Here is a 116302-nt window from a genome sequence, read left to right as displayed (position 1 = left end):
AGCTTTTGTACTAAAGAGAGGAGGTTGTTCTCAACTCTTAACAGAGGGAACATACATTCATTCAATATTCATTCAGTATCTTGCTGCTAAGATGTACATTTATTATAAGGATGTGAAAGAGGAATGAGATTCTGAGTTCAGATATACTGGAGTTCTTCAGGAGCCAGTCACTAATAAATCAACCATCTGAACTGGATGAATTTTTTATGTGCCACTGGCTATGCTGAAATAAATGCCTGCTTCCTAAACCTTGAAAAACATGAAAAAGGTTCCAAATTTCCAGCTAAAACAAGCACGATGACTGACAAACAGCTAATAGGACAGAGCTGTGCCCTGGGGACATGTGATTCTGGTTTATACACAGTTCTTTTTAAACACATTATAGTTACTTAACAGGGTGTCAGGATTTTCCCTTTCCCTTGTCAGTCTAGGGAGCAAGTCTGGGGTGGTGCTGGGTATGAAGTGGTCTGAATTCCTTCAGCTAAGCCAAGTCCTCCAGACACATGATGCTTGAGTCTGCTCATCTCTAACAGCTGTACTTATTTTTAAAAGTTCTTTGTCTATCCATACTGGGGAAATGGGGCACAGGGGGAGAAGTCTTTCCATATATTTCTGGAGATCCTAAAGCCCTCTGCAATAGCTGGGAATATCCTGATAGTCTCAATACACAGATATAAATATTGAGGCTCTCAAAACACTACATGAAAAGTCACACAGAGAAAGCAGAGGAGAGCTCTTCATCCCCAGGGTGACCCCCTTATTCCCCAAATATTCCCCCTTATTCCCTTTTAGCTTTGTGGTAGTTTTCCACCACTGACACAAGACTGGAAACAGGCTAAAATACCTCCAGACCAGCCTGCATCCAGAGGAGTGATGTTTAAAAGGTGTTAAACCCCTGTGCTGAGATTTTTATGCAGGATGAAACAGGCCTGAGTTTCCTGTAGTTTAGTGCAGTAGAAGTGAAGGTGTATCAACTCAATACCATTCTTTCATGCATCTGAACTTCCTGTGTCATGGTGTAGAAAAGCCTACAATGACCTTGTAGTTTTGATGCCACAACCAGTAAAAATGGTGGTTTTTTTCCCTTTCTTCTTGAATGACTGAGAGGAAAATTGAATTGCAGGCTGGGAGCTGGGCAGACACCAGCTGCCAGCACTTGGACTCCAGCAGCTGCCGTCAGAGCACAGGCACCACTGACACAGCAAAGGTTACGTAGATTAATATTAGGAAATAGGACTAAGGCCCAATTCATAAACCACACGGATCAGGATGAGCATGTGGAAAGCATCCCAGCCCTTACTCATTGCCTCTCATTGCCAAGCCCAGAACCAGAGGCTCCCTGCATCCAATTCAGCATCACCACCAGTGGAAAAGTGAGCAGGTGGTGCAAGGGGGGGAGAAGCTGCTGGTGCAGAATTAATTAAAGCCTTAGGAGCTGGTGGAGGGTGTGTTCTGGGGAAGCAGCATCCAACACTCACTTCAATATCCAGGCTGGGTGTTTGTAACACCCAAAAGATTGACAGCACAGTCTTCTTGGGGGACTGTGAGAGGCAGACACACTTTGGGGGTCCCACAGGGTTACTTTATACCTCAGACATCAGGAGGTAGAACAAGGGGGGGGAGACATCAAAAGGGATTCTCCCCCTCCACCACTTTTTTTTTTTCCCCAGTATAAAGAAAAAAACCACTTGGATAATGACTTACTTGCTGAGGTGTTCTACTGTTGGTGAAGATGCTCATAACACAAGCAGCTGGAGCTGGAAGCAAGGAAGGGCTGTTGGGAATGCCTGGCTTCATACATGCTGTGGGAAACATTCCATGTGTGACTGCTGGGAGCTGCCTGGTACCTGAGCACAGTGAGCAGCCAGTGCCAGTTGTCTCTTGAAGTGCTTTAAAGGACTGCTTGGATCCAGTCAGGTTGTCAATGATGTTTTTCAGTCCTTAGAAAAAGAGCAGTCTCAGCCAAGAGGCATAGCAAATGCAAGGATGCATAAATTTCCTATAAAATTAAAAACAGAGGCAGTTTGCTATCCTCCCTCCTAATGGCTCTGACACTACAAACACTCTCATCTACTTCACCAAGCACTGAATCAAGCTGTTGGGTTGCTCACTTAGGTAGGCTTTGTCCCTCTTTGCCTGTAAAATATTTATTTTCTCTATTTTATTTAATACTGGGAATAATAAACAATTATTTATTATTAAAAGTATTAAAAAAACCCCAAAACCCCAGCTACTTTGGAAGTACACACTGACCCCATCAGCATTGGCTCTGCACCCCCTGGGCAAACACTGCACCCCTCCTCTGGAGCTCTGGCCAAGCTGCCCTTGGGGCTGTATCTGTAGAGCTTATTCCTGTGCCTGATGGAAAACAAAACCTCTCATTACCAAGCACTGGCACAGCAAAATAACAAACAAACCAGTAGAGCTATTTCAGGGTTTATTTTTTTAAACCACACTGTCTGTGGATCAGGTCAGTGCTGGCAGCCTTCAGCCAAGGATCTCTTAGGAAACACTTGAGAAACAGAAGTCTGATGATGATATTTGCAGGCCATAGAAATGTGGCTTATCTCTGATCAGCAAGAATTCTTTGCATGAATTCCAGCCCTGTATCCAGGGCAATGTCATTATTTGCTGCACACGCTGGATCTGCTGGCTGATTTCTTTTTCCTTGTCATGGGGGAGGCACCTTCCTGTGCTCCAGAGACAAGCCTGTGGTTGGGAGATTAAAGCAAGCAAGATGCAGAAAAAATGTCACCCCCTCCCAGGAGCAGCAGCCTGGATGGCAAGCACTGGAATGGGCTGCCCAGGGAAGTAGTGGATTCTCCGTGTCTGGAGATCTTTCCAAAGAGCCTGGATGTGGCACTGAGTGCCATGGGCTGGGAACCACGGGGGGAGTGGATCAAGGGTTGGACTTGATGATCTCTGAGGTCCCTTCCAACCCACCCATTCTATGATTCAGTGATTCTGTGATTCTATGAATGGGAAGCACAGTCTAGAGACAGAGGTTCCTTCCAATTGAATTGCCTGTGACACTGATTCTGGGGAGTTCAGTGCTCCTCAGAAGTGTGAGATGCAGGGCATGGCTGAGCAGAGGGCCCTTCTGCTGATCTTGATGTGGCTGCAGCATTCATCTGTCTTGGCCTTGAGAACCACGGGCTGACACTGTCCTGAAATTCATCTGCCTAATGTACTGCGTGATGGAAAGCCACACTTGCAATCTCTTTGCTAGACAAGATTGAAAAGAGATTGATAGCATCCTCCATCCCTGAGCTCCAGTGAAGGGATACCCAGCAAGGCTTTGGCTCTGTCTCTCTAGGGATGAGAGGCGAAATATTTAACAGCTTTTGGAGCTCTCAGTGTGGGGCAGGCTGAGCAGATAAGTGAGAGGTAGAATTGCCTTTGGAGTCCAGCATTGGCTCCCCAGCCCCTGTGCAAGTGAGATGTGTAGGTAGGGCTTTTTCCTGAGGACAGCTTCCACAGCAGTCTCACAATAACTTGGTTTACTGCAGGGGATGATCTCCAGCACAGGAAACCTGTTTGCAGTCATAGTTTCAAGCTGATAGCTACAGCCTAATGTGTGACCACTGAGTATTTCACATGAGCAAACAAACAGCTGCTCTGTGATTTGCTTTTGGTCATAACCAGCCTGAGTCTGAATTTAAAAAGCCCAACGTTGAAAAGAACCAATATGTCCCAGTACAACTCTGGAGTCAGAGACTGGAAACAAGCCCACTGCTCTCCTCAGTGCCCCATTCTCACCATCCATCCATCCATGCATCCATCCATGCATCCATCCATGCATCCATCCATCCATCCATCCATCCCTCCTCCCATCCATCCCACATGCACCTGGGATTTCCTGACCTGCCTCACTCCTATGGGATGCTAGAGAGGGGTCTTGAGCCCCAGGAGGCAGCAGGAGGCCAGAGGGGTTTGGCAGTGGTGGGAGCTGAGGCAGCATCAGCCAAGCAGAGGCAGAACCCCCAGGATCAAGAATTCTGTCCAGGTTCTCCCAAAGATCAGATCCAGCCTGGGGAGCACAAGGGGGAGCAGGACTGGGAGGGAGAGCAGTGAATGGTTATTACACATCCACCAAGGCTCCAGCTAAACTAATTTGCAATCTCAGTTGGTAGGAAAGGACTCTTTGAGGGGACTTGGACAGCCCTTTACCACCACTCTGAGATGTAACCTGGGAGAGCAACTGGGTGCCCTCCCTCCCCATCACTGCCATGGCCACAGCTGGCACTGGTACATCCATCAACACCCAGAGAACTACAGGTGACAGCAAAAAACCCATCAGAACGTGGCTGTACATCACCACAGCACTGCTCAAACTAACCCAGAAGGAAGTTTTATATATGGAGCCAAGCTAACTGCCAAAAATAAACCCCAACCCAGCCTGGCTGCTGTGCTGTGCCATGGGAACAGTATTATGCATATGATCAGATTCAGCAGGACACAAGCAGCCTAAGGGTCTTTTTACATTTGGCTTGAAAAGGCTAAAAATAGCACCCCAAAATTCTTTTTTTTTTTTTTTTTTTTTTGCATTGCCATCTCCTCTGACTGTTCACTGGCATTTTCACATGCAAAGCAGGATTTGGGATCTGAGGCTGGGTAATTAGACTCCAGCCCAGCAGCTGCAAGTGGAACAGCTGGAGATGTTATTTTTGTGGGTTATTAATTGACTCCATGAAAAAAAATACCACTGAGCCCAGCAAAGACAGAGCACCAGCAAGCTGCTGTCTGCAGCCACATGACAAGGTCTTAGCGACAGAAAAAGATAAAATAAAAGAGAGAGCCCAGCTTCCTAAAGCTGATTAGTTAGAGCAATTTCTCCAAAGCTAAATATAGGGAAAAAATTCCTCCCCCCTCTTCCTCTCCGTTGGCGGAGATGAGAAAGCACAAGGAAGGAGACAGAGAGAAATTTCATTTTGCACTTAACCCCCTCATGGACTGCAGCAACTGATGATGCTCCTGACACTTAAACCCAAACTCTCCCAGCAGCTGCACCCTGACCAACCCTTTCCTCAGCACTTCCATGTGTCCAGCCAGGCAGCCCAGTCCCTGCACTGGGAAGGCTCCTGGTGCCAGCCCTGTGCCCAGTCCCAGCTGGACCAGCACAGTCCCCAGTCCCAGCTGGATGAGTTTCCACAGCCTCTCCTTTCCCTTCCAAGGTTCTGAACCACCCATACTGCCCAGAACCAAAGCCAGGAGCCCTCAAAGCTCCAGCCCTTCCCCTTCTTTCCTGCAGCTGGGAGAGAGAAGGCTTGGGGACAGAGGAAACCAGGAGCAGTTTTGCATCAGTGGTCAGTGAGGAAAAGCTCCGTGTCCTGGCTGCAGGAGGGAATGGGACCTGGACCACTGCCTTGGCAAAAGCTGCTGCACATCCCCTTAGACCTCAGGAAATAAATAACAGAGATGCTGAGAAGCTGGGAAGCCAGCAGAGCAATTCAGATTTATGGGAAATTAATTTAGCCCTTGTCTGGCTGCTGACAGCCAGCAGGGCCCTGTCCCCAGGATAGGACCCATGTCTCTGGGCCAGGCTGTGACCTCTCTGTCCAAGCCTTAGGCTTTACTCCCCAAAATAAATCCTCGTGGTACAGTGGGGGTGAAGCAGCAGAGGGGACACCCAGGTTCCCTGTGCCTGTGCATCACCTGTGCTGGCAGCCAAGGGGAGGAGAGAGGCAGGGGAGAGGCTGCTGCTGCTGCTGCTGCTGCTTTGGGTCAGTATCTTTCCAAAACTCAGTCCAAGAAATCCCCCTGGCAGGAGGCAGGAGCTCCACAGCTCTGCCATGGGGATTTCTTCCCACTTCCATCACCCATACAGCAAGAGGAGCACTGGAAGCCCCCTTGACATCTCCTCCCAGTGCTGAGCCACAAGCCAGCCAGCCAGTGGCTAGGGGAGGGGAATATTTCTCTCCAACCTCCCCCCTTGATACCAGCCACCCCTCCTCTTGGGTTTGGGGTATTTTCAGTCCCTCCCTCTCTGAAGAGAAACTCCCATTATCCTCCCCCTTCAGACATGGTACCAGTTTTTGGAGGTGCAACCAATTCCCTTGGGCATACCTCATCCCCAGCACTGCACTCCTGAATCCAGGCTCCCGGGTGGCCTTGCTGTCAGGATCATCAGTTTCTGTGCCAGCAGAGCTGGGACCATCCTCACAAGGAAAGCTCCTCTTGGAAAGCCAGCTCTGCCACATGCTGGGAACAGGAAAGAGCTGTCAGAGCTCCTGCAGGGAGCCAGCACATCATTCCTGTAGGACAGGGAAGTTAGTCCCTGATTTCCTCCGGCTTTGCCTCAGCCCCCATCTGCTTGCTCCTCATGCAATGCTCGGGGTGCACAATCCTCACTGAGCCTCCCTGGGGCTTCCAAAATACAACAGATTTTCTGCTGCTACCTGAAGGTCCTCATAAGCCCATCAGCTTTGTGTAGAAACGAAGGTAGAAGTGGCAGGGGACCAGGGACAACTCCAGCACAGGGTTCCCATGAGGGATGCAGGGTTGGGGACCCAACTTCAGGGCCCCAGAGCCATATCCCCTTGTCCATTAATTCATCTCAACAAGGCAATAGCTCTGTGTCTGACAACATGGGAGCAGCTGAAGTTCTGGGGGGGTCTCTAACACCACCTTTAACCTGGACAGGGGGGCTGCAGCCATCCTGCTCTGGGAAAGGGGTTCAGCATCAGCTGTGTGGCCCTGCTGAGGTTTGGGGACACACATGTTGCTTGTGCAGCCACAGGTCTGGCAGCACCACATCTCCTCAGGCATTTTTTCCCCAGGAAGGCTCAGCCTACACCATCTGTGCTCCCATCACACCTCCCAGCAAGATCCGAAGTTGTGGTTGCACGGGGACAGACAGCACTTTGGGGACAGCAGAGGGGAAGAAAGCTTCTTGGAGGGGCTGTCAGAACTGCAGGTGACCTTCCTAGAGAGCACACAGCTTCAGGCAGCCCCCAGGACCAGCCCACACAGCTCTGCAAAGCCATGGACCTCCCCAGCACAGGGATCTGAGAGCAAAGCAGCACAAGGGAGCTGAAGGATGGGTGACATTTTCCTTCCTAGCTGCTATATCCTTGCCCACGCAGCTGGTGGGAAGGCTGTGCAGCTAAAGAGGAGACGTGATGAGTAAACAAATGATGCATTTGCCCCAGAAATAATAATTCAAAAAATAAAAGAGAGAGGAAGGGAGGGGAAAAATCAAAGGAAGAAGGTGCCACATTTTGAGATAGGAGCATGCAGCAGAGAGCTCTTCTAAAATCTGCTGAGGAAGCACTTGCACAGCACATGGTTTGGGCAGATCAATGAAGCTGCAAAGTGGCCTGCTCCTGGCAGGCTCACAAATCCACTTTCTAATGAAATTTACAGCAAGTGGAATTTAGGTCACTACTCGGAAGCATTCAGTTTATTCCAGGCAGCTTTTAAAATATTGAAGAAATAGCTGTCAAATGAAGCCTGCTCACCTCTGGCTGGAAAGTCCAGCTTGGAGCACGGGCAGATTTCTTAGCTGCAAATTTCTTTGCTGCAGATTAAAACAAAACCAATTTTCAACTGTTTTGGATTGCCCCCTCCCTCAGTCATCTCATCCCAGGGCTCCTGTCCTGGGGACAACAAAGGGTCCCAGGGATGCTCAGGCTGTGGCCATCCCACCCTGCCAAACCTCAGCCTCTGGGCAGGGGGTGACCCCAGTGTCACCTTCCTGCACCTTCTTAGCAGAGCAGGCAGGGCTTGATCTGCTGCTGAAGGAAAACCAACACTACAGACAGCCCTAAAAACAGCTCTCAAGGGAGCAGCTAAAAGCAGCCTCTTAGCAGAACCCTTGCTGAAGCCTGAGAGGTGCTGAGTGGAAGGGGCTGGGCTGGACTGGTGGCTGCCAGTGGTGTTCCCAGTTGTCACACTTTAAGAGAGCTGCTGGAACCTCTTCAATGGGTGGTGGAGAAGGAGGAAAGGAAAGAGCAGAAGGAGGAAAGAGAAGAAGGAGGAAAGAAAAGGAGGAAAGAGCAAGCAGATCTCCAGCTATTTACCCAGCAGAAGAGGCTGCAGCCCCAAATCTCCATGTTCCCAATCCCTGTGCAAATCAGAGCCAAAGCACAGACACTTCCTCTTCTGACAATGTGGAGTTCCAGGCTTTGCATAAGATATGACAGAATTAACCAATTCTTGTCCCAGCTCAAGGCCCAGCCTGCCAGGCACAGACCTCAAGGTTTTTCCAGCCTCAGGACACCCCAGGAGCAGGGGAGAGGAGAGCAAAGCAGCCTCAGAGCAGAGCCAGGCTCCCAGTGTGTGGCTGCAGGGTGCTGGCTCCTAGAATCATAGAATCAAGTGGCTGGGTTGGAAGGGACCTCAGAGATCAGTTTTTGGTGCCTGACCCAGCAGATGTGGCCTTGTGGCTTTCAGGGGCTGATGGCTCTTGCTGGGATGTGCTCTGGATGTTGAAGCAGTTTTCCCCATTGCTCAACAACTTCCCTGCCTGCCCCTGCTCTCCCTCCTCTCTAGCCAGGGCATCTCTGTCCCTATGGGACCTGCTCCCCTTTCCTGGGGTCCAGCTTTCCTCCCAGCCTGGCCCCAGAGTTGAAGCTTTGGTCTGTTTGAGGTCTGTTTGCAGATGAGGTAAAACAGAAGCACATATGCAAACACCTCTCCCTCCTTCCTCTTATTTTCCTTTTTTTTTTTTGGCTGACTTGCTGCCTGCACACATAAATACCCATTTCATGCTCGGCCGATGGAGGATTTGCTTTGGCTGGGCTGTGACCCTGGCTTTGCACCAGGATCCAACACTGGAGGACACAGCCAGTCCCTGACATTCCTTCTGGGACAGGCACACTGGGATGAGGCTGCTGGCACCACTGGCACCATCCACCCCACACAGAGTCCTGCTGGTCCTTTCCCTCTGCTCTGCCCAGTACCAGGGCACAGCAAAGGCCACGGACAGAAAGGGACAAGGAGGACACAGCAGTGCAGAGAACCTGCCCAGCTCCACAAGTCTTTCCTCTCCTGGGCATCCCCAGCTTTCCCTCTCCCCATCCCTCTCTTCCTGCAGGAAGCAGCAGGATCTTTGCCCCTCCAGCCCTGGGGCTGCTCTCACCCTCAGGGGACAGGTTTTAAATCCTGAGCATCACACGTGGAGCAGCTGAAACAAGCAGCCCAGGCGAGGGGGTGAAACAGATTCCTGCAAAATGAAGGGAGCCCAGCAGAGCAGGGCTGGGGGTTTTACTGCCACGCAGCTATTATGAACCCAAGAAAAACCCAAGGTTTTCTATTCCGCAGGAAATTCCAACACTGAAAAACCCAAAGCAGGCCAAATGCAGAGGATTTGGGTCTTGTTTTTTCCTTTTGCAGAAACTTTAAAGAAAAAGGAAGAAGCTGTAATTCTAGAGCATTGGTTTGGGGATCAAGGACTGTCTGAAGAAGCATCACCATGTCCCAACCTTGCTGTGTCCAGGCAGCATCTTTGGGCAGGGACCAGCAGAGTCAGCAAGGCAGCAGCTCCCCAACCCCCAGAGCTGAGGGAAGGCTTGATCCTTTCAAAAGGCAGAGCTCCAGCTCACCCAGCACCCACCAGGACCTCTGGTGGGCCAGCCCAGCTTCTTTATCCAGCAACAATAAAACGCTTTTGTGCCAGGAGCTTTCTTCCTGCAGTGCTGGGCTGCTGGAACAGCTCTTGTCCCCAGAGGAACCACAATCAGGGCACAGGGAGAAACCAGCAGAGAAATCCCACTTGCTGGAAAACAGAGACCCCAAAGCATAAGGGAAGAGCAGAGGGCAAGAGAGGTGCTGGGGGATGAAACCAGGTGGGATGCTGCAGCTGAGCAGCCCCCCCACCCACAGGGTTCAAGCTGCTCCCATCCCCAGAGCTGTTTTCAAGCTCCCTGATGGAGCCAGGGATGGATCAGAAGCTGCCAAGCCCCCAGGGGCCATGTGGGGAGGGAAGGCACCGTGCCACCCCAGGGCAGGGTGAAGCCACCAGCACTGGGACCTGCCATGCCAGCAAATACTCAGCTCCTTTTGAAGAAGCTCAGAGCAGCTTCAAGTTCAGACCAAACTTTTTTTGGCTGATCCCAGTGGGATGAGGTTCAACACAACAACCCCATGGGGAGCTCCAGGCTGGGCACAGAGTGGCAGAAAGGGACCTGGGAGTCTGGATTGCCAGGAAGCTGAAGAGGAGCCAGCAGTGTGCCCAGGTGGCCAAGAAGGCCAATGGCATCCTGGGCTGGCTCAGGAACAGCGTGGCCAGCAGGTCCAGGGAAGGGATTCTGCCCCTGTGCTCAGCCCTGGTGAGGCCACAGCTTGAGTCCTGTGTCCAGTTCTGGGCCCCTCAGCTCAGGAAGGAGATTGAGGTGCTGGAGCAGGTCCAGAGAAGAGCAAGGAGGCTGTGAAGGGATCCAGCAGAATTGCTGTGAGGAAGGGCTGAGGGAGCTGGGGGTGTTGAGGCTGGAGAAGAGGAGGCTCAGGGGAGACCTCATCACTCTCTGCAACTCCCTGAAAGGAGGTTGGAGCCAGGGGGGGGTTGGGCTCTTTTCCCAGGCAACTCTCAGCAAGACAAGAGGGCACAAAGGGTCTCAAGTTGTGCCAGGGGAGGTTTAGGTTGGAGATGAGAAAGAATTTCTTTCTGGAGAGGGTGATCAGGCATTGGAATGGGCTGCCCAGGGAAGTAGTGGATTCTCCGTGTCTGGAGATCTTTCCAAAGAGCCTGGATGTGACACTGAGTGCCATGGGCTGGGAACCACGGGGGGAGTGGATCAAGGCTTGGATTGATGAGCTCTGAGGTCCCTTCCAACCCAGCCCATTCTAGGATTCTATGATTCAAACAGCCACTGGATGAGCAAACCTGGGCACAGCCCAAGGCCCTGGAGCAGGGACAGGGGATGCCTCCCCGTGCCCCAGGCAGGCAGCAGCCCCTTGGAATCCTTTCTGCTGATAAAGAGGATCCTGCAGGATGATTTGGCACTTCCACCCCCCCCAAATATTGAGCTGACCCACTTCTCCCAGTGACTTTCCTCCAGTGAAGGCTGTGCAGAAGCTTTCATCCACTTTGCATGGTGGTTTAGCAGACAGCATCCAGCCCCAGGAGGATTTCACCAGAATGCCACTCGTGACTGCAGTCCCTGGACTCTTTCACAGCAAGGTACTAGGACAAGCTGGGGAACACACGTGGCAGTCATGTGCACATGACCATGACAAGACACAGCAACCCCAGGGAAATTTTTTTTTTTTTTTTTAAGGTACACGATGACCAACTCCTTGCTGACCCACTTGGAATTAAAAACTTCAAAGAGAACATAATCAGCATTTTTTTTTTTTCAAAAGCCCAAAAAGATGCAAAATTTCCTTGAACACAAAGCAAAGGCAGGAAAGCAGCTGCAGGACTGTCCTGCACTCAGGTACTCCCAGGTCTCTCCAAGGAAGAAATCCTCTCCTCAGCCAAGGAGCCAGCTGAGCAGCTTCTGGAACCCAACCCAGCACCAGGAACCCAACGCAGCACCCAGCAGTAACTCAGAGAATGATTTCTGTTGTAAAGACTGTAAAGATCACCTGGTCCCAACCCCCCTGCCAGGGCAAGGACACTTCCCACTAGCCCAGGTTGCTCAAATCCCAAGTTTTTTGCACTTTGGTCCCCACAGCACTTCCCAGCACAAGGGCCTCAGCTTGGGAGATCCCAGTTGGAATGGCAGCTCCTGCAATCCAGGAGCCAAGCTCTGTGCAGTGTGAGAAGTTACTGCCTGCTGCTAGGTAGTGGTACCTGGCATGCTGGAGCTGAGCCCTCTGAGGGACCTCTTCAAGGTGCCAGCACTGGAGGTGGTCACCAACTGTGTCACACCTCCCCTGGGGACACAGGGACATTCCTTCCAGATCATTCCACAGCCCAGGGCTGAGCCCCTGCTTAGGGCCAGCTGCTGGTTGTGTAATGCCTGAGCAAGCTGGGCTGCTGCCAGCCCACACCGCAGCCTCCTCACCAGCCACATAATCCCCCCGTGCCCTCCCTGACTGCACATCCCATTACAGGCTGTTGGGTTTTCCAGTTTTCCTGAAACTCCATCATTTCGTGGAGCCTGACACCCTCTAGTGGAGGCGGGAGCTTGGCACACCGAGGAGCTGCTCCCAACTCCTCCAGCACTGCTGCATTCCAGGCTGCTCCCCAAAGCACCAGGGCAGGAGTTCTACAACCCCCCCTTGCCTCTACCCACCTGAAAAATCCTTCTGCTTTGCTCACAGGCACCACTAAATATTAAATACAAATTAAGAAAGAACCTCAACTTCGAGAAGCCGATTTTATTCATGTTTCCCACCTCCTTAGCCAAACCAACCCTCTGTAACCTAAAAGGAGCACAGACACAGAACCAAACTGCACGGGCAGCTGTCTCACCATCCTGCAGAGCAATCTTCAACCCCACCACCTGGAAAGAAACAAGCAGGACATTCAGAGGCTGCAGGGGGGCTGGGCACAGGCATCAGAGCTGTGCCAGGCAGCCAGAGCCCACAAGGCTGTCACAAGCTGCTCGTGACCCAGAGCCCTCCTGCAAAGGGTTCCACTGCATGGGGAGAGGAGAATCCTTGGGTAGACAAAGAGCTGGCTTCAAAATGAAGATTCTGCAAGCTTAAAAGATACTTCTGGATTACACCTGGCATTCACCTCCTTTATTAGAGATCAGACAAGGCCTGACCCAGCAAACTGGCTCAGTATTGAATTTAAAGGATCAATACATCTTGTTTTCCAAGCACAACTGGTTTAAGGTTTTAACACCTGACTGCAAACACAGCACCAGGCAGGTTCTGCACACTGCAGCCCCCACAGCAGAGGGGAGCTCCCACCCCCCAAAAAAAAGAAACTGAGGTGGGGAGGAAAAGAGGGCAGAACAGTCAGCTTTCCCTCTCCCAAATTGCAGAGTCCTTCCTTTCCCTCCCAGCCTCTGAAGCTGTTAGTTCTTCCTCTAACTCCACTAAAGTGCTAAAACCTTACTCCTTCCTCTCTCCTCACCTTGTTTTTGTGCTGGGTGTTGGGTTACAGCAGCTCCCAGCTGGGCCTGAACAAACCCCTGCTCCCAGCAAGAGGCATCTGACAGGACTGGGAGCAGGGGGAGTCTCCCATTTCAGCAACAAAATTAATTTTGTTTAAAGTGCCCTGACAGAGTTTGGCACTCACCAGCAGCTCAGCTCCAGCCACGAGCAAAACACTCTGACAGCAAAGATGCTTTAGGGAGCAGCTTCTCCCTCCCTCCTGCCTGACAGCTCTGCTGCTTTAGGGAGCAGCCACCTGGGGTAACCTTGCTGTGAGCAAACTCAGAGGGATGCTAAGATGCAGGCAAAAAGCCTGCCTGAGCCCTGCCCCCAGCTGAGCTCCCCAGCTGCAGGAGAAAAAAAAGACAGCAAAGGAAATCACAGGTTTGTCCAGAGAGCAAAGCACACAGCTTCCACCAGAGCCTTGCAACAGAAACCACCTGGGAGCATTCCCTGCTCCTCTGGGAATCAGGGCTTGGAATCCAGCTAGCACCAGTGACCTTTCCTTTCCCTTTCCTTCCTTTCCCCTTCCTTCCCTTCCCTTTTCCTTTCCTCTTCCTTCCCTTTTCCTTTCCTCTTCCTTCCCTTTTCCTTTCCTCTTCCTTCCCTTCCCCTCTCCCCTTTCCCTTCCTATCAGAGGGAACTCCTCTCAGGCAGCACACCACAAGCATTTCCCCACTGAGGCAACAGAAACCACCTGGGAGCATTCCCTGCTCCACTGGGAATCAGGCTTTGGAATCCAGTTAGCACCAGTGACAAATCAACTGAGAATATGGATGTTGAAAACATCTCACAAGCTCTGCTTGCCACACCTGTAAAACTTGCCTGCAAAGGAAGGGCAGCACCAGGTTAATTTGGCTGGGGGGTTTCAGAAGTGGAAAGCAGGTCGTGCAGAAGCCATTTCCCTGGGCAGAGAGGAGCTGGGTGTGTGCAGTATCATACATGACCATCAGAAGGCTGCATGGATGCTCACACCTGTTACTGCACAGGGGGAGCCCCACAGGGAGCACGCCAGGGCCTTGCTCTGGGGCAGAGGGGAGGGGGCTGCCTGGTACAGGGCAGGGCCTGCTGGCCCCACCACCCAGCAGCCCTTCCCCAGCCCTTCCCTAAATCCCCCCCCCAGCCCCGTGTCCCCCTGCCCCAGGGCTCCCCCAGTTCTCACCTCACGAATGGAAGCACCGAGGGCACCATCAGGGGGCTGAGGCTTCTCCCTGCAGACACAAAGTGTGGGGAAAACTCCCCAAACAACAGAGCCCCCCCAACCCCCCTGCCCATGCAGCCCCTTCCCCCCCCCCTTTCAGCCCTTTCAGCCCAATCACCTCTCCCCCTCCCCAGCACTGCCCACCCCCCAGCCCTGCACCCCCCAGACCCCGTGAACCCCCCCCCCCCGAACCCCAACTCCTGCCCCCCAGGCACTCCCCCAGCCCCCCCCCATACCTTGTCTCCTCGACCCCCCCCCCTGTCCCTGAGCCTTTAACACCCCCCTCCCAATCCTCCTCATCCTTCCCCCTGCCCCTCACTCCCCAATTCCCACCCGCTCCCCCCCAATTCCGCCCTTCAGCCCCCCCCCCCCCCCCAGCACCCCCTTCTCCGGGACCTCCCCCTCCCCTCAGCCCCCATTCTCATCTCCTGCCCCCCAAAACTCTCCCTAACCCCGCTCCCACCCCCCCATCACAGCTCTCCCGTACCCCCAACCCCTCCGAACCCTGCAGGAACCCCCAGTGACCCCCCCAGTGCCTCCCAGTACCTCCCAGTGACCCCCCCAGTGCCTCCCAGTGCCTCCCAGTGACCCCCCCCCCCCCTCCCCCAGTGCCTCCCAGTCCCCCCGCCCGCCACGAGGCCCCGCGCAGCCGGAAGCAAAGGACCGGAAACCCTCGAGTCGGAAGCGGAGGCCAGAGCGCCGCACAGAGCACTTCCGGTCCTCCGAGAACTTCCCGGAACTGCCTTAAAGTGCCCCGCCCGGCGTTGCCATGGCAACGGGCTGGACCTAGCCAGGCCTTGCAGGCCCCGGTGAGGGGCAGCCAGGGGGCGAGGGGCCCGGAGGAGAACAGGGGAGGCCTGAGGCGGTGGGGACACCGCTGCGAGGGCTCCCGGTTCCCCTCAGAGCGGGGGCCGTGCCGGGTTGAACCCCCGGCGTGCGATCCCAGGCAGCGCTCGGGCCGATCCCGGGAGCTGGAGAGGGGTGTTCAGGGGGGGGTGTTTGGGTTTCTGTTCCCCAGAAAGGCTCTGCCCATGCTGTAGTTGTGCTTCACTCCAGAGAGGTTTGCCAGAAGGTGTTTCACTGATGGAATTTCATCACCATTTTCCCTCCCAGACATCTCCGTATAAAACGACCAAAAAAAAACCAAAACCCACCAACCAACCAAAAAACACAAACAACAAAAAGCACAAAAACCGCCCCAAACCCAACACTAGAACAGGCAGGCAGGAGCTTTCTCCCTGATGGCTCATAAAAAAAAAAAAAAAAAGAAATGCTGAGGTGTATTGTTGCAGTACCGGATTCCAGCAGCACTTTGATCAAATCCCCACACTGAGCTAAACCAGGCTCGGGAAGCTTGGAAGGAGCAAAGTCCTGCCAGGAAAAAACCCCAAACCCCTCAGGGGCACCGTCAGGCAAAGGGCTTGAGGGACACGGTGACAACGGGCTGTGTCACCAGCCTGTCCCCACGCCTCAGCTCATGTCCTGTTCTGCTTCCCCAGCACTCAGCCTGCTGCTCCAGCCTTTCTCTGTGTGGCTTTGGTTTGGGGTTTTTGTTTTGTTTTGTTTGTTTGCTTGGTTTTGGAGGTGTTTCCTTTTTTCTTTGTTTCTTTCCTTTTCCCCCCCTTTCCCCCATCTTGAACTGCAGCAGAGAGACAGGGATGCTCACTCAGAGCCAGCCCTGGAGGGATGGCAGCAATCCCTTCACTGTGCTCAAGGAGCCACACTCCAAAACACCTTTGAAACACTCCAGAGCACTTGATCCTTTTCCACCTGGGAGCTGACTGTGTCCTTGGGAGTGAGCTCAAGCCACAGCAGCATACAGACAGACGGAGACACACAGCCCTGCAGCTCCACTCCCCCAAATAATCCCAAGGAAATGCCTTCAGATTGCATTCTGGGGAGCAAAAACCCCAGAAAAACAAGAAAGCAACCTTAAAAATCTCCCAGCCAGGCACTCACAGAGTCCCCCCCCTTCCCTCAGGGAGCTGTTCTGGACGGACACAGCCCCATGGGGACCCCCACACATCCCCCCCAGGCACTGGGGGATGAGCTGGTGCCCTTTGCAATCTCCTTCTGCTGCCTTCCTCTGGAGTTTGATCAATTTGCATACATGAGAGATGTCAAAATCAGCCACGTTTGTATCTTACTGTCACTTCAGGCTCTAATTGCATCATTTGGACTCTAACTTGCCTTAGCAAAGAGCTGGAGCCTGGCAGGCTGGGGATGGATCCCCAGGGCTGTGCTCCAAAAGCCCAACATCCATCTTACTTCCAGCCCCCCAAGAGCTCCTGCCCTCCCCACAGATGCAATCACCATCTCTGCAACTTCTGCCCAGCACAAATGGGCCCAAAGAGGGGAGAAAAAGATGTCCTGAGCCAAGAGCCAGGCCTGAAGGGCAGCCCGGGGAGGCAGATGGCCTCTCCTGCATGCCAAAAGGGAAACTGAGGCAGGAACAGGCAGGGTTTGACTCTCTCCATCACAGATCCACACTGCAGAGCTGGGGACCCAGTGCTGCCCATCCCTCTCTTCAGTTTGCACAATTTCTGATCAAATGCCATGAGAATGGGTGCTCGCAGGGTTCCTCTCAGTTTGAAGGTGCAGGGTGAGGAGAGAGGACTCCAAACCCTGGTCTCCCAGATTTATCCATGTGCTCCATTCCTCCTCCTGCTGAGCTGTGGAAAAACCCTTTACAAACCCTTTGCCAATCCTATACAAACCCTTTACAAACCCTTTACAAACCCTTTACAAACCCACCTGCTGGCGGCCCCACAGATGCATCTCTTGCCCCTTCTGGGGCACATTTTGGGCTTGTAGCTGTCTGTTTGGGAATCCCCAAAGTGCCACTTTTCCCTTAATTCTGCAAATGCAAACGAGGATTTGCAGGAAACCATTTGATTCACAGGTTCATCCTTTATTTTGGCAGATAGCATCAGTTAAATGCCTGCTTATTTCTGCTCTGTGAGAACAATATAAACCACTTAAGTACACCCCCAGGATGGATTGATCCAGAGGTGCTCATGAGCTGTTTGATTTAGGGGGCCTTCTTTATCTTTGCTGAGGATCTTCCCAAGCCATTTATTATTAGCAGTAAATTAAAGCAGAGGGTCTGTGATTTTCAACAACAGAAATTAATACCTGAGCACTCCTGTGTACCATTTATATCTATAGTTTACAGCACTGAAACTGGCCAGATAGGGCTGCCACACAATCCCTTTTCCCTTCTCCCTTTTTACCTCCCAATTACTGCTGCACAGGGGGAAATAAAAAATGGGCTCCCAGGAGTCAGTGAAGTATAGTTTTAGATTAAAAGTCCAGTTTTTGTGTTTCTTGCAAGATCTCTTTGCTTCCCACTCTGCCCTCCTGCTCACATCACTTCCAGGTGATGTATTGAACATGCTGTGGTCTCACCTTGAGACCCCTGACCTTCAATCTCACTGCTTCAATGCTCAAGGTGAATTAATGGTAATAATAGTGATAAAACCAACAACAATAATAATTCTCCCACCTCCCAGCCTCCCCAACACGTGCTGTGGGGTGCCTTGCCCACCCTCCTGCAGTGGAGGTGTCACCACGGTACCTGCAGAGATGGAGCAAGTGGTGGCCACCCAGAGACAGGAGGCACACTGAGGACAGAACTCTGCCCTCTGAGGCTCCATGGATCCCTGAAACCCCCGGGTGACATTGGGAACAAGGGTGGGGGGGTTGCAGCAGAGAAAATACACCCTCTGAGCTGGCAAGCTTTTCCTTTGGGTCTGGGCCAGCTGGCTGCCAGCAGCCTGGTGCCACGTTCAAGTGCAGTAACATGGCCAGCAAGCTTTATGGGCTGTGTCAGGCTCCAGCTGACACAAAGAAGGCAATAATTTATAGCAATCTCGTGTACTACAAAGGCAGAACAAGTCCCTCTTGGCTGTAGCTCTGCGAGCCGCAGGGATAAATCAGCTCCAGCAGGGAGCAAATATGAGAAAAGCAGAAAAATGACCCCAAAGTTTCCCCTTGGATTCTCTGGGAGGAGGAGAGTGCAGAGGCTCTGCAGTCACCCTCCTGGAGGGGATCCCATCCTGTCCCAGGGTTCCTGAGCTCTGCCTGCAGGCACCACAGCATCACCCACCCACTCACTGCTGTCCCTGGCCAGGATGCTGCCTCCAGCATCTCCTGGTGCCCACAGGAGCCCCTCTCCTCCCAGCTGGGCTGCAGAGGGACCAGGTTTTGTCCCCCTGGCACCCAGGAGCCCTGTGGTGCTGGCAGGGCTGTGCTCACCTCCTGCTCAGCAGTGAAATGAAGCTCCTGCACACTGAGGGCCTCAAGCCTTGGACCCCCGTGGGGCAGGATTTGTGCTCTCAGCCAACAAATCTGGAATGCTTCCAGGAATCTCAGGGCTCCCCGAGATGCTGCAGGCAATCAATGGCACCCTCGGGCACTACAGATGCTTCCCTCCTCTCTAACCACCACCTCAACCCAAAAACTCTATGTTGGAGCAGCATCCACCAACCTCCCAGGATCTCCAGGAGGTGATTCCCCACACCAGCAACCAGGGTTTTGCCACACCAGCAACCAGGGTTTTGCCACACCAGAACCAGCACTGCCCTGGCCTTGATGTCTGAGCTGCTTTCTCCCTACCAGACTCCTTGGTCTGGCCGTCCTGCAGCATGGGGTGGGATGTGCCACCCCATCACCCTATTTTCACCACAACCACTTGCTGTGGTTCCCCTGGCAGCCATCTGTCTGGGGTCCTGCCCCAGGGGGTCTTCAACCTCTCAGAAAAAAATAAGGGAATTTTGTTGCCTCACAGTGGACCAGATAAAGAGGAGGGAAGATATCAAGAAGTTCAGCCTTAAACAAGTTACATCCCCCCCCTCTTCTTCCCAATGCAGAGAAATTTCCAAGGAGAGATGGCTGCAATATTATTTGTCTTTGTTTCAATGAAGAAAAGCAAGCTGATTAAAAGCAAACACAAAGCAAGAGCTGGGGGGTCCCAGAGGCTCTCTTCAGGAGTTCAAAGGGAAAAAAAAAAAAAAAAGAATAAAAATCTAGAAGCATTAGAGCAAGACATTTAAGCTTTGAAGATCGTACCAGTTATGGATGAATTAAAACACAATAATTAGCACTAAAAGCTGCAGTACCTGAAGAGCAGGAAAAATCTTGTTCCTCTGTCTTCATCACAGGGATGCTCACACCAGACTGGGCTGGTGGTGGTCCAGGCACTCCCATCATCACCAGCAGGGTCTGCATGCCATGAAGGGCTGGGAAAAGGCTTTTTATCAGGGCCCATGTGGGTGTTTGCATTGCTGGGACTGCAGCCCACCCCAGAGTGGGGATGGGGACAGCAGAGCTCTGTGCTGAGCCCTGATGTGACCTGGAGGGGAAGAGAAGGTGGGAGAACAGAACTCCCCCACCAGCCTTGGGAGGCACCTGGGGTTTATCTCCTCTGCAGATTGCAGCCTTTCATTTTCTGCTTCCCAATGGCAAGGCAAAAAATACATAAATGAGAAACAGAGCTGGGGGGGAGAGAACACCCTGAATGAAAACCAGGAGCCCCAGATAAAGATCAGGGCTTTATTTTTCCATTATAAAAGCGTTTTGCTCCAAGCTTTGGACACCTTGAGTCATCCTATGCTGGGCTCTGACTGGGATGAGCACTGGGGATGTACAGCTGCCTCCTTGGCAAACCACATCCTTCCTCTCCTCTTACTGCAGAGAGGAATTTTAGTGGAGCTCCAGGCCTGCCCAGGAGTTGATTTGCTTGAAAAATCAGTAGATTAGGTAAATCAGGGGCCACGGGCATGGAGCAGGGTCCCAGCTCTTTAAAGGTTTCCTTTTTGGAGTGGCTTTGGAGCCCCTGGCTCTGCTCCTACTGCTTTGGAGTTGGGAAAGGGCTTTCAAGGTGATAATTCCTACCCAAATCGTGCAGAGAAAGGCTGGCTGGACCCTTGTGCTCTGGTAGTCCTCTGAGGGCAGTGAATCAACCACATCTCTGACAGATGGATGGCAAGGAACTGCTTCTCTGCATGCAGACACCCAGCCAGGGCAGTGCTAGGGATGTCCAAGGGGAAGAACCCAGGCAGATGGCTCTCAGACCCCAGGTAAGGGATCTCAGCAGCCTGGGAGCTGAGCTGGGCTCTTTGAGAAGGCCCCTCAGAAGTGTAGAGATTCACAAAGCCACAAAACTGCTTTGCCACTGCAACAAAGGGTCCCAGGTTGGGTTGGATTTGGGGTTTTTTTGGGTTTGGTTTTTTTTTTTTTTGGAGGAAGAGGTAAAATTAGTCCAGGCACCAAGGGGCAGGCAGAGCCCTAAGAGCTGCTCCACTGGTGGGCAGCTGGGTGGCTGCACCAGCTCAGGTTTTACAAACTGGTTTTAGAGCTTCATCCCCCATGGGGTGCCAGGAGCAGGCAGCATCCCATCCACCCCCATGGAGCCAGGCATATCCCAGCCTCAGCACCTCCCCTCTTCACAGCTGCCCCTTCTTTCTTTAACAGCTTTTTAAACTCCGTTTCAGCAGACTGAGCCTGACCCAGCCTCCTGCCAAAGCTTAGAATCATAGAATCATAGAATCATAGAATCATAGAATTGGCTGGGTTGGAAGGGACCTCAGAGATCATCGAGTCCAACCCTTGAACCACCGTTGCGGTTGCTAGACCATGGCACTGAGTGCCACATCCAGTCTCTTTTTAAATATCTCCAGGGACGGAGAACCCACCACTTCAGTGGGCAGCCCATTCCAATGACGGATCACTCTTTCCGTAAAGAAATTCTTTCTAATATCTAACCTAAACTTCCCCTGGCACAACTTAAGTCCATGCCCTCTTGTCTTGTTGAAAGTCGTTTGGTAAAAGAGCCCAACCCCCCCCTGGCTCCAACCTCCTTTCAGGTAGTTGTAGACAGCAATGAGGTCTCCCCTGAGCCGCCTCTTCTCCAGGCTGAACAACCCCAGTTCTCTCAGCCTCTCCTCGTAGGGTCTATGCTCGAGTCCCTTCACCAGCCTGGTTGCCCTCCTTTGGACCTGCTCCAGGACCTCGATATCCTTCCTGAACTGGGGGGCCCAGAACTGGACACAGTACTCGTTCCTTCAGCTGAGAAAAATGAGAGCAACCCTCAGGACTGATGCCTCTGGTACCACCTTACAAAACCCATCCAAGGAGCAGCCATGCTCCTGGTGACAGAGCTGGAAACCCTCAGCCAGCAAACGTTTTGCTGTTATATATTTTTAAAAGCACTGACTCAAACCTCCTCACCAGGGACAGGTTTATTTTAACAAATCCTTTTCACCTGGGGCTGTTTAATGACTTCTGCTGCCTGCCTCAGCTCCTTGCTGCTTTCACCCTCAGCACGAGGGGGGGGACAAGATTTAGGATTAAAGACCCAAATCAGAGGGACACGGACCTTATGGCCACATCCCCCCCTCCCCCCTCCATGTCCCCATCTGCAGAGCCAAAGTGGTGACAAGGACACTCTGCAAGGTCCCTGCCTGGTGTGTGCAGCAAGGGGGTGGCTTTCTCCTGGGAGGTGACATCCCACCAGGGAGGGGACCTTCAGGAAAGGCTGCAATCCACTTTGGGTTTGGGTTTGGTTTTTGGTTTTGTTTTGGTTTTTTGGTTTTGCTTTTTGGTTTTTTTGGTTTTTTGTTTTTTGGGTTGTTTTTTTTTTTTTTGGCTTTTGTTTTGTTTTGTTTGTTTTGGGGGGTTTTTTTGGTTTTTTTTGTGGTGGTTTTTTGTTTTTTTAATTTGTTTTTTTTGCTTTGGTTGGTTGGTTTTTTGGTTTTTTTGTTTTTCATTTTTTGGGGTTTTGTTTGTTTGTTTGTTTTGTTTTTAGTTTAGTTTTGGCTTTTCGTTTTGTTTTGGTTTGGTTTTTTTCCCGTTGCTGAGCAGCCACCTCCCTGCCAGCCCCGAATGTCCCCATTGCCACTGGATGTCACTGAATGCCACTGGATGTCACTGAAGACCGGAGCTGGGTAGGACCGGTCCCAGCTCCAGCGCTGGGGAAGCCCAAGGTGGTCCTGGGGCAGGGGCACCCATCCCACTGTCACCCCTCCCTGCAAGGCTTGGGGACACCCGGTGTGACCGACACCTCCAGACAGGGGCTCAGCAGTTTCCCCTTCATCTCCCGAGTGGCCCTAGAGGTGCCTTTGGGTGACGAATTCCGGGGTGGCCCCGGGGGTGACAGTGCTCCCCGCTGTCCTTGGAGGGGGGGACACAGAGAGCGGGGCCACCCCCTGGCATCGCTGCCCCAACAAGGCACAAAGGACCCAAGGAGCACCCACAGCACCCACAGCACCCCGGCAGCCCCGGGTCCCAGCCCCGGGTCCCAGCCCCAGCACTGTGGGGAGGGAACAATCAAAACTCAGCTCCCGCCACCAAATCCGCAGAGCTGGGGGGCCCGGGGGCTGTTTTTGAGGTCATTTCATGGAAGAAAACAGCTCTTAGGCTTTCTGAAGCCTTCTGAAGAGAATTAAAAGGGAATTAAGTTGCTCACTTCAGCTTAGTCAGTAGAAATAAACCTGGGTTAGCAAAGCCAGAGAAGGAGAGGTGGCTGCTGGAATTTCTTTTTGTGCTTTTTTTTTTTTTTTAAATAATATTTGGGATGCTGTTGATTTCATTACTCATGGAAAATAAAGGAAGAAGGAAGAAAACCCCCAAAAAACAAACGCAAAGCTACAGAAACCCTAATCCCAGTTCATGCTGACACCTTGTATCACCACAAGAGCCCAACGCAGAGCTCATTTTTTGTGTGACACTGGGCAAAGCAGCACCGCTGGAACATAAAGAGAGGTTCTGTCCCTCCTCCCCACGGTTCCTGCAGTGGAACTCACACTGTACTGGATCAGAGAGATGAGCCCAGATCAGAGAATAAACAGCCAAGTAAATATCCCTACAGACAGACTTGGAAATGAACCATAGAATCCTAGAATGGGCTGGGCTGGAAGGGACCTCAGAGATCATCAAGTCCAACCCTTGATCCACTCCCCCCGTGGTTCCCAGCCCATGGCACTCAGTGCCACATCCAGGCTCTTTGGAAAGATCTCCAGACACGGAGAATCCACTACTTCCCTGGGCAGCCCATTCCAATGCCTGATCACCCTCTCCAGAAAGAAATTCTTTCCAATCTCCAACCTAAACCTCCCCTGGCACAACTTGAGACCCTGCCCTCTTGTCTTGCTGAGAGTTGCCTGGGAAAAGAGCCCAACCCCCCCCTGGCTCCAACCTCCTTTCAGGGAGTTGCAGAGAGTGATGAGGTCTCCCCTGAGCCTCCTCTTCTCCAGCCTCAACACCCCCAGCTCCCTCAGCCCTTCCTCACAGCAATTCTGCTGGATCCCTTCACAGCCTCCTTGCTCTTCTCTGGACCTGCTCCAGCACCTCAAGCTCCTTCCTGAGCTGAGGGGCCCAGAACTGGACACAGGACTCAAGCTGTGGCCTCCCCAGGGCTGAGCACAGGGGCAGAATCCCTTCCCTGGACCTGCTGGCCACGCTGTTCCTGAGCCAGCCCAGGACTGGTCTAATCCAACCCCTCTGTCAGTGGGACCTGGAGAGAGCAGTGAGCACTGAATGTCCCCTGCAGATTTGTCACCTGAAAATATTTGCAAGCAGCCCAGGCTGAGCAATGGGGAATCCACTGGGACCAGTTCCTTTGCTGGGGTACCTCAATCAATGTGAGGAACCTTCATTTCTTCGCCCAGGTGCAAGGCAGCCACTTTGTGCCTCAGTTTCCCCAACTGCCAAACCACACTTCACTTTTCTACAGCACAGGGTTTGTTATCAGCTTGTAAATCTGCCTGTTTTTCAGATAGCTACACACACACAGGAATAAATATACACACACACAGATGGTATTTACAGTGAGAGAAGAAGGAATTCCTGGCTAAGATGCAGGACACCTCTTTTGCCCTGCAGAAGGAGGCAGCTGCCCAAAGTCTGGCTGCACCAGAGAAAAAGGTTTGCAAGGCAGGTAAAGCCCTACAGCACCCTGGGCTGGGTGCTGGTGCTGCCCAAATGCCCCACAGCACCCTGGGGGGTGTGGGGGGAATGCTGCTGGGTTTCCCACACATTGCACAGTGGAAACAAGGGGGAAATGAAGCAGAAAAGGAGGGAGAGGCTGAGGCAGGAAGGTCACAGGCAGCATCCTTATGCACAGACACTGAGGCACACAGCTCAGTGCTCCCCAGCCCCTGTCCTGGTGGCAAATAAAACCACTTCTGCTCTCAGCACTGTGCTGTTTGAGCTGAGAGCAAAGCTACCAACCAGTTCATCTCCACCAGAGAGATGAGGGGAGGGCTGAGTAAGTCCAACCCCAGCATGTGTAGGGAGAGGGTTGGCAGGGGGCAGAGCAAAGCAGGAGGGGAGGTGTCTGTCCCCCCCTGGAACAACTTTGCTGGCACCAGAAGTGCTGTGATTGCTGTGGGTAACACCAGGGAGGGAGCCCCAGGCTGGGATCACCCCAGGACCAGGCTGCAGCAGGAGCATCACCCCAGGGTTTAACAGAGGGATTGCTGCAGGGGAGAGAAGAGGATTGACCCCAGGGCTGACCTCCTCACTGGACCTCTCCATGCTGCTTCCTCTCCAAACAGCAGCTTTCCTGCGTGCAGAATTCCCTCTCCACCTCCTGCTGTCACCTCACAGGGTGGACACATCACACAAGTCCCAGAGCTGCCACTTTCTATGGCACAAGACAGAAACTGCCCCTCCAGGCTGGCTGCAGCCCAGGATCCAACACTCCCAGCCCAGCACCAGGGGGGATCCCACCTGCCAGAACATCACCAAAGACAACAGCAGCCAGAAAGGCTTCACTGCTGCTGCTGCCACCCGGGTTCCTCTCCCCCTGATGGGATTCAGTCTGACAACATCATTTGGCTGCAGTTCTCTGGGTGCTGAGCAGCCTGGTGCGTGATACCTGAGCTCTTAACGGGGTCTTTCCTCTCCACCTCCCCCTCCTCCTTGCTGCTCACCTCTGGGCAATGGAAAGGACTTGGTGCCCTCCCTTCCCTGCACAGGCAGGAGATGGTTTTTGCTTTTCTTTCCTTAGCTGCTAGGCAGGGGTAGAAAAGCCTCCGAGGAGGCTGAGTGGTGTTTTGGGTTTATTCAAGGACGGCAAGAGACCAGAATTGCTTTGTATGAGCTCCCTGGGGTGGATGGTGCAGGAAAAAAATTCAAACCAGGTCTGGAGGGGGGCAGGGGGGTGGCTCCTGCCTCATCCTTTGTGATGTCCTCACAGATCCTAACAGCTCAAGTGACACAGCCCTGCCAGGGTTTCATCTTCACCTTGGCTTTGTGTGCAAAGAAAGCAAAGCTCACTTCACCTGCAGACAGATGTTTCCATCACTGCTGGGACCCTGCAGAGTGTGCAAAGCCTCTGAGCTCCTCAGAACATCCCTCGTCCCTGCTGCATGCCCCAAAGGATGGACCACATTCCCCCCTCTGCTCCAGATGGAAAAATTCACCCTCAGTAACCCCCCAAACTGCTGTGTCTGCTTCAGCTCTGCCTTTGGGTTTTGCCTGGGCAAGATGTCCTTAAACACAAACAGGACAGAAGGACAGTGACAAACAGGATGAGAAACACAGAACCAGTTTGTTCCCCAGTGCCCTTGGTGGCCAGGGAACCTGGGCCAAGAATGTCCCAATCCCCCTTCCCTCCCATTTCTCCAGCAAATGCACAGAAGCTGCTGCAGAGCTGCCTGAATGTATTTGGCCCTGGCCTGAAAATGTCAGCTGATGTTCTCCTTCCCTGTGACAAACCTGCTGGGCTTTGTGCTAATAAAACTGGGGGCAAGAGAGCCACAAAAACCCAAAACACAGACAGGACAACTGAATGTCCAAAGAAACGTTTCGCCCATCAGCATCCTGGTTTAAGAAATCATTTTGTTTGTTTGTTTAACCACAGAGAAAATAACAATTCCTTCCTTCTAACCACCTGCCACACAGCCCAGGCCAGCAGTGAGAGCAGACACAGTTCAGAAGCCCTGGGTAGGGGTGATAGGGTCAGACCATGCCCTCCAAGCAGCATCCCACCCCAGGGTCAGCACCATCCTGCTGCATCCTGCCTGGAGCCAGGGCAGAGTCCCTGGAATGAGCCCTGTCCTACTCATCAAATCCTTGAGCATGATTGCCTGCCCTACTCGGATCCTGGCCAATATCCATCACATAAACCTCCTCTGCCAAGAGCTTTCATTCTTAATGAGGGTGGAAAAAGGAAAAAAAAAAACAAAAAAAAAAGCCCATGCAAGGTTCAGCTCTGTTCTGAGTGACACCAGGGGGGTGCTGCAAAAACCCTGCCCTGCAGCTCCTCTGGGTTTGCACCAGGAGTTCTGGGGTCAGAGGGAACCTGAGCTCATCCCAGGAAGGTTTGGGGTCCTGAGGAACTGGGCATGGTGGTTTGTCCTGGGATGAGAGAGCACAGAGGGTTGAAAAGAGGCTGGTTAGGTGATGTCTCAGTGCCTGGCCTCTGGTTCTCAGGGTGTTGCCCTCATTGCCCCTGGGTAGGGAACAGCCTGGCAGCTCCCAGGGTAAACAGAAAGAGAAAAATGCCCATAATACAACTTTGCTAAGGGAAGATATGACCAAGGTAAGAACTGCAACTGTTCCTCCCTGTGCCAGAACCCATCCCTTACCATAACGCACTGGGTGAGATATTTTTTTCTTTCTCCTTCTCAAAACCAGTAAGATTCAGGTGCTGGCACCAGTGGGGTTTTTGCTCCAGCTTGGTGCAAAACATCTGAGTTAGATTTTGGGGCCCAAGTCCTCATGAATGATGTAAATCTGTGAGCACATAGGGCAGGAAGGTGCTGCTGCTCCTCACTGGGCCATGGAGGCTAAAACCAGAGCTAAAACCAGGCTAAAACCATCACTGGTTTGGGGGTGTTTAAAGGGTTTGGGTATTTTCATCCTTTAGAACTTGTGTAGAAGTTTTCCCTGGTTCTCAAGGTAACCACTGAGCCAAATCCCTGCCAGGATGCTCCAATGAGAAGAGGGATTTTTGCCCTGGGTGCAGAAGGCAGCAGGGAGGGAGAATCCCTGAGTTTGTGTACAAACAATATGAAAACCACAGGGTTTGTTTGTACGTGAGAAAAATCCCTTATTTCTGGGAAAAGCCCCTCGGAGGTTGGACAGGACCTGGGACTGACTGGAGGTGTGGACCAGCATCCTGGATCATCCTTTCTGAGGGTTCCTGGGCCCCAAACCTCCCAGGAAGCAAAGCCACCACCTCACTGAGTTTCCCATGCATTCATCAAGAAATGTAGGGGCTTTTTTTTGGAAATCAATCCAATAATGAACAATTTGAAGATGGCCTCAATACCAGCAGCAAACTCCTCTCATCAGACCCAGGTTTTATGTACTGGCTGCGTTGCACTGACACATCCCTCCTCTCACCCTATACACTAAATAGGTCTGAAAAATCAATATATCTCTTCTTGTCCTTCCTTGGAGTGCAGGCAGCTCCTGCTTGGCAGGAGAGGGCAGCCAGGCAGATGCTGCAGCCACTGGTCCCTGCTTCTCTCAACCCCTTTGCTAGTGAAGCTGAGACCAAAGGCAAAACCTTCCTGAGACCATTTTTCTTTCTTATTTTCTGTCGTTCATATTCTTTGCACAGCCCTTCTGTCTGCTGAGATGCTAACACTGCCCCCAGATTGAAGCTGGAAGATTACAGCAATCAACTCCATTTCCACAGGATACATTTAACTGGACAGGTTTTGCTTTCAACCTAAGTACCCCACTGGGAATTCATTACCAAATCCATCTGCTTCCCATTTGTTTCCAAAGGGAAGGAAGATGAGTTTTGAGTAATTAGAAGCCAGCTCCTCCCTGCTGATGGGCAGAGCAAAAGTTGGACACTGCCAGCTCACCCCTGCTCCAAGGATCCCAGCACTATGGGGTGACCATACCAAACCCAAACCAGTTACTAACCCTGCAGACCCCCAAAGTATTTAGGAATCCCTCAATATCCCTCGCTGGGGAGGCCACAGCTCGAGTCCTGTGTCCAGTTCTGGGCCCCTCAGCTCAGGAAGGAGATTGAGGTGCTGGAGCAGGTCCAGAGAAGAGCAAGGAGGCTGTGAAGGGATCCAGCAGAATTGCTGTGAGGAAGGGCTGAGGGAGCTGGGGGTGTTGAGGCTGGAGAAGAGGAGGCTCAGGGGAGACCTCATCACTCTCTGCAACTCCCTGAAAGGAGGTTGGAGCCAGGGGGGGGTCGGGGAGGTATCAGTGGGATAAGAGGGCACGGACTAAAGAATTTTTTCCTAATATCCAACCTAAACCTCCCCTGGCAGAGCTGAAGCTCTGCCAGGGGAGGTTTAGGTTGGATATTAGGAAAGGATTCTTTGCAGAGAGGGTGATCAGACACTGGAATGCCCAGGGAAGTAGTGGATTCTCCGTGTCTGGAGATCTTTCCAAAGAGCCTGGATGTGGCACTGAGTGCCATGGGCTGGGAACCACGGGGGGAGTGGATCAAGGGTTGGACTTGATGAGCTCTGAGGTCCCTTCCAACCCAGCCCATTCTAGGATTCTGTGATCCCAAACTGATTATAAAATAACAGAATGGTTTGGGTTTTAAAGGTCTTCCAGTCCAACCAGGGACATTTAAGAAGAGCCTGGATGTGGCACTCAGTGCCATGGGCTGGGAAGCACAGTGTCAGTGGATTAAGGGTTGGACTTGATGATCTCAGAGGTCCTTCCCAACCTGGATGACTCTGTGATTTTCACCTCCAGCAGGTTGCTCCAAGCCCAATCCAACCTGGCCTTGAATATTTCCAGGGATGGGGCATCCACCCTCACCACCTTCATTACATGTAATTTTCCTTGTATCTCGTTGGAATCCCCCCTCTTTTAGTTTAAAACCATCACCCCTTGTCCTATTGCCACAAGTTTGAATTAATACAAAATAAAATCTGTCCCCAGGAGAGCAATGGCACAAACCTGCCCCAGCTGCTATTTGCAGGGTCCTGGCTGGGAGGTGGATTCCTGGGATGGGCACTGGGATTTGCAAGGCACCAGGCAAAAGCAGTGCTAAAAACCATCCCTCTGAGAAAGGAGCCAGGAAACTGATTCTTTTCCAGCTCAGAGCTTTCCCCCTTTCCAGTCTGTAGCTGCATCAGCTCCAAAGGGCTGGGCTGCCCAAGCCCATCAGCTGGCAAATGTTCTGCTCTGCCAGAGGAGTGGGGGAAAGTGATGACAAATTCCTCCAGTTAATTAAAAAGCCCCACTCCAACAACACAGCAGAGCTGTTGAAGTAATTTATGAGCGTTTATTCATTTTGTCCCAGCACCATCTCTGTGGAAATGTAAAATTCAGCTGCTGTATGATTTTCTCTTCTCATTGACTGGAAGGAGAAAGAGTGAACAGATTCTGTTAAATTAATTATCAGCATTGATTTCTTGTCTTTTTTTTTCTTTCTTTAATATTTTTATCCTGAGATTCAGTAAGTTTATGGAGCCCTCAGTAACTCTGAAGAATCTCTAGCACTCAGGCTTGGAAAATTGATCTGGTGGTTTCTGTGAAGCATCATTTCCAAGCTCCCATCCTCAAAATACACTCGGAATGGTAATTTGCATGCTCAGAAGGAACTGGATGATTTGTCATTACATTTGCCTCCTCTTCCCTCTCCCAGATGTAGCTCCTCATTCCCTTCTTAATTGATTTCCCTATTTAGATTCAGTCCTAGGAAAAGTAATTTGGGGACTGAATTGGGAGAGAGAATTAATAGCTGTCAACAAACAGGAACTTTGATGGGACTTTATTAGGTCACCCGAGCACCCAAACCCATCCTCTCTTCCTCCAGCACTTTCATTTTCTTCATTCATTAGGAATCATTAGACTGAAGAACAGCTATGAACTCGAGCCTCCTCACTGCCTGTGCAAAGCAGAGGCAAAAGCTTCCAGATAAAGGGGAATAAATCCTTCTTCCCATGTCCCTGGGCATGGAAACCTCCTGGTTTGGATGCCCCAGAGCCCACTGGTTGGTGCTGGGGAGCCCTGCAGGGATGCCATGGTTCAGACAAGCCTCTGATAGCCTCTATCATCCCAGAACCCTCATTAGCAAGACTTAATTAACAGTCTCAAAGACATCAGGCAGTGCTGCTCCAGCTGATGGCATTTACCCAACACCAGGAAGGTCTCCAGGTTGACCTCTCCAGGGAACTGCAATTTCACACCAACTCTGGTCTTACTTGTTGCATTTTTAGCACCTGAACTTGTAAAAAACACCATTTTCAAGGCAAAAATGCTTTTGTAGCCCTACATTTAACTTTAGGGCCACCTCAAAGGTGGCTGGCAGGAGAAAGCAGTTTCTTCCTCTCTGTTACTTTTCTAAAAACAGTTAATTTCTATTTTTTTTTATAAATTAACTTGCACCATGTCACAGTTCACTGCCTCACCTTGGAATATTTTTCTTCTGAACTTTGCATGGCTGATAAATGAAACGATGCTTGGACTTTCTCTGGGGATGTTTTACCCATAATGTAACTTATTAAAATACAGCTGACTGCAGAAGAAAGAGCACTTTTTTTTTTTTTTTTTTCTTTCTTTTTTTTTTTCTTTTTTTTTCTTTTTTTTTCCAACGGGGTCCAGGTTATCCAGCAAAACATGGATAATGAAAAATGGTTTATGGCAAAACTGATAATTCAGGATGTGTTCTATAGCCTGGCCCTGTGCTTTCCTTTCATCATTGGAAGTTGCTAGGCAAGGAGCCACAGCTCCCTGAGCAGTGAGGGAATGGCACAAGTGACAACTGGGATGACCCCTGCCAGCCAGGATGTCCCCAACACCCCTGCTGTGGCCAGGGAGCTGTACCCTCTTCCACAGCACTGGGCTTTATTCCAACTCTTTATCCCTGGCTGGAAAATGCTGCTGTCTTCCCAGCAGGAGCCAAGACCCAGAGCAAAGACCCAAGCAGCCCAAGCCACAAGCAGGAGCCTTATCTTGCTCAGCACCTCCAGCTGCTCCTCTGGGTTCAGAGTGCAGATCCCTTGGGATCAACAGCCCAGGAAGGGGACTCTGGCCCTGGTGGCTGTTCCCAGAGAGAAGGGAAGAGTTTTCCCCCTCCTAAAGGTCCAAGGATGCTGGGCAGTTTCTCCATTCCTTTCTCCATCACTCACAGCCAATTTTGGAGTTGCCATCAGCCACCAGACCCCTCCTGCCATTCCAGCTCCCCAACAGCTCATCCATCCCACCCCTGCTCCCAAACCAGCTCCAGCTGTACCCACCAGCAGCCTGGCTGGGGCCCAGCACACAACTTCAGCAGCCCAGAATCCTAGAATGGGCTGGGTTGGAAGGGACCTCAGAGATCATCAATCCAACCCTTGATCCATTCCCCCCGTGGTTCCCAGCCCATGGCACTCAGTGCCACATCCAGGCTCTTTGGAAAGATCTCCAGACACGGGGAATCCACTACTTCCCTGGGCAGCCCATTCCAATGCCTGATCACCCTCTCCAGAAAGAAATTCTTTCTCATCTCCAACCTAAACCTCCCCTGGCACAACTTGAGACCCTGCCCTCTTGTCTTGCTGAGAGTTGCCTGGGAAAAGAGCCCAACCCCCCCCTGGCTCCAACCTCCTTTCAGGGAGTTGGAGTGATGAGGTCTCCCCTGAGCCTCCTCTTCTCCAGCCTCAACACCCCCAGCTCCCTCAGCCTCTCCTCATAGGATCTGTGCTCGAGTCCCTTCACCAGCCCAGTTACCAGAAGAGAGAAGGTGGCTCCCACCAGAGCCAAGAAGGGAACACAACCCCTGGTGCTCCAACCTCCCCGTGTCCCGAGGGACAGACACACACCACGTACCTCAGGGACAGGGATGGCTCCAGAAGGAAGGCACCAGGATGGCTCCAGCAGCACCCTGGTCCTTCTGCAGGGGGGGTTGGGTGAGGAAAGCCCTGGGGCAGGGGACCCGTCCTGCCCAGGAGCAGTACCTGCCTTGGAACTCCTCCCTCCCTCCCCAAAACAAAAAGGAGATGCAAAAGCTTCTTCCCCTCCCTTTTATAGCACCCTGAGCCACGGGGGGACTCTTAACCCTTCCCTGCCCTGGCTGTAACCCTGCTGACCCCACAGCAAGGGGACACAACAGGGACAGATAACACCTCCATGCTGGTGCTGTCCCCTTTCTTCTCTTCCCACCCCCCCGACTGAAAGAGAAAAAGCAGATAATAAAGAGGTTTCTGAAGCAAGGCTGACCCCAAAAGGAACTGGAGAGGGGTGAATGGAGCTGTCTGAAGGATCAGGAGGCCAGGGAGGAGGTGATGGGCAGGGAAGGAGGGTTTGATGTGTCCTGAGGGAGAAGGGGGGAGTGCTTGGGGGGGGTCACCCGGCTGGTGTCATCACAGAACCACAGAATTGTCACAGTTGGAAAAGACCTCTAAGAGCACCTTGTCCAACCTTGATGGGAACTGCCTCATGTCAGGCAGCTTGGGCTGTCCCCAGCCCGGGTGACATCCACACAAGGTGCCACGGGCTCTGCTGGGTAACTCTGGGTCACCCCCGGAGTGCCGTGCCTCAGTTTCCCAACTCGCACCCCAAGCCTAAGCTCAGTTCCCGGCAGAGCCAGCAGGGACATGTCCCACATCCACGGCACAGGGAAGATCCCTGCAGAGGGATGGGAAGCCAAGTCCCACCCTTCTCTCCAGCTCTTGGGAAGGTCAGGAAGGAATCAGCCACAAAGGGACCCCCCGGGCAGGAGCTCGCAGCCATCGGGTGCTCCTTGCTCAGAGATGTCCCCTGGTCCCGCAGCCCGATGTCACCCACGGGGAGCTCTGTAAAACCCGGGAGTTTGCAGGCACGGACCCTGCTCAGGGTTTAGTCGGGCTTTAAAAAACCCTCCCAGCTTTTCTGCCCCGGTGTTCCGGATCAGCTGGGGAGGGGGGCAGAGAGCAGGGGAGGGGGGTGGAGGAAGCAGCTGAAAAATCCTGAAGGCAGCTGAAATCCTGAAGGATCCCATGGAGAATTCCCTCTGCATCCCCCACCCTGACCCAGCCCAGCTCCCGAGGGGCTGCAGCTTCCCAGGCTTGGCTGGAACCTCCCCAAACACCCCCCCCAAACACCTCCTTGCTGCTCCTCTCTTTAATCCAGGTCTCCTCTTCTTCCAGTAGCAAATCCACCCGAGCCCGACAGCCGGAGTGGTGCTGGGGCCGAGGGATGCGGGGCAGCAGGCAGCGAGCTCTGCTTTCCCAAATCCCTGCTTAATTCCATGCCAGGAACACTCGCAAAGCTGCCCCGAGCTCCGGGTGTTGAGTCAGCCCCTGGTTAATTGCTTGCTAGTATTACTCTGTCTCGCAGTGTGGGCTGTAAATTACCAGCAAATCAAGTGTGGAAGCTGCTTTACAGCTGATATATTGCTCCTTGAGAAAGTTTGGGATTAACTGCGTTTTCCTGCTGAGGTAACAGCCCCTTCCTCCCGGATCAGGCTCCAGCCAGGGGAGCAGAGGGCTGGGCTGGGGGATGTGGAGCTCTTGCTGGATCATTTCTGCACCTTGCAGGTAGGAAAAGCCACGGAGGGAAAAAAGCTCGGAAGCATCCAGTGAAACTTGCTGAGAGGCTCAGAAGTGCCAAGTGGTATTTATCAGTATTTCCCAATACACCTCAGGGTGAGGCTTCCCAAGGATTTCAGCACGAGGGTTTGTTAAGTGACTTCAAGTGAAAAAGAAAAAAATAATAATAAAATAAAATCTGCTATTCAGTAGAGATTTCCCACGAGGCTTCCCTGTTATGAGTGATTTATCCCTGATGTTCCTGGCTTTGCACACACTCTGCTAATTATTGGCCCCGTTGTCAATCCAGCCTGGCTCAACCCCCCCCGGCAGAGGGGACACAGCCACCAGCATCCCTCTGCCTTCCCCAGAAATCCCCAGAGCTGTCCCACTGCCCTGCACAAGGCTGGGGCACAGCCCGTTGGGAATGTCCCTCAGGCTCTAATCATTTAATCTAAATGATTAAAAATTGTTGGAAAGAATTTTTGAAATCGGGATGAAACTTGGAAGTTCCTGCTGTGGGCTGAGGAAGATCTCAGGGCACCTTGGCTGATGCCTCATGGGTCGTTCTGGGGATGTTTGGTGGTGACCCATGTCAGGCAGAACTTCTGACAGCAACCAAACCTGTTTGGAAGGTCTCCAAGAACAGGGCTGTTGAAACTGTCCCCAAATTTAACCCAGTTTATGAATTCCCACCTCCGGATTCCAAGGACGTGTCCATCACTAACATGCATCTGTCCCACGGGAAGGGGGTGGCAGTTTGGGAACCTGAGAAAAGGGGATGAAAAACCAGAAAATCCCAGCAATGCTCTGAGCCACCTTCCAAAAAGAGAAAGGAAAAAACTGTCTCCCCTTCCTGCCTTGAGCTGCTTGGATTTCTTCCAGGCAGAGGATGAGATGAACTGCAGGGTTACAGTGAGTTCCTGGGTGAGCCCCACTGAGGGAATGTCCCACGGGGGGTTTGGCTCTGGCACTGTGACAGCTCAGGATCTGCATTCAGATGAAAATGGCAATTTTCCAACCTGTGGCAGCACAAAGTGATGACATGGAGGTGGCTTGTGAATATCTAAGAGGAAATAAAGTTTCAGGTCATTCCTGCATCATTCTTGTCACTGTGCTGAAAGGAAATGGTGCTCTTTGAAGCTGAGCATCCCCCCCAAAGAAAACCAAGGTTGTTTCAAGGTCTTGTCAGTTCCCATTGGCCACCAGCAAACAGGACACAAAATGAAGAGCAGCCTTAATTAAACAGACCCCAACCCACTGTGTCCCTCTGATTCCCTGGAAGAGGTAAATCAGGGATTAAGAAGCTTCTGCTTGTTCCCAGTCTTCCTATATAACTCCAAGAAGAAGGATAATTTACTGATGAAGGAGCCTCTTGCTATGAAGGCACTTACTCAACTTTGCAAAGGAATGCAAACTATAATTAACTTTTTTTTTTTTTCTTGCAGCATGCAAAACCTTCCAGTGCTCAGCAGTCCTGGGGGCTGCTGCACCAGGGGATGGATCCTTTAGGGGTGCTGAGCAGGGCTCAGCCCTTCAGGCATTTCTCCAGGAGCTACAAATGAGGATTTCTTTGAACCAGTCAGTGAGTGGAGCTACTTTTCAGCTCCAAGCACTCTTCTGAGTTGGATGGAGATGTGTCCATGGCCTCTCAGTCCTTCTGTCCCCATCCCTGAGGGGTTTTTAAAGTCCTGCAGGTTCCCTCTCCTTCCCCCATCTGCTTTGGAGACTTTCCCACGAGCCTGGGTTGCAAAGGGAAAGCACAGCTCCTGTGAGACATGGGGGGAATGAGATTCATGTTTCCATCCAGGAGGATGGAGAGAAAGGCCATGGTTGTTTTCTTGTAATGTTCTTTGTCTGGGCTTCCCCAGAATTTTTTGCAGATGGGTTCCCACCAGGCCCCCACCTCGTTCTTTACCTGGAAAACATTACCCATCCCTTAGAAAAAGCCTGGGGCAGCCAGAAAGCCATTTGCTTTGCCAGAAATACCTGGAGGAGAGCAAGAGAGGCAGGCAGGAAGGAAGCTATAAAGCAGAGGAAGCTGAAAGACATTGAAACCCTTGGTATGGGATGCTCAGGAGCTGGAAAGAAATAAACTCATATCTGAATGTCCTTGTTCAGCCCTGGAGCCAGGGCTCTGGCAAAGATGAGCAAAACCAATAAAACATCCACCAATCCTGGGTTTTCCTTGCTGAATGTTAAGGATTTTCTCAACAAGAACTCTGAATAGTGTAAGGATAACAACAGAAAACATTTTTGGTGTCTGGAGGGAAGAAGATGCACAGGAAGTGTTTTTTCCTGGCTGGGTCCTGCTGGCTCTAGGTGCAATGAGCTGCTGCACCCACTTCTGGAGCTGCCCTTGGAGAAATACTGGAAGGAAACGTGTCCTTCCCTCCTTCCCTCTCTCCTTCAGCTAATTTTGTATTTCTCTTTCTGTCTGTGCTGCAGAGGGTAATGAACAGGGGGTGATTTGCCATCAGATAAATCACATGCCATTAGCTGCCTCTTTCCAAGCCATATTTCCTCTGTGATGAGAGCTCAATATCTTCTTTCCAATGAGTTATTACTTGGAGATCTTCTGGACCTGGACTTTAAGTACTGAGCAATTACTGCACAGTAATTCCAGGGCTGCTCTGCTCCCTGCTAGACACAGGCTCTTAAACCTCCTCAGGTTGACTGGAGGAAGCTTTTTCCATTTGTAAAGAATGCCTTAATGGAAGGTGTTCTGAGCAGCTCCCTTTTCCCCTTCTCCCTTTCCATCCAGCCTTTTCAGTCACCTCACCCTGCCCACCCCCCAGGAAGGGACTGCTGGGGCTCCAGGCTCGTGCACTGCAACAGGACCATGTGGGAAAGAACAGAAAAGTGCCCCCCAGAATGGTCCCTCTGCATGGATTAAACCTTGGCACTGCTGCCCCTTTGTGCTGAAGCTGTCCCCAGGCCTGGCACAGCCACGTGTCCCAGCACAGCATCTCCCAGGGATGGAGCTCCCACCACCTCCTGCTGAGTCCCTGCTCCAATGGCCCAGAGGAAAAGGAAGAAAGGGAGAAGGGAGAAAAGGGAGGAAAAAAAAGGGAGAGAAGGAGGAAAAAAAAGGGAGAGAAGGGAGAAAAAAAAGGGAGAGAAGGGAGGAAAAAAAGGGAGAGAAGGGAGAAAAAAAAAGGGAGAGAAGGGAGGAAAAAAAAGGGAGAGAAGGGAGGAAAAAAAAAGGGAGAGAAGGGAGGAAAAAAAAAAGGGAGAGAAGGGAGGAAAAAAAAAAGGGAGAAAAGGGAGAAAAAAAAAAAGGGAGAAAAGGGAAAGGGAGAAAAGGGAGAAAAGGGAGAAAAGGGAGAAAAGGGAGAAAAGGGAGAAAAGGGAGAAAAGGGAGAAAAGGGAGAAAAGGGAGAAAAGGGAGAAAAGGGAGAAAAGGGAGAAAAGGGAGAAAAGGGAGAAAAGGGAGAAAAGGGAGAAAAGGGAGAAAAGGGAGAAAAGGGAGAAAAGGGAGAAAAGGGAGAAAAGGGAGAAAAGGGAGAAAAGGGAGAAAAGGGAGAAAAGGGAGAAAAAGGGAGAAAAGGGAGAAAAGGGAGAAAAGGGAGAAAAGGGAGAAAAGGGAGAAAAGGGAGAAAGAAAGGGGAGAAAAGGGAGAAAAGGGAGAAAGAAAGGGGAGAAAAGGGAGAAAGAAAGGGGGGAAAAGGGAGAAAGAAAGGGGGGAAAAGGGGGAAAAAGGGGAAAAAGGGGGAAAAAGGGGGAAAAGGGGGAAAAGGGGAAAAAGGGGAAAAAGGGGGAAAAAGGGGGAAAAAGGGGGGAAAAAGGGGGAAAAGGGGGAAAAAGGGGGAAAAAGGGGGAAAAAGGGGGGAAAAAGGGGGAAAAAGGGGGAAAAAAAAGGGGGAAAAAGGATTATACTTTGCAGCACTGGGTTTGTCTGACTGACCACATCCTGGAAGGAATCGATGGGAGGTATTTCAGCCTCCCCAAATGCTGCTGTTGAAATGTATCCAGGAGACCAGGCTAATGCCAGGAGTGTTGCAAATAGATCAAATAATGATTGCTTTGCAAATCTGGATTTTTCTGTCTGAGGCCTGGGGCAGGTAGAGTTCAAGTGCATTTTGGTAGTGTATTAATTGCGTATTAATGAAGCTCACATATGCTGCCTGCCATCTTCAAAGGCACTCTTGGTTTTGAACTGTAATTGTCCACTGAGAAATGACAAAACAAACAGCAATTACACTGGAAAAGGGATTTTTAAAAAATTATGCCAGTGGGACTGGAGCTCCTAAAGCAATGTTGGTGATATATACACATTAACCTGTTGCCAATTGCTGGAGAATTGAAAGCACAGAAGTCCCTCGTTTTCCTGATTTCCTTCTTTTGCCTCTTTTTGGTTGTTTTTTTTATTCATAATTTTTTTCTTTGCAGTGCAAGTGATGCTCAGGGATGAAGGCAGATGGTGCATCCACAGCCAGAGCCACGAGGAGCTCCCAGAACATCCCAAGGCTGAGCTGGGGACCAGGGCTGCTCCTCAGGGCTCCCAGGAGATGTGATCCCTGGGAATTCCAAACAAGTCCTCCACACCCAAGGTGCCCGAGGGTGCCTGGAGGTCCCTTCCAGTACTGATTTTCTTCAGGAGGGAACCTCCAGGATGTGCCCCCAGAACTCCCCCAGCCTCTCCAAAACGACAGGATCTCACCCTTCCCAAGGACGTGTTTGGTAGCAAGATGCTAATAATCCATCACTGTCATCAGGGTGGCACTGTCCCTCTTTATGTGTGACCTGCAGGATTCTCATCCAGCAGGTGACTTTACCCACACCAGAGCAGAAAACTGTAGGGAAAGGCACAGGGCCATTTATTTTGTGTGCTATTGTTCGAGTGAAAACCCCAGGCAGGCAGCAGAGGCCAATTACTGTCAGCTCCTACCTGCAAATAGGGAAAAATTTCCTTGCCTAGGAAGGAGAAAGAGAAGTTATGTACTGGATTCAGGGCTGCAGCACAGTAAATAATAATAATAATCATTTCTGTGGCTGGAAAGCTGAGGGGCTGAAGTGTTCCCTGCCAGCTGTAACCATTGCTGTGCCACCTGCATTTCTGCATTGCTTTTCAGAGCATTTCCAGTGTCAGACCAGTTTCTCTTTCCCTTAAGCAGCCTTTTTAAAAGAAAAACAGAGAAATGGATTGTTGGGCCCTAACCTCCCATCCTTTAAGCAGCTTCTGGAAGAACCCTAAGCAGCACCTGGCTGCTCTCAGCTTTAATATCCCTGAGGTTTTGGAAGGCTCTGGACCAGCCCCACCAGCATCACTCAGGGAAACCACACACACCTCCCTGCATCAACATCTCCCCCCAGTTTAGTCACTGAAAAACCCAGGCATGAGATGAGAAAGAAATAGCAAAGCTCATCTCCCTTCTCCTGCCTGTGAATAAAGCCTGAGTAACATATTAATTTTAAAACCCTTGAGAATATGAAAATCAGGAACAAAGCACTCTGCTCCCTCCTTGCAGACACTACTTATCTCCTGCAGGAAATCAGTCTTAAATGCACCCTCAGATAAGCTTTTATGTTTGGGTTTTTTTTTTTGTCTGGAGCCAGCACATCTTAAATGGTTTTGTTTAACTAATAAGAAACATTTCTGATAGTGGTTTTTGGCATCTTAAATTGAAAATCGATTTCCATCTGAACAGACCCTGGCACACAAGTGAATCCAAAATTAATAAGCATCTCATAACAAAGCAATGCGTTGTTCCCTATATGATAACAATAAAATGCAAACATGAAGAATTGCCATAAATATACCTCAAGGTCCATAGTTGCTTCAGTCACCTCCCATACAGACTGTTTGCTTCTGCTCAGCAAAGACAGGGGGTGCAAAGGAGGTGAACCTGCAGATTAACTGCTACCAACGAAGGAGAATTGAGTTAAGAAAATAAATAACACCTACAAATGAGAAACGAGATGAAAGCTGAGCATTTAAACCAACCTTTCTGCTTGGCTAATTTAGATCCTGATTAAATGGGTGCCTGGAATCCAGGGGCTCAGCCTGAAGTCTGCATCCCCCTGGGAAGGGCTGAGTTGGGACAGTGCCAGAGCTCTCCTGGCTCCCACCTCCCTGCAGCTCTCAGGCTGGTTCCGAGTTCTCATCCAGTATAAAACCCAAATTCCAAGTGCCAAGAGCTGCCCAGGCTCCTGAAATCCTTCCCAGCCCTGGCTCCCGTCTCCTAACCCACCCCACCTTGCTGCTGCCACCAGTGGGAGGGCACTGGGGGAAGCCTGGACACACTTTTTTTGGGGGGAACATCCCAAAGCCATCCCAAAGCTGCCATCCCAATGGCAGCACCCACACCAGGATCCCCCCCACCTGTGGCCATCCCGTCACCCGTGGGTTTCCCACTGCTGAGGAGCAGTGAAGGCTTCACAGCCCTCCATGGTCCTTCACCCTCCCCTGGAGGGAGCACAGTGGGTTTGGAGTGGGTGGGGAGATGGCTGAAAAGATGATTTTGGGTTTTAGTCAGCCCAGGGGATGTGGAAGGACATGGCCATGGAGCTTCTTCCTATTGGCTATGGCAGCAGCCTGGGAAGATACTAAAAATAAAAAAAAAACCCAAAACAATCCCTGCCTGGCATCTCTTGCTCTGACTCACATCCAAAGCCCACCCCTGCTCCCCAGCCCATCCTTCTTTTCCTGGAAAAGAGAGAAGCTCAGCAAAGTGCAGCAATAATTTGTCATTTTCTATTCCACCACTCAGCAAGGAGCCTCTGGGGAAGGAAAAGGACCTGAGAATAGCAGCAGACTCTCTGGGCAGCTGCAGAAACCATCCAGAACAAAGAAAAACCTGGACTAGAGCAAAGCAAAGGGATGTTGCTCTTCCTCGGGTTGGGAATAGCTTGTGGCACCTGCTGGAAGAGGGAGGATGCTAAGGGGCACCTACCAGCATCAGCCAGCTGGGACAGCCCAGGGGGGGACTCCCCAGCACATCTGCAGCAACCCACAGCCCTTCCTCCTCCCCTAATGCTCTGAGGTCTGGGAAAGCTCCAAGATTGCTCAATATGCCCAATCCCACCCATTTTTCAGCCCCCAGAAGTGCACATCAAGACACTGCTGCAGTGGGTGCCAGCTCTAGCCAGAGACTTGTCACCATCTCCTGCACCCACTGCCCACGTTTTCCTGCTCCCAAGCCCCAGAGACTTTGGTGAATCCAGAGATTTCCTGCATTAAACTGGTGTTAACACAGATGGACTCCTCTGGTTGTCTCCCTTCACAAGGAGAGTAGCAGCAAAGAGTTTGCTTTTCCTTCCCCAGATGGGTAAAATGGGAAATAAGGATGCTGGATGGTGCAAAGGTCCAGGGAGACACGGAGGGAGTTTGCCATGGTGGTGAGGAGCACCCAGCCAGCATCTCTGGTTGGTGTCCTCAGCTGCTGGGCTAGGAAACATCTCTGGGTGCAGGGGGTATCAGCTCAGCATGAGCACATGGGTGAGAGCTTCAGAAATTTACCTTCTGCCACCATCAGCTGGCCCAGGAGCTTCCCAAGATCCCAGGAGAGCTTCCCAAGAGTCCTTATCCCTGCTTTAGGAGGCCTTTGGGATCCTCATGTCAGCATGGGCCTGCAGAGATCCCCAAAGCACCCACCCTGTGCAGAGGTTTCCAGCAGATTTTCCATGACCTTCAAAGGGACATCTCTGGCCAGCTCTCACCTCTGAGGATCATTTGGTGCCTTTCCAGTTCCTGTCATGCAAATGGAGGGTTGGTAGATCTTTGGCCAGCAGTAATTCACATCTAGACATCACAGGGACTGAAGATGAAGGGTTTTGAAATCTAATAGTCCCTAAACACCTCCAGGTGCTGCCTTTGCCTTTCAATCTTCATGTTCCTGGGACAAATCATCCTGTACAACCTGTGCTCCCTTTTCCCTGAGCTCCAGAGAAGGATTTCAGTCAGGTCCAGCACAACGTCTGGTCACTTGTCATAAAATCCTTTCTGCTCATTTATCTCCATTCTGCCTTTTCAAGTCCTTCTCTTGCCTGCTGCTTCGGCCAAACTCCCAATTCCCTGAATTTATTATCACTATAAAATGGTTGCCTGCTCCCCAGCATGACCTGGACGTGCACCCCCCTGCGATGCTTCGGATGCCTCCGTCTGTTCCTATGGCAACTGGAAAAAAAGAGGCAAACACCACAGCCAGCTCAGGGCCAGATCCTGCCCGGATGCTGACACCCACCTCCTGGCTGTGAGGAAGCCAAGAGAGCACGGGGGGATGCTCAGTGCTGGGATTTTCCTGGTGGTTTCTTCTCCCTGGATCTGTGCTGGGTCCATGTGAGGCCACAGCGGATGGAGCTGCACTGGGATGTTGGATGGGGCTGTGCTCCCCATGGCAAACTGGGCTTGAAGCTGGGGTGGGATGGACCCAACGGGCACTCAGTAGGTGGCAGGACATGAATTTAACTGCAGGGACCTCATCCCCGAAGGGGGTGGCACAAAACCTGGTGCCTGGCTGGGATGCTCTGATTTCTTCCTCCAAGGAAAACACTTGGGGCAACCCCCCTCTCTCCAAACCAGCTTTCTTTGCCCCAAAAAGCTGTTTCTGCAAAATGTACTTGCCTTTAACCTGTTGGTAGACATTAACACCTTTACTTTCATTTACTGCTGTTCCTCTCTTTTAATTCTGGATTTACCAATCCCCACATCAGCCGCTCTCATCGGTTCCCCGGGATCGAAGTGGAGCTGACAGCTCTGTAATTATCCAGGTCATCTCATTTACCCTTTTTAAACATCAGCAGAGATCTCACCTGGGAAATCAGCAGAGCAGATCCAGCTCCTGCTTTTGACACAGACAGGAGTTTGGTTTCCCTCCTGTGACAGGTCCCTGCCACCAGGCTGGGGATCCTGCTGGGGTAGCACCAAGCCAGCACCTCACCTGCTGCCACAGGCACCATCCCTGCTTCCCACAGCTTCCCAGCTTCCATTAACAACTGGGAAAATGGCATGGAAGGGCATCTCATCTTCTCTGGACCAGCTCCTCTACTTCTTGTAGAGCTCCAGCCTCTGAAGTGTATTCCCTGGCCTGGAGGCTGCAGCCCCAGCAGGATGCTCTGCCCCCATTTCCCAGTCTGAAAGCAAGTGTTCAAAACTAAAAAGCAAATAAAAGTAGAGCAGAGTCTGGCCTTGCCCCAGGGAGGAGAACTGGATTGTTTCCTTCTGGAAATAACCCAAGGGAGCTACAGAGTTCCCCACCCTGGGTGTTCACTGTGGTTCCTGGCCTGATGTCCTCAGAATCTTCCCACACAAAGACTCAGAGCTGCTCTTTGGGCCCATGCTGAGCTTTCCCCAGTCCATCAAAACACTGTGAAGCTGCCACAACCTCAGAGAAAATAAGAAAAAGAGCATTTGCAGGCAGCAAACGTTTGTATTAGGGCTCCTTCAGCAGATAACTTAGAGCCACCTGTCAGAGCTCTGTGCTCTGCACCCTGCCCAGGCCAGGCAGCTTTTAACACCCAGCAAAAGACACTGAGAAAAAGCAAAGAGGGATGAAGAAAAGAGGCAGCTGTACAGAGATTCATCCCAGCTGTGTCACAGGGCAGGCAGGGCCTTTACACACACCCAGCACCCTCGAGCTGGGGCTCCTGAGTTCTGATATTTGGGGAGCCCCTGCTCCAAGCCCCCCGTGTTCCTGCTGGTCAGGGGATCCCAGGCTGGTTTGGATTGGAAGGGACCTTCAAGATCGAGTTCCAGCCCCCTGCTGTGGTTCCTTGCTCTGCACTTTGGAGAACCACGACCCCCATGGAAAGGATGGACACAGAGTTCCTTCTGAGCCCCCCAGGGAATATTTCCACATGTCCCTATTTCCAGCTCCAGAAACCCCAGCACAGTATAAGAAGGGAGCCCAATGCTGTCTGAAAGGCTTCTAAAAAGCTTTGTTCACTGCAGATGTGGTTGTTTAAAAGCCCAGCACTGATCCTCCTCAACATCCCCACTTCTCAACCCCACCACTTCCCCAGCCCAAGGGTCCCTTTGTACATCAGCATTGCACATCATGCACTCCATGTGATGGAGCTCCTCAGCTCATGGAGAAGCTTTTTGAGCACAACTAAAGCTGCTTGTTAACCAGAAGGCAGATACAAAGAGCCCAAACTACTCACTTGGATACAGAGCTCATGTGTGTTGCTTGTGCACAAACCCCATCCCCACCAGGCAGACTTCTGGGCATCTCAACAGCATCAAGGATTTAAGAGCTGCAGGGACAAAGCTGTGAAAAGTAAATGGGCTTTGTTCAGGTTTGCATCCTGCCACTTGTGGAAAACAAAGTGCTTTCCAACACTGAGGCTTTAAAGCTGGGTATTTGAAAAATAAAAAGAGAAAAGTACCAAAGGAGGCTTCCAGCTGACATCTGAGAGGTGGATGAGCTTGTCTGGGGGAGGGTTGGGGAAGGACCTGGGGGCTTTAGAGACACTCAACCACTTTCTCTCCTCTGAAAACACTGGGACAAACTGAAAGAACCTCCAGTCCCCATGGGGTCACTGCTTTGTCCCTCTGGGCTGCCAAATTCTTGCTGGGAGGTGAGGGGGTTGTGCCCAGGGCTGAGCATCAGCCCCACACCAGGGGATGGAGCAGGATGATGTCCTGGGAAGCAGGACAGGCAGGCTGCAAAGAGAAAGCTGCTCACCTGCAGAAACAGAGCCTGGCAGCTGGAAGAATTGTTTCCCTTATTTACAGCAACTTCCCAGGACCCCAGGTTCACTGAAAGCCTTTGCTCACTTTCTGAGAAGCTATTTAGTCCTCTACAGAGAAAGGCACAGCATCACCATAAATTTCAGCAATGCCCAGAGGGCAGCAGGATCACAGAAAATGCCCTGACCACGAATCCATCAATCTCTTTAGGAAAGAATCAATTTTTATGTGCTTGTAGCTGTGGGGTTTATTGTTGACCTTGTGAAACCATAAATACAAGGCACTTTTGGCACAGTCCCTGCTTTCATCTGACTTATTTTTCTCTTCCTCTCTCTCCCACCTCCTCATTTTTGGAAGGTAGCTGCAGACAGCTTGCCTAGAGTTTAGAAATATCCTGGGTTTGTTTGTTTGCTTGTTTGTTGGGCTTTTTTTTGGTTTGGTTTTGGTTTTTGCTGAAGGCAGAAGAGCTTGGGCTCCATCTCCTGCAGGAACAGACACTCAGCTGGTGCTGGCACAGCAGAGCATGGAGAGATGCAGCCCAAGTCCTTCCCACATTGCTGTAACAAATCCTTACAGCCAGGTTTTTGTCACCAGGCACCCAGAGGCACCCTGCTCCCAGCTCAGACTGGGAGGTCAAACTGCTCGGTTGTAGAGGGTCAAATGAAGTGTTCATGTCCATAGCAAAGGAGCTCAGAGTTGAAGCCATTGCACTCCCAAGACAGATGCAACATCAGATTTTGTTCTGAATAAGCCTCAGCTCCCTTACACAGCTCTTGAGAAGCCTGGATGTGTGTGTGTGTGTGTGTGTGGATGCTCCTGCAGAAGCACAAACTCCCAAGAAACCATCTGGAAACAGGATCAGGAATCTAAAGGCTACTGCAAACATCTTCCCTCTGCTTTCCTGCTTCCTGAGCCTTCCAGCAGGGAGAACCTTGGGTTTGTTCCTCCAGCTGTGCAGATTATCACACCATATTTGTGATATGCTGCATATCTTGCCCAGGTGGCCAAGAAGGCCAATGGCATCCTGGGCTGGCTCAGGAACAGCGTGGCCAGCAGGTCCAGGGAAGGGATTCTGCCCCTGTGCTCAGCCCTGGGGAGGCCACAGCTTGAGTCCTGTGTCCAGTTCTGGGCCCCTCAGCTCAGGAAGGAGATTGAGGTGCTGGAGCAGGTCCAGAGAAGAGCAAGGAGGCTGTGAAGGGATCCAGCAGAATTCCTGTGAGGAAGGGCTGAGGGAGCTGGGGGTGTTGAGGCTGGAGAAGAGGAGGCTCAGGGGAGACCTCATCACTCTCTCCAACTCCCTGAAAGGAGGTTGGAGCCAGGGGGGGGTTGGGCTCTTTTCCCAGGCAACTCTCAGCAAGACAAGAGGGCACAAAGGGTCTCAAGTTGTGCCAGGGGAGGTTTAGGTTGGAGATGAGAAAGAATTTCTTTCTGGAGAGGGTGATCAGGCATTGGAATGGGCTGCCCAGGGAAGTAGTGGATTCTCCGTGTCTGGAGATCTTTCCAAAGAGCCTGGATGTGGCACTGAGTGCCATGGGCTGGGAACCACGGGGGGAGTGGATCAAGGGTTGGACTTGATGATCTCTGAGGTCCCTTCCAACCCAGCCAGTTCTGTGATTCTATTCTATGATATCATAGAACCCCAGAGTGGTTTGGGTTGAGAGAACCTTAAAGCCCATCTCATTCCAACCCCCTGCTTGGCCAGGGACATCTCCCACCAGCCCAGGCTGCTCCAAGCCCCATCCAGCCTGGGGTCTGAGCCCAAAAAATGCCTGAGCAAGACTGCATGAAGTCAGCCCCTCGTTGTCTTTGGTTTAACAATGCCCAGGGGCTGCTCCAAGAGCTGATCCAGCCTTGGATGGGTGCCTGGTACCCCCTGCCCTCCCACAGACAGACAGACACCAAGTCCACCCATCTTGTTCCTTGGGCCATTTTCTGTGCCTGGCCACCTGACTGCAGAGACACTTTTGTATTTGGTAGATTACAAAGCTGCTGAGCTTTGAGAAGGTCATGAATGAATAGGTAATACAAATGGAAAACGTTCTTTTTTCCCCTCCCCAGTGCCTTTGGGGAAGCCCCACCAGTTTGCTCCTGACAGCAGCCAAGCCCTGGCTGTCAGCACAGGGTCCTTCTCCCTGACAGACACACTTTGCCACACCATTAATCACCTGCCTAATGGAGAAAATAGTTGCTACTTCCTTATGTTCCAGTGGGGAAAGAAAACCAAACAAAAAGTAATATTTTTATAGAAAAATCTCCAACAGGCCAAAACAGCAGCTGGAGCAGACTTCCTGCCTCTCCCCAGCTGCACAGGGGCAGCTCTGGATTTGGGGAGATCCAGAATTGGTCTTTGCCAAATGCAACCCCAAATCCAGCAGGGAGAGCCCTGAGCAGTGCCCAGACCTGCCCACCCAGGACCTCTCCATCCCTGGGCACCAGGGCACTGGAGCTGTTGCAGCTGCTCAGCTCTCTCTTCAGCTCCAGCCCCTGGACCACAGGCAGGATGCATTCCTGAGCATCAGCAGCTCACTCTCAGAAAAGAGGGAGAACTGCAGGAAAGTGGGGGGTGACACAGATCCATCAGCTGTACCAGCCAGCCTGGCTCTTCCTCCAGATGGACAGCCCAGGGCTGCCCTTTCCTTCTTCTCCAGCACCCAACCAATTAACTAAACAAAGAGGAGAGAGCAATTAACCTGGCCTTGTCCCCTCCAGCCCCCTGCTAGCCATCCCCCCTTGTACAAAGCCATCAGCTTTCCCTGTCCCTCCAGGCCCCAGCAGGGCACAACCTCAGCCCTCACGTTTCATCCTTCCCCCCCTCCAGCATCCCACCCGGGCTGTGCTCCCCAGCCTCCTGCCCTCTCCACACTGCACCCAGCAGGTGCCTTTATACTGAGATAAGACCCAAGGAGTTTTGCCTCTCAGCCTGGGCTGATCTGGAGGTGCCTGTTGTGCACCCCAAACACTGCCTGAGCCCCCCTGACCCCCCCACCATGGCACAGGGGCTGCATGGGGGGCATTCAGGAGCCCTGGACCTGGGCTCACAGAATGATTAAGGTTGGAAAAGACCTCCAAAGATCATCAAATCCAACCATCAACCCAACACCACCAGCCAACCAAACCATGTCAAGTGCTATATCCACACATTTTTTGGACACCTCTGGGGATGGTGACTCCGCTGCCTCCCTGGGCAGCCTGTTCAGTGCCTGAGCATCCTCCCAGTAAAGAACTTCTTCCTAATTCAGGGTCAGTCTGACTGGTGCAGGGGGGCAGTGCAGATCTGGAGGAGCAGGACCACAAGGAAGAGGAGCAACTCAATGCCAGCAGAGCCAGGTGACCCAGGGAGTGGGATCTGTTTTCCCATCCTGGAGTGGCTCTGGGGCTTCTGGGTCTAATGAGATCTTATGTTCACTGAGGGCTTGAGTTTCAGAGCATTTCATCTCAGATTGAGATACCTGCTGGTTCCTTCATGGATTACAACCATTTACCCAAGCAGATCCCCACCTTGTTCAGCACCTCATCCTTTTTTGTGGGTCCCATCTCCCCTGGGCTCCTCTGTCCTTCCCACACTGCAGCCTCTCACCAAAACCCCTCACCTGATTCCTGGGAGCATCACAGCAGGATTTTCCTGCTCCAGGAGGAGCTGCAAGGCTGGGTGGTGTTTCCTACAGAGCATTATGCCCTCAGGATCCCACAGGAGTGAGGCAAGGCACAGGGTTTATAAAACTACTAAGGGAAGAAGAAATAATATATATTTTACAGACCCATCTTCTGCACAGACAGGCAGCTCTTTGAAAGCCAGAGTGCCTTGTAAAATCTGGGTCAGTTTTGTGATCTTATTTTGAAGGAATAGAAAAATCATTTTGACAGCTTCAGACTGCCCCATTTTGGCTTTTTATATATTTTTTTTTCCAAATATAGTGCCTTAAAATTACCTTCTGTCTTTACAATCTCCTGAAGTTAAATCAAAGTTAAGACCCAAATAAAACGTCCCACGTGGCTGGTGACAGAGCTCCAGGAACTCTCCCTGCTGAGCTGGGGGGAGCACCAGGGTCTCTCCCCCTGCCCAGTGCTGCCACAACTCATTAACTGAGCCAAGGTAAATCCCTCCTTGTCTCACCCATTCTCCTCTTTTCAGTCCAGCTCCATCTCCAGCCCAGCAGCCACCACCCTGAGGGACAGAGCCAGGGAGCCACCAGTGCTGTGTTTGAGGGGTGGCAATGAGGAAATATTCAGCTGGCAGCAGAGGAGCATCCCTGGGGGGGTTGGAGGGGTCGTACCCTGCCCTTAACACAGGCACTGCCCCAGGCACAGGCAGGAGCTGCCTGCAAAGCCTCCCCCTCCACTCAAGCAGGTGGGTGAAGCTGCCCTCCTACATGTCACAAGAGCCTCTTGAGGACATCTGAGTGATGGCAGTGTCACGGCAGGAGCCCCACGGGTGCCACAGCACCAGCTCTGAGGCTTCACCACCTTCACTGGAGATTTCTCCCTGCTCAGCATCACCTCCTCTTCTCATCCTCATCCTCACCCCCAGCTCCCATCTCAGCAGTGAGTGACCAACACCCCTTGACCTTCCCTCAACACAGCCCAGCCACTGCCAGACCAAACTCTGGGGAGTTCTGGTGAGAGGTGGGGAAAGAGGCTCAAGCCCACGGGCAGCAGCTCCCCCCCAGATCCCTCAGGGTGCTCCAGCACCAGGACCTGCTCCCACCCCAGGGTGCTGGGTGCTCCCAGGCCCTCTCACTCCAGCACCTTCCCCACATGGCACATCAGGCTCTGCAGCACCAGAACCAAAGACAGAGCAGGTGATCGTTTCATTTCCCTTGCAAATGAGGCCCCGTTCCTTCCCCAGCAGCAGAGCTGTCATCTCCACCCCCCTCCCCAGCAGCCCCCACCACCTCCTCCACTCCCTTCATCCTCAAAGAGCCACTTCCATCCTGCCAGGAGCCCTGGATGTCACCAGGCTCTTACCAGCTTGCTGCAGATGGTTGCTCAGGAGGGTTTGCTTCCTAATGAAGTTTTGACAACTAACAACTATTAATAACACCACCACCTTGCTTCTCTGGGAAACACTGAGACTTCAGCTGATGCTGGAGGCCATCACCACCTGGAAACACTGCTCAGGATAGGCTGAAGCCTACGTGGGAGAGGGCTGAAGCCCAAGATGGGGAAACAATAAGCTGGAGAACCTTGCCAGGTCCCATCTCAGCACGATGCTGCCTCTAAGTCCTCCTCCTTCAGTCCCACTTCTTTCTCCTGGCAGGCAGGATTTTTCCTTCCCATTTCCCCATCCCTACCTCCCCTCCAGCACAGCTTTCCCAGCCTCACTCCTGCAGGGCAGGGAGGGTCCAACACCAGCCAGCCCAAACCCACCACATTTGCCGTATTTAAGTCTCAATATTTTTCTCTATTTAAGCATCCCCGGGAGCACCCCTGGGCTCAGCAGCCCCATTCCCCTAGCAAAGGAGCTCTTGAACCACACTGTCCCAGAGCAGAGCAATTACAGCCAAGCCTGAAATCCTCCCAGGGAGCTCAGATCACATTCGAAGCTGCAGATAACGCCACAGAACGGAGTCGGAGCTCCCGCATCCCCCCCCGGGCAGAGCCCCGCAGCGCCGGGAAAAGGCTGGGGAGGCAGCGGGATCCGGCCCCGCTTTCATTCGTTTTCTCTGGAATAATTAAACCCTGGGAAGTTAATACTTTCTGCTTAAACCCTCACGTCGCAATGTTTGTAATTACCGCTTTACTGGAGCATTACAAATTAAAGGGCAGCCCGAGGTTGCCTTTGGCCCCAGGGAAGAAGCTGAGCTCTTGGGCACCAGCCCAGCAATGGGGGACGAGGTCACAGCCTCTCCTTTCCCCCACAGCCCAAGGAGCAGGTTTGGGGGGATCAGCTGTTACAGGAGGAACAAACCCCCCAAACCTGGAGGTCCCAGCCCCAGGCCCTGCCCGGCTCAACCCAGCTCCTGAGACTCAGGGTGGGAGGAGACCCCTGAGAGCCCCCAAACCACCACCCATCTTCCTAAAGGAGGGGAAGGGGGAAATATCCACTCACCTCAGGGCCCCCAACCATCCTTCCTCCTCTTTCTCCCACAGACAGACTCTGGGACCACCCCACAGCTCAGGTGCCCCCCCTGCCCTCCCCCCCAGCCCTTTATAGCCCCAGCTGCTCCCATGCTCCCTGCATGGTGGGCTGGGCTTGCTGGCGGCCCGGCTGGCCCCAGGTGAAGCATGTGGACCCTTGGAAATAGGTACTGAGGGGAGAAGGACCTTTGTTGCCTGCTTAGGAGCACAGCAGGAACCAATCCTCAACATCCTCCCCCCTCTACACCCCCTGTCCCCCCCCTCCTCCTGAGCCCTGTGAGCTCACATCCCTTCACCATCACTTTGTCCCATCACAAGTGGGGATGCTCAGCCTTGAACTTTGCAGCCAGAGGATCTGCTGGTCCCCTGGGGCTGGGGGGTGAGGATGTCCCCACATGGGGTGGCTTCCCACTGCCCTGGAGCAAGGGACACAGCAGGAGTGCCACGTCCCACCAGGCAGTTCCAAAGCAGATAAAAAAAAAGGGCTGGAAATGTTGGCAGGTGATGTGGTGCTGGTGCTGGGGTCCCACCAGTTTGGGATGGGGGGCTTCTTGCTGGTGTGCTGAGGGTCCTGCTGGCAGTGAGGAGATGCTGGTGGATCAAACCAGGGGGAGGGGACAGGGTGGGAGCAGGCAGAGCTGCTTCTTCTACCTTTGGGATCAGGGAAGTGACCCTTGGATCCTGCCAGCCCAGTCTGTGACAGCAACATGGAGACATCCCAGGGTGTTTCAAACATTGCTTTGTGGCACCAAGAGCTTGGCCTGAGAGAAAGGTGACAAAGAGCACCAGGTCCCCACTGCAGACACCTCTCTCTTAGAAAGGAGAGGCTCAGCCCAGAGTGAAGAACCCTCCTTTTTTTCCCAAAGTCCTATTTCAGGAAGCTAACTAAACCCAAAACCCAGAGAGGAGATGTTCTGGTGGCTCTGGGTGGGGAGGAAGAGCTATCAAGGGGGATTCACATCCCACCCTGTCCCTGGGAGCATCCCCCATCCCTCCTGCTGCTTCCACCAGCCCCTTGCCCAGCCCCTTTCCCAGTCCCAGTTCCAGTTCCAGTTCCCCTCCCACTCCAGTTCTTCCCTCCCAGTTCCCAGGTGATTTGCCACTTCTTGAATCTTGGTGCTTCTCAGTTCACAGTCCTGAGTGCTGGCAGGTTGGGTGGCCCAGAGCCCAGAAATATCCATCAGCTCTTTCCCCACCAGCCCACGCTACTCCAGTTTGGATGCTGGGTTCCCCAGTTTGGGGCTGCATTACTCCAGTTTGCTCCCTGACTCCTCTCCCTGGTAACTCACTGGGGGGATACAGAAAGGGTTCAACCCTGCTCTGGAAGCATCTGACCTCCAGCACCCCATGAGACTGGGACCAGTCCGGGTGGGATGGTCCCACAGCCTCCCAAACTGGTTTCCATGGCAGCCAATTTCCAGTTAGCTCATCCATCTCCATGGCAACAAGATTTCTCCCTCTCCTTGCAGGGTGCTGGGGCCTTGCTCAGGGATTCCCCCAGCAGCTTCCTCTCCACCCTAAGAACATCCCCTGCTCCCCCAGATCCCCCCAGCAGCTTCTCCCTGCGAGCAAACCAGTACAACCAGTGCAGCTCCCTCCACCTGCCCAGACAGCATCTGCCTGGGTACCAGAGCATCAGGACGGGGCACGAGTTTGCTGCAAGCTCAACAAGAGACAACATCCAATTTTCTTCCTTCTGCCCCCCATCCCTGAGGGTTTCCCACCCTGCCTGCTGTAGCTGGGGCCCCTGGCAGGTATTTGTCTCTCTCTCTCAAATGCAAAGAAGCAGAGTTATAAACCACCCCTCTGGCAGGGGGAGGAGAGAAGCTTTGTCAAAATGCCACATGGCAGAGGCAGATTCATTTTGTTTTACAGTCCTGGTGAGGATTTCAAGTTAGTCACTAAAATATGGGACTGAAAATACCACCGAGGTCCTTGACTTTTTATTTCTCCAATTCCATGACACTTAGAACAAAAAGACCCAACCAAAATAACAGCTCCAAAAGTGGCCAGAGCCCTTCAGGGGGTGATGGCAGGGGCTGGAGGTGGGCAAGGGCAAAAGCAGGAGCTACACAGGGCACTGGGGGAGCACAGGGACCCCATCACCAGAACTCACCTTCTGTGAGGACACCCTGCAGGGTTCTCAGTGCCTTTGGGTAAAGCGAAGCCAAAATTAAGCAGCAGCATAATCCTGTGTTTGCTGTGCTGTTGGCATGGTTCTGGGGAGTGCTGCAGGGAGTTTGTCCTCTCTGAGGCATTTGATAATTTTCCCTCAGTGGTTTGATGCACCCTGGACACTGGGCACCCAAGGTTTCCTCTGGCAGCATGCTGGGAGTCAGCCCTTGGGGTGAAGCCCCTCCAAGGGTCCCCCTTGCAGCCCCCAACCTCTTCTCAGAGGGGCAGGAAAGGACCCAAAGCCAAACCAGCCTCAGCAGCATCTTCTCAGGAATGGGGCAGGAGGCAGAGGGGGAGCTGTGAGCCCAGCTCACCCCATGGCTCCAAGAGCAAAATCAGTGATGTCCCCAGGCAAGGAAAAGGAGCTGGGGTTGGGCTGGATGGGTTTTAGGGAGCAAAGGGGAGAAGAAGGGTGGGTATGGAGCTGGGTCCAGAGCCCACCAGCACCTGTGAGACAAGAAACACCATCAGGAGCAGGGCAGGAGGGAAGGACTGTTCTGTATTCCCACTGAGCCAAACCCATCACTGCTTAATTAACAGGCTCAGAGAAAGAAGAACCAGCAGATGTTTCCATTCAGGCTTTTTTTAGCAGTACAGGAGGACAAAACGGGCAACAAAATCTCCCTGCAGTTCTGTCTCCTGGGAAGCAACTGCTGACACGGGAGCAGCCAAATTCCCCCTGCTCTTGGAAAGGTGGTGATGATGCCACCTGGTCCAGAATGCCCTGGCAGTCATGGGGAGCTCACACCGTGCCACCTCCCAACCTGTCACCCATCCTGGGAGCAGCAGGGGTGGCAAGGGGAGCAGCCCTGGTCCAGCCCCTTCTCCCCAAGGGAACCTCTCTGGTGTCAGGGACCCATCACCCCATGTCCTCTGCTCTTCTCCCAGAGCCAAGGCAGAGAGTGAGGTTGTTGCTTGGGGGTGGAAGATGATTAACTACTGTAATCCCAATTACTGCTTCTAATTGGGATTAATTTGTTGAGTTAATTAAGTGTGGAAATCCGTTGCCTCCCAGATTCCTTTTATGAACTTCTGGCTCCCCAGCCCGGTCCCTGCCCTGCCACATCTGGTCACAGCTGGCAGGACACAGGGCTGGTGGTGTCACCAGTGGTGCCAGCCAGATGGGCTCCACTTTAGCACCCAGTCCCTGCTCTCCCTTTGCCCTGGCTGGAGAGAGGGCAAGATCTGGGGACAGGAACCAAACCTCAAAACACCAAACCTGAGCAAGGCTTGGCAGAGGGAGAGGAATTCTGCAAGAGCCTGGGGACAGCAGAGACTGAGGGACATCTTCACTGCAGCTCCTTTGGAGCACCATGGGGTGCATTTTAACCTAAAAGGGATGCAGATGAGATATAGAGAGGAAACTTATTCCCAAGAGGGTGGTGAGACACCAGCCCAGGTTGCCCAGAGATGCCCTGGAAACATTCCAGGCCAGGTTAGGTGAGGCTTGGAGCAACTTGATCCATCTGAAGATGTCCCTGCTGGCTGCCAGGGCTTGGGTTGGGTGACCTTTAAAAATCTCTTCAACCCAAAGCATTCTGTGATCCACATCTGCCCCAGCACTGCATGGCTGGGCTGGCCCTGCTCCCCTGAGCCAGCTCTGTCCCTCCCATCACAGCAGGACAGCTGGCAGGGCTGCTGGCATGTCCTTGGCTTTTTCTCAACACTCTCCTGAAATATAATTAATTCAATTAATTGAATAAATAAACAGCCCTGGAGCCAGCTGTGCAGTGCATCAGCCTGCAAAAAATATCACCCACAGCCCGGGCTGAGGAGTGAGGGATCCAGGTGCTGAGGAGATGAAATTGGGGTCATTTGGGAAGGAATTGGGGCTGGGGAGTGAGGGGGTGCAGTGCAAGAGTCAGCAAAAAGTGGCACAACCTCCCCCCCCCTTCCCTTGCAATGGCTGCAGGTTGCAAAGCCTCCCCTTGGTTCTTAGGGATGCTGTCAGATGAAAGGGCCTAAATTAGGACAGATGGTTGTTGCCTGTTTTCTAGTTTATATTTATAGAAAAGCTGATATGCCTGGTTGCTTGCACTAAAACTAGAAGCAAATCTCTCTCCTGTTTCCAACTGGTTTGTACTGGGAGCTGAGCTACAGAGGAGGAGGGGTGGTGGGAGCCTTCCAAAAGCCAGGGAGGAGAGGAGCTGCCCACCCACCTTTCCTCTCAGCTTTCCACAGCCAGCTCTTGGCAACACTGCTATATAACAATATTAGTATATTATATTATATTATATTATATTATATTATATTATATTATATTATATTATATTTATTATTTTTGGAATATCCATATATTTTTGTATCTTGCTACTGAGCCACTTCCCAGGCAGCACTGGCACCCAGGGACCCTGGTTGGGGGTCCAGCCCCAGAGAGGCACCTAACCCCCCCCAAATACTCCTTTCTCTCCCAACTTTTAATTTTCCCCTTTTTCCAGTAGATCTTGATGCCAAATCCTGGCCCCTGGCTCAGCTCACCAGTGCCTGGGCTGGGGCACATCCTGTCCCTGCTTGGGTGCCAGCAGGAGAAGCTGCATCCTCAGCACTTTTATTTTGTTTTGTGTCTGCACATTGGGATTTTTCTGCCTGCCTGAGGAATAACACTGAACGGGCCTTATTTCTCCCAAGAAAATATTGATCCAGGGGTTTAATGGCTTTGTGCTAACGAGCCACAATGAGTGTCACTGGGCATCACTGCTGTGGCTGATAAGAAAGGGAACATTCAGCCTCACAGCTTTCCAAGGGGGTTTCACCCACCCCAAGCCCTCTCAACAAAAAAATTAAAAAAAAAAAAAAAAAAAAAAAGCAAGCAAAAAGGGAAAAAATTCAGTGCTCCTTTCACTCATTAAGGCTGAGGCAGATTTCCAGGTTGTTCACTTTCTTTATGGTTCTGCCTCTGCCAAAGGGAGGGAGCAAGGAGGGAAGGGTACAGGAGAAGAAATGCATTTGTTTAGTTCTTCTGAAGGGAGGAAAAAAAAAGACAAAAAGAAAAAGAAAAAAAAAAGACAAAAAGTGTGACCCCAGGCTGACAGGACTCAATTTAAAACAAGACCTTGAAACCCATGAGCCAGGAGTCCCAACCAGGGGTCCATCAGCCAAGGCTGGCAGGCAGCAGATCCATCACCCAGGGGAAAAAGAAATCCCCCCCTGCTCACATCTTCAGCAGCTCCTTGATCCAGTGATAAACCTGTTAGGGGAAATAAATGAGTTTCTCTTGCCTTGACTGTCCACATCATGAATATAATTTGCTATTTTTCCCACCTGCTGATAAGGGAAAAGCTGCTTAGCAGTTTCCTGAGAAAGCCCCAGAGCAGAGCAGCTCTCTTACCTCCCTCTGATGGAGATTCACAGCCCAAACTGCTGCTCCAGAGCCTGAACCTCTGCAGGGGGAGATGCTGCTGTGGGACTGAGAGATGCTCAGCTGGCAGCAGGACACTGAGAGGGGACACAGGGACCACACACCCACTATCCAGGCCCCTCTGCTGCCCCAGCTGCACTGGTAAGGGAAGGTTCTGATGCCATTGACGTGAAAAATAAGGTTAAAAAAACCCAAACAACAACCTTAAAGAAGAACCTACTAAGAAGAGCGATGCTCAGAAACAGAAATCACCCCTGGCTCCATTTCTAGGTATGGAAAATGGATTTCCAGAACAATATCATTCTTTTGATGTGCCTGGCCTGGCTTCACAGCTGCCAGAAGAGGAAAAAAAGGTTTAAAGACCCAAACCAAATACCTTCCAGGGGGCTCTACCCATTGTGGTGCTGCCAGAGATGCCACCAAAAGGTCCAATTCCCCCCCAGGAGACCCCAGAAGCTCCCCACATGGGCTCCTCTTGCTGCATGATCTGTCACATCCACCCAACGTCAGAGGGTGCAGCTGACAGGTCCTTGTTTGGTTTGTAATTGTTTGATTTTATTCATAGTTTTGACACTGCTTCCCCTTCTCTTCCCCCAAACTGCAGATTTATTTGTTGTAATTAGCTGGGGTAATTAGAATCCCTTTCATATGGCAGCATCTTGGCTTCCTTTTAAATCTCTTCCTTGCTCTCTCTTAATAAAAAGTGCATTTTCTGGCTGCATCATCCTCAGCTGTCCCTTCCAAATGGAAACATGTCCTGGCTGGGGAGACTTGCTCAGAAAAGGGCCCAGGAAGGCAGTGAGATGCTCAGGCATAGCGAGGACCAGGACCAGGCAGAGAAAAAACATTTCCAGGTGAAAAAGTCCCTTTTTTTTTTTTTTTTTTGAAGCCACCTCCTCCAGGACCCACTGCCAGCCCAGCACTTCCATCCCTTGCTGTCACCTCCACCCTGGGTTGCCCAGGACCTGATCATAGAATCATAGAATGGGCTGGGTTGGAAGGGACCTCAGAGCTCATCAAGTCCAACCCTTGATCCACTCCCCCCGTGGTTCCCAGCCCATGGCACTCAGTGCCACATCCAGGCTCTTTGGAAAGATCTCCAGACACGGAGAATCCACTACTTCCCTGGGCAGCCCATTCCAATGCCTGATCACCCTCTCCAGAAAGAAATTCTTTCTCATCTCCAACCTAAACCTCCCCTGGCACAACTTGAGACCCTTTGTGCCCTCTTGTCTTGCTGAGAGTTGCCTGGGAAAAGAGCCCAACCCCCCCCTGGCTCCAACCTCCTTTCAGGGAGTTGCAGAGAGTGATGAGGTCTCCCCTGAGCTTCCTCTTCTCCAGCCTCAACACCCCCAGCTCCCTCAGCCTCTCCTCATAGGATCTGTGCTCGAGTCCCTTCACCAGCCCAGTTGCCTCCTTTGGACCTGCTCCAGCACCTCAATCTCCTTCCTGAACAGTGCCAGCCCTGGCACTGCCACATCACAAACAATTCAGTTCCAATTTTTCACCCAAAAAAGAACTGAGTGAGCCCTGAGCCCCCACCACTGGATTACTGAGCCAGACACCAGGAGGGGTTTTGGGATGAGGAAGGGGGGGGTTTCCCTGAGGACCCCAGGTGTGGGTGCACCCCCCCAGGAGCCAACAGGGGAGGTTCAGGGCAGCACTGAGAGCAGGGCTGGGTGCCAGCTGCTGGGGCAGAGACAGAAGGGGACACAGCAGAGCATTGCATGGCCCCAGCCCCCAAATTTCCAGCCTGGCTGGAGATCCAACAAGGCTGCAGCCAGCCCAGGGTCTCCCCTGGTGGCTCCACGGGTGATCCGGACACCTCTCATTGCAGCTGGGATGAAAATGCTGCTGGCAGGGGAGGATTTGGGCTCTCTGGGGCAGGAGGCAGGGGCTGAGCTGCTGAGGGATGCTGCCTGCTTTAAAAGCAGAACAGGCAGAGAAAGGTGCCCAGGGAGCTGATGTGCTGCCTCCAGAGGTACCTCCAGCCTCTTGGTCTTTAAAGCTGGTTTAGATCTCCTACAAATCCAGGTTTTATTTGGTCCGTGCAACCCTGGGAAGTGAATTACTGCTGGTTCGTGCTTGCAAATCCCCCTGTTCCTCCCCTGGGCCAGCTCCAGCCCACCCAGGGCTCACAGCAGCCAGGGTGAGCAATGAAGGAGCCTTTACCAGGTGATGTTGAGACCAAGATGAAAGATGCTGGGGAAAAGCAGAAGGGACAAAGACAGGGCTGCCTTGCTTTTAGTTACACACAGGACCCCCAGATGACTTCATCAATCCCTCTCCTTGCCTGGCACGGCAGTGGGATGGAAGCTGCCACCCCAGTTTTGTGCTGAGGATGACAAATGGCTCCAGGAGAATGGCAGCAGCTCCAGCTCCTGCTCTGCCCACGGGGGGTTTGGCCCAGGGAATGTGGACACCATGAAGTGTCCCCATGCCTGGGACAAGCAGAGGGGGGTGGGGGGGCTGCCCCAGGCTGTCACACAACTGGAAGGGGATTTTCTCCCAACTCCCTGCTCTGAGGAGGGGCTGGGGCAGTGTGGAGGAGCCATCATGTCCTCATTGTGCCATGTCACTGCTCTCCACCAGTTCCCTCAAGCCAGGGGAAAAATCCCACCCAGGGGATGGGATAGGGGGGGGTTGGGGTCAGCCAGCCCTTGATGGCTCCTCCCAGGCACACTGTGGGTGCAGACCCCACTGGATCCATCCAACCCAGCTTCTCTCCTTGGGATTCCTCCACACAACCCCCTCAGAGCCCCCAGCACAGCTTTTCCCAATAACTCCCACAGAAGGGCTGGGTGTTGCTTCCCCTTTAATTTACCACTTGTCAGGGGACAGGGTTAAAAAAAAAAAATCAATAAATAGAACAACCTAGGATGCTTGAAGAGGGTGAATCCCCTGACACTGCAGTCTGCTGGTGGCTTGTCCCATTGCCAGAGAAGGGAAGGGTGTCCCCACCTCCCCTCCTCTCCCCACTACCCCATCCCAGTGCCACCAGGTCCAGGTGGGTTCCGATGCGATGGGACGATGCTCCTCGAGAAGGAAACGACACCAAAGGTCAGGACGTGGTCATTGACAGCTGACAAAACAACCCTCAGAGTTCTGACAGCCCTGGGGAGGGACCTCTCCCACCTCCCTCAGCTCCTGCAGAAAGAAGCTTGGAGAAAAAGCCAGCGGCCGCAGGCGGCGTGTCACCGAGGAGCAGGGGACAGCTGCCAGGTCACAAGCAGTCCCTGCACAGAGCCACTTGTCCCTTGCGGTAGTCCCGGCAGGGGCAGAGGCGCCTGTACTTGGTGTTGTAGCCTGCACAGCTGAAAAGCAGGGGCTCCTTCTGGAGGTAACACTCGTGGACACCCTCGGCCACCGCTGGGTACAGGTGGTTCATCTCCGACTCGGTGCTGTCACAGGTGATGCTGAGCCTGGGAACAAAGGCCAAGAGGGGTATTTCAGGTGAAGAGGACAGGAACCACAAGCTCTATGTTTGGCTAGATGTGAATGCTCGTCCCCAGCCCAACACCCCAAGCAGTAAGGGTGCAACTCAACCCAGAGACCACCTGCCCCGATTTTTCTCTGTGCTCTGGATGACTCAGGAAATCCAAAATCCACCAGCGGGTCTGTGGATACCTCCCACAGCACCAAATGTCCCCTGCAAAGTCACAGGAGTGCAGCAGATGCCCCCGTGTCCCCTGCTAGCCAGGCTGAACAAGCAAAACCAGGGTGGGCACCACCAAACACCCCCAGGAGCAGCAGAAATGCCCAGGGGGGGTCTCAGCACCCATCTCCTCCCTCCCTGCCTGTGCCTGCAGACAGAGCAGCAGCACTGGCTTCACCTTCCCCAAAACTTCCCATCAGGGAGACCCTGAGCCAGCTCGTTTTCTAAGGTCTGGAGGGGGTCATGGAGGGGAGGGAGTGAAATCCAATCCCCATCCCTCATTTATCACATAAAAGTCTCAGCAGGACGCCCTGACCAGCGTGGCACCAGCAGCAACGCTCATGTTTTAATTGCCCATAGAGCAGCTCGCAGCCTGGTGGCAGATTTATGCTCTATTAAAACCCCACTGCTCTGTGTTCAAAATGCAATTTTAAAGAGAAAGATGTTAAAAAAAAAAATACAGAAAAAGAGAGCGTGGAGGAGGTGGAGAGGGATGGGGTGGGAGAGAGGAGGAAACGTGCCTGGAAAGGCGATCGCTGCCCTCTGAAGTGTGAAGCTGGGGAAAAAGGGGGGATGGGGATGGGGAAAGCAAAGGGAAAATCATCTGGATGATGCCCCCCACCTCCTCCCTACTCAGAAGGTGACAACTCACTGGAGGAACACCTCCTTCTTGTTGAGGAACCTGAAGAAGGTGGGCTCACAGACCAGCCCGTGCCGCCGGCACGTCTCGGTGCAGGTGTGATGGGGCTCAGACAGCCACACCTGGAGGGAATCCAGAGGGGGCCAGGAATGGGGATCCTGCCTGGAGCTGGGGGACCACACCAGGTGAGTGGCATTGGGAGACAGGGCCAGTGGGTTTGGAGGGCTTTGCATAGCAGGACTCTTGGCCTTGGGTGGCGGAGGAGGAGATGGCAGAGTGGTGCAGAAATCCTAAGGGGAGAGAAAACAATGGGTCAGTGACTGGAGGGAGAGGGTGGGGATGGGGAAGGGGAAGGAAGGCTGCTGGTGGGACAGGAGAATGCTTGGGCTGCTGACTGTGCTCCTCAGGCTGAAGTCACTTGAAGTCAGCATCTTCTGCTGTGGGAGATGAAGGCACCAGCCACCTCCAATGTTGCCTTATTCTTCACAACAGACAGGTCTTGAGCAACCCCCACCACCCCAGCCAGCCTCCACCAACCCTCAACACCTTTTGCTGATGACAAATCTCCCCCAGCCCCCGTCTCCTGCAGAGATGGCAGGAGCAGCTTCACCATGTGGCTGCACAGGAGCTGTGCTCCCTCACTGGGGGGGATGCAGTGGGTCAGCAGTTGCTTGTCCAGAGGAATCCCGTGGGAGAAGAGGGATAGTTCTCCAGGTAGAACAAAGATGTGTCCTCCAGGGAGGACCAGGATTGGTTGGCCAGGAGAACAGGGATGCTCCCCACCTGGTGCTGGATGTAGGCATGGATCCGCTCCAGCATCCCCTCGCAGGTGTACTCGTAAGGCAGGTAAGGGTCCACCTGTGCAGGGGAAGAGCAGAGCATGGGCAGCAAGAGGGGACAGCCTCCTCCTCCTCTTTCTCCCCCTCTTCCTCCTCCTCCTCCCCCTGGGCTGGTGCTCTGAGACCCCACTGCCCAGGGCCCTGGCTCTCCCCCCCCCTGCATCCCACAGCTCGTGTCTGGGCAGAGAACCGAGACTGGGAAAACTTCACAAAGCCATAAAGGGAAAAAGAGTGAAGGATTAATTGGAGTTCAAGCCATGTACCTGGTGAAAACAAAGTCACCCTGTCCCACTTTCATCTCACTTTTCTTCATTTTGGTAAGTTACAAAAGAAAATCAATTTTCATGCAGTGGGTCACCCGCAATGCAAGTACAAAGTGTTTCAGCCCAAAAACCACTTGGCAGCTGTGGGCAAGGGGGTGGTGATTGATGAAACAGAGAGAGGAGTTGGGACTGGTAACTGAACCCAGAGCTGCCCTCCAGCAGGGTCAGTGCATGGCCTGGGGTCAGCCAGGATTTCCCCCTTGGGAAGAGCCCTGACAGGAGAGCTGTGTCACTGGGGCATCCCCTGCCCCTGGAAAATAATTATTTTTTTAAGGAACTTTCTGCCCTGGGAAGACAGATTTTTCCACACTCCCTTATTTTTCCAGCGAAATGTTCCATGAGCCACAGGACACGGGTGCATGGAAGGGGCTGGTTCTGGGACCCCCTTCTCCCTCCCGTGCAAGTCTGCACTTTTGTGCAAACCCATCCCAAATCTGATTTATCTGGAAAACACAGTTGCTTCTACTTTCTGAGCTCTACACCTCCAAAATAGCTCTCTCCTTTTGAAGTACCTGTCAAACCCCAGCTCAAAGGCTCAGCCTGCCATGAAGCTCCATCTGAACATCTCTCTGCCAGCAAGACCCCAGCTGAGACCCCAGCAGGGATGGAAGTCCCAGGGGCTCTGTCTCCTTACAGCTCTGCAGACTGAGCAAGGGGGGCTCCCTGACAGGCACTCATCCTGCCTCCCAGTTCCTGCGGGGTGCTCAGTTCACTGGGACAGAATCCACAAAGCAAACCCAGCTGGAGCTGAGCTGGAGAGGTGAACCATTCAGGGGAGAAAAACCCCAAACACATCCCCACCCCAAAGTTCCTCTGGGAAGCAGCAGCAGCTCTTGGTCTCAACATCACAATGTTGAGGGGCTTTTTCTCAGGACCCCAGCACCCCAGGAACTGTGTGGATGGAATTCTGTAAAAAAACCAGCCTCTTTTCCCCCCAAAAGCTGATTGTGGGGTGGGGGCAGAAAACTTCCCTGCACCCAGAGGTGATGGAGTGGGTGCTGAGATCCCACAGGCTCAGCTCAGGGTCCCCCTGCTCCTCCAAACCCATCACCCCCATGGACCACTTCTCCACGCAGGGGATCCCCCAAAGGCTCCTGTGCTCTCCTCTCCTGCTCTCATTAGGATTCAGCTCATGCACCCAGGCCTGAGAGAAAATGCCAGCTTCAGGAAGATAATTGTTTAATTAAAAGCTGACAGGCTTGGCCTCCTCTTGACAGCCACATGGTGAAGGCTGCTCCTGCCACCTGGATCTCCCTGGAGACCCAGGGAGGAGGAGGAGAGCTCCAAGATGTGGACTGCTGCATTTTGGACATCACCCCACTGGGGCTCCAGAGGGAGCAGGGGGCTCAGGGAAGATGGATTTTGCCCCCCAAGGGGGGGGACAACAGAGGATCAGAGCCCTCCAGCCCCAGTGCTCTCCATCAGCCAAGCACCAGTAACTCCCCACTTGGCTGATGGAGAGCACTGGGGCTGGAGGGCTCTGATCCTGTGTTGTTCCCCCTGCTCCCTCTGGAGCCTGGGAGGGGGATCCTGCCATGAGTCCTGGGTTTGGAGTCTTCAGCAGCAATCCCAGAGCTGAAGAGAGCAGTCAAAGTCTCTCTCACTCACAAGGAAAAGAAAGAAAGAAAGAAAATCATCCAAACTTCATCAGGTAAATAAGTAGCAAATAAGGCAATTCTCTGCTGGCACCTACCAGCAGGCTGGGAACACTTCCACCAGCTATTTGCACTGTGATATTTAATGCATCAAGCTTCCAAGCACAGTCTGAAATGTATAATTTCCCATTACATTCCTGTATGTTTGACTTAGATGCAATGAAGCCTTCTCCCTTCACTACTCCAGAATATTGGGCCTATTAAACTGCTTGTGCAAGGACTATTTCTGACAGTGGGAAAAGCTGAAGGCCAAGAAAATGGTGGTGCCTGCAAACCTCTCCTCCAGGCTCTAACCTCTGGCTACCAGCCATAATCCATCACCAGGACAATCCCCGCAGCATCCCTTTGCCCAGGAGGACACAATTTGCCTCTCGAGGGGACCTCTTGTCCCCATGGATCTCTGGGATAGAGGGGGGACAGGTCAGGGATGTGAACCACCAGGGAAACCCAAAACCACTCCCAGGAGGGATGAAAGGCAGAGGCAAAGCTTGCAAAAACCCTTCCCCAGCAGCTGCAGGGTGACCTGGAGTGGGTGCCACCTCCAAAAGGCCAAGGGAGGGGAGCACAAGGGCTTTTCTTGGGATAAAAACCCCACAATGTTGTAAACCCAAGCCACAGTTTAGAAGGAAAAGTTGGTTTTAAGCAAATCTGAGTTGGCAAAGGATGCCAGCAGCATCTCAGCTCCTTAACTGGGACAACCCAGCACCAGCCCTGCCAGCAGCTCCACACCCCCCAAAGGATGCTCAGCCAGCTCTGGCTGTCTGCAGGACACATGGGGATGGCTGTGGAGTCCCCTGGCCAGGGACAGGCACAGAGGAACCTAAAATACTGCTGAAGCAGCAGCAAATCCCCAGAGCCACCATGCTCTGACCCAAAGTCAGCTTGGCTGTTAGCCTGAGCATAGAGTTACTGGCAGGTACTGTCAGGAGGGAGGGAAAAAGAAAAAATAAAAGAAAAAGGAAGAGGGAGAAGAAAAAGGAGGAGAGAAAGGAGGAGAGAAAGGAGGAGAGAAAGGAGGAGAGAAAGGAGGAGAGAAAGGAGAACAAAAGGGAGGAGAAAGGAGAAGAAAGAAGGAGAAAGGAGAAAGAAGGAAAAAGAAGAAAAAAAGAAGAAAAAGGAAGAAAAAAGAGGAAAAGAGAAGAGAAAAGAAGACTGAAGACAGAAGAGGACAGAAGACAGAAGGAGGGAGAAGAAAAAGGAAGAAAAAGGAAGAAAAAGGGAGAAAAAGGGAGAAAAAGGGAGAAAAAGGGAGAAAAAGGGAGAAAAAGGGAGAAAAAGGGAGAAAAAGGAAGAAAAAGGAAGAAAAAAAGAAGAAGAAAGAAGAAAAAGGAAGAAAAAAGAAAACCCATTTCAGGTCAGTTTTCAATTTCCAGAGTTTCCAGCCATCAAGGAAGGGAACAATGCTGTGTTTCAGGTTCAGCAATCTGTTTAGATCAGTGAAGCAAAGGGAAATGCATCATTTTGGATCTGGGCCTTCTTTCAATAAACTGCCAGGGCCTTTTCAAACAAAGGCAGGCAGATGGGCAAGAAAAACCTATTATTTCATTCCAGTAATGTTGAAATGAAAAATCACTGTTGATATGAAACGTTTGGAGTGAAAAAAAATAAATTGATAGTGGTCATTCTGAAACACAGACTGTCTTGTTAAATGTTCTGATAACAAAACACCCCATCTCACCTTCAGGAAAGAAAAAGGAATCAGGAAAACAGTGTCTCCAAGTACCTGGCTGGGAGCAGCAACACTGAACTGCCCAGCCATGGGCTTTCAGCTGCTCCTCCTGCCCTTGCTTTCAGTTCCTGCTGGCACGAGGAATATTTTAAAGACAAGATACCATGGGATTCCTGAAGCCAAAGCCCATAACAAGGCTTTCAAACCTGTAAGGTTGGTCAACTTTTAGGCTTAATTGCCTTGACAGCAACTCTAATAAAGCAGAGCTTTCTATTGAAAAAAGTGGGGGAAAAAAGAGGGGGGAAAAAAGAAGTTGCTGGAAGTTATTCCCACTGATCCCTGTGCTCCACTGCAGGAGAATTTACATAATATCTTTAAAGGAAACTCAGAGGGGTGAGTTGTGGGATTAACCCTGTGGAAAGGCATCACTTCCCTCCAGAGCCACTGCCTCTTTTCAGTGCCAGCAGTGCCTGGTTTTATTCATCCAAGGCCAGTTCAGGACTTCAATCCCCAGGAGTCGATGGCAGGGGCTGGGATGCTTCGTGAGAGGGGACCTCAGGGTGGGGGGGTGATGGGTGCAGCCAGAGTCCTCCAAAATCAGGTTTTGGAGAGGCAGTTTTGGCTGCTCATTCCCAGAGGAGAAAGTTTCTCTAGCTGTGTGTGGGGTCATGGTGGGATGGGAATGGAGAGCAGCCACCTGGGATGCCTGACCACACCTTGTCCTGGTGCTATGCTCACCCTTGCTCCAGCTCTGCTTCCCCCCAGCAGCTCTTTAGCATCTGGAAAAGTGTGAATGAAATGAGAACAGGAGAAATGAGAAACTGGAGAAATGGGAAATGAGGGCAGGAGGACATCAAGAGCAGGAGTGGGGAGAAAGTCAGAGATGGGAGCTCACCTTTGGGTGCAACAGGGATGGGCACAGGGCCAGTGAGCACCCACTGCCAGAGCAAGGGGGTCCCCACACCAGCTCCCTCTGCTCAGTGCCCATCACACCACCAAATCCTTCCTAAAAATCCCACTTTTTTCTCTAAACCACAATTCTCACTAAGCATTAAATACCCTGCTGCACATCCAGCTGCCACTGTAGCACAACACAGCTGCTCAGGAGCCAGCAGAGCCCTTTCCCCCCCTTCCCTTGAATCCTCCACTCTTTTTTTTCCTCTATTTTAATGGCACAGCAGCACTGGGCTTCACCATTTTCTTTCAGCTTTCTGGAAGAAGTAAAAATTTCCTCCTCTCTCCTGAGAAAAGAGAGACCAGCAGCTCCCAGCTGCCCACCCACGGCGTTGCCTTTGCTCTGGGGCCATCTCCACAGCCCAGATGGTGGAGGGTAAAGAGCTGACAGCTGCCTGGCAGCTCAGCAGCAGGGATAGCATTATTTTTCATTTAATTTTAATGCAGATAACCAGAATGAATGTGCAAAACAACATGAGCTGGGTTTGCTCAGTCTTTGCAAACTCAAAAAAAAAAAAATCAGCTGGGGGTGAAGAGCTGTGGGGATCACCTGGGAGAAGGTGCCAGACCTGGGCAGATTTCACAGGTTTAGCAGTCGGATCAAGTCCTCAAACTGCCACCTCTGAAGCCTCTAACGTGGAGACCTCTCTGGCCAGCATCACCCCTGTTTTCACCCAAATCCCACCTGGTAAGGAGAACTCTGAACCCCCTCCCCAGCCCCTGGTTTGACTGCACCTTGCTGTGTCCTCACCAGGGCACGATTCATCCCCAGCCAAGCAAACTGCCAGAAAAACAGAGATCAGCACTTTTCTCCCCTCCAGGAAAATTGACTTTAATAATCTGGAGAACTTGAAAGGCTCCTGCCACAGGGCAGGAGGAAAATATTCATGAGAGGGTTTGCAGGGTGCAGCGGGAGCATTGCCTTCCCAGGGGGTTCCACGTCCCCTCCCTTCCTCACATCCCTGCAGCTTCCACAGAGGCAGCTCCTGGGGCTATCCCTATCCATGTGCTCAATCCCAATGATAAGGATGAGCAGTGAGAGGGGAAAAGGCAAGCAGAGAGGTTGGCAGCTCTCAGGCTATTTGTAGGGAGATGCTCTCGGGGTTTATCTTTGCTGCACCCCAGGTCCCAGCACTGCTGCACATCTCCAGCTACCTCAGTCTCCTTGTCCCAGACCTCATCCCTTATCTCACCTTCCCCTTCCTCCAGCTCTGCCTGGAAGATCCCCTGGGATCCCCCAAAGACTCTGCTCTAGGGAAATGTCTACAACACTCAGGACCAAAGCAACAGAAGAGCCCACCCCCTCCCCAGAGCAGCAGGAGAGGAGAATTCCTGCTCTGCACATGGAAATAATTTCCAAGGAGAAGCAAAGAAAGAAAAGGGAAAGCCAGGCACCAGTGGCCACTGCAACCCCAGTGACAAGGATCTCATCCCACCACCTCCTCTGAGCCCTACCTGGCTCCTCATGATGGTTTTGATAGCAGCTTCAAACTCCTCGGAGTTGTTGTAGTCAACAGTCCACACGTGTGGCTTCCCAATGAACTCCTCAGCATATGGGTGCTGGGAGGACACCTAAAAGCAGAGCAGGGTGAGCTGGTTTGGGCAATCCCTGCCAGAATGGCTGCTGCCAACAGCTCAGAGCAGCTGCAGACAAGCAGCAGGCACAGACACGTTGGGGTTTTAAACCTTTACACATGGGCTGGAAACAAGTTTTCCTGTGAGTGAACCCCCTAACTTCAGGCTCTGAAGTTCCCACTGGGTTGGGAAGCCCCATTCCCATCAACTATGGAACTGCCTCTGCTGCCCTGAATATTCCCATCTCCATAAGGGGGAACACCTCAGCTGGACCTGGATGATTGTTTGCACAAGTGCAGCAGGAAAAACTGACCAAAGCAGGAAGGCTCTAGAAAGACACCAAATCCCTCAGATTTGCCAGCTCCAGCAACATGGCAGAGAGAAAACCCATCCCCCCCAAGGCAGGGGAAGACTGGCACTAGGAGAAAGCAACACTGGAAGCTTCCCTGCATCACTCCAGTGCCACAGGCAGCCCCTGCACTGCTTCCCCACAGCCACCTTCCTCAGCTCAGGCAGTTTTTGGGGATGTATCTCTCATTTCATCCCTTGAGCTGCCTTTTCAGTCCCTCATTGCTGCAAGGCAGCCAGAGCCCTGGATCTCAGGACAGGAAAAGAGAGGATGCTGGGGGTACTGCAAAGTGTAGCAGAGGGTCCTGCCAGCTGGAGAAGGAGAGCAGGGCACAGTCTGCCTTCCACTCTCCAGACTGTTCTCCTGCCTCATTTTCAGCTGACAGATTGCTCACCTCCTTCCCCTCCAGCATACAAACACCCCAGAGCATCCCACAGCCCTGGCCACCTGGGATGGGAGCTGTGGGTGCTCACAGGTGGGGTGTGTGGGTCTGACCCCGGGGTGCAGGACATCCCTGTCCCCCCAACCCCACAGTGAGCACTGCTGAGCCAGGCTGTGGCAGGGCTGAACCACACAGCCCCCACAAAGCCCTTCTCAGCAGGAGGGATGGTTGCACTCCATTATCCACTTTATTAATAATAAAAGAGGCAATTTTCTCAAGCCTTTAACTTTTAAAGAGTTCCTGCTGCACTTAGATTGAATTCCCAGAGATGGGCAGGGCTGGGAGGGATTTCCTACCCTTGCAGCACCACAGAGGTCCTGGGGCTGCTCAGGGAGGAGCAGGAGCTGGGGAGCAAGATGCAGAGTCTGCATGGAGCTGATGGGGAAGGAGCTGGCTGGGGGCTGAATGAGTCTCCCGTGCCACCTTCTCAAGGTGGATCAAGGCCAGGTTGGATGGGGCTTGGAGCATCCTTGTTTAGGGGGAGGCATCCCATGGCAGGGTGCTGGAACTCCATGATCTTGAAGGTCCCTTCCAAGCCAAAGCAATCTGGGATTCTACAATCCTCCTTTGGCACTGCAGCCCCCCAGCAAGGCCCCTTGCATCCCAAACTCTCCAGCTGGAGCCCGTGCAAGGATGGGAGAGGGGATCCCATCCACACTTCTGCGTTTGGAGGAAATCTCACCCCATCCCCCCCCCCAAAAAAAAAGAAACTCAGTTTAGCAATTGCTCCAGCCCAAACCCTGGGGTGAAGGGGGTGTCCCTCTCCACTCACCTCTCTGGATGTTGGCTTCCCACGGAAGAACTCGTGGTTGAGGGAGCTGTGGGGGGGGTGGAACCGCGCCTGCAGGAAGACGCAGCCATTGGCGATGGCCTCCAGGGGGGCAGGACCCTCATAGGGGAACCCAAAGCCAATGAAGAGCTGCCAGGGAGGAAATCCACATGCTGGTGAGCAAAACCAACCAACCCTAGAGGTAAATGTCCCCAATAACCCACCAGCATCCCTCCCTGCTGCCCTGGTTCTGCACACCAAGCCTCTAAAGGCAGGTCCATTCAACATCCCATACTCCCTGGGGTTCAATGTCCCATACTCCATGGGGTTCAATGTCCCATACTCCATGGGGTTCAATGTCCCATACTCCATGGGGTTCAACGTCCCATACTCCATGGGGTTCAATGTCCCATACTCCATGGGGTTCAACGTCCCATACTCCATGGGGTTCAATGTCCCATACTCCATGGGGTTCAACATCCCATACTCCCTGGGGTTCAACATCCCATACTCCCTGGGGTTCAACATCCCATACTCCATGGGGTTCAACGTCCCATACTCCATGGGGTTCAACGTCCCATACTCCATGGGGTTCAATGTCCCATAGCTTCAATGTACTAAACCAACAATTACTACGTACTAAAAGAAGAAAGCAACAGGGTGGGCAGGAGCTGCAAGTTTCCCTGTGGTGGTGGCTACAACTTTCATATATTTGGGGAGGTTCAGAGTGAATATTAGGAAAATATTAGGAAAAAACCAACTCATCCAAATGGTTGTGAGGCCTTGACACGGGCTGCTCAGAGCAGCAGTGGTGTCACCATCCCCGAAGGGACTGAAAAGCCAGGTAGGTGTTGTGCTGAGGGATGTGGTTTAGTGGTGGCCTTAGCAGTGCTGAGTCAGTGCTTGGGCTTCATGAACTTACAGGTGTTTCCCAACTAAAACAATTCTATGATTGGTCCTGTACAGAGAAATGTTGGTTTGCCAAAGCCACTGGGGCTGGACAACCAGCAGCATTTTCCCCAGGCACCAGCTGCAAGCAACCAGGATGTGCCTGCCCCCCTCACACTGTCTCTGAGAATCCCATTTATTTTTATCACAGCCATGGACCCCACTTAGCAGTACAGGAATTAATCAGGAGACTTTGGGCTCTGGGGCTGCTCAGCAAGTGGAAACTCATCAGAGACCTCTTGGTCTGAAAGGAGGAGCTCTGCTGGCTGATTAGCCCTGCTGATAGTGCCTGGGAGCAGCAAAGATGACAGATAACAGCCTCTCCCCCATCCCCTCCTTTAATGAAGTTTTATTTCTCCAAGCTACAGAGTCCTCAGTGCTGGCTGCTAAAGGGGGAAGGGTCCCAGGGACAACCCAGTTGGTGTCACCCACCTTTGCCTTCCTCAGCAGCTGCTGAAACTCGTGCTGTGGCAGCAGCCCATGGTTCTTCACAAACGCTGGGACCTCAGGAGGCCTCTGTGTCTCGTAATAAACAGTGCCATGGATCTCCATGTACTTGTTGAGGATGGCCAGGAACTTCTCCTTGCCCTGGGGAGGGAGGCAGAGGGGTGAAGTGCACCAGAACCTGGGGCTGATCACCCCTCTTGGAGATTTAACTCTCAAGCTGCCATCCTGGAGCATCTGCCCTGTTTCAGCCCAACCCAAAGCTCTGCAAACCTGAACCCTCCACATCCATCAGACACAAATCCTGGAGCACCCCAGGTTCCCAGAGAGCCTGGACAGCCAGAGGACGCAGCACCCTGAATGGTGGCACCTCCAGCCCTTGCCTGCTTTGTCACCTTCAAGGCCAACTTCCACTCTGGAACTGCTGAACTGAAGGATTCAGGGGATAGAGGGGGAAGTTTGCAAAGGCCAGACCTTGGACCTTGCCTCTTATTCCACATAAGAACTCCCCAGGGTTTTCTCACTCAGATTTAATCCTGTCTGGAGAAATGAAGGAGATCACTAGCTTTCCTCTTTGGGAGAATTTCCTCCTTTTGCACTTCACAGCAACTTTCCAGTTTAACAATTTCTCTACTGGAAATTTTTTTTTTGCTTGGGAAAAAACCCCAAAACCACAACACACAAGAACCATCCTTTGGGATGTATCTTCAGCTGTATCTTCAGCTTTTTCCAGTGTTGCAATGGGTGGAAAACCTGACCATGGTGCCACTAAAACCCAAATTGTCCCAGTTTTGAGAGTAATTCCTTAACGCAATGGGTTAGGGGAGATGGGAGTGAACCACAGCTTCTTGTCCGTGGGTAGTGCCAGGCACCATCCCGTGGGATGATCCCACAGTCAGAGGGGTGGCATGGGAGACCCCTTCCACTGCTCCATCCCAGTACCAGGAGCTGCTTCCATCCCTTTCCCAGTTTATTAGAACTCCAGGTCCTGACACAAGCCAGAGACCAGAAAGTTCAGAGGAGCAGGGAATGAGAACTAAGGAGAAGGTTGGTCTAATGAAAGGTTTCTAAATGCCAAAAAGATCTTGCTCTGGAGACAGCCCTTGGACCAAGGTTTGCAAATAAGCAGCCAGCTCCAGGTGATGGAGGAGCTCTTTTTCTTCTCAAAAATCACCCAAGCTAAGGAAAATCCCCTCTTCTTCCTTATTTTGTTCCCTGGGCTGGCACAAGATGCAAAGCAGTGCTCAGGTAGCCTGGCCCCAAGGAACAGCCACAAGGAAGAGCCAGCCACAGCCCCAGCCCCTTCCCTCAGCAATAAATCATCCCAAACATGCAGTTTGGGGGAAACAGGTGGTATTTGTAAGTTCTGGCTAAAAGGAGCAAATGTTCACAGCACTAAGGGTGGAGGGAAATGGCCTTTCTGAGGGTTTAACTCTCTTTAGTGCTTTCCCAAATTAACCTACCTAAGCTCAGATGAAACTTCTGAGTGAGAAAGGAGAGGGAAATGGTAGAAAAAGAAGAAAATACCTTACAGGTGCCCTGAAATGAGAGTTGGTGGGTTTCACTGGGGTTCTGGGAGAGCCCCTGAGCTACACAGATAATGGGAGGGGGGGGGTTGGTCTCAGATGTGGGAGCCTGGGAGGACCAAGCCCTCAAACCAGCAAAATCTTTTGTCTTTCAAGAGGATGTGGAGAGGTAAAGCCCAGCAGCAGCTGGTGTGGTACAGTACCTGCAACTGGAACAGCCCCAGGTGGTGCACAAAGGGAGGAAAAACCAGAAATAAATCAAGAGACAGTGGGAATCAGCTCCCTGCTTTTAAAAGTTACGGAAGAAAAAGCAGCTGGGTAGCTCTGGATGAGAGAGAGGAGAGTACACACTTCTCCTGGCCAGCACAGTAGATGCTGGGGGTGTTTCAGGGGCTGGGAGTGTTATTGGTCTTTTTGCTGACTGGCAGAGCAGTTTGGGGCTGGGGGAACACAGGAAAGGGCTTCATCCTACAACCTGGGGGCCTCAGCCAGGATGCACCAAATGTGACCGAGTGCAGGATCCCAGCAAGGACCAGCACCAGTCCCCAGCAAGGCTGGAGAAGGGTCCAGCACCAGCCACCACCATGGATAGAGAAAGGCCCCGTGGTGCTGCCCATCCCTGCTGCCCAGGCAGGACTTGGGCAGGCAAGTGGGAGGGCAGCACTCCAAAGCAGAGACAAACCAGCCCTGTCATAGCCCAGGAAATGACCTGAGAGCAATCATCATAATTAATACCTAAACCCATTGATCTGAAATGCTCCTGAGCAGCCTGCAGGGAGGAAGCATCTCCTGGAGCAAAGAGCAGGGTTCAGGGGCTGCTCAGAGGCACCAGGCATGTCACATCACAGCAGCAGCCTCAGTTTCCCCTCTACAAAGCAGACAAGGATGTTTCTCTACAAAACCCCCTCTGATTTGTGCCTCAAAAGTTTGGGGGCACAGCCAGAGGCTGCTGCCAGCCCCCAGCTCTGCCTGCCTGAGGGCACCCACCTTCCAGATGCTGGCCTCCTTCCCATACACCACTGCCATGCTGCTCACTTTGTTGGATTTGATGAATTGCTTCTCTGTCCTGTTGAGCTCCTCTGACACAAAGCCCATGAAGGAGTTGTCAGGGGTGTGAGCTGTGGACACCAAGGAGAGAAGACACAGGGCTGGCTGAATGGGTCCTGGGTCCTTATCAGTGTTGAGGATGCAGCCCCAGGGCAGCAGAAGGGCAGAGAGGAGCCCAGCTCCAGAGCCAGGTTGGAGCTTGGAGGAAAAATGCCATGAATCCAATCCCCCCTTCCAAGCAGCTGATAAAGCACAGGCTTTGCAACCTGCTTGGGCAGCTCTTTAAAAGGCAAGGTGCCTTAAAAAAGGACACAAAATGGACTCTACCCAGCCAGGAAAAAGCAATGTTTGAGTTACCCCACAAACCCATCTCTTCTCCATGCCACATGCAAAGCCAAATCTCTGAGCTGCCTCTCAGCTCCAGAGCTTCAGCTGGAATAAAACCAGGATTTGCAATCTGTATCTCCCCTCCCCAGAGCACGAAGCTCCTGGCTCTGCTCTGACTTTTGCTCTGCCTTTGCTGGGGCAAACAACCCCTCATGAAGGACTGAACCAGCTCTCTCTCCCTGTGAAATATCCATAGCCCAAGAGATGCCCAAGCAGATCCAGGAGCTCCCTGCAGGCAGTGGGAAGCAGGAGTGGATCTTGGGGAGGATGGCACTGCCCGTGCATCACCTCCCCAAGAGCCTGGGACCTGCTGCTGGGGTGTCTGCAGGCCCTGAACCCACCCTGCCACGTCCCTGGCCCCCCACTCACGGAACATGGTCATGAACTGGGTGGGCTGCAGGTTCCAGTAGCCCCAGTTGGTGCGGTACCCACGCAGCGTGGCATATTCCTCGTGGTTGTATGCTGGTTCTGTCCCAAAGGTATCGATGACCCGGACACGGCACCTGGGAGAGGAGACACCACCTCAGGAGGTCCTTGGTTTGAGAAAGTCCCACTGCCAGGGCTGCCCGGTGTCCCCAGGACCACCCCAAAGAGCCCTCCTGAACCTGCCGCTTCCCCTTGCAGGGCTTTCATCTCCCTGAGCGCTGGGGAAGTGATGTATCTCCTGGAGACTCGTTAATGCTTTTCCCAATATCCCAGGAATGCTGAGGCAGGCATTACTGGTACAAGACGAAGGAGAGAAGGGGAGCATGAAGCTCAGGAAGAGCAAAACCAGCTGAATGCCAGAGCAAATGCATTTATAATAAAAGCAGTACCACAGTGTGCCATCTTTCCCCTCTAATAAAATTGTGTAGGATAGTGGAAGAGATGGGAGAAAACATAATAAATAGCAGGACTATCAGGACTAAATTAAATTGCCTCTTTTCCTGGCTGGTGATGTACCAGGGGATGATGACATTTGTCTGAATGACGAAGGAGTCAGGGACAGGGCTCTGCTTCCTGCAAGCAGAAAAACCTCCTGCTTCCCTCCATGGGGTGTCCAGCCCAGCTGCAGGCAGGGTACCTGGAAGCACACACACACCCCAGGCACACACAGGGGCTTTTTTTTTTTTTTTTTCCCCACAGTTCAAGGTCTTTTAATGAAGTTTTCTGTCCAATCTGTGAGGCTCCAGAGTGAGTTTTGTTGTGGCAGGGGGGGACCCAGCAGGGTGGCTGCTGCCAGAGCCAGGCAAAACCCAAAGCTGCAATCCAAGGCTTCTGGGATGTGGGGGGGGAGGGGTGTTACACTTTGAGGTCATTAGCATTAGTCTGTGTTTGCTCATTAATGAAACAGAGAGTAAGAGAAGGCAATGGTTTTGCTCACCTGTATTTCTTAAAGGAGAGCCCCATGTGCTGCTTCATCTGCTGGAGCCCGTGGTAGTCGGTGTAAATCAGGTCGAAAGGCAGAGGACTGGTCAAGGGGCAGTTTCCCCGGCCTGGGGGCACCCCTAAGTGACTGGGGGGAGTCAGGAGGGATGGGTCAGCACCCCAGCACAACAAGAGCCCTGCAGCTCAAACCCCCATTTCCCTGCTGGGGGTTTAACAGGGGCATCCACCAGCCCTCCTGGTGCTGGAGGGGGAGGCAGATGGTTCTCCTCTCCCAGCCTTTATTTCCTGGGCCCCAAATCTGAGATTTTGGAGAGTCCCAGTCCCCCCCCCCATCTTTTCATCTGCTCCACCTGAACTCCTGGCTCCTGCACATGGACGTCAGGCTTTTCCATGACATTCCAGTCACCAGCATCTCATTCAACACACACGCTCCCTTCAGCTCTCTTGTTGAAGACACCAAATTTCCTTTGCTTTCATCACAGTCACATCAGTGACAGACTTGCAGAGTCTTTCCCATCCTCCTGCCTGCAAGGCTCCCAGTTTAGCCTCCATCTCCCTGTTTCCAAGCCCATGCCCCTCCCAGCTCACACCATGCACCACGTCTCCTACTTGTCCTTACAGCACATCCCGGAGCACCCTCAGCTTCTCCTCCTCTCTGCTGGCACTGCCTGTCCTTGGATCCTGTGTACATTTCATAAATATTTCCCATTTTCTTCTCCCATTTATGAAATAATTCAACAAAGGCAGAAGCAACCAGCCCCAGGGTCTCTCTTGGTGGTTTCTCAGCAAGGTCCTCACCCCAACTGTCCTCAGCTCCTCTTCCCTCCTCCAGAAAATGAAACACATGATGAAAATCCAGACAAACAAGCCTGGCTGCAATCTCTCTATCACGACCAGCAGTTACCTTGCTGCCAAGGTGATATGGGATTAATCTGGCAGGATATAGGGCTGGTAAACCTCCAGCTTGTCTCCTTCCTTTTCCAATTACCCCCGTGAACTGATGAATCCCTCTCGCCAAAGCTGTTCTGCTGAGTGTTCCCCTGATGCCAGCCTGACAGCCCATCTGCTTGTCTGGACCATGCTTCCTCTTTCTCAGGGAAAAAACTGTGACACCTTCCAGCTTCAGCAGGTTGCTCTAAAATCCTTGCTAGATGTACTTGTGATTTCTGAACGCCAGCTTGCTCAGAAACACAAATGATCCACCCCACAACTTCAATGGTTTTGCCATTTTTGTCCTCTTCAAGAATTCCTCATCCTCATAACCCCACTCCCACCCAAACAGCAACACAGAGAAAACAAACCCACAGAACTCTTTGGGCCCAGACCAGCAGTTGCCCTGGTTCTTTCTCAGTCCTTCTAACAGGGCAAAGGAATTTATGTTTTACTTTGCCAGCCTGAGCTCAGACAGTGTGAATTCTCACCCCTACCTCCTGCCTGCCAAGATTTCTCTCTTTGTTTTCTTCTGGGCTCCTATTTGGAGATGGGAATTTATCCCAGCCATCCCTCCAAGTATTTTCCCTTTTCTTAGGAATAAAAGATCCAGCCAGGTTTTGCATTTCCAAGCTTGGAAGCCTTCACTCTCTGTCACCTCTCTTACTGGTTCTCCTAATTTCTCTGCATTTCCCCTTTTGAACCTGAGAATCCCCTTTCCTACCTCTTTCTGTTACTCAGCTGAAGCTCAAATGGCCCCACAGCCCAAGGGTGAATCCTCCAAGGAGCCCTTCCAGGAGGTCCTCACACCTTACCCAGACCCACCACTAAATGCAGCATCTCATCCAGTGATCCAGAGCTGGAAATTAATGACTTTCCCCCCAGGGAATAATCAAGTTATAGAGTTATCATCAGCAGTTTCTCTCCAGCCTCTCAGAGGTCTTCACCAGCATCATCAGAAGGGTCCTGTCTATGTAGCCAGTGAAACTGGTTGGCCTTTATATCTAAAATAAAGGGCTCTTGCTCTGCTCCCATCCATATCTCCATCTTCTTCTGATATGACTTGCAAACCCTTGAATGTTGGGCACCAGGATCCTTCTGCCAGCCCCATCCCAACCCGAGATCAGGGATGGCTCATCCCAAACTCATGACCATGACTGTGACTCCAGAGATGGAGCAAAGATGGAACCACACAGCTCACCAAAGCCAGGAAAACCACAGAATTTCAATTTAAGGCAAAAGGCTGCATTTGCAGCTGCTTCATTGCTCTTGTCACAAGGAATATTAAAGCATCAGCTCAGGGCAGCCCGGCCGGGGCAGCCGCAGGGAAGCAGGCAGCAGTTTTAGCACTTTCATGCACAATTTTCCATGACATGCCTGCTTGGGAAGAAAGAGAATTGGGCAGAAACAGAAAGGCTCTCACCTCCAGCAGCCACCTCAGTACAATAAATAGGACACCAAGGAAGAGGCTGAAGCAGACAGGGAATTTTTACGCCCCAAAGGTTTCAGAGCTGCAAAGCTAAATATCCCATTTGTTAGCACGGGTTCTGTTTCCAGCTCCATCACCAGGAACATGCAAGCAACAGCTCTGATACCTTTGCTGCTGGAGGATGAGCATGTCCCTACCCCCCAGGCTCTGCTCCTCTGGGTGCTCCTCAAGCCACCCCTGAATCCTGACTAAAGCTGATCCCTAAGCTTTGTATTAAACCAAAAATCCCCAAACTCTGACACTTCTCTTGCAGCACACCCCAGCCTCTTGCTGACAGGCATATTAAAAAGCCCTGTTCAAGCTTGACAAGGGGCTGCAGGAGGCAGAAATTAGTTCATCTCATACTGAAGCCTCCACAAAACCTCCCATCATCCAGGCAGAGCAGGTCTGGCTCCCCAACCTGCCATTCCTCCCCACCCCAGGGGCTCAGGTCTTGCCATCTCCATTTATACTCCCAGCACCAAGGCTTTGAGGCAGGAATAGATCTGAAAGCAGGACCAGTGTCTTTGAAGCAGAACATCTCTCTTTCATTTGCCCCCCCTTATCCTTTCTAAGCACTTTATAACCACTGATTTTATTATTCCAATCAGGCAAATCCAGGCTGCACCTCTGAGGTTGGGGGGGATTTTTTTTTTTCATTCCTCCTTATTTAAACATTCTTTATTCAAGCTTTCATCATTTGCCTGTTAAGTCAACTAATTTTCTACTAAACCCAATTTCACTCATGGTCGGAGTGAAATTCCCTGATTTTTCCTCCTGCCATGTACCATTAATGGTGCTTGAAATTATGCAAATAAAACTGATGAGTGCAAATGCCTTCTTCTCAGCCAGCACAGCCAGGAGATTTGGGTTTGAAAACCCACTTGATCTCTGCTCCTGGAGAAACCTCCCTTCCCAGCCCAGCCAAAGGTGGTGACCAGCTTCTGCCCAGGCTCCAGAGCCCGGGTGGCTTGTCCCATCCTGTCACCCAGGAGGAGCACTTCAGCTCAGAGAGGGAGCAGCAGAAGCAGCTTCAATCCAAGCGGATGCAAGCACCAAGCTTCTCCACCAGCTGCCTCCACCAGCTGTGCCTACTCCAGAATAAATCTCCAGCAGCTTCTTGTCCTCCTATTTTCCCCCTCTAAGTGCTTTAATCAACCAAAGGATGCATTCCCTGCCTGAGTGCAGTGCAGGCTCTGATTTCAGCAAATCAGATGACTGTGGGGTTATCTTTATATCCCATTGACCTATTTTCAAATTAACCCAACGTTTCCTTCCACATTATCACTCCTGGGGCTGAAGAGTCCAGCACTAAGTGGATCTCATCTGCTGGTAGGCTGGGCCAATATCCTATATTCTATCTAATTTCATCATCTCCACCTCCATCTGCTGGCATCAGCAACCCAGACTGCAGCAGGGGAAATGGAGATCTCTGCTGCCTCAGCTTCCCCCTGTCCACAAGAGCCTGGCAAGCACAGGGCTGTTATCCAGGGACAAAAGGTGCTGGAGCTGAGCCCAGGCAGCTCCCTGGGATCTATGACAATCCCATAATGAGCAATTTAAGGTGTGAATTAGAGCCCACACCATGAACACCCCAGTCCATGGCCTCTGCTCCCAGCTCTTCCTCCTGCTAGAAGGGACACAATGACCCTAAAAAGCAAGTTTTTTCAAGGAATTACAGAATGCTTTTTGATCCACCTGCAGTGGTTTTACTTTCGCAAGTAAAACCATTTCTTCCCAGTTGAAGAGGGGAGGAAGAGCAGGGGAGGTGATGGGATCCACCATCCTCTGCTGAGAGCTTCCCTCCAGGCTGGGCAGAGCCAGACCCTGCAGAAGCACAGGAGGCTGCCAGAGGGACCAACTCCTTCTGGTCAGAAATTCAGTAAATCATGCAGAAAATTCCCAGGAAAAGGCAATAAATCCTGGGACTTTGCTGGGGAGCAGCAGAAGCTGAGCACTCAGATCCTTGAGCAGACAGACTGCCTCTTGCTGACCCAACTGCCCCACAGCTCACAGTTAAGGAACAATTTGAGCCAAATCTTCACTGACACCACTGGAGCAAAGCTGATTCGTGCCCATTAACCTCCCAACCCCCTGCCAACACCATCCCCTAAGATATGCCCACTGGAAACATCTCCCAGTTTAACTGGGGGCTGGGGAATCCAACAAAGCCCAGACTCGGAGTGGGGTGTCCAGCACTTGTGTAACCCCTTGGTTCAGCCCCCATCACCTCTTTGAATGGGTTTGCAGCAGCTGAGTCCCCACAACCAGGGGCACTGTCTTCAGTCTCCCCTGAGACTTATACCCAACCCTCCAGCTTTTCCAAAGCCTGCAGCATCCTCTGTGCAACTGTGTCCCAGCAAAACAGCAAAGCCTGGCCAGAAAAGGGACAACCCAGTGGCCCTAACAGCTTACAGAAACCCTGGGTCTCGTGTAACAGGGACATCTGATGCTACACCTGAGGCTGAGGTTCCCTCCCCATCGGTGCAGAGCTGCTAATTCCCACGGCCACGGCACGTGTGTCAGGACTGCACACGACTGGTCACTTCTGGCTGTCTCCACGAGCAATTTCTGTCTCTTCTGAACAATGTCAGGACTGGATTTGCCAGCTGGCGAGGGGAGGTGATGCCTGGAGCCCGGGCATCGCGTGGGCTTTTGTGTGAACAGATGCAAGACAGAAAGAAGGCTTTCATCTGCCAAAAAATAATTAGAAATGCCTTCGTCTGGACATGGTGTTTCCATCTGAACGGCCCTTTTTGCAGCCTGAATACACCTTGGTGGCTGGGGAAAGCAGAGGAAAATAGCAGCTCTGATTAAGGATGCAGCAGGCAATGAGAGGAGACGGGAGGCAGTGGGAGCTGAGCCTCATCCTGCTCCTGCTCCGGTGCCAGCCCTGCTGTCCACACTGCCCTGGCACACAGAGGGCAGCTTGTCACCCAAACCATATGCTGGCCACAGCCACCACTGCCCGGTGGGGAAAGGGGCTGCCAGGCAGGATACGTGCTAGTGCTGAAAATAAAGTGCCTTGCCAGGGCCACTATTAGGAGTCCAGAGCTTGACACCAGAGCAATTAAGCTCCAAGAACACTTCGTAAAGCCCTGACCCCACGAGGCATCAAATCCACTTTTCTTCGACTTTCTGTCCTGCCTGATAAGCAGTTCATTTCACGGGGACCATTGCAAGGAGCACCTTCCAGTGTCACCCAGATCAATACTCCCAGCAGCTCGCAGCACGGCACCGCCGCCTCCCTGAGCCCCGCAAAACCACCTGGAGATTCCGACATCACCATTCCCATGCCCTAAGGAGGGGGGGTTGGCTCACAGAGCCCGTCCTGCCCCTTCTCCCGGAGGAAAAGGCTGAGCCCATCCCTCCCTCCCTGCCCCCGGGGCCGGCAGAGCCTCCGCTCCCCGCGGCTTTGCGCTCCCGCTCCGTGTCACTTTCCGACATCTCCTTCTAAGCTGCCTCATTAACAACCCAGCTCAGGTCTTTAGCACACTTCTCCCTTACCAAGCAACACACACACACCCCAGCCTTGATTCTCACCTTCCCTGGAAGCCCTTTTTGGCTACCAAACCAGCAGCAAGGGGGCTTTCAGCAACAGTCGAGTTTGCTTTCAGATTTGGGATTTTTTCCTCCCTCCCTTCTTCAAGGCTCAAAATGCTGCTGGCTCCCTCCTCTGTCCCTGCGTTCCTTGCACAAACTTCCGACACAAACCAGTTTCCCAATCCCTGCTCCAGCCGGAGCCTTCCCTTCCCATTGCCCCCTCCGGGTGCCCACCAGCCCCCAGGTAATCCCGGCTTCCACCCCTTGCCTGTCGAAATGCATCAGAAATAGCTCACAAATTCACTGGGGAAAGGCAAAAGAGGACAAAACACCTGTCCTTAGTTTGGTTACAGGAGAAAAATTACCCCTTGGTAGGAAATAGCAGTGGCATTCACGGGTCTTTAAGGTCTACTGCAGGCAAAGGTAAACCAGAGAATGCCTGCAAAACCAGGGCTGAGCTCTGTGCCACGGATCCAAGCCCTCGAAGGGGCATTTGGCTGAGCCTGTAATCCCCAGAGCTCCTTGCTTTCTCTCCAGATCCACACTGGTCCCCAAAACCAGGGGAAGAACCATTTAAGACTCCTGTTCTTCACTGCTTGGCATTTCAGCTCTCCTTTCAGGAGCTCCCTGGCACATAGAGATGTCCAGGACACACTCCTGACCTGTGTTCACATCCAGCTCTCTCCCACCAGCTTTTTGTACTGGGGTCTTCCTTTTCCTCCTGGTTTACCTGATCCCCAGAATTTCCAAGCCAGCCCTGCCCAGCACCTTTGGGCACTGCTGCATTGCAATCAATAGTGATGCTAATACTGAAGAACCTTCAGGTAGGGATGGGCTGCAGTGTACACATCCAGACCTTCCAGGGATCCCTTGCCAGTGATCAATACACCTGGAAAAATCAGCTCAGAAATATGAAGACACAAAAAAAGAAACCAGGAGAGAGGTTACTCCATGCTTAATAATTTATGGGCACCAGCCTCTGCTCCGTGAAAGCTGTGCTGGGAGGGAGCAGCTACAGCTGGAGCAGGGGGTGACAAAGGAAAATGAACAAGAAATGGACTCAGTGATTCACATTGCTGCAGCAAAATATCCCCAAACCCACCCCGGTGCTGGTGCCTGCCCTGCTGCAAGCTCAGCCCAAGATACCCGGGATAGGAGAGGACCCAATCTTCAGCTGAGCAAAGCTTGATCTCTTTGGGAGGTTACACAGGGGCAAGAGGGACAAGAAACACTTGGGCTGAGCCCTCCATGGCTTTTCCTCATCCCTGCAGCCCAGCTCCAGCCCCTTGATCATCCCTCTGCCCAAAGCTGTGGCTACAGGTAAAGTCCCCTCTGGGCTTTAATGGATTTCCCCAGACAAGAGTAACTCACAAATAATTGCAGGTGTTTTCTAAACTCCAAATGCTGGTGGCAAGGCAAAGGTTTATCTCCCTCCTGCTCATATGGGCACTGGCCCAAGGGCAGAGCCATTGCAGAGAGGTCTGCAAGAACCCAGCAGACCTGTCAGCACCAAATCTCTTGTCCCTCTCCTTGGGGGGCCCCTGCTACCCCTCCAACATCCTCATTAACCCTGATGGGCTGCAGGAGGATCCCAGAAAATGCTGGACTTGGTCTCCAAAATGACAGAGGGGACCTGGCTGCAACCTCAGGTCCTGTCTTTTCTTGCCCCAGCCCCATCAACACGGAGGTGGACCCATGATTTGGACACCCAGCACATAAAGTGTCATCCAAGCCCAGGACATGCACCTGGAGAGGAGGGGACAGAGAGAACTGCAAGATGTGCAGCCCCAGCCCAGCAGCTCCAATGGGGAAGAGTCAGAGCTGGCATTCCCAGGGGACACATCCAAGTTCATGTCAGAAGAGGAGGTCTCATCCCTGCCAACTGATGCCAAAATACCTGAGGAAGGTGAAATACTCCAGGTAGCAACCCTACTCCCTCCAGAGCCACCCAGCAGAGGGAAAGAGATGCTGCAAAACCCCCAGTCAGCCTCAGCCAGCTCCTTCCCCTCCTTAAACCACCAGTCTGAGGCTCTTCATTAAAAAACACAAACAAGAACCACACACCACCACCACAGCCCTCCCAGCCATTAACTTCTTTCATCCCTGAGCACACAGATATTATTTAGCCCTTCAATTTAGCTCAGCACACCATGCAGATCGTCCTTGCCACCCGCCTGCCTCTTGGAGAGGCTGCTGCCTTTTACGTTGGGACCAGGGTTATTCTTTTTACTTAATTACTCAGAAGCTAATTCCATTCATTAATTCTGAATGCTGCAAGGGCTGGGTTGGTTTTGTTTGTTGTTTTGGCTTTTATTTTCTTTTCCAGAATCGTTGGGAGTTTTTTTTTTCCACTCTCTTTTCAGCACTTCTCATTATGTGGACGTTGCTGGTTTAGCATCACCAAAAACCTGCCCAGTCCTCAGGCTTTTCTCGATTTATAACCCATCTGAATTTGCATTTTCCCTGGCACTAGCCCTCCAGCTTGAGCTGTCTCATAGGAGGTGAGGAAACCTTGGGAGGTTACAGGCAGAAGCCCACTAATAACAGAACTGGGTCAGCAGGGAGGAGCAGAGCACACAGTTACCTTCCCCCTCTTCCTTTTCCCATCTAACCTTGGTCCCTCTTGCAGACAGAGTGCTGCCTAGACACACTTCAGGGTGGCCTGGTGTAGCTGTTTGCAAGCTCTTCACCCCACAGCAGAAAAACCCATCCCTCTGCAGGAGGTGCCCCAGCACTGGCAAATTCCTCCTGCAGGTCTCCAAGCCACCACCAGCACCTCTTGAGGAGGGACACCTTGGTGGCTGCCACCCCCCTCCTCTGATGAGAGTTCTCTTTGGACCCTGAACCTCTGCTGACCTCATGCTTTCATGCAAAACCTCCATGCAAGCCATGGGCAAACTGAGGGGCAGACCCTGCCTTGGGAGGGACCCTGCACCCCTAGCTCTGCAGCACCCACCTCTGCAGCTCCTTCAGGGAGACAGTGACCCTCAGGCTGTGTCCCAGGAGGAAGAGGGCAGCCAGGATGTCAGCCCACTGCACCATCTCACCCAGAGGGCCCCCCTTCAGCACCCGTGGGCTGAAAACATCCCCCGACTCCTCCGTCAGGAAGCCAATATGGATCAAGATCTGGAGAGACAAGGAGAGGGGTCAGCGCTGGGACAGGGATAATTTGTATTTTCCAGCCCCAAATGACTTACGGTCCTTGATCACCTCCAGCTCCTTTTGCAGCCTGCAATTACTCAGGGAAATCACTCAGGTTTAATGACAAGTGATCTATGTCCAATTAGCAAAGACCCAACAGGCAGAGGCCACCAGCTCCCACCCACTGGTGCTCTGCCCCTTGGGACCAGCTCCACGTTCCCGATGTGCGCCAGGGACTGGGGATGGATGTCACATCCCAAAGGGACTGAAGGGCAAAGCAACCACAAAAACAGAAGCTGGGGGGCCAGCCACATCAGCACCTCCATGGAGGTGAAGTCCCAACCTCCCTGCCCACTGCAGGTGGCTGCCTGCCAGCTGGACATCATCTCCAACCCACCAGGACCCGTGTCCAAAATTCACCCCACGGTTCAGCAGCACCAGCCCCACAACGGGCTGCGTGCAGGCAGAGCTGTGCCCTCAGCCTCACAGGCTTCTGGAAAAGAATTTTCCTCCCAGCCAGCTCACTTCCCACCTGTTTCCACACCCCATGCTCCCAAGGGTGTTTCCAGACCCCGTGTTCCTACGTGTTTCTGGTCCCTTTGCCTGCCGTTCAGCTTCGTCTCCAGGCGCTGAGCCGCCCGCAGCCACTGCTGGGCCAAGTGCCGGATCCTCTTCTTCATGAAGCTGAGGGATTCCTTGCCCGTGCCAATCAGCTCCAGGAGGTGAGCCAGGTCACTCTGAAAAGCTGCCTGGGAAAGGAACATGCTCTGCGTTTTGAGTGTTGGGAAAGCAGCTGTGAGAGAAGCTGCCGTGGGGCTGGTGGAGGTTTGCCCATGGGGGTGGCTGTGGGTCCCTCCTGGATGGAGAGTTTCCCCTGGAGACATCTGACTCCAGAGCTCCACCACTTAAGGCACCAGATCCCAGGGATGTCAACACCCCCAGATTCCTCAGCACAGGAAAGATATGGACCTGTTGGAGTGGGTCCAGGAGGCCACAAATATGATCTGAGGGCTGAAGCACCTCTGGTGGAGAGGCTGAGAGAGTTGGGGTTGTTCAGCTTGGAGAAGAGAGGGCTCCAGGGAGACCTCATCATGCCTTTCAGTACTTAAAAGGGGCTGATAAGAAAGATGGGGACAGACTTTTCAGTAGGGCCTATAATGATAGGACAAGGGGTGGTGGCTTAAACTAAAAGAGGGGAGATTTAGACTAGACACAAGGAAGAAACCTGTTAAATGAGGAGGGCGGGACACCAGCCCAGCTTGCCCAGAGAGGTAGGAGATGCCCTGTTCCTGGAAACATTCAAGGCTGGGTTGGGCAGGGCTTGGAGTAACCTGATCTGGTGGAAGATGTTCAGACTGCCTGCCAGGGGTTGGACTGAATGAACTTTCAAGGTCTCTTGGACCCAAACCATCCTCTCACTCTATGAAACCCCCCCATAGTGCAGCACCATGGCCCCGCTGACACCACCACCTCTGGGAATGCTCCAGCAGCCTCGAAGCCATCACCTCCCCTGAATCCCACCCCAGAACCAGCTGAAAAAGGGCTGTCCCCACCTTACCTGCACCCGGGGTAGTGGTGGGGGGGAAGGCGAAGCCGCCGTCCGGTTTCTCCAGGGCAGGGGAGGGCAGAACCACTCCACTTCACTGAGGTAGATGAGGAACGAGCACTCGGTGCCGTCCACACCAAAAAACGCGTAGCAGGGGTCGGAGGTCCACCTGGCCCTCATCCACTGCAAAGGGGCAAAGGAAGATGTGGGGCTGGTCCTCTCGGCTGGGAGGGGCCCTGCCAGCCCCACAAGCTGCCCCTGCTCCAGGCACCCCCTGTTCTCCACCACCCTTCTCTAGCTGGGAGCTGGAAACGAGGGGTGGGGGCATAAGGGGCTGCAACTCAGGGTGTGCCCAGTGCCCCTATCAGTGCTCACCCACCCACTGCCTCCGGGGCTCACGGGGCAGAACCAAGAGGCTTTGCTGGGTGATCCCTGGGTTTCCAGCTTGGATTTCAACACCAAGATGTGAGTCCCCCAGGACCACAGCCATTCAGCCCTAGGAAATTACACGCTTCAGGTGTTTTCTTCTTCTTAGCTTTGCCAGGGATCCAGTAGAGCTGATCTCACTGCCCCAGGGCAGGAGACAGAGCCCAGGGATGATTCCACATGGTTAACCCTCAGCCTGAGCAGTGATTAATCATCCCCCAGAACAAAGCTCTTTTCAAGCTCTTCCTAACTCAGCTACAAAACCAAATCTACTCAGGAACCAGGTTGCTGCACCCAGTATGTAAAACGTAGCAATCACCAGGACAGGGGATGGAGTTACAGCCTTCCACAATTCAATTACTTTCTGGATTTACTCAGCTCACGAAAGGAAAGGATGCCTGGCACCAGGGAAAGAGGAAAATACGTCTCCCACTATCATCTCAATCTACCCTTCAGCTTCTTTTTAGGGAGACTCAGCCCTGCAGAACCCGGAGTATGAAGCAGAAGGCTGGATTGGGAAGGGGGAGATAGTTTTAATTAGTTCCTGTAAATATGGTCTCTGACAAAGCAATCATGCTCTGGGCCAAATGCTGAGCTGCACTCAGGGGTAAAGAGCAGGCTGGGTCAGGCAGGATGTCCCATTAGAGATGGAGGTCCTGGCCCCCTTAACAAGATGCTCTTCTGTGTGGGGCTGGGATTATTCCCCAGCCAGCAGCTAATGCTCCAGATATTTAAAACCTCTGTGACAGTGCCTCCTCCTCCTCCCCACACTTGTCATTAAACACAGAAGGGAGAGGGAGTGAGGGCTGGAAGCAGAGGGGGCTCGGGGACCTGATCCTGCTGGTGCCTGCCCAGCTCTGAGCACCGCGGCTCCAGCGCTTTGTACGACACAACCCGGAGGCAACGTGTCCCCTGGCTCAGGGGGAACACAGCTCCACTGCTCCAGCAAAGACTCCCAAAGGAGCTCCAACACCTCCCTCGTGCTTTCTCCTCCTGACAGCACAGCCGTGCTTTGCTTTCCTTTGGCTCTGCTCCTCCTTCTGCAATGGGCTCGTTTTAAAGCAAACGTGTTGATTCTGGAAGCATCGCCCTTCCCAGCCCCCATCCCAGTTTAAACTCTCCAGGGTCACTGCCTTGTGCCCTTCCCAGCAGCTTCCACCCCCACTCACCTCCACTTTCCCAGCACAGTCGGGGTACTTGGGGTCCCTGGGCACCTCACACTGGTCCCTCCTGCCATCCACCCCTGCTGGAAAACAATTTGAGGATGGGGAGAGATGGGATGTGCTGGCAGAGCACAATGCTGGGAGGGGATGGGATGGGGCTGCCAGCCCTTGGGCACGTTCATTGGCACCACAGCTGGGTGCAGACAGTCCCATCCCATTTAATGGAGCAGGACATCAAGATGTGAAGCACCTTCCTCAGTGTCAGGGAGGAAACAGGAAACCCCCCAGACCTGCTGCAACACCAAGAGCACCTTCCCATTCCCAAAATTTCAGCAGGTCTCTTGCTGCTGCTCTCAGCCAGGAGCAGACCCACTTCTATATGCTCCTGCTCATCATCCAGAAGCTGGTGCAGCATCTGGGAAGCACCTGAGAGCCTTTACACTGAGAACTTGCAGTAAAAATTGTCCTGCTGAGCTATTGAGAGAGGACTGGGCCAACACAGGCACAAATGCAGCTAGGAGTAACAGGACCTTTTCTTCCTCTGTGTCTGGATTAATAAAAGACACCACCTCTCCTATAAGCCCTCCTTTGCTTGTAACAAAAAAAGAGAAACATTAAGTGGAAGAAGGCACAGAAGCATCTTCTACCTGATGATTCTAGCCCAAGCCTTGGGAAACATGGAGCCATGTAGAGAGCCCAGCTGCCCTCCCAGCTCTGCCAGCTTAGGATGGGAACATCTTTCCTGGCACTGGATCTCAGCCCCTGGGCTTTGGATCCAAACCACCACAGATTTTGATCCAGGTATCTGTGCTGGCTCTGCTCCTCATCTTCCTTCTCCATTCAAGTCTGTGGCATTTCTTTCTGACAGCAATTCAGATTTGTCACCATCCCTCACTCCTGCAGGAATGAGTCTCTCCCAAGTCTTGCTCCTCTGCAAATTCATCTCCCTGGCTCTTGAGCCCTTCCTGGCTTTTAGGAGAACATCACTGCTGCCAGAGCCCACGGAGAGTGGTTCCCTGTGCAGCTGGCTGGAACAGCAAGGGGAGAGCCCTGGAAACCTCCAGGGAGGCTCAGAGAACACTCAGGACCTCCTGTCCCTCAAAGAAGTGGTCTGATCATCTATAAACAGCCCCAGGAGATCTGCCAGAGAATTTCAGGTGTCCTGATCAGTCCCGAAAACAGGAGTGAGTTGGGTAACCTCAGATCAGCAGCATCCTCCCTCCTGCGTTTTCACCTGATTTGTCATGATGAACTTGGCTGGATCTCCCTATTGCAACTGCAACCCCTGGGAGGTTTGGAGCACGGGGACCCATGGGGACACTCACCTTTCCCACTCAGGAGGCTGTTCCTGAGGATCTGATCAACTTTTATTGCAATGTCAGAGACGTTTTGAGCTATAGCTTGGATTCTTTCCATCAACCCGGCTGCTGGCTGGAACCTGGAAAAAAAAAAACCAAAACAGATAGACCCTGAAAACGTGATGTTTCTCAGTGGTGGCACCCAGGGGTGCTTATAGCAAACTGGTCATCCCTGGAAGCTGCCAGCAGGTTGAACTTAGCTCCAGGATGCCACATGGGAATACCTGGTCCAGCATGTATTGGGCAAAGAGGTCGTTGTCTTCCAAGGTTTGACCAAAAACCTATTTAAATCAGTATTCTGCCACTTTTCATCGTGTGCTGGTCAGGACAGATACATCTGTGCATCTTACATGGGGAAACACATAATAGGCTGGAAAACAATTGGTTTTCTTATTTAACATATGCTGTGTTTGGAAATCCTCTGCTCTGGTTATTAATCAGCACGTGTAGGAAGCCATGCAGGGGAAAAAAAGGGAAGGAAACCCAAAAAGCATTAAAAAATGCAGAGAAAGGCAGGTAAAACTGGAGGCAGATGTCCAGGCCCCCTGGCTGAGGAGCAGGGACAAGGGACAGGGCAAGTGTCACCAGCTCTGCACCAGACAGGGTATGGAAGCCCTGCAGGAGTTTTCCCACCAAGGCTGGAGATCAGATCCCACCAAACACCATCAGCCTCACAATCAATGCCATCCTGTGGGGACAACACCATTAAACTCATCTACACAGCACCCCAGGCAGACAGAGCTGTAACGAGCCCTGTGTCAATCAAAAGCTGCTGCAATACCTAAAAGGGAACCCAGAGCCCTGCCAGGCTGGATGAGGAGCAAGCTCAACATCTCCAACACCTCCCCTGCCACTTCCACCACAAACAGTAAATAATGTCCCTTTCTGCAGCACCTGGGTCATCAGCTTTTCCCTCCTGCTGCTGCTGAGATCATTATCACAGAAAGAAATGTCCTGAGCACTGAGCAAACCCAAAAGGGCTGCCTTGAGCACTCCCAGCACAAAAAAATAGGTGTTGATACCAGGTCCTTCCCTGTGAAGTTTTATATTTGTTCTCCAGCAGATCAGTGAACCCGAAGGCTGGGATTTAAAGTCTCTCTGTCCTCAAGGCTAAAAAAATTCAGGTTTTATGAACCGATAGGGCTTCGGGTGTTGATTTAAAGTCCATTTGTGAGCAGCTCACATTTTTTCTTCTGGCATGGTTTATGACCATCAATATTCAGCCTGCATCCCTCTGCTGGGAGCCACAGATCTTAGGCTTTTAAGAAATAATAATTAAACGGAGAGGACACCATTGCCCCCAAGAAATTTTCAACCTTTGCAGAGAATAAGCCCCAGGTCCCCTTCCAGCTCCTGTGACCGCTGCAGCAGGGCAATTGCTTGTGAGGCCCTGGTAAAATAAAAGCAGAAAAATGACCTGCAATGAGCTCTGCTTGTCAGTGTGGCTCCAAGGAGATAAAATACTTCAAGGCCTGAGGGCTGCCTGGCTCAGCCAGCCCTGAAAGCTCACAAAGCCCCAGTTTCTCCACCAGCAAGCAGCTGTCAGACCACAGAGGTGATGCTCAGGCACTCAGTGAAGAGAGAAGAGCTGGGATGGGCAGTTCAGGAGCAAATGTCCCAAGGACACAGTGAATTTAGAGCCAGCAAGCTCCAGAAACAGCAGTGGGTGGGGATGCTCCTCAGGTTTCTCCATCACTCATGGCATAGAGAGAGGAAGAGCACAGTGGTGGCAGCCCTGCTCCTGTGCTGCAGAGGACTTACATGAGCCCATGACCCAACCTCTGCCTCTGCCCAGAAGCTATCCCAGTCCTCACTTGGATCTGAGCCCACTTCCAAACACCCAAACAATTATATGGAACCAAAAAGCCAACAGCAACCCCAGTCTCCATCTCCTCCCAGATCGCCTCCAGACCTCAGCTCAGCCAGGGCTGAGCACTGGGCACCCACCAACACATCCAAAGAAATTATCAGGATTGTTATCCTGAAGAAATGGCTTTCCTCCAGGCTCAGCCTCACAGCCAGCCTGGCATCCTGCCACAGCTTCAGCCAGGGCAGTGGTTTCCACCTGGAGATGGACCTGATCCAGCATCAGTGCCAGCTTGCCCAGCTCTGTAAGTGAGAGCTGCTCCCCAGGCACAAAGATTTCAACCCTTTGATATAAAATTCATATCTGATCATCATCTCACTCCAGCTCTTGCAAACAAGCCAGCTGCATCACAAGGGCTCCAGGAGGCTTTCCTGAGAGGCAGAGGGTTTCTGCAAAATGACACAAAAGTGCTCACAGTGGCTCTTGGCACATAAGAAGAAGATGGAAAAACGCTAGAAAATGTTCCTCCAGCTGACATACCCAGGCTCAAGTCTCCTTTCTCCTCATACCAGTTTTCTCCAAATCCCCATGACCTCAGGGAAGGATTTCATGCCCAGGATGAAGAGCCACACTCCCAGCTCAGGAGCATTCTTGGGCCTCACCCTTGGTGAGGGCACCACTGAATCAGCCACCTTGATGTTTCCAGGTTTTTAGGGTGATGACTTGAGGAGCAAATCTGATTTAACGTGTTAAAGAGATGACAAGAAGGTCAAGCAGAAGTCACATCACCCTTTGTTACAGCCATTTGTCACCTGGGCAGGGGACAAGAAAAATCAGACATGTAAAACAAAACCTCAAATGCAAGAAAGGTTTTCTTGCAGCTTGTCAGAAGTTGATGCCTTATTCTTAGCAACTGGGAAGGACAAGGTGAGCTGCACTTTGTGCTCAGGGAGAGTGAAGCAGAAGGGGAACATTTCTCCACGTGTCCCCATCCCTGCTGAGATTCCAGCCCAGCAGAGAGCTCCCTGCCAGCCCTACCCCTGCACAGGGACCAGCAGTGGCTTTATTTTTTTCTTTTTCCTTGTTGCTTTTGATAGTGACAACATAAACAGCACCGAAACCCACTGGGGCTGTGCCAGCTATTGAAGCTACAGTAAATTACTATGGGTTTTCTAGAACAAATTTTACCCCAGGACCTTAAAACCATTTACTACAGCAAATACAGTACTTTTACTTCTAACCATCAATATTGATTTTATCTTTATTATTTTCAGATTTATATTTCCCCATGTTGATTAAGATTCAGATCACACTGTGCCTCCTAACGCACTGCATACAGTATTCATCTCATTTCAAAAGCTGCCATTAAGATGCCTCCTTCCCCATTGGCAGATCATTTGCCATATAACATGGGCAGAAGCTGAGTTTTCCTTTACTTTTTTATGCATTAATTTGGTCCCCTTCACTTAGTCTCTTGCCCCCAGCCCCACAGCAGCTCAGAACCAGCCCGTTTATCCCTTTACAAGGCACTGTATCTTTACTGCCTTCTCTAAAAGTGGCGTTACACAAAGATGAATCTCTTTCTATTTGTGTGTTGTCTTCACAGCACAAGCCCTAAACATATGTGCTTGCTCATCTGATATTTCTTGCTATTAACTGGGGAAAGCAGTGGCTTGGGGAGGACTGACACAGATGGAGAAAAGCAAATGTTCTGAAGATAATGCATCAACAAAAGCAACATTTGCACAGAGCACTTTACAGAAGGGTTTCAACTTGCTCATTACGATGTCTGTGCTGCCATTTGCCTCTTTAAAGTTGTGTTTGTTGTTTTCTTGGGGTTTTTTTTTCCCCCCCAAAGGCCCAAGGCAGAGCAGACAGCAGATGGGAAGGGTGCTGCTTCCCTGCTCTGGGGACACAAATCACCCCCTGACCACCATCCCCGTGACAGCCTCACTCTCCAGGACAAGGAACTGGAATCCTGGAGGTGGCTGGCACTGATGGACAACCCTTCCTGGCAAGAGGGAAAAGCTCTTTCCCATCCTTCTATCTCCTTTTGAAGCTTTTAAGGTGCTACCCATTAAAATAGGTGGAGAAACAAACCCCTGGGGCATCCCTGGTGGGTCACCCCACAGGCTCGTGTTCCTCTCTCCCCATCCACCTGCATGGAACAAGTTTGGGGTCGTTCAGCAGTTGTGGGACATGCCAAGGAGTCCCCAGGGACGTTGGGGAAAGCCCTCAACCAAGTACTAAAAAATTAAAAAAGGGAAATTTAAATCTCCAGGTAGGCAGAGCAATTAAGAGCTTTGCTCCTCTGGCTTAAAAGAATCCAGGTAAACTTCCCTGATGCTGGAGGCCAAATTTCTTTCAGGAATCCTTGCGTTCACTTTCACATCTCCTCTGCAGGAGAAGATGCTGGTTTCCCCTACCAGCCACATTTCTGATGCTGCTCCCAGGGCTTAATTTTACCCAGCAAACCACCAACCCAGCAAAGGATCACAGGACAGGTCTTACCTTCCCTGCAGGCTGCTTCAGGGCTCTGCCTCCCCCACACAGCTTTCCCACCAGGTAGCACCTCCCTCCCTTTGCAGATGCCCTGGCTGAGCCCTGCAGTGAGCCAGGGAGATGGGGTGGGGGGTGATGCACAGAGTGGTCCAAGCCCCCTCTGGGTTCACTTGGATCACAGGGGACTGAAGCATCTGGCAGTGATTTCACTAAAGCCAGCTTATCCACAGTGACAATTCAGGAATTAATAGAGCCGGGCTGGCAGGATGCAGGAACATCACCCATTTAGTGTCATATTGCAAGCCATTTAATTACTGGGGGAATAGGGAGTCATGTAATGATTACAAGAACAAATACTTAAAGTGTGGGGAAATTAACTGAGCCTTGGCAGTAATTAAGCTTGAAGATTAATCAGTTGTTAGCACATAACACCCTTTGCAGGCTAACCACTCTGTGGGGAAGAGGGATGTCCAGGGATGCCAGCACTGCTGCCTCCAGCCTTCCCCTCTGCCACCTTCCCACTGGCACGGGGTGGCCAGGGACAGCCCCACTCCTGGGCAAGGGCTTCTCCCAGCCCCAGTGCTGTTGGGTCCCAGTGCCAGCTTGGGTCAGCCACTCCGGGTCCCCTCCCTGCCAAGGATTTTCCAGCAGGAGACCAACATTTTCACTGCAAACTCCTATTTCCCTCACCCAGTAAATAGCTCTCCAGGAGGCATCCGTAAGCACTTCCAGTTTCCTTCCCTGCTGATGAGTTACGTGGGGTGCATTCAATTAGCAGCCCAATTGATTTTTCTGTGGCTGACTGGCAGGCTGCTCTCCTTCATTAGGGAACACATCCTTCCCTTCCCAGCATGGGAAGGCAGAGAGGAGCCCAGGGAGCGCTGGCTGGGAGAAGGGATCCAGCAAAGCCCAGCTGGACAGCAAGCTGGCTCATGGATGCAGCCTGTGTCCCCTTATCCCATCCCACAAACCTCCTTCTAAGGAGGATATTGGACATTTGGGGTTTCCAAGAGTTTTATCTAAAGCATAGCAAGAGGCTGGGGGCACCTGTAGAGCATTCCACCAGACAGCACCTATGGAGCAAGAAAGCTCTTGGAGCAACCATACGCTGCCTGCCCTGGGAGCTGGGAGGCTTTTACCCCCTCTAGAGACAAATTCCTCCTTGCACTTTCCAAGGGAAAAAGCCACAGAGTGGTCCTGGGGAGGGGACAGTGCTCACAGGATGTTCCACAAAGCCCCAAGTCCTCCCTGGTTTCCTCTGAGCACCAGTGAGCAATTGGCAAAAACAAGAATTAATCCACTTTTGTGCAGGCCAAACTGCAAATCCCTGGCCACAGCTTTGCTGGGAAGGGAAGGAGATGAAGGCAGCCTCTGTGCTGCTTACCAGAGGCACTGTAAAGAATGAAATCCCTTTGAAATTAGCACCCTTTAATTGTATTATCTTTTGCTGACAGCTTCATATTGGTCAACTGGTGATTAAAGAGACAGAGCCCAGGGAAGGGGAAGGAGGGTGGGGTGGAAACAAGCCCTTGGTGGAGTTTCTGGGTCCTAATAACAAAGAGCACCAGGGCATCTCTGTGGTCCTGGGGCTGATCTGAGCTCAGGAGACACAGCTCTGTCCTGGTGCCATTAGTGGTGTCTGTTCTCCCCTGGCACAGGCTCCCCCCAGAATGCCCCATGGGCAAAACGTGACCTTGAGAGTCCAGGTGAGAACCTGGAGATGGGTTCTGCTGCAGGATCAGGGGCAGGGACCTGGATGTACTCAGCAGGTAATTTATAAGGAGCAAAAGGTGATTAGCCAGGTATCCCTGGTTTTCTATTCCTGAAAATTAAGATGTAGGTAATCTCAGGCACCCAAGATCACCTCAGCACAGATACAAAACCTGAGGCTGGGTCCAGATCTGCTGAGTCCAGAAGATCCCATCCTCTCCTGGCTCTCCAAGTGACAGCCTCAGGGTCACCACAGCCCATCTGCAGTGACTGCTGCCACTTCACAGAGATGCTTTTAAGTTTCTCTCTTGGCTGCTGGTGCACAGAAATTACCATCACCTGAAATTACTGGTTCTTTTAATGTGAGATTGGCCAAGAAAATCATCACGTGTGAGCAAACACCATCCCATCACTGGCTCCAATAGTCCAATTTCTGTCCCTTCCTCTCTAGGATTATTGTCCTTGTACACTTGGGTACCAGCCAGCCACGGAACAACAAAATCCCCAGCACCTGCCATTACCAAGGTAATTTATATTTTTCAGTGGTTGAAATTATGCCATTTAAAAGGCAAGACCATGCACTCCAAGGCTGCCTGCACAGCTTTAATTCATGTGTGCACGCAGAACAGCACAGCACAGCCTTTAATTACAGGCTCACTTACTCTATTTTCCATTATAGGAGCAAAATAGACTCATAGGGAAGTGAGGGAGAGAAATGGAAATAATGATGGGAAGAGGGAGGCACTGCAGCCCCTGGTTCCTGGCTGATGGCCACAGCAGGAGGCAGGGCTGGGAATGCCAGGGGGGATGCACTGTGGCTCCAGTGGCAGGGGACAGGGCACAGGAGCCTGTGGCACATCACATCCCTGCCACCCACCACTCAACATGTCACCCCTGACTCCCTCTGAGCAAAATCAATGCTGGTTGGTTGGTTTGGTTTGGTTTCTTTTGCATTGCAAAGTTGGTGCTGTGAGCTGCCCCTCGGTGTCTCCATCTCTGCCCCTCCCACGGTCACTTTCTGTACCATTTTTGCAGGCCTTGGAGTGACAGCCAAATTAGCATTAATAAATGTTGAAAGGCTCTGGAAGGGAAATGTCTTTTCAGGAAATCAGCATCCCTCAAACTGCCAGCCAGGAGAGATGCAGTGTGTGAACCCCAGGAAGCCAGGATGGGAGCTCTGCCCAGTGAGTGTGCTGGGGTCCAGAAGTTTCTTCCTATTTCATTTTAAGCCCCAAACAACTCTGAGACTGAACATATCAGCCATGGATTTCATCCAACAAGCATTCACAACTCCCCCAGGGGTATGGGCACAAAAATAAGCAGCTTGAGCTCACTCTGGAATGGCAGAGGGAGAACCCCCCCATCCCAGGTACCACTCCAGCTGTTACAGCACAGGGGTAACAGGGAAATACCTCCCCACACACTGACCATGAGCATCAAACCCCCAAAGTGACCCTGAACAAAATCCCCTGAACAAAACGGGTTCCCAAAGTGACAAACAAGACTTCTGTCCCCACCCCACAGAGCACATCAAGTTTCTTTTTGTCCCTGCAAACTCCCCAAACCCAGAGCTGCTCCCTGGGGTCTGTGTGGGGCAGTGATGTGTCTGACTGACCTGTCCAGAGGGAATCGAGCTTCATCCCCTCTGTGGAAGTCAGTGTTGTTCTCCAGCCTGGCCAGGATGTCCATCCTCTTCATCAGCACCTCCAGCATGTCACTCATCCTCCGCAGCACCCCTCGGGACTCCAGGGTGCCCAGCACTGCAGGCACACAAAGAACAAGGTCATGGGCAAAAAAACCCCCCACAAAATCCCCCACCCCCAAACCTTCCCAGGGCCCTGTGCTTCCCACCCCACTGATGGGCCAGGTGGTTTATGGAGCATCTCGGTGCCTTCCTGTCCCTGCTGTCCCCACCCTGGCTCTGCCCACAGCCCCATCATCCTGCCCAAGCAGAAGGCAGTTCCTGCCTCTGGCCAAATCCCACTCCTGGATCCAACCTCCTCACCTGCCCCTCCAGGCAGAAACTCCTGAGACCCACCCAGCCTCTCCTGGGGGTTTATGGGGAACCAACTTTTTTATCAGCCACAAAGCAAACAGCACCAGCACCTCCGCCCTGGGCTCTCAGCCCAGTAGGCACCAGCACAGCACAGTCACATCTGTCACTGTCACACACATTCCATGCCAACACATGGTGACAAGACAACCCCTGGCCCCTTGGAGGAGCTGACACCAGGCCAGCCAGACCTCACCAAGGGCTCCTCCATGCTGCACACACTGTTTTTCCTGATGCTATCTAACAAAATGGAAATAACCCCAACAACAACTGAGAGCTAAAGCAATTCCTCAAAAAATCCCAAAAAAACCCAACAACCCAAAACCAAAACCAAATCCAAACCCCCAACCATTCATGGGGATTGAAACCAAGCTCTTCTCAAATGCTCCTGGCACTCCATGGCAAGGAGTGAGTGACTCCTGTTTGACCTGGTGGGTGCTCAAAGTTCTCTGCAGCTCCAGACCCTTCTGGATGGGTCCAGGATGGCAGGAGCCACCTTCTCCCATCCCACCAGGAAGGCTTCCCAAGTCCCGTGGTGGGACACAGGTCACAGCCTGTCCCATCACAGTGCAGAAATGTTAATGAAATCACAATTAAAAGGTGCTATGGGGGGGAAAGAGAAAACTTGGGCCCTGGAGCTCAGTTTGTAGAGAGGCCTCTGCAAACCCAGCTGAGGAAACCAGGCAAAGCCATGGCCAAGGAAAAAACCCAAAGCTTGGAGGTGGGCTTCAGTCAGAAAATCCACACTGGTTGTTTTCCCACAGGCTTCACCCGATGGGACTGAAAGCAGCCCAGTGACTGGGCTGGGGTGATGGTCACAGCCCCCTGACCCCCCCAAGTCCCTGCCCCAGGCAATTTCCAGCACCAGCTGCCCCCTGGATGGGGATTTCTGCTCCAACACCCCAGCACTGACAGAGGGGCCCAGCTGAGACCTTGAGTGAGCTGGAGACTGCACATCCCTCTTCCATGCTCCTGTGCTGGCTGCTGGGTCTGGAGGAAGGAGCAGGACCTGAGGTACAACCACTGCAGCTGCCCAGAGAGATTTCAACCATAATCACATTTCCATGGCTCAAGAACTTGGACCCCAGCTGGTTTTCAGGAGTCAGGTTGGATGGGTTCACCAGCAAGATGCAAGGATCTTTTCTGGGAAGAACACGGAATGCCAGAGATGGAGATGCTGCTGCTCAGGGCTGGGCTCTTGCCCCAGTTCATGTGTTTCACCAGGACAGGTTGTTTGGTGCTGCAGCTCATTTGGAATTTAAATGGCTGCACAAAAAGCCCGGGCAGGGAAACAGCTCTGGCCCCTGATTAAAACCCAGACACAGAGCTCAACTTGCAGGGGAAATCTATGAAAAACCCTTTCTGAAGGGTTTGGGATGGGTCTCCAGAGCTGCTTCAGCCCTAATCCTGGGCAGGGTGACAAGGGAAACTGAGGCACGGAGCTACCCAGGGCTCAGTTCCACAGGCAGCAGTGAGGTGATGTCTGTGCAGAGCACCCAGAAGTGCTCAGATCTGGGTCCCCATCACCCAGGGATCCCCTCTAAGGACCTAAGGATGAAACTGCTTCCCCTCAGATCCTGGAGAAGCCAGGAGTGAGTGAAACCACAAGTCCCAGCCCCACAGCTCAGCTCCCAGAGCTCCCCCACTGCCTTCCCAGAGATTTCCCCTCCAGCAGCCAATTTTCCAGCTGCTTTTCAGCAACTCCAGGATGCTTTTCAACAGCAAAACTCTGAGATTTGCTGTCACTGGGGAGAGGAGATATTCCTCCTGCAAGAAAGAAACGAAACACTCATCCCAAACCCTGAGTAAAAACAGTAATAATAATTAAAATATATCTCTAATGATCTCAGCCTTCACCAGGTTATCTTTTGGGGCACTCTGCTGGCAAGCTGACTTGTCATGGAGAGCATCTCCCCCCAGATGCAGAAGATGAAGTCAGAACCCTTCCCCATCAACACCTCTCTCTTTTTTTTTTTTTCCCTGTTCCTGTTTTAGCTCTGTTGCTGTTGTTGTTCCAGAAGCTTAGGGAGGAAAACAAGAACAATTTGACATTTTTGGCAATGATTATTCCACCTCTTGGGAAGTGTGCCTCATGAAAGGGAAGGCAGGGGAAAGTGCTGAAGGGACTCTGCAGAAAGGCCAGAGCCAGGATGAAGTTGTTGATGTGATGTGGGGAGCCAGGGATGGGGCTGCTGGGCTGCCCCCAGCTCCTCCGGGTGGATAAAGAGCCCCAAGGGACTCCCAGGCAGCACAGCAAGGAAAGCCCAACACCAAACCCAGCCTGAGAGGGTGGAAACTGGGATGGTCCTGCAGGGCATCAAAACACAACCAACCAAACAACAACAAACAAAAAAACTGACAAAGAATAATCCAAACAACAAAAAAACAACAAAAAACAACACAGAAAAACAAAACAAAACAAAAAACAAAAAAAACCAAAAATACAAAATACAAAAATACAAAAACCCAAAAAACATAAAACAAAAAACAACAAAAAACCACACAAAAAACAAAAAAACGAAAAACAAAACAAAAACCAATAAAACAGAAAAGCAAAAAAAACCCCAAAAACAAAAAAGAAAAACAAGAAAACAAAACAAAAAACAAAAAAACAAAAACAAATAAGCAAATAAAACAACAAAAAACAAAACAAAAACCCCCCAAAACCGAAAACAAGCAAAAAACCAAAAACCATGCAAAAACAAAAAACCAACAAACAAAAAAACCCCAAAGAACCCAAAAACCCAAAGTAACATAAAAAAAAACAAAAAAAACCCCAAAAAACCCAAAAAACAAAAAAAAACAAAAAAACCAAAAAACCCCAAAAAACAAAAAACAAAGAAACCAAAAACCCCAAATAACAAAAAAAATCAAAAAAAAAAAAACAAAAAACCCCAAAATCCCCCAAAAAGACCACCAAAGCCCCAAGCTGCCCATAACAAAGCAGAACCGTTCTGTCACCCCCAGGCAGCAGCAGTGGTGGGGAAGCCCCCCAGGTGCAGGTGCTGAGCAGCTGAATTGGGGCTGGTAACCAGGAGAGGTTTCTGACAGGTCCCTGCGTGGCAGCCGCTCTTTGGGGCAATCACTGAACCTGACAGGGGTTTTCAGAGCAGCACCAGGAAATAATGATTGCAATCAATCATCTCCTGCTGGATTCCACCAGACACGCTGGTAAACACAGCAGAGGGAGGAGAGTTATTTATGGTGCTTCAGAAGAGCGTGGAGGAAGTAATTGGATGAAATCGGGGGGAAAAAAAAAAGCAAGGATCCCCTAAGGGAGGTGTCTGGTGACAGGATTCAGTGGTGACATTCCCTGTGAAAGCAGTGGGACAGCCAGCAGCCAAGGTGCTCAAACCTGGATGGGCTGGAAGCCCTGGGGGATTCACTGATGATCCACTTGCCTTTAAAAAAAAAAAAAACCCTTCTTAGAGTGACTGCATCCCTGGGCATCCTGTGCCACTGAAACCTCCAGGATGTGACAAGACAAAGGGTGGGGGAGTTTTGCTGCCCTGGCCAAGGCGGGGGAGAAATTCCCTGCCAGATGCTTTGGGGCCACCAAACAGGAGTGGAGAGGGGCACAGAAAGCAGCAGCTCCCTGAGCAGCTCCAGCCAGCACTTCAGAAGCCTGGAGGGAAGGTACAGGATGTCACCTTGTCACCATGGGCTGTGTGTGGCTCTGGGATGCTTGGGCTGAGGTTTTCCAAAGGAGATGAAACCCTCTGGGAGAAAGGAATTTGCCTTTTGGGGCCACGTTGCCTTTAGCCCCTTGGATGGATTCAAACCTTGCCCTGCGTAGCTGCTGGACCCAGATGAGAGCTCCCTGTCCCTGGGTCACTTGTCCCCATCCCACCCAGGGGGGTCTCACCCTGCTCAGCATCAGCTTCATGCCAAGAAGATGAAGAAAGAGAAAGCTGAAGGGGAAACTGTTTGAGATGCACACTTGTGCCCAGCCCAGAGCATCCCTTGTGTTCTCCTCTGAGTGGGTGCAGGATCCTGGTGCCATCCCCTGGGTACAGAGGTGACAACCCAGCCCCAGCCCCTGGGGGAGCTTTTCCATCCCAAAACCAGTCCAGTTTCCTCACTCAGGAGGCAGCCACACAAACCCATCCCCAGCCACGCAGGGGGAGAACAAGGCACAGCCTCAACCCCCATCTCCACAGCCCCATGGGAACAGCACCAAAACCACCCCCCTGCCACCTCAAATGCAATTCCACAAGAACAGATCTCTGCTGTTCATAACACGGCTGATTTGTTGTTGATTTCCCCTCCTGCTTCTCAGACATAAGTCACATCCCTGCCTGGCTGCCTTGCAACAGCTTTACACTCCAGCACAAGAAGGGAATTTGCTCTGAGAGGGTAAAATATTACTTCTGGCCACTAAAAATACGAGCTGAATTAGTTTCAATCTAAAGCATCGTTTGCTTTGCTTTGTTTTTCTAAGGACAACTCCAGCCGACTTCAAGCCCTCAAAAGGACAAAGTACTCTGGAAGGATTTCTTGGAGAAGACACTGGTGGATCCCCAGACCTCATGGCCTGGCTCCAGGCTACCTGGGGAGTCCCTCCTACCAGGAGAGCACCCACCCTGCTTCCTGGGGAGCAAAACCCCAGCCCTTCATTCCTCTCCTCTCTTTCCTTTCACTATTGATGTTGCTTCAAGCAGTTTAAAAGCCCAAAGAGCCAACTAGCCAAGGACTCAGGCTCACCCTGACACATAATCCATTACAATCACAGCCCTGAGAGACCCAGCACTAACCGGCAACCAGACAGCCCAAGGCCAGGCTTAGGGTGGCAGTGACAGTCACCTCCCGTTTCCATCCCTTCAGCATCCCTCCCGGGGAGGAGCTGCTCCAGGGATGGATCAGCCACATTGCTGCACCCTTCAAGGGCACCCACTCACCAGCCTGGGCACCCAGCCAGTCACACACCCACCCACGTTTGCCATCAGACTGCTAGGGGTTGTTATTTTAAGTCAGACAGAGAAAAACACCGCCCTGCTCAGGCAGTGCCCAGAGAGCAGGAGGAGCAGGCAGGGAACCTGCAGCAGCCACCAGAAGGGACCTGGAGGTGCCCGGGAAGGAGCTCGGGGCTGCAGATGCTGCACCATCAATCTGCTGCTGAGCCTCTGCAAACTGCTGGCAAGGAAGCAGTTCTCTGCTAATCAGCTAAATTAAGCACCTTAAGTCACCAGCTGGGGAAGCAGATTATGTCCTGCCCGCCTGCTATTGTCTGCACCCCCCCCGGGTTTATCCATCCCCTCCTCCATCGCTGCGCAAAGGGGCAGCCTCGGGATAGGGGGCTTCATTCCTTGGCACCACATCCATGAGTGAAACCACATCCATGAGTGAAACCACATCCATCAGGCAGGGTCCCGGGGGGGGCTGGCAGCCCTGTGCCACCACCCAGCCGGGCAGGAGTCACCCCAGGGCTCTGCAACCCCCCCGGGGCTGGGGTCTCGCTCAGCCCTTGGGACCCTGAGCTGACCCTGCTGCTTCCCCCCAATACCCCGACCAGAGCAGCCTGCAGCACAGCTTTGCTCCCTATTTCCATATAAATAAGTAAAAGGCAGGGTGGTGAGCAACACAAACAAGGATTTCATCACCAAAAGGGAGAGAGCAGGGCTCTTCCCCCCAGCTTTTCTTTCTCCTTATCCCCCCCCTCCACCAAAGACATGATGTTCCCTGGGGAACATGGGGATGGTCCCACAAGTCCTGCCAAAACCCATCACTCTGGGGGTGAAATCAGCTGGGTCGTGTCCTCCTCTCCCCAGCAGGCCCAGGAGACGGGCAGGGGGAGGTTGGGAGCTGGGGAAGAGGAAACTAACAGGCACAGCCTCAGCACAAGTGGCAGTCCAGCTTTTATTTCTTTTACTATACCCTTTTAACCCGTTTCTTCTCCTTTCTCACCCCACTTTTTTTTTTTTTTAAGCACCAGCAAGGTATTTTTAGTTGCTCCTCTGTTGCCGCCAGCGCTATTTTAAATTGCATTTTAAGCTGTTCTGCAGTGCTCCAAACACCTCACGCTGCAGGCAAGGCTTTCAAATTACAAGATTAACATCGATTGGAAATTCCTTCCTAAAACACAAGGTCTCCAGTGCAGGGCTGGCTCAAGGGCAGTTACTGATAGCAAAACCCAGAGGACACCAGGGCTCCCATGACATGGGGCTGGATGCTCTCAACACTGGGGCAAAGCTGGACCCCAGTTTTGCAGTGGGGACCCCCAGCTCCAGGCAATAAACAGCACACCCTGGTCCCAGGCCAGCCCCAGAGTGGCTCCATAGACCTGTGACCCCCCCTTCCACCACCAATCTCTGTTTGGTTTCATGGTCTTTGCAAAAGAGGCCCTGATCCAAGGGGTTCAGCATTTAACCCAGCTACTTCTTCACCTAACAGCCTCCGTGGCTCACCCAGGGAAAATTCTATGATAAGGAGCTGGCACCCCAAAGATTGCAGGAAATCAGCCCTCAATAATAATAATTAAAAAAAATAAACCTGGCATTTGTATCCCCCAAACTCAGGCAGAGGAAGGACTGAGGAGGCTCAGCACCAGCACCACTCCTCTGGCTCCACACATCTGGAGCCCAGAGCCATATTTACAGCTGCCCCAGGTCGTTATGTTTCTAAAACAGCAGAACTCACTAATTTAACATTTCCAAAATGATTACCATTTCTTTTTCAGCCAAAAATATTGGCCAAACAGTGCCGGGCATCTTGCCACTCTGTTTTTAGGAATTAATAAATCCAACCCTTTCCTCCAAACCCATTCAAGCCTTTCCCTGAGCCCAGCAGCTGCATCCTCCTGGCAGCAGCAGTGCAGGGCAGCCCCCAGCAGAGTCCCCAAGGGATGGGGACAATGACAGAGCCATGGGATGAGCCTTGGCCTGAGATGAACCCAGCCCTGGTCTCTCGTTTAAGCCAGAGAAACAAACAAAACAGTGGGGGGAAAACAGCTTTTACAGATGCTGCAGTGGCTCCCACAGTGCTGGTTTTATTTCCTGAAGTACCTGCTGCCTCCCGGGCTCAGGATGAATTTTGATTTAGGAGTGAAAAGGAGTAATAAAAGCAGAAAGAGCCATTAACATTCCTCCTGGCCACGGTGGGGTGTTTGCTCATCACACACTGATGGGAACACCATTTGACTTCCTTATAAGAGCTATAGAAAATCAATTAATTGATTTAATCATTCCCTGGGAGTCGCTGCTTATGGAGCTGACAGAGTGCCAGGGCCAGCAGGATGCTGCTGCTCCCTTCTCTGGCAGTGGCAGCAGCAGGACAGGGGCCAGGGCTTGTCCCTCCCTCCCTGCCCCAAGATCTTCCCCTCTGCTCCACCAGTTTAAGACTCAGGAATTCACATTTCCATCTCCCAAGAAGTTTGGTGGCATTCTTCTTCTTCTCTGCTTTTTAAGCCTGTGGGCAGCCAGTTCTGAGCAGCAATCGTATCATCTGGGCACTTCCTCAGTACCAGATGTGTTCCCAGGGTGGGTTAAGCATTAACCACTTCTCCAGCAGCCCTCACATCTCTCTTCACTCCTCTGTGCCCTGCAAAGCCCTGCTCTGCATTTTCCTCCCCCAGCACATCCCCGCAGAGCTGGGCAGTAACCCCTGGAGTCATGTGGAGCCCCCTCCCCATCTTTATTTTCCTTATTTTTTCCTATATTTTCCTGTTTCCTAACAGCACTCTAATTTCCCTGCCCACAACAGCAACTTAAAAAGAGCAGTAAAGTCTCACACTTCCACCCTCAACTCCCTTTTCCCAAGTGCAGGTTGGAGCTGGGAGCTTGGTGCACGTTCACCAACCTGGCAGGGGGGACACAGAACCTGGGGACCAAAGTGGGGTGACCCCTGGGGACACCAGGAGCAGCAGGGATGGTTAATCAGCTCCCACCACTTTCTCCACACAGGTGAAGCAATGGTCTGCTCCAAAACCAACCCTGGAAGGCTGAAGTCACCCCACGGGGGAGACAGTGGCACACGGGGTGTAGCTGACACCCAGCACACAGAGCACCACTGTAACCCGAACTCAAGAACCTCCCCACACTCCACAGGAAGAGCAGAATAAGGAGGAATTGCTGCCACACACGGTGGTATCCACTTCAAAAAGCAACCAAGGGAGCCAGGAGGGAGCAGGGCTGGGACAGAGGCTGGGATGGAGGCAGTTCTTGAGGCCCTCACCCTGCATCTGGGCTCTGTCTTGCTTTGGGGTCCCCATTAACCTCCTTTTCCCCACCCGTGCTTGGATGGGGAAGCAAGAGAAGAGTCTGGGGACCTGCCAGAGCACAGCATCTTTGGGCCAGCTGGAGAGCCAACCCCACCACCCCAGCGTTTTCCTAGGGGAGGACAAACCAAAAGCCCAACTTCCCCCTCCCAGCTCCTCACCAGAGGTGGTGCCAGTACTGCCCAGCTCAGCTTTGCACCAAGCAGGCAACTTCTGACAGCACCAGCTGGATGCTCCAGCCCCTGCTTGGAGCAGCTTTGGATGGATCAGCCACAGCAAGGCTGGAAATGAGTCCCAGGCAGCTGGCACACTTCTGGAGACCCAGGAGAGCCTAATCCAACTCTGGATGCAGCAGCAGCAGCAAAATTCAGCTTTGGGGATGCACAGGAGCTGCATGTCCTGGCTGGTGGCAGGGAGGTGACCCACAGCTGGGGACACAGTCTGGCTACCAGCCCCACAGGCACTGCAGGCAGAAGGGAACCTCCTGCTGCCTTTCCAGAGGGCTTTGCATCAGCAAGTTGGGGCTGCAGGTGATGAGAAGCAAGTTGGGGCTGCAGATGATGAGAACATCCTCATCCCACTGCCTGGACACACAGCCCGGGCAAGATGCTGAGCAGCAGATCCTGACAAGCTGCTTACAAGCTGAGGCAGAGAGAGATTCAGCAGAAAACAGCAAAACACGACACAAGCTGCCTGGGAGAGGGTTATAACTCACTTAGGAAGAAACTGGGAATAATTAGCCCTGAGTTTGCCTGGCAGAGGCTGCCCAGCTCCCTCCCTTGCTCTGCCCATGCTGCCCAGCCCACCCCCAGTCACATCACTGGGTGACATGAGGTGTTGCAACTGCTTCTCCTGTCACCCTCATCAGGCACTGAAGGCAGCAAGATATAAATTTATAACTCCCCTGACTTTTTGAAAGCAAAAGGAACACAAGAATCCCTGTGACCAAGCGCTCTCTCCGGCAAGGTCAGGTAAGGAAAAGGAATGTCAAAGCCACAAAGGACCTGGAGTTTTTTACCCAACTCAAGCTCCTGGCAGAAGAACAATGTGCTGGGTTGAGAACCAACTGGGGAGCAGACTGGGATCTGTCACAAACAGCCGTGATCCCAGTTTGCAAGTGGGTCCAGAACTCACCTTTCCCAAGAGCAAGGGAACAGGGATGGGAGGATGAACACATCTGTGTTGGGCTTTAAAGCTCCCTCAGCCAGGACCTTGCAGGCAGGGCTGAACCAAACCATCCCCTCCTCTGCTGCCTTCCCTTGCCATGAGCTGCAGGCAGAGGGTACACAGGAGGTCAGGACACAGACCTTCCCCTCCTCTTCCAGCAGAGCAGACTGGGAGGGAGGATGACAGAGTGATCCAAGCTTACTCTGATCATTAGCAAATCCAAGCCTGACCTTTCTGCATCTTCTGTGAGAATAAATGTCAATGGTACCTGGCCATGCTAGGCCAGCTGGGATGCTGCTGGAGCAGGAGGAAAACCAGCAGAGCCAGAAGCAGGAGCAAAGAACCCCTCTGAGGAGATTGTGTAAGGTCTCACATTGCTATTTGGTCTCTTGGCTCCACTCCTCAGGGAGCAATTCCAGGGACTGAAATAACAAGAGATCCCATCACTTCGTGGTACTATGGCTCTGGAACAGTGAAGATGCCCTACAAAACCCCTAGAAATGTTCAACATTATCTCCTGCAGCAAAATTCCCATCCCTCCACCCTCCAGCCCCACTCTGGAGAGAACCAGAAGCCACAAACATGATTTAGTTGTGCTGCACAGCCCTGAACCATCTCCTCTCTCACCTCTTGTGTGTTCATCGATGGAAGAAATTGCTTTAAGCAGGTGAGACTCCAGGAACTGGAGCAAGTTTCCCTTTCAACCCAAAGCACTCTGTGATTCTGGGATTCTGACACCCTGAGAAAACAGCAGTGCTAAACTTCACCCCCAGCCTGCATCCAGAAGGGGATGCCCCAAGGCAGCAAGGGGGGCATCTCCAGTGAGCTTTCTCCATAACTTCTCCACATTTCTTTTTCTTTCCCTGTAAAATGGAAGCAAATGATCAAATCTCAGAGGCTTTTGTGGCAGAAGTTGTTCTCTGGCCACCTGCACTTCTGCTGTGCCACAGATCAAAGAAAGTCCCCAGAGGTGCTGAGGCACTGCCCACCTCCAGACCCAAGTCCTAGTGATGCAGGAGTGGGAAACCCCCTGCCCCAGTCCATCAGGTGTCTAATATCCCATCAGCATCCATATCCTGCAGCCCTGAGGAGATCAGACCCCAAAACACACCTCAGCAAGCCAGGACAAGATGCAGGAGCCTCCCAGGGGACACCCCTCACCCCTGCTCTCTTGCATTTTCCAGTCTGTGCTCTAAAAGCAGCTCTCTCCCAACCCGTGTCCTTCCTTTGTCCCCTGTCACCACTGATCCTGCTGCCAAAGCAGCTAAGGAAACACAAAGCAGGAGCCCAACAGGAAACCAGCTGGAGATGCTGCTGGGAGCTTGTTTTGGGGTGGAAAAAAGCAGATGTTGAGTTCTTGAGATGTTCACCAATCCAGGCAGAAACACTTGAGAGGGGATGGGAGAGACAGGGAGGGGAACAGTAAACACACAAGTGCTCAGCAAAACCCCCCTTCCCAAAGGCACTGAAGCTTCAAGGACCTCTGCACAAGCACCCCAAGGACTCAGGGATCTGTGTCTGTGTGAACTGAACCCACCTGAAACCGAATCAGAACCTTTTGCACCAACCAGCAGCCCACAGAGCTCAGCTCCAGCCACTTCAGGACATCAGGACCTGTCCTGCACGTCCCCTGGGCCAGCAGCAAATCCCTCCAGCACCTCTCAGCCTGTCATCCAGGATCCAGCAGCAGGAGAAAGCAGCAGCCTTGACATCTTTTAAACTGGCTACAGCAGTTGCAGGCAATATTTCAGCCACATCCAGTCATGTTTTAACACTTAATAACTGAATTTCCTCCACTAATCCCCAGCAGCAGCAGCAAGATGCACCAGAGGGATGTCCAGCCCAGCCAAAACCAGCTTGGGGCAGAGGGACCAATGCCAAATCCCACCTCAAAATCTCTGCAACCACCACAAGTCAAGATTTTGGTGCTTCAAGATGAGGCTCCTGCCCCAAGACAGCCTGAGTGCAGCAGTGAAACAAAACCAAAAGAGTCTGGGAAAAAAAAAAACCAAAAACCAAAAACAAATGCAACACCAGACATTTTAAATTCTAAAGAGAAGGTAAGAGAAGGGCACAGAAAACTCAATCTCTGGAGTCCAGAGCCTTTCCCAAAGCATCTCCCACATTGAGTATTTATAGACTTGTCTGTCCTCTCTCTTTTTAAAAATCCAGATCTTTGTTTGTAGAACAAATTCTCTCGGTGGCCATTTCAAAACAAAGGCACCTCTGTCTGTGTTTACTTGACAGCAAAGGATTAGGATAAAATAACTTGCATTTCAGAAGGGTTTTTTATTTATTGTTAAGACCCAAAGCCTCTGCTGCAGCCAATCACCAAGCCAGCTGAGGAATGATTTCTGGCACACACTGAGAAACTCAGCTTTGGGAGAGAGCCTCTGAGAAAAGGATTCACATATAAAAATAAAATTAAAAATAGGATTAACTTCTGGACTGTGACATTATCCATTTCTTCTTTTCATGCTCCTGCCTCACATCTATCTTCATTTTTGGCTTTGACCAGCTGCTTGCACAGCTCAGAAGCCAGGAAAGCTCTGGACAAGCCAGGGGCATTTCCATAAGCTTCTCCTTGGACTGCAATACCCACAGCTGAGTGCTGGGCTGCTCAGGACACTCAAGGAGAAACAAGAACAGCCCCAGCCTAACCTAGACCAGGATTTTTAGCACTTATCCCAACCAGATTTATCTGATGCAAATTATTTTTAAGTGCTGGGGTGCTGGGATTGCCTCCCCAGGCCTTTGCAGCCACCCAGCCTTGCAGGTGTTTCAGCCACGGGCAGCTTCACTTGCAGAGCATCACTGGTGAGCCTGGCAGGACCCCAGGAAACAAGGACAGAAGCAAACAACTCCAAAAGCCAGGATCAGCCCTGGGAAGGGCTGCAGGAACAGGTATTTGCTAGCCACAGACACACACAACTAAACAGACTGGCTGGTAAAGCAGCCCCCAGCCAGAAGGGATGCTGCCAGCCTGCAATAGAAGTTAATCAATTAATGAATAATGCTTGACCAGGCCAATTAAACCCAACATTTCAACGAGCCCACACAGAGAGGAAAGGGGCAGCAGGATCCAGGCTTCTTCTCCAGACAAGCCCACCAGTGCCCTCCAGTCCCAGGAGATGCTCGAGCCTGGGCTTCAATACATGGCAGACCCAAGGACTCCTCTGGATCCTCCTGAACCTGCCCAGGAGGTTTGGGCCTGCTTGTCACCATTCCTGACATCCATCAGCCCAGCACAATGAACCTCCTCCTTTGGGCTCCACTTCAGACCTGGGCTGTGCACTTAACAGCAGCAATAACATCTTGCAGTATTTCTTGGGTTTCCCTGGGATCCATAACACGTGTTAATTAAATGCCAGTTTGTTATTCAAACAGATCTGTTGAGGCTTCAGAGCAGGAATAAAAAGCAACATCCATTTCTGTTCCCATCAACCTGCACAAACTGAGACCTGCACTGGGGGCTCCTCTACATCACCCCAGTGTCACCCCAGACACAAGGGACCCCTGGAGCCCTTTCTCTGACCTCCTGCTCCAAACAGAGCAGACCTGGGGGGGCAGATTGAGCTGCCCACAGCCTCACATCAGCCTGGTGTATGCTGAAAGTCTCCAGGGATGGAGTTACCCCATCTCATCAGCCTCCCAGTGGCTTTGATTCCCTGTTTCCCCAAGGGCACCCAGTGAGGTTGCCCAGTTTGCATTTTCCCTCCTGCCTTTCTGGGTGATGAGTACAACAATTGGGTTTTTTTTTCCAGCCATCAAAGTCTCCCCCAGGGAGCAGGCAGTGTGTAGGGACCCTGACTCTGAGCAGCTGTAGCACTCCCTGGGGTGGCTGCTCCTCACCTACCAGTACCACGGGAAAGGCTGAACCCCAGCAGCCTGAAGTCGGTGCTAAAGAGCTAGAAAAAGCCTCTGAGATGATGTCTGCCAATTCCTGGGAGCAAAAAAACCATAGCCCTCTTCCAGAGCAGCATCCTTCCTCCATGAATAGGGGAGAGAACGCTTTGTGTTTCGAAATGGTGTGTGAAACTATGAACAAACCAAATCTCCCCCAACAAGAGATGCAGCAGCAGCCAATTCATCTGGAAGCAACAGCTTGCTTGGCAAATCCATCCAATAAAGAAAAAAAAATTAGTTTTGCATTGAATTTCTGAGCTTTCTAACAAAGCAGGACTTACCTTAGCCAGCAACAGCCCTGAGAAGCCAAAAGCTTGAAAAATCAGTGAACCTGCCCAAAACCACAGAGCCCTCTGAGCATCCAAGACAAATCCTGAGCACGTCAGACAAACCCTTCCAGCCCCAGCAGCTGAAGCTCTGATCCCCTCAGCCCCAGTCACTGGCACCAGTGCCACCAGCCAGGGACAGCATTCCCACATCCCTGCTGTGCCTGTGTCCCTTGGGATGTCACCACAGCCAGCTGGCAGGCTGCGAAGCATCCCACACCCACAGCAAGAGGGACCCTGAGCTGTTCTGATGTCCCCACACTGGGTAAGCAGGGAATCCTGGGGCTGGAGGCACCCCAGCACCATCCTCCCCACATCCCTTGGCAGGACCACGTGCACGGGGTGAGGGCAGGATGGGCCCCAAGCTGTGCTCACCTTCTGTCCGGATGGTGAAGGGAGAGTCCCCGAGGCGTTTGGCTGAGAACTGTCCTCCCAGAGAGGTCATCAGGAAGCACAGGGTGAAAAATCCAATGCCCAGCACAAAAATCCTGCGGGAGGGAAAGCAAAGCTGCAGCCAGGTGTCACCAGGAACCTGCTCATCCCCTGGGATAGCCCCATCACCCTCCCCAACCCCCCCGGGGTATCCCCTCTGCACAGCAGCACAAGATGCTTTCTTTGGGGACCAAACCATGGAAAGTGAGGGGTTGGAAGGGACCTCAAAAAGTCAGCCAGAGCAGGGTCACCCAGAGCAGTCACACAGGGACACGTCCAGGTGGGCTCTGAGTGTCTCCAAGGGAAGGAGACTCCACAACCTCCCTGGGCAGCCTGTGCCCTGTCACCCTCACAGCAACAGAATTCTTCCTTACATTTATATGGAAATGCCTCTGATCCAGTTTATAACCATTGCCCCTCGTCCTATTGTTTGTCACCCCTGAGAAAACCTTTAACTCCATCCTCCTGGCACTCACCCCTTACATATTAATAAACATTAAAGATATCCAGACATGGGGATGAGGCAGCTGGGGCAATCTCTGCCTCCTTCCCCACGGCTCCATCACCACCCCAGCCACAACCAGACCCACACCTCCTGCCTGAGGAACCCTCAGCTGCTTCTGCCCAAGCCCTGGCACAAAGCAGGCAGGGTTTGTCCTGACAGCCCCGCCAGGGGGGACATACCCAGGGGGACACGTTCAGAGGGACATGAGGCCTCAGCTGTGAAGGCCAATCCAGGCCATGGCTGCCCCTGCCACCTCCCACCAGCCCTGCCAGGAACCACTGCAAGAAACAATTCCTATCTTCCTCCAGAGAAAAGAGAGACCCTCTGGGTTCCCTTCCTCCCAAAGGAGCTTAAAAAAAAATAACACTTTCCCCCCCTCCCAACAACCCTTCCTCCAAAACCAAAGGCTCTTTTGTTCTGCTGGAACTGGGCCCCTGGTACCGCCTGTTGTGTGCAGCCCAGGGCACAGGCAACCCAGAGCAGAGCAGGACAAGGAGGGACCTGGGGACACCATCCCATCCCATCCCATCCCATCCCATCCCATCCCATCCCATCCCTGCTTTGTTCCTCCAGAGCATGGGATGAGCCAGGAGAAAGGAGGTCCCAGGGAGCCCCAGGGAGCAGGATGCTGAGCAGCACAGCATCCCCAGCCCCTGGGCAGCTCTGGCTGGGAGAGAGGGGGGAGGGATCAGCACTGCTCCTGTCCCAGCCAAACCCAGGCAGGAGCATCCTTGGGGATGAAAAGGTTAAAGGCAGCAGCTCTGTGAGCAGGAGGCACCTGGAAGCCGAGGCTCCCATCTCCCCCAGTGCCAGGGGTTGGATGCCTCTCCTCTTTGCATGGCTCAGGGATGCTGCTGCCACCACCTCTGAGTCCCCGTGGAGGTTCAGCATCCTCCGAGAGACGTGGGCAGAGCAGCTGCCAGGTGCCACAGCCACCAGCTCCCAAACCACAGAATCTCAGCTGGCTCTCAGCTCGCCAAAGCCAGGGAAAAATCTGAGGAGGAAACACAGCTGCCTTGTGAAACAACAGATTTGTCTTCAAACAGGTCCATCCGAGGTGGAACAGGGAGATGAGCAACCCCTTTGGGCTGCCCACTGGTAATTTCTACCTCACAGCATCCCAGAGCCAAAGAAGAGCAAACCACCGAGGAAGGGAACCCCTCAGGAGTTACTGGCTCAGGAGAAACACCACACACCCACCCACCCAGCCCAGAACAGCCTTTTCCAGGGAAAGGCTTGCAAAGGGAATGCCAGAAGCCTCCATTGAATCATTAGTGCGTGGTTAAAAGGCAGAGGATTAGGAGCCAACCATTCAGTCTGGGCTACAATATGCCAGCACTGCAATTATCTGTTGCTAGAAAGTCCTGGCAAATAAAGTAACTTGCTTCAAAGCACTCATTAGCTCTGGGAGATGTTAAGAGCTGAGGTACAGTGACAAGCATCCCGAGAAGGACTGGGATTCCTGCTGGAGAAGCTCCCAGAGCAGGTCCCTGCTGTCCCAGAAAGGTACCTGTGCAAGCCCCAGCACCTCCATGGGACCTTCCCAGCTCCTTCCCTCTGTCCCATCAGCTCAGATGATGCTCTCACCCAGCCAACACACCTCTGAGCCCCAGACCCAGGGCAGCTTTGCTCCCTGGGAGCACTTCATGGTCCAAAACCCACCCAAAAGGCCCCATCCTGCTGCCAGCTGCCTCCTTACCCAAGGGGTATTTTAAGGAGGCATCGCTTGATTAAATACTCAGAGCTGATTCTGCTTTTCCTTCTCACCCTTCCTATTGACAATGTATTCATCATTATGCAAGACCTGGTTTACACATTTTAATCTTCATAATTACACTCTGGCAAGGAGTGATGGTTAAGCACAGAGAAAAAAGAAAAAGAGGAAGGAAAGAAAAGACTCAAAGGTGATGCAGCACCTCATTAGGGGACAAAATCTTTTTGATTTTGACTGGATTACAGAGGGAGGGGGGGAGATGCAGGATGCTTTTTTTTCCTTAGAAAAGAGATTTTTTTTGCTAAAATCAGAGGCTAACCAGGACTAATGTGTCTAGGAGGGAAGCAGATCCAGCCAAGCAGAGGTGCTCCAGGGAGCACAGCCTGAGGACCCCATCTCTTTTACTTTGTGCTGATAAACTTCAGGTGAATAAAAATGCTTGGCCCGGCCTTAACTGAGCAGAGACTCCTCATGCAGAAAACAAATCCCATGAAATAGGTGACACATACCAGGACCCATACCTTCCAAGTTTCCCATTGAATGCACTGGACCCTCTGTCCCTACAATCGAGCCTCATTCACTGAGCACCAGGGTGCTCCCATGACCAAATAACACCCACCATGCACATTGGCTTTGCTTGTAACCTCACCTCACGTTTAATTCATTACCCAGGCAGGATTCTGGTGCCAAGTCCCTCTCCACATCCTCCCCAAACTGAAATGCTCACACTTCTGGGTTCTGGCTCAGGAAGCCAAACTCTTCGAGTCTTTCATGAAAATTGGAAGTGATGCCCCAGTCACTGCAGATTTTGGCACATGGAACTGAAAGCTGGATGCAGTCAGGAGGGTCTGGGCAATGAGCTGGGAAGTGATGGGGGGAGGAGAGCCTGTCCCCAGGCAGAGGGACAGGGCTGTGACACCAGGACTGCGTGTCCACGGTGCAGCATCACCCAGCTGGGACCCACAGGGAGAATATTAGGCACCCAAGGCATGGGTAATGTATTTTATTAGATATGTTTTCTACACCCAAGTCTCTGGAGCCTAAAAGCTGAGCCATAATTCTGAGCAGCAGCAGCCAGGCTAATAAAATACATTCCCTCTCCTCAGCCCTTGTTTTGCTCTGAGCCCAACGTTGTTGCGGCGCTGTCAAAATGATGTTCAGCCAGGAGAAGCTTCCTGAACGAAGAGGACCACAGTGAATTCTCTTCCTGGCCAATGTTACAGACACATGAAAAGCCTGGCTTTGATTTCAAGCCAACAAACTTGTCCGAGCTCCCCCTGCTCTGCCAAACCAAGAGCTGGGTGAGCTGGATCAGGGCTGCATGGTGAATTCTTGCCTGAATCTGGCACTGTCACAAATGAAACACCTTTTGCTGCTGAGATTAAATCAGAGCCATCCTTGGGCATTCCTACAAACTGTTCCTGTGCTGGTTTGCTCTTCTCTCCCCGTTTGCTGCAGGTGCTTTCACAGCTCAGGGCTTTGCATTGCTTTAAAGCTAAGCATGTCTGGAGCATGATTAATGAAATGTTTTGGTGGACAGAGTCAGGTTTCCTGGGTGCTGTTTGCTGATGGCTGCCAGGAGTCCACACCAGGCAGGGGATCACACACCAGACTACCCTAGAGTAGCAAGGTTTTGCCCAGCAACCAGAGAGCACCCATCCTGACTGCCAAGCTCTTCTCCTGCAGGTGATCCCTGACTCAGCTGAGAATGTGGGGTGCTGATTTTAGGCAAGCTGTGCTGATTTTAGGCAAGCTGTGCTCTGCTGATTTCCACCAGGCAAACAGTGTCAATGCCTGCTCATGGTGGCTTGGGAACAAGGTGACACAAGACAGTGACATGGATGGGTCAGGCTCAGCATGACACCAAGGTGGAGGAGAGGCAGAGATGGATGCTGCAGCACAGCAAGGAGAGGGTCTTGGGAACTGAATTCTCCTCTTGCACAGAGAAAGCCTGACTGGGTAGCAAGAGGTTAACCCCACTGGTTCCAGAGGCACCCTTACTGCCTGCAGTGGTTTGGGAGCAGCAGCCAGCCCAGGGCATGCAGATAGGAGTGTGCAGGTGTTCCCCTCTGCTATGGACACCAGGGACCCTCTAGTCTGGTGCTCTCCTGCTACAAACCCCTCACCCACACACATCCTCATCTTTAATGGGACATTGTGACCCCCCCCTGCAACTCACTCCCTGTGTTCCCCCCAGTCTGAGCTTGGGTCACATCTGGAGGAGGGCTTCCCCCAAGAGTGATGGCCTGGAGATGGGGGAGAGGGATGCTCAGACCAGTCACTTCCTGACTATGGACTCCAAGCCCCCTCCAGAGAGCAAACTGCCAAGCAAAGAGAGCACCCCTGGAGCGTCTGCACCCTTTCCACCTCTCATAGCCATTCCCCACCACAAGCTCAGAGCAAGCCCAAGCCATGGGGATCCTCATGTCCCCGCTTTGCCACCACCTTCCAAAGTCCCCTTGGCCAAGTCCTCCAGCCCCAGGGCACTCCTGCGGGATCCAGCAGCAGGAATCCCTCCCAGCAAGCGGCACAGAGCCAGGAAGCTCCTGGCAGACGGCATCTCTAAAGCTCAGCACAAGCAAGTGGAGCGAGCACAGCCCCATCCTCCTTCCCAGCTCCAGGTGGTGGCCTGGGCTGAGGAAAAGGGCAACAGATCCCTCCGGTGATCCCAGGTGATCACTGGCCCCAGGAAAACGCAGGGAGCACTGGGAGCTGTGGGGCTCACCCCCCTCTGTGCTTTGTGCCCCGTCTCCCCCCTCGGCACTTTCACCTCCTATCATTTTTGGTCCCTCTCCCCGTAAAAACCCCAAACAATTCCCAGCAACTCCCGTGGGGCTTCAAGCCTCGAGCAACCAAAGCGCATCTCCGGTGAGATAAGGAAGCTGGAAAACAAGGACTAGGGAGGGGAAGCAAATGCATGGAGGCAAAAATGGGGAGAGTTACAGCAAGGGGGGGAAAGCAATAGGTGGGCAAAGGTGTGCTGGAGCTGGGGGTGTCAGGCTTGGCTGTCACCAACCCCCCCGCCCTGCTGCCAGTTTAGGGTGGGCTTCTAAAATCCCCATTTAAACCCGAGGAACCGATTTTCCCCCGTGAACACCGACACCTCTGAGAAAGGTATTTAAAAAGGCACTGGCGAACAGCCCTATATTAAACCCCCAAAACCCCAGGCGGGATGGATGAGCGAAGCGCTGCAGGACCAGCCCGCTGACCTCCGGGAAAACGTTCCTGGATCCCTGACACCTCCATCTGGGCTCAAACACATCCCCCCCCCCTCACAGAGATCCGCAACCCCCCAGGCAAAATGTGCTCCCGACAACCGCTTCCCACCCCGCAGGGGCCGAGCAAGGCGGAGAGGGGGGGGTGAAGGGGGAAAAGCCGTGAGGAGCGACGAGAAAATCCCAACTTTACCTAAAGGGTCTCAAGGTGACGAGGCATCTCCTGACCATTATCTTCCCATCCGCGTTGACTGTGATCATCGTTCAAAGTTGCGGGGAAGGAGGGAGGGAGGGGGCGGCCCCCGCACCCCTCAGCACCCCCCTCCAGCCCCCCCCTTCTCCCCTTCCCGCAGCAGCGAGCGGGGCTCAGCGGGCGGAGCGCGGGGCTCCGCGGGGGCGCATGGCGGGGACAAGGAGCGGAGCGGGCACCTCCCCGCCCGCCCTACCCCTACCCGCGGCCGGCAGAGCCCATGGCAGAGCCCATCGCCGCTCCGCACCGCTCCGCGCAGAGCCCCCCGCGCTCCGTTCTGCTCTGCCCCGCTCCGCGCAGCCCCGCGCAAGCAGCTCCACCCCGCGCAGGCTGCGCCGGGAGCGCTGTGCCATCTAGTGGCAACGCGGCTGCGGAGTTTTGGGAGGCGGGGAGGGGGGTGTGGGATTCCTTGGGGGTGGGGGGAGAGGGTGCGTGTTCTCCCTCCGCCCCCGGGGGAGGGTGGATTTTTTTTT

General features: G+C 52.3%; 1 protein-coding gene and 1 non-coding gene across 3 annotated transcripts; both read right to left on the bottom strand.

Moving 5' to 3' along the window:
- Positions 1-13915: 13915 nt before the first annotated feature.
- Positions 13916-14097, bottom strand: LOC115599341. The gene has a single exon (XR_003988331.1).
- Positions 14098-58855: 44758 nt separating this feature from the next.
- Positions 58856-115840, bottom strand: MGAT5B (alpha-1,6-mannosylglycoprotein 6-beta-N-acetylglucosaminyltransferase B). 2 transcript variants are annotated; one of them, XM_008499754.2, is made up of 18 exons: positions 115773-115840; positions 110089-110201; positions 95665-95809; positions 87998-88110; positions 86679-86755; positions 85096-85266; positions 84122-84286; positions 83353-83522; positions 74451-74582; positions 73457-73590; positions 72641-72771; positions 71857-71862; positions 70116-70271; positions 68739-68885; positions 67056-67172; positions 60944-61018; positions 60173-60450; positions 58856-59287 (listed from the first exon to the last, which is right to left on the bottom strand). In XM_008499754.2, the coding sequence occupies exons 1-18, from the start codon at positions 115838-115840 to the stop codon at positions 59089-59091; spliced, it is 2397 nt and encodes a 798-aa protein (XP_008497976.1). In that variant the 3' UTR covers positions 58856-59088. The 2 variants fall into 2 exon arrangements, with proteins under 2 accessions (XP_008497976.1, XP_008497977.1); XM_008499755.2 differs by lacking the exon at positions 71857-71862.
- Between the last annotated feature and the right edge of the window lie 462 nt (positions 115841-116302).

This window comes from Calypte anna, chromosome 18 (assembly GCF_003957555.1).
Source record: "Calypte anna isolate BGI_N300 chromosome 18, bCalAnn1_v1.p, whole genome shotgun sequence".
Taxonomy (NCBI): domain Eukaryota; kingdom Metazoa; phylum Chordata; class Aves; order Apodiformes; family Trochilidae; genus Calypte; species Calypte anna.
The sequence above is the reverse complement of the archived record's forward strand: the minus strand, read 5'-3'. Positions and strand labels throughout refer to the sequence as shown.

Excerpts from the sequence above, each read along its gene's own strand:
- MGAT5B (XM_008499754.2), bottom strand. The coding sequence starts at position 115,840 with ATGATCACAGTCAACGCGGATGGGAAGATAATGGTCAGGAGATGCCTC. Across the intron at positions 72,772-73,456 it reads CCAGTTCATGACCATGTTCC|CTCACACCCCTGACAACTCC; the intron begins GTGAGTGGGGGG and ends TGGTGTCCACAG. Across the intron at positions 61,019-67,055 it reads AAACCATCATGAGGAGCCAG|GTGGACCCTTACCTGCCTTA; the intron begins GTAGGGCTCAGA and ends TCCCCTGCACAG.